The sequence below is a fragment of the Oncorhynchus nerka genome, linkage group LG7 (assembly GCF_034236695.1).
Source record: "Oncorhynchus nerka isolate Pitt River linkage group LG7, Oner_Uvic_2.0, whole genome shotgun sequence".
In the NCBI taxonomy this organism is placed as follows: domain Eukaryota; kingdom Metazoa; phylum Chordata; class Actinopteri; order Salmoniformes; family Salmonidae; genus Oncorhynchus; species Oncorhynchus nerka.
In genome coordinates, this window is record NC_088402.1 from 80,149,305 (window position 1) to 80,293,483 (window position 144,179).

The 144,179-nt window shown below is 46.6% G+C and overlaps 4 protein-coding genes across 6 annotated transcripts; 3 read left to right on the forward strand and 1 right to left on the reverse strand.

Annotated features, from left to right (window-relative positions):
• Positions 1–9,968: 9,968 nt before the first annotated feature.
• On the forward strand, positions 9,969–22,776 carry LOC115132484 (molybdate-anion transporter-like). Its single transcript, XM_029665169.2, has 3 exons — positions 9,969–10,059; positions 19,534–19,925; positions 21,202–22,776. Exons 2-3 carry the CDS (start codon positions 19,614–19,616, stop codon positions 22,339–22,341), a joined length of 1,452 nt encoding a protein of 483 aa, XP_029521029.1. The 5' UTR covers positions 9,969–10,059; positions 19,534–19,613; the 3' UTR covers positions 22,342–22,776.
• A 2,798-nt stretch (positions 22,777–25,574) lies between these two features.
• Positions 25,575–37,400, forward strand: LOC115132863 (protein lifeguard 2-like). Its single transcript, XM_029665602.2, has 12 exons — positions 25,575–25,841; positions 26,866–26,986; positions 27,090–27,199; positions 28,801–28,865; positions 30,913–30,966; positions 31,056–31,106; positions 31,230–31,269; positions 31,435–31,472; positions 31,979–32,066; positions 32,221–32,316; positions 32,573–32,626; positions 34,269–37,400. Exons 1-12 carry the CDS (start codon positions 25,827–25,829, stop codon positions 34,419–34,421), a joined length of 885 nt encoding a protein of 294 aa, XP_029521462.1. The 5' UTR covers positions 25,575–25,826; the 3' UTR covers positions 34,422–37,400.
• A 2,002-nt stretch (positions 37,401–39,402) lies between these two features.
• Positions 39,403–58,774, forward strand: LOC115132485 (sentrin-specific protease 1-like). The gene is made up of 17 exons (XM_029665171.2): positions 39,403–40,022; positions 40,426–40,490; positions 40,630–40,841; positions 41,109–41,193; positions 41,308–41,503; positions 41,748–41,898; positions 42,143–42,261; positions 45,107–45,387; positions 45,619–45,682; positions 45,777–45,815; positions 46,002–46,086; positions 46,312–46,455; positions 46,932–47,063; positions 53,696–53,899; positions 54,138–54,302; positions 56,044–56,139; positions 56,715–58,774. Exons 1-17 carry the CDS (start codon positions 39,880–39,882, stop codon positions 56,775–56,777), a joined length of 2,244 nt encoding a protein of 747 aa, XP_029521031.1. The 5' UTR covers positions 39,403–39,879; the 3' UTR covers positions 56,778–58,774.
• A 3,193-nt stretch (positions 58,775–61,967) lies between these two features.
• LOC115132486 (RNA-binding motif, single-stranded-interacting protein 2-like) lies at positions 61,968–95,496 on the reverse strand. Of its 3 annotated transcripts, none has more exons than XM_029665173.2 (13): positions 95,367–95,496; positions 83,058–83,230; positions 73,483–73,541; positions 72,895–72,986; positions 68,122–68,279; positions 67,682–67,761; positions 67,374–67,483; positions 65,931–65,977; positions 65,719–65,812; positions 65,087–65,140; positions 64,778–64,888; positions 64,527–64,607; positions 61,968–64,422 (listed from the first exon to the last, which is right to left on the reverse strand). In XM_029665173.2, the coding sequence occupies exons 1-13, from the start codon at positions 95,436–95,438 to the stop codon at positions 64,366–64,368; spliced, it is 1,188 nt and encodes a 395-aa protein (XP_029521033.1). In that variant the 5' UTR covers positions 95,439–95,496; the 3' UTR covers positions 61,968–64,365. The 3 variants fall into 3 exon arrangements, with proteins under 3 accessions (XP_029521033.1, XP_029521032.1, XP_029521034.1); XM_029665172.1 differs by having other exon boundaries at positions 61,968–64,443; XM_029665174.2 differs by lacking the exons at positions 83,058–83,230; positions 95,367–95,496 and adding an exon at positions 75,440–75,534 and having other exon boundaries at positions 61,968–64,443.
• Between the last annotated feature and the right edge of the window lie 48,683 nt (positions 95,497–144,179).

Here is a 144,179-nt window from a genome sequence, read left to right on the forward strand (position 1 = left end):
CCAGCAGAGAGGGGGGAAAACTATCTCTGGAAGATGGCCACCGAGAGAGAGGAGCTATCCTGGAAGAACCACTAAGACGGTGACAAGCCCGTGACTTTTTGTTGTAGTTTAATGATAAGCCTATTGTGTTCCGGTTTCATCCGGAGAAGAAGATGTATGTTTTTCCCTGGAAGATTTTCATTGATTATGTTGGACTGTTTGTGTTGACCAAATGCCCTCAATAGAGAACTGTGTTCAATCAAGAAAACCTATTCCTGACTCATTTATTCCACCTTCCCGCTTTAGAGTGACGCCCAATTACTTGGTCCGCTCACATTGGTGGAGGATACGGGCATTAGGTGGACGAGTGACACAAGGATAAGTGAGTAAATCAAGATTCTTCCAGTAGACCCGGAGGAACCATTCAAGAACGAAGGATAACGCCCTACTACAACAATTGATCACGGCAACAGCAGACCACCATAGAACTCCTGCAACAACAGCTGAGCCATCGAGAAGAACCTAGAGTTAAGCCAAGAGCGGCTGCTCACGCCATCTTACCTGGTCTCTCCAAGGAGGATGATATTGAGGCCTTCCTCATGACCTTCGAAAGGACGGCCACCTTGGAAGAGTGGCCGCCCACAGAATGGGCGAGCGCATTAGCCCTTCTTTTGACCGGGGTGGCTCAGGAAGCCTATTTTGACCTGGATTCCCGCGAAGCTGCGGACTATGGGCGACTAAAAACCGAGATCCTGTCCCGGTACCAGCTGACTGCCAGAGATAGGGCTGTAAAGTTCCATCAATGGACCTATACAGCTGATCAACCCGTCCGTGCCCAGATCTTCGCATTAATACGACTGACGAAACAGTGGCTAGAACCTGGAAAGGGAGTAGGACAGGTGATAGAGACTCTCGTAGTGGACAAGATATTGAGAGAATTACCCAATGACTTAAAAATGGTTGTGGGGCAAGCCAACCCGTTGTCAGCCGACGACATAGCCCAGGCGGTGGAAACATATCGGTCTACAGGGGAGTTGTTAAAAAGTGACAAGGAGGAACGGAAGGAGTCTTCCAATCCCGTACCACGACTCACCCCGGCGCGCACGCCACCGAAACGTCCACGCCCCCCCCGGAGGTGGGAGAAGTCAGCCACCACACAGCAGGGTCGGTGTTATAAATGTCAGTCTCCCAACCATTATGCCCCACAATGTCCTAGCAAGGATGAGCCCATGGTCACGGAGTCATCACTGCCTACCCCCACACATCCCGTTTTGAGGGGGCAGGATCAACACTGTTGGTTAGCAGAGATAGCCCCAGCCTCAGAGATTCCGGTGCGAGTCGAAGGACAAGATGTGGTAGATATTCTCGACTCGGGAAGTATGGTTACGTTAGTAGAGGAGCGGATGGTGACCTCCGCAACACTGCTACCAGACAAAGTAGCCATATCCTGTATCCATGGAGACACCCACTATTACCCCACTGTGAATCTGCCTATTCTCACTCCAAAAGGAAGGTGTACAGTCAGGGCCGGGAAAGTGCCGCAGCTGAAGGTGCCATTATTGATCGGGAGAGACTGTCCCCTATATAAGGAGCTTCGGCCGATGACGTTATGCACGGGAAGAAGGGGGACAGGAAAGAAGAGAAAATCCAAGCCCGAGGTAGTAGTCCTGCAAGGAGACGTAGCCGCGTCCTCGTCCTCTGCAGCAGAGGAAGAAATAGCGACCCAACGTTTACGACAGATATTCCAGGAAACCACCGATGAAGACACATGTGAAGGGCTATACACAATGCAGGAAGGAAGGAGCAACCAGGCGCTAAGGGATATATTTGAAACTCCATCCGAGGAGGGAACCTGGAAGGGATTCTCCTCGGTCACCCCTGATGGGGATGTGGAACAACCTCCACATCCCTCTACCGAGGTCGACCTGCCCCAGGAATTAAAGGGACAGTTCGGCACCTCGCAGCATAGAGACCCAGACCTAAGGGAGGCCATGAGGAAGGTGAAGGTGATCGACGGGAGGAACGTCGACGGATCAGGTGAGCCCACTCTTCCTTACTATGCAATCAGGCGGGGTCTCTTATACTGGGTCGTACGACGAAGGGGGGAAAACCAGGAATTACTAATGGTGCCTAGGCCATACAGGGATACAGTTCTACAGTTAGCCCATTCCCACGTCATAGGAGGACACCTGGCTCGAGACATGACTATTGACAGAATCATGCAGAGATTCTATTGGCCCCGGGTCACCCGGGATGTGGCCAGGTATTGTAGGACGTGTGATCAATGTCAACGTACAGCCCCACGGCCACACCTACGTAACCCTTTGATTCCTCTCCCCATCATAGAGACTCCCTTTGAACGCATAGCTATGGACCTCGTAGGACCCCTCCCAAAATCCGCCAGAGGACACGAGTACATCCTAGTGGTTATAGATTACGCTACCAAGTTCCCGGAGGCCATACCCCTGCGAAACATGTCGTCAAAGGGAATTGCCAAGGAGTTATTCCTGATGTTCTCTCGTGTGGGCCTCCCCAAGACTATCTTAACTGATCAAGGAACGCCGTTCATGTCCCGGTTGATGAAGGACTTGTGTCGGTTATATCAGGTTCAACAGATACGTACAAGCATATTCCACCCTCAAACAGACGGGTTGTGTGAACGCTTGAACAAAACGATTAAAAGCATGTTGAGAAGAGTGGTGTCCCGAGACGGGAAAAACTGGGACATGCTTCTCCCACACTTAATGTTTGCCCTGCGAGAAGTACCCCAGGCATCCACTGGATTCTCTCCGTTTGAATTGCTCTATGGCAGACCCTGTCGAGGAATCCTCGACTTAGCCAAGGAGACCTGGGAGACCCAACCATGCCCCTTTCGATCCACAATAGAACACGTTACCCTGATGAGAGACCGCCTGTCAGCAGTGTGGCCCATAGTCAAGGAGCATATGGAGAAGGCCCAAAGGACCCAAGGCCGGGCCTATGATAAGTCTGCGACCCCCCGTGAGTTCACCGTGGGAGAGAAAGTGATGGTACTTGTGCCCACGGCCGAACATCGCTTGCTGGCGCAGTGGAGGGGGCCCTACGAGGTAATGAAAAGGGTCTCACCGGTCAATTACCTCATCAAGCAACCTGACAGGAGGAAGAAGGTCCAACTCTATCACATAAACCTGCTGAAGACGTACCATGGACGAGAGGAGGAGGTGGCTTTGATGGCCCTGGAGGGCAAAGGAAAAGAGGAGGCTCTACCACAGGTGCGCCGTGGCCAAACTCTCCTACCGGAGCAGTCAAGACAGCTAGACAAGCTGATTATGAACTTCGGTCGAATATTCTCTCCATTCCCAGGACAAACAGATGTCCTGTTCCACCATATCCACACTGAACCCGGCAAGAAGGTGCATATCCGCCCTTACAGGATTCCTGAGGCTCGCAGAGTCATCGCTAAGAAAAAGGTGAGGGAGATGTTGAGGATGGGCGGGATCGAGCCCTCGACGAGTGAGTGGTCCAGTCCCATAGTCCTGGTCCCCAAATCCGATGGTAGTATGAGACTCTGCAACGACTTTAGGGGCGTGAATGCCATCTCTACATTCGATGCGTATCCCATGCCCCGCGTGGATGAACTCTTGGAGCGCTTAGGAAAGGCCAAGTTCATCACTACCCTGGATTTGAAGAAGGGATATTGGCAAGTGCCGGTGGCTCCGGAGGATTGCCCAAAGACTGCCTTCGCCAGCCCAGAGGGGCTTTTCCAGTATGTGAGGATGCCCTTCGGACTGCACGGTGCCGCTGCAACCTTCCAACGCCTCATGGATGCCATTCTACGGCCCCATCAAGAGTATGCAGCGGCGTACATAGACGATGTGGTCATCCACAGCGAGGACTGGGATAGTCACCTCCTGCGATTACGGGCGGTGCTCGTGAGTTTGGAAGCCACAGGGTTGACAGCCAATCCAAATAAATGCTGCCTGGGCTTGTCCGAAGCGGAATACCTGGGGTACACCGTGGGGAATGGGAAAATACGCCCACAGGCAGAGAAGACCAGGGCAATTCGTGACTGGCCTCGACCCCGGACCAAGCGAGACGTTCGGGCCTTCTTAGGGATAACAGGATATTATCGCCGTTTTATCCCGGGATATGCAACCATTGCCAACCCCCTCACAAACCTCATCAGGAAAAACCTGCCAAACCAGGTAGAGTGGCAAGACGAGACGGAAGAGGCCTTTCAATTGCTAAAAGATGGCCTGTGTTCTGATCCCGTTCTACAGGCTCCGGACTTCTCACAAGAGTTCATTGTGCAGGTCGACGCCTCGGATACAGGGCTCGGGGCCGTACTAGCTCAGGGTAAAGGTGAAGCAGAGAAGCCGATTCTCTTCATTAGTAGGAAGCTCAGCGATCGGGAACAGAGGTATGCGACCGTAGAGAAAGAGGCCTTAGCCATCAAGTGGGCCCTCGATTATCTCCGGTACTACCTACTGGGTCGGAGGTTTGCATTAGTTACTGACCATGCGCCCCTCACGTGAATGGCTGGTAAGAGAAACAATAACAACAGAATAGCCAGATGGTTTTTGTCTTTACAACCGTTCTCTTTCCATGTCATCCACAGGGCCGGATCGAGGAACGGGAATGCAGACGCGCTGTCCCGAAGCGACCAAGACTGTGCGTCTGGCGCCCGACCCTCCGGTTCGGTCCTGGGGGGGAAGGTATGTGGAAGGACCACCAGAGGGCAGGCTGGGCTCATGGATAGTAGCCCAACAAGGCATGGGAGACAAGGTAACCAGAGCCAATTAAGCACAGCTGACGGTACTAATGACATACTCTCCTTCCCCTATAAGAGAGAGAATGGAACCAGCAGAGAGGGGGGAAAACTATCTCTGGAAGATGGCCACCGAGAGAGAGGAGCTATCCTGGAAGAACCACTAAGACGGTGACAAGCCCGTGACTTTTTGTTGTAGTTTAATGATAAGCCTATTGTGTTCCGGTTTCATCCGGAGAAGAAGATGTATGTTTTTCCCTGGAAGATTTTCATTGATTATGTTGGACTGTTTGTGTTGACCAAATGCCCTCAATAGAGAACTGTGTTCAATCAAGAAAACCTATTCCTGACTCGTTTATTCCACCTTCCCGCTTTAGAGTGACGCCCAATTACTTGGTCCGCTCACACAACATTAACATCATTAACAATGTCTACACTGTATTTCTCATCAATTGTATGTTTTTTTAATGGACAATAAATTTGCTTTTCTTTCAAAAACAAGGACATTTCTAAGTGACCCCAAACCTTAGAATGGTAGTGTATGTTTACCAGTTTCTTCAAGTACTTTGAAAATGCAAGTTATGAAATGTAAAATGTAAATAGTCTATTCATTCCTTTTCCAATTAAGTAGACACTCTTATCCAGAGCAACTTACAGTTGTGAGTCCATACATTTTCATACTTTTTTGTACTGGTCCCCCGTGGGAATCAAACCCACAACCTTAGCATTGCAAGCACCATGCTTTACCACAGCACATCATCACATCTCATCATCACAAACCACTTGATGTCTCAATGTACTCAATTACTGTAGTGGTCATTGTTTTTCTTCATGGTGATAGAAAGTCTACAGGTATAAACCTAGATTACCAGCCTATGTACAGTACAGTAATGTACATTAAGTGGTTTGTAAGGATGGTAAATTAATGCTGCATGAAAAATGGTTGTTTTCTATGTTATTTGATCAAGAACAATATTTAATTTGATGTGGTTGTTTTGTGTCTTTGCCCATAACTTTGCACCTTTTGATGTAAATATTTGAGGACAGGGTTTTGTTCTTTCTGGATTCCATTAGAATGATGATCACAGAGAAAGAGACAGGGTTTTGTTCTTTCTGGATTCCATTAGAATGATGATCACAGAGAAAGAGACAGGGTTTTGTTCTTTCTGGATTCCATTAGAATGATGATCACAGAGAAAGAGACAGGGTTTTGTTCTTTCTGGATTCCATTAGAATGATGATCACAGAGAAAGGGACAGGGTTTTGTTCTTTCTGGATTCCATTAGAATGATGATCACAGAGAAAGGGACAGGGTTTCGTTCTTTCTGGATTCCATTAGAATGACATCACAGAGAAAGAGACAGGGTTTGGTTCTTTCTGGATGCCATTAGAATGACATCACAGAGAAAGAGACAGGGTTTTGTTCTTTCTGGATTCCATTAGAATGACATCACAGAGAAAGGGACAGGGTTTGGTTCTATCTGGATTCCATTAGAATGTCATCACAGAGAAAGAGACAGGGTTTGGTTCTTTCTGGATGCCATTAGAATGACATCACAGAGAAAGAGACAGGGTTTTGTTCTTTCTGGATTCCATTAGAATGACATCACAGAGAAAGGGACAGGGTTTGGTTCTTTCTGGATTCCATTGGAATGATGATCACAGAGAAAGAGACAGGGTTTGGTTCTTTCTGGATTCCATTAGAATGACATCACAGAGAAAGAGACAGGGTTTTGTTCTTTCTGGATTCCATTAGAATGACATCACAGAGAAAGAGACAGGGTTTGGTTCTTTCTGGATTCCATTAGAATGATAATCACAGAGAAAGAGACAGGGACAACAACTCTTACATTTACATTACATTTAAGTAATTTAGCAGACGCTCTTATCCAGAGCGACTTACAAATTGGTGCATTCACCTTATGACATCCAGTGGAACAGTAGTGCATCTAAATCTTTTAAGGGGGGTGAGACTGATTACTTTATCCTATCCTAGGTATTCCTTAAAGAGGTGGGGTTTCAGGTGTCTCCGGAAGGTGGTGATTGACTCCGCTGTCCTGGCGTCGTGAGGGAGTTTGTTCCACCATTGGGGGGCCAGAGCAGCGAACAGTTTTGACTGGGCTGAGCGGGAACTGTACTTCCTCAGTGGTAGGGAGGCGAGCAGGCCAGAGGTGGATGAACGCAGTGCCCTTGTTTGGGTGTAGGGCCTGATCAGAGCCTGGAGGTACTGAGGTGCCGTTCCCCTCACAGCTCCGTAGGCAAGCACCATGGTCTTGTAGCGGATGCGAGCTTCAACTGGAAGCCAGTGGAGAGAGCGGAGGAGCGGGGTGACGTGAGAGAACTTGGGAAGGTTGAACACCAGACGGGCTGCGGCGTTCTGGATGAGTTGTAGGGGTTTAATGGCACAGGCAGGGAGCCCAGCCAACAGCGAGTTGCAGTAATCCAGACGGGAGATGACAAGTGCCTGGATTAGGACCTGCGCCGCTTCCTGTGTGAGGCAGGGTCGTACTCTGCGGATGTTGTAGAGCATGAACCTACAGGAACGGGCCACCGCCTTGATGTTAGTTGAGAACGACAGGGTGTTGTCCAGGATCACGCCAAGGTTCTTAGCGCTCTGGGAGGAGGACACAATGGAGTTGTCAACCGTGATGGCGAGATCATGGAACGGGCAGTCCTTCCCGGGAGGAAGAGCAGCTCCGTCTTGCCGAGGTTCAGCTTGAGGTGGTGATCCGTCATCCACACTGATATGTCTGCCAGACATGCAGAGATGCGATTCGCCACCTGGTCATCAGAAGGGGGAAAGGAGAAGATTAATTGTGTGTCGTCTGCATAGCAATGATAGGAGAGACCATGTGAGGTTATGACAGAGCCAAGTGACTTGGTGTATAGCGAGAATAGGAGAGGGCCTAGAACAGAGCCCTGGGGGACACCAGTGGTGAGAGCACGTGGTGTGGAGACGGATTCTCGCCACGCCACCTGGTAGGAGCGACCTGTCAGGTAGGACGCAATCCAAGCGTGGGCCGCGCCGGAGATGCCCAACTCGGAGAGGGTGGAGAGGAGGATCTGATGGTTCACAGTATCGAAGGCAGCCGATAGGTCTAGAAGGATGAGAGCAGAGGAGAGAGAGTTAGCTTTAGCAGTGCGGAGCGCCTCCGTGATACAGAGAAGAGCAGTCTCAGTTGAATGACTAGTCTTGAAACCTGACTGATATGGATCAAGAAGGTGAGCTGGCCAAGGACGGCACGTTCAAGAGTTTTGGAGAGAAAAGAAAGAAGGGATACTGGTCTGTAGTTGTTGACATCGGAGGGATCGAGTGTAGGTTTTTTCAGAAGGGGTGCAACTCTCGCTCTCTTGAAGACGGAAGGGATGTAGCCAGCGGTCAGGGATGAGTTGATGAGCGAGGTGAGGTAAGGGAGAAGGTCTCCGGAAATGGTCTGGAGAAGAGAGGAGGGGATAGGGTCAAGCGGGCAGGTTGTTGGGCAGCCGGCCGTCACAAGACGCGAGATTTCATCTGGAGAGAGAGGGGAGAAAGAGGTCAGAGCACAGGGTAGGGCAGTGTGAGCAGAACCAGCGGTGTCGTTTGACTTAGCAAACGAGGATCGGATGTCGTCGACCTTCTTTTCAAAATGGTTGACGAAGTCATCTGCAGAGAGGGAGGAGGGGGAGGGGGAGGAGGATTCGGGAGGGAGGAGAAGGTGGCAAAGAGCTTCCTAGGGTTAGAGGCAGATGCTTGGAATTTAGAGTGGTAGAAAGTGGCTTTAGCAGCAGAGAGAGAAGAGGAAAATGTAGAGAGGAGGGAGTGAAAGGATGCCAGGTCCGCAGGGAGGCGAGTTTTCCTCCATTTCCGCTTGGCTGCCCGGAGCCCTGTTCTGTGAGCTCGCAATGAGTCGTCGAGCCACGGAGCGGGGAGGGGAGGACCGAGCCGGCCTGGAGGATAGGGGACATAGAGAGTCAAAGGATGCAGAAAGGGAGGAGAGGAGGGTTGAGGAGGCAGAATCAGGAGATAGGTTGGAGAAGGTTTGAGCAGAGGGAAGAGATGATAGGATGGAAGAGGAGAGAGTAGCGGGGGAGAGAGAGCGAAGGTTGGGACGGCGCGATACCATCCGAGTAGGGGCAGTGTGGGAAGTGTTGGATGAGAGCGAGAGGGAAAAGGATACAAGGTAGTGGTCGGAGACTTGGAGGGGAGTTGCAATGAGGTTAGTGGAAGAACAGCTCTTACAATTCCAACTATTGAATCCTGCAAGATACTGTTCTTAATTATACTACTACCTTTTTTAGCAAAAGCAGAGATGCTGCAAAAAAAATGGCCCCTGCTACAGAAATCTATATCGGTCTGCTAATACGAATAAAGGCCCAGTGTTACACCTATATATTTTTTGTAATCTGATTTTCCAGGGGGTGCTACAGCACCCCCACTTTCCACAGTTATGCATAAGGACCTTATATTTCATATCAGCAATAAATAATTGATTTGTTTTATTGATACACAACTTTATAGGGTTCCCACACAGCCATATGTCCATGTTACAGAGCTTGTTCACGGAAAACAGACAGAATTGCAGAGTAGACTACCTATGCGAATTAGCTATCTGCTTCTCTGAACACTGACAGATGCCACAAACTTGATGTCACTGAAAAATACCATTGGCTGCAACTGTGGTAAAACCAGTTAAAACAGTGTCCAGTAAAATTGTATTTTGCATTTGTGAAAAGATTGTGATTTGATATGAAAGTAAAGGGATTTATGTTTTTATAACTGTACTGCAATTGATAATCGATTCACGTTTAGATGGAGTATTTGGCTGTTTTGGCTTCCAGAGACAATTCACCCTTTAAACAGAACATATAAGAAAGTCATTTGAAGGTGTAACGTTAGGCTCCTTATATCCAATATTGGGAAACTGCAAAGTTTCCAGTAGTTACCACAGCCATAAAGTCAAATTGCTCGTAAAAATTCATGAAAATAAATGTGCTTTTAATACTTAATTTAAGGATAGGGGGTTAGCCATAAGGTTAGTAGTGTGGTTAAGATTAGGTTTAAATATCACATTTTAAGAAGATCAATTGTATAAAGGTGTATGACTTTGTGACTGGGGTAACTAATGACGACCCAACTGCAAGTGCAGAGATGGAAGTCATGCACAATCGGGATAGAAAAAGAAAGGCTGCCCCCAAGTGGTGAAACTGAAATCAGAACCCGGAAATAGGTGGTGAAATTAGGACGTTGTAGGACACGGTTTGTCGGAGCTATCTCCTCTTCTTACTCGTAGTTAAATCACTTTTAAGCCCTACTTTAATTTTAAAGTGGCATGGAGCATGTATCAAACAAGATGGTAAGCATATCAGTGAGGTTGTTTGACAAGTTTCGGTAGCTATAGCATAATACAAAAAGGATTATGGTGAGTGAGATAGCTAGCTGTGTATCTAGCTCTGGTCCATTGAGTTACGTGCGGCTTGAGCTTCCTTCATCGCCCTACATGCAAATATATGTTTTAGAATTAACCCAATATAGACCACAGCATTTCGTTTCCAATGGGAACTAGTGGTGGAGAGTCGACTCCAAAAGATTCGATTCCTCGACTTCTATTTCTGGGTGTCAAACTTCTATTCCGACTTCCAAGATTCTGTATTTTTGCAACGGATTCAACTATTTTCCGTAGACTACTTCGAGAACACAAACTCTCGAATCTTTCACAGCAAAGAAAGGGCGAGGGAGAGAGATGGGAGGGGCACAGCCTGGCCTGTCTGCCACCTGGCAGAACCGTGCATCGGTTATCAAAAGATGTACGGTAGGCTATCGCAATTTACTGGCTTTGTTATGTCTCGCGCAAATTCACTGAAGTAGGGGTTATCAATGAAAAGGCTGAGATATTCTACACGCAATAGACCAAAGACACACTTAGCGTTTTTCATGGTGAAGAGAAAGGGGAGCAGGCGAGGGAAAGAGGATTGGAGCAGGCAGAGAGAAAGTCAGAACCGTGCTCAGTCTGTATCTTGGTCATCTATCAATCAATGCCTTCTAAATTCACCAAAAGTATTTAATTTTTTATTTATTTTATTTCACCTTTATTTAACCAGGTAGGCTAGTTGAGAACAAGTTCTCATTTGCAACTGCGACCTGGCCAAGATAAAGCATAGCAGTGTGAACAGACAACACAGAGTTACACATGGAGTAAACAATTAACAAGTCAATAACACAGTAGAAAAAAAATGGGCAGTCTATATACAATGTGTGCAAAAGGCATGAGGAGGTAGGCGAATAATACAGTTTTGCAGATTAACACTGGAGTGATAAATGATCAGATGGTCATGTACAGGTAGAGATATTGGTGTGCAGAAAAGTAAATAAATAAAAAAAAAACAGTATAAAAACAGTATGGGAATGAGGTAGGTGAAAATGGGTGGGCTATTTACCAATAGACTATGTACAGCTGCAGCGATCGGTTAGCTGCTCGGATAGCTGATGTTTGAAGTTGGTGAGGGAGATAAAAGTCTCCAACTTCCGCGATTTTTGCAGTTCGTTCCAGTCACAGGCAGCAGAGTACTGGAACGAAAGGCGGCCAAATGAGGTGTTGGCTTTAGGGATGATCAGTGAGATACACCTGCTGGAGCGCGTGCTACAGATGGGTGTTGCCATCGTGACCAGTGAACTGAGATAAGGCGGAGCTTTGCCTAGCATGGACTTGTAGATGACCTGGAGCCAGTGGGTCTGGCGACGAATATGTAGCGAGGGCCAGCCGACTAGAGCATACAAGTCGCAGTGGTGGGTGGTATAAGGTGCTTTGGTGACAAAACGGATGGCACTGTGATAGACTGCATCCAGTTTGCTGAGTAGAGTGTTGGAAGCCATTTTGTAGATGACATCGCCGAAGTCGAGGATCGGTAGGATAGTCAGTTTTACTAGGGTAAGCTTGGCGGCGTGAGTGAAGGAGGCTTTGTTGCGGAATAGAAAGCCGACTCTTGATTTTCGATTGGAGATGTTTGATGTGAGTCTGGAAGGAGAGTTTGCAGTCTAGCCAGACACCTAGGTACTTATAGATGTCCACATATTCAAGGTCGGAACCATCCAGGGTGGTGATGCTAGTCGGGCATGCGGGTGCAGGCAGCGATCGGTTGAAAAGCATGCATTTGGTTTTACTCGCGTTTAAGAGCAGTTGGAGGCCACGGACGGAGTGCTGTATGGCATTGAAGCTCGTTTGGAGGTTAGATAGCAGTGTCCAATGACGGGCCGAAAGTATATAGAATGGTGTCGTCTGCGTAGAGGTGGATCAGGGAATCGCCCGCAGCAAGAGCAACATCATTGATATATACAGAGAAAGGAGTCGGCCCGAGAATTGAACCCTGTGGCACCCCCATAGAGACTGCCAGAGGACCGGACAGCATGCCCTCCGATTTGACACACTGAACTCTGTCTGCAAAGTAATTGGTGAACCAGGCAAGGCAGTCATCCGAAAAACCGAGGCTATTGAGTCTGCCGATAAGAATATGGTGAAAGCCTTGGCGAGGTCGATGAAGACGGCTGCACAGTACTGTCTTTTATCGATGGCGGTTATGATATTGTTTAGTACCTTGAGCGTGGCTGAGGTGCACCCGTGACCGGCTCGGAAACCAGATTGCACAGCGGAGAAGGTACGGTGGGATTCGAGATGGTCAGTGACCTGTTTGTTGACTTGGCTTTCGAAGACCTTAGATAGGCAGGGCAGGATGGATATAGGTCTATAGCAGTTTGGGTCCAGGGTGTCTCCCACTTTGAAGAGGGGGATGACTGCGGCAGCTTTCCAATCCTTGGGGATCTATATCCAAAAGTATATTAAAGTAGGCTATATATTAGGCTATAAATGAGTATGGTTAAGCTATTCTTAATAGTGCCAGCAAAGGGGAACAGGTGAATTGAAGTTAGCCAAACATAGCCAAATGCATCAGTTGAATTGGGCCTAAATGATCTTATTTAATGAAACCCTGTCTAGCTATTGATGTCCTAGGTCAAGGCTCTCCAACCCTGTTCCTTTCTGTAGGCTTCTCCTCCAACGCCAGTTGTAACTACCCCGATTAAGTTTATAAACCAGCTAATTACTAAATCAGATGCGCTAGATTCGTTTTGAAGTGAAACCCTACATGATGGTAGCTCTCTACGAACAGGGTTGGAGAGCCATGTCCTACCTAGGCAGTAGATCGCAAAATAGCATCCCCGCTAAACATTTTGGAAATGGCAAGTTCACTTTCTCATCCGTAAACACAGTCAAGTGGAAATACGGTTCAGTAGCTCAAATCAGCAGGATGTGGTACATTGTTATTGGGAATAACGTCTAACATGGATGGATCGCTAAAATCATGTTTATGATAACACTTTATACATTTACATATTATGGGGAGACCTATACATTTGGCAGCCAAGCACGAGTTATCAGTGTAGCGTATTATCGTGTGGACATGACGTTGAAATTAACGAAATATCTGCAGGTCTACAATAAAAGCCTCCAGGCTCCCGTCGTAAGAGTCCATTTGAAATAATAATAATAATTACAGGGGGGCAGTTTGTCAATATTAATCCTGTGTGAATAACGCACATGCTTGGAAAATAGTTACAAAACCAATGCCTAGTAGTAATATCCGTCCAATAGGGCTGTAACATGGCAAAGAATAGGTTTATCAGAATAGTGTGTGCCGCATCACATGGGATCCGTCAAGGCTGCACACAGCGGAAATATTCCAGTTTCTACACATCACCTTATATATTCAAACAAAATGGGCAGCCTCATGCTCATATCAGTCCTCTAGAATGCAAATGTAGTCTTTCTAATAGGATTGCAATAATGAGATGGTGTGTATGTTTGTGCGCATCCGTTTGTGTGTTTTGGGAGTCGACTCCAATCACAGGAGTCGGATTTGGAGTCGAATCCAAAAATCCTGGAGTCTTGCACCACAAATTAGTCATAGTGGGCAGGACAAGGGGGGCAGCCAGGGTACTGGTACAGTGTCAATGTGTGGGGGGCACCGGTTAGTTGAGGTAATATGTACATGTTGATAGAGTTATTAAAGTGACTTTGCATAGATGATAACAACAGAGTAGCAGTGGTGTAAAGGGAGGGGGGCATGCAGTTAGTCTGGGTAGCCATTTGATTAGGTGTTCAGTCTTATGGCTTTGGGATAGAAGCTGTTTAGAAGCCTCTTGGACCTAGACTTGGCACTCCTATACCGCTTGCTGTGCGATAGCAGAGAGAACAGTTTATGACTAGGGTGGCTAGAGTCTTTGGCAATTTTTTGGGGCCTTCCTCTGACACCGCCTAGTATAGAGGTCCTGGATGGCAGGAAGCTTGGCCCCAGTGATGTACTGGGCTGTTCGCACTACTCTCTGTAGTGCCTTGCGGTCGGAGGCATAGCAATTGCCATACCAGGCAGTGATGCAACCAGTCAGGATGCTCTCGATGGTGCAGCTGTAGAACCGTTTGAGGATCAGAGGACCCATGTATTTCCCTCTTCATGGCTGTCTTGGTGTGCTTGGACCATGTTAGTTTGTTGGTGATGTGGGCATTTAAAAATATATATATTTTATTTTATTTAACCTTTATTTAACCAGGTAGGCAAGTTGAGAACAAGTTCTCATTTTAATTGCGACCTGGCCAAGATAAAGCAAAGCAGTTCGACACATACAACGACACAGAGTTACACATGGAGTAAAACAAACATACAGTCAATAATACAGTATAAACAAGTCTATATACGATGTGAGCAAATGAGGTGAGATAAGGGAGGTAAAGGCAAAAAAGGCCATGGTGGCAAAGTAAATACAATAGAGCAAGTAAAACACTGGAATGGTAGATTTGCAATGGAAGAATGTGCACAAAGTAGAAATAAAAATAATGGGGTGCAAAGGAGCAAAATAAATAAATAAATTAATTAAATACAGTAGGGAAAGAGGTAGTTGTTTGGGCTAAATTATAGGTGGGCTATGTACAGGTGCAGTAATCTGTGAGCTGCTCTGACAGGTGCTTAAAGATAGTGAGGTAGATAAGTGTTTCCAGTTTCAGAGATTTTTGTAGTTCGTTCCAGTCATTGGCAGCAGAGAACTGGAAAGAGAGGCGGCCAAAGAAAGAATTGGTTTTGGGGGTGACTAGAGAGATATTGCTGGAGCGTGTGCTACAGGTGGGAGATGCTATGGTGACCAGCAAGCTGAGATAAGGGGGGACTTTACCTAGCAGGGTCTTGTAGATGACATGGAGCCAGTGGGTTTGGCGACGAGTATGAAGCGAGGGCCAGCCAACGAGAGCGTACAGGTCGCAATGGTGGGTAGTATATGGGGCTTTGGTGACAAAACGGATTGCACTTTGATAGACTGCATCCAATTTGTTGAGTAGGGTATTGGAGGCTATTTTGTAAATGACATCGCCAAAGTCGAGGATTGGTAGGATGGTCAGTTTTACAAGGGTATGTTTGGCAGCATGAGTGAAGGATGCTTTGTTGCGAAATAGGAAGCCAATTCTAGATTTAACTTTGGATTGGAGATATTTGATATGGGTCTGGAAGTAGAGTTTACAGTCTAACCAGACACCTAAGTATTTGTAGTTGTCCACGTATTCTAAGTCAGAGCCGTCCAGAGTAGTGATGTTGGACAGGCGGGCAGGTGCAGGTAGCGATCGGTTGAAGAGCATGCATTTAGTTTTACTTGTATTTAAGAGCAATTGGAGGCCACGGAAGGAGAGTTGTATGGCATTGAAGCTTGCCTAGAGGGTTGTTAACACCGTGTCCAAAGAAGGGCCAGAAGTATACAGAATGGTGTCGTCTGCGTAGAGGTGGATCAGAGACTCACCAGCAGCAAGAGCGACCTCATTGATGTATACAGAGAAGAGAGTCGGTCCAAGAATTGAACCCTGTGGCACCCCCATAGAGACTGCCAGAGGTCCGGACAGCAGACCCTCCGATTTGACACACTGAACTCTATCAGAGAAGTAGTTGGTGAACCAGGCAAGGCAATCATTTGAGAAACCAAGGCTGTCGAGTCTGCCGACATCAAGGAACTTGAAGCTCTCAACCTGCTCCACTGCAGCCCCGTCGATGAGAATGGGGGTGTGCTCGGTCCTCTTTTTCCTGTAGTCCACAATCATCTCCTTTGTCAGTGATCATGTTGAGGGAGAGGTTGTTGTCCTGGCACCACACGGCCAGATCTCTGACCACCTCCCTATAGGCTGTCTCGTCTTCGTCGGTGATCAGGACTACCACTGTTGTGTCAACAGCAAACTTAATGATGGTGTTGGAGTTGTGCCTGGCTGTGCAGTCATGAGTGAACAGGGAGTGCAGGAGGGGACTGAGCACGCACCCCTGAGGGGCCCCTGTGTTGATGATCAGCGTGGCGGATGTGTTGTTACCTACCCTTACCACCTGGGGGCGGCCCTTCAGGAAGTCCAGGATCCAGTTGCAGAGGGAGATGTTTAGTCCCAGGGTCCTAAGCTTAGTGATGAGCTTTGAGTGCACTATGGTGTTGAATGATGAGCTGTGGTCAATGAATAGCATTCTGATATAGGTGTTCCTTTTGTCCAGGTGGGAAAGGACATTGTGGAGTGCAATAGAGATTGCATCATCTGTTGGGGCGGTATGCAAATTGGAGTGGGTCTAGGGTTTCTGGGATAATGGTGTTGATTTGAGCCATGACCAGCCTTTCAAAGCACTTCATGGCTACAGATGTGAGTGCTACGGGGCGGTAGTCATTTAGACAGGTTACCTTGGTGTTCTTGGAGGTAGATATCTATCTATCTATTTGACTCATTGTTCTATCTATCTGTTCTACATCTTTCCAATGAGGGAAGTAGTAATGACGGCTTTTTGTAGGCAGGCACTAACAACAAACTAATGGTTTGTTGGACAAAGCCTTTGGGGAAATGAATGGCATTTTGTAGAGTTTTTGGATAAACAGCTAAAGAATAAGGTCAGTGGTAAACACAGGCTTGTTATACATTTTGTTCTATGTGATGATCTTCATCAGTTAACATCACTTTTTGTGAATTTTAATAAAACACAAATGCTTCATAATTCATAAAGATCATGTTAACTGACTGATATTATCTCATATAACAAAACATATAAGCACAGAGTTTCTAAACCCAGAGGCGCACTTGAGAAGCAGACCAAACAGACAAGGCTGGAGTTTGTTGTTTTAGAAGTCAGTGAGAGAAGTGACAAATTCTTCCTTTGTTGTAAATTTTCTCGAAATATAAGGCACAACCTAGATTTGAGCAAATGTCATAAGTAGTTAAACATGTTATTACTCCAAACTCGTGAAGGTGACAAACTGACATGTTTTCATTTTAGTCAAAAACAACTATATTGAAGGAGTGTCTTTGATTTGACCGCCTGCACATGCGCAGTTCAGCGTGAGACGACGTGTTTCTACACATGAGCTTAGCTAGCCAACGTCGCCATATTGGAGAAGCAGTTTTAGCTTATCTTCAAACCACAGGAGGTTGGTGGCACCTTAATTGGGGAGGATGGGCTTGTGGTAATGGCTGCAGCAGAATCAGTGGGATGGTATCAAACACATGGTTTGATGCCGTTCCAGACATTATGATGAGCCGTGCTTCATACTGTACCAAAATAATCATATTTCAGATGTGTATCTTACTTAGTTTTTATTTGATGACTTTATTATTTAGAATTCCTTGAAGTCATCATCTCTGCTCAGGCAGTAGAAGCCAGACAACGTTCTGTGTTTTCCATACTGTACTGTCTTTAGTCATTCTATTTAGCTAGGCTTGCCTGCCCAAGCATGCTGCAAAGATGTCTGACAAAATCAAATCAAATGTATTTATATAGCCCTTCGTACATCAGCTGATATCTCAAAGTGCTGTACAGAAACCCAGCCTAAAACCCCAAACAGCAAACAATGCAGGTGTAGAAGCAATAATAATAATCATCTAAATCTACTTTCACGAACAGTCTCTATCCCTCTCTCTTGTGGTCTGTGTGTATCTCACCATCCATCTCAGTCTGAGCCTGGAAAAACAGGTGCAATGGATTATGGTCATTGTAGTTAATTACTACGTTTCTGTGCTGAACTAGGTTGAATATTTGCTTAATGAAACTTACAACTCCCTTCAGCCCAGAGTCCCACATAGTTATTGACTTGATTTCTGTCAATTATTAGATTTCTCTCTAGAGAAATGGCACGTTGGGCTCACAAAAAAAAAAAAAAACTAAATGGAGTACTAGAACTGATGTCGGTCAATTAGTTGTTTAACCAACATTGAGTTGTTGTTTTTTGTTATTAATCACTCAGCACTTCATACTGATGGCTGAACGAACCAGAGGTAACTCATTTGGGGGTTTTAAGACTACAAGCTGGCGAACTCTATTCACCCCTCCATATAGGACTTTTTTTTCTCCACCATTTTGTTTAGTTAACAGGCTTCAATATACTTTTGTTAATCACCAAAGTAAAGATGTTGCTGGAGTGCTGACTAACTTTTCTCTGTATGTCGCCAGAATAGCTGTAGTTCACACATGCGTCAGATGCAAAATGCACGTGGATGCATCCAGAATGGAATAGACATTCATTGCTGCATCTCGTGGTGCAGATCCAACGCTCAACTCTGTTCTTTTTTATTTTGGAGAAACAACAGAGAAATGTTCTAGCCGATTTCATGGTCAATCCAACATCTAGCATTTACAGCGACGCGGTCGCCGCAGAAGTGAGAGCGTTCAAACTTCTTGCACTTCAGGGCGCTGTCATAGTGATTCAGGGCCAGTGGTGTCAAGTACTTCAGTAAAAAATACTTTAACGTACTACTTAAGTAGTATCTGTACTTAATTATTTATATTTTTCAGAACTTTTACTTTTACATTCCTAAAGAAAATAATGTACTTTTTACTCAACATTTTCCGTGACACCCAAAAGTACTTGTTACATTGTGAATTCTTAGCAAGACAGGAAAAGTGTCCAATATTCACACTTCTCAAGAGAACATCCCTGGTCATCCCTACTGCCTCTGATTTGGTGGACTCACTAAACAGAGAACATCCCTGGTCATCCCTACTGCCTCTGATTTGGTGGACTCACTAAACATGCATGCTTCATTTGTAAATGATGTTGTGGTGTGCCCCTGGCTATCCGAGTGTGCCCCTGGCTCCGCAATTGTCAGGAGCCTCTGGACCACATTTTGCGGATCATGCATAAATCGGCTTTTAGTCAGCACTCTAGTAACAAATTCCTCCGTGGGATGAATGGAAAGATGCAGGCTGTTGAAGAAAATCATCCGGACATATTGGCCTGGACCAGAGCTACTAATGTTATCTGCCAAGCTTATTCTAGCTGTTTAGCTATCTTTTGGAAGCAAACTTACAAAATGTACATTGGTGTCCAAGAAGGTTGCTACCTGCCAGATCTTTAGTTTAATTTGAAGCCTTTGAAACTCTCAAACCAGGGAACTATTTTGCTGCCTCGTTCACGTCATGTCGGAAACTCTGACATCTCTGACTTGCTAACCTTGGCGGGAGAGTGGTATCAGAATCAACCAATGGGAAGCTCTACGCAAATAACTTGCATTCATTTGAACTCCGAGGTCCCGAGTTTCCGACATGACTTAATGGTGGCATAACACCTGCAAATCTGTGTACACGACCAATAAACTTTGATTTGATTTGTAGTCCTCTCATGCAGCAGTATCCAGATGAGATGACAACCCTAAGCAAACATCTTCTTTAGATAGCTAGTATGGACGCCACATTTACATAACTTGGCTTTAAGTTATTTATGCTGGTAGATATTCACAATAACTGTCTTTATGGTGCCGTTAGTAATAGAGTCACTGTCTCCACAGCCTTTGACTGAGCCACAACGGATAAGACAGGAGTGAAGAGACCTCCCCGCCCCTAACAGTCACACTTGGACAAACCCATCATGTTGGTGACAGCCTACCTGGCCATGGTGGTCCTACTGGTGCTATGTGTCGGACTGGAGCTAACGGCACGTCGCCTCACCCCACCTCAACCCACCCCCTCTGCCATGGGCACCAACCCTGCCTTCCGTAGGTTCCAGACCGTGTTCCTCCGAGGCTACCTCTTAGCCTTGTCGGCTGACTGGCTGCAGGGGCCATACCTCTACAAGCTCTACCGCCATTACAGCTTCCTGGAGTCCCAGATAGCCATCCTGTATGTCGTTGGCCTGGCCTCCTGTGTGCTGTTTGCCCCCGTGGCTAGCTGGCTTCCTCAGGTAACAATAACCAGGACCACAATGTAAATAAATCAAATTAAAATGATCTAAGTTTATTCATCAAGTACACCGTTTACTGCAGGTATAAATGATGCATTGTAATGCCTACTTGCAAGCTCCCTCAACAGTGCAGTATCAATATAATCCAAATTTAAATGAAAAAAAATAACAAGTAGTAGAAGAAAGTGGTATGCATTTTAGTAATAAAACTGATAACAGTATAAATTATGAATGTGCTATGTCAAGTGTGACTATTTAGAAATATGAAGTCAATGGTGTCTTGGGTGGGCAATTGAGTAAAATAGTATATAAATAGAACAGCAGAGTTGACTGTGTGTGCTTGTGTGTCAGGGTTGACTGTGTGCTTGTGTGTCAGGGTTGACTGTGTGCTTGTGTGTCAGGGTTGACTGTGTGCTTGTGTGTCAGGGTTGACTGTGTGCTTGTGTGTCAGGGTTGACTGTGTGTGCTTGTGTGTCAGGGTTGACTGTGTGCTTGTGTGTCAGGGTTGACTGTGTGCTTGTGTGTCAGGGTTGACTGTGTGCTTGTGTGTCAGGGTTGACTGTGTGTGCTTGTGTGTCAGGGTTGACTGTGTGTGCTTGTGTGTCAGGGTTGACTGTGTGCTTGTGTGTCAGGGTTGACTGTGTGTGCTTGTGTGTCAGGGTTGACTGTGTGTGCTTGTGTGTCAGGGTTGACTGTGTGTGCTTGTGTGTCAGGGTTGACTGTGTGTGCTTGTGTGTCAGGGTTGACTGTGTGTGCTTGTGTGTCAGGGTTGACTGTGTGTGTGCTTGTGTGTCAGGGTTGACTGTGTGTGCGCTTGTGTGTCAGGGTTGACTGTTTGTGCGCTTGTGTGTCAGGGTTGACTGTGTGGAGAGTCCATGTAAATAGTCTTTAAGATGCAGGTCTGAGCAGGTAGACAGCTAGCGTTAGCCGTTCAGCAGTTTGATGGCCTGGGGGTAGAAGCTGTCTCAGAGCCTGTTAGTCCGAGAACCGATGATCCGAGAGCCAATAAAAATAAGTCCTTAAACCATTGTTTCCCAATCCTGGTCCTGGGTACGCAGTATTGTTTTTGCCCTGGCACTAACACACCTGATTCAAATAATCAAAGACTTGATGAGCAGAAACCATGATGATGAGGGCAAAAACCATAATGTGAACCCCTTTGGGTCCCCAGGACCAGGATTGGGAAACACTGCGTTAGATTTTTTACAATGTATATGTTGTTGAACTGCTACGACTGAGGTAACTATGTATTTAAAATGTGTATTAATTAATTCAGGTCCTGGGGCGGAGACGGACCTGCCTGCTCTTCTGCGTGGCCTACTCAGCCTGTTGCCTCACCAAGCTGTCCCGTGACTACTTTGTCCTGATCCTGGGTCGTGTGCTAGGAGGCCTGTCCACCTCTTTGCTCTCCACAGCCTTCCAGGCCTGGTACATGCACCGACATGTTGACGTCCACGACTTCCCTAAAGAATGGATCCCCAGTACCTTCACCAAGGCTGCTAGCTGGAACCACGGGCTAGCGATGGGGGCTGGGCTGGTGGCTAACATGTTGGCTGAGTGGCTCCACCTGGGGCCTGTGGCGCCCTTCCTCCTGGCCGTGCCCTGCCTTGGGGCCTGTGGCTGGGTGGTGCTGACTGATTGGGGCCTGGAGGAGAAGGATGGAAGCCTGGAAGGGGACAACAAGAAGCCCTTGCTCGGTCCTTCTAGTTCAGCACCTCTGGCCCGGGCTTCTGCACGGGCCCGGTTCTGGCGCAGCTGTCAGGAAGGCCTCCGCTGTCTCTTATCAGACAGACGGGTGATGCTTCTAGGAGGAGTCCAGGCTCTATTTGAGAGTGTCCTCTATATATTCATCTTCCTGTGGACCCCCGTCCTGGACCCCTATGGCCCTCCGCTGGGCATGGTCTTCTCCTGTCTGATGGCAGCCAGTATGGCGGGGTCCCTGCTCTACCGCCTGGCCACCTCCACCCGCTACCGCCTTCAGCCTGGGCACCTCCTCTGCTTCTCCATGCTGCTTGCCTTTTTCTCCTTCTTCATGCTCATCTTCTCCACTGCACCGGGCCAGCCCAGACCCCGCGAGTCCCTGCTGGCCTTCCTGCTGCTGGAGCTGGCCAGTGGCCTCTACTTCCCTGCTGTCAGCTTCCTCCACGGGAGGGTGATCCCAGAGGAGAAGAGGGCCGGGGTGCTGGTCTGGTTCAGGCTGCCTCTGCACCTTCTGGCCTGCCTGGGGCTACTGGCGCTCCACAGGGAGGTGTCGGGGACCGGAGGGGGCGAGGGCGGTAGTGGAACCAGGCATATGTTTGGTGGTTGTGCTGTTTTGATGCTAGCTGCACTCTTGGCTGTGGTCAGTCTCTTTACACTGGGAAGGAACGATGTGGATCTCAGACTGGATGGGCCCAAAGGAGAGGGAGATAATTGACATTTAGATTCAGAAAACTGAACTGTCCCAACATTGGGCAATGCCATGGAGGAGGAGGACTAGGAATACACTTACTGCTTTGTTTACAGCGATGAAGACTTGTTTGGGAACTGAACAACTTTTGTATGACTGAAAACTGAAGCTTAATCAACATAGGAGTTGCAAATATAAGACAATGATTTAAAATAATCTGGTGTTGGTAAGGTATATATTTTTTGTTGCAAGATTTCCTGATATTTATTGATTTTAATTTTGTTAAGACTAGCAAATATCTTGTTAGATTGTTGAGTATATGAAGAAAATGTGTTTTTATTTGGATTTATTATGTGGCGGTCTGCATCTTCTCAAGGGGTTGGGTTAAATGCAGAAGATACACTTTGGTTGAATGCATTCAGTTGTGCAACTTACTTATTTCTTTAAACACACACACTCTGACACACTTGCTTGTGTATTAATGTTGCACCAGTTGGTAGCTCCAGGATGTTATTTATATCTCAGCCTGACCACGTTATAGGGTTTATCAACTGCATTGTTCAGGGTGTACCTCTCAGCCAGGGCAGAACAAGGCTTCCATCACTAGCGTTGTTCAGGGTGTACCTCTCAGCCAGGGCAGAACAAGGCTTCCATCACTAGCGTTGTTCAGGGTGTACCTCTCAGCCAGGGCAGAACAAGGCTTCCATCACTAGCGTTGTTCAGGGTGTACCTCTCAGCCAGGGCAGAACAAGGCTTCCATCACTAGCGTTGTTCAGGGTGTACCTCTCAGCCAGGGCAGAACAAGGCTTCCATCACTAGCGTTGTTCAGGGTGTACCTCTCAGCCAGGGCAGAACAAGGCTTCCATCACTAGTACAGCTGCTTGCTCCAGCAGAAATATCACCCACTCTAATATCACATAACAAGTACTTCAGTGTATCAATTCAGTTTCAGCTGTAACTTTGCAATCAATTGACATTACACATTGTCAGTGTAAGGAACATACACTGCTCAAAAAAATAAAGGGAACACTAAAATAACACATCCTCGTTCTGAATGGATGAAATATTCTTATTAAATACTTTTTTCTTTACATAGTTGAATGTGCTGACCACAAAATCACACAAAAATGATCAATGGAAATCAAATTTATCAACCCATGGAGGTCTGAATTTGGAGTCACACTCAAAATTAAAGTGGAAAACCACACTACAGGCTGATCCAACTTTGATGTAATGCCCTTAAAATAAGTCAAAATGAGGCTCAGTAGTGTGTGTGGCCTCCACGTGCCTGTATGACCTCCCACCAACTCCTGGACAGTCTGGTGCAACGTGGCGTTGGTGGATGGAGGGAGACATGATGTCCCAGATGTACTCAATTGGATTCAGGTTTGGGGAACGGGCAGGCCAGTCCATAGCATCAATGCCTTCCTCTTGCAGGAACTGCTGACACACTCCAGCCACATGAGGTCTAGCATTGTCTTGCATTAGGAGGAACCCAGGGCCAACCGCACCAGCATATGGTCTCACAGGGGGTCTGAGCATCTCATCTCGGTACCAAATGGCAGTCAGGCTACCTCTGGCGAGCACATGGAAGGCTGTGCGGCCCCCCAAAGAAATGCCACCCCACACCATGACTGACCCACTGCCAAACCGGTCATGCTGGAGGATGTTGCAGGCAGCAGAACGTTCTCCACGGCGTCTCCAGACTGTCACGTCTGTCACATGTGCTCAGTGTGAACCTGCTTTCATCTGTGAAGAGCACAGGGTGCCAGTGGCGAATTTGCCAATCTTGGTGTTCTCTGGCAAATGCCAAACGTCCTGCACGGTGTTGGGCTGTAAGCACAACCCCCACTTGTGGACGTCGGGCCCTCATACCACCTTCATGGAGTCTGTTTCTGACCGTTTGAGCAGACACATGCACATTTGTGGCCTGCTGGAGGTCATTTTGCAGGGCTCTGGCAGTGCTCCTCCTGCTCCTCCTTGCACAAAGGCGGAGGTAGCGGTCCTGCTGCTGGGTTGTTGCCCTCCTACGGCCTCCTCCACGTCTCCTGATGTACTGGCCTGTCTCCTGGTAGCGCCTCCATGCTCTGGACACTACGCTGACAGACACAGCAAACCTTCTTGCCACAGCTCGCATTGATGTTCCATCCTAGATGAGCTGCACTACCTGAGCCACTTGTGTGGGTTGTAGACTCCGTCTCATGCTACCACTAGAGTGAAAGCACCGTCAGCATTCAAAAGTGACCAAAACATCAGCCAGGAAGCATAGGAACTGAGAAGTGGTCTGTGGTCAACACCTGCAGAACCACTCCTTTATTGGGGGTGTCTTGCTAATTGCCTATAATTTCCACCTGTTGTCTATTCCATTTGCACAACAGCATGTGACATTTTTCAATTAGTGTTGCTTCCTAAGTGGACAGTTTGATTTCAGAGAAGTGTGATTGACTTGGAGTTACATTGTGTTGTTTAAGTGTTCCCTTTATTTTTTTGAGCAGTGTATATTATTGATGGTTTGTTGTGGAGCAATATCAGATAATTTCATCATGATTTCCTTTTTTTTCAATAGCTGTTATGGAAACAGAACTTGTATGGGGCTTGTCAGACCTGAATACATCTTGGAGAGGCATTGGTACTTGCCTTATTCTTAAATACTTGTCCTCCAGGACCTTCAGTAAAACAGGACATGTTGTAAATATCTAATAAATAAGATTTTAATACCCTCTGACATTTTGTGGTCCTTTGAATTGCAGTGATGATGTTGTTAGACTGACTTGTCATACTCCACATAGATAACATCAATACATATTCTACAGTCTTACCTGAATGTTTTACAAGTAGGAGATTCTAGTATTTTCATGAATGTAGTAGTCGTTCAGGAATGAAATGTAGGGTGCTGAATCATTGCATTACCTAAAAATAGACCATTTGAAACTTCTTTTTTTTTCTTGCTCTTAATTTACTGCAGAAAAATATGAATGCTGTTTTTATTTATAGCCTAACTGCTTCTGACAGGGATGTAGAGGGTCAACACAACTTTCAGAACATGTAATACCATCTACGTCATCCTATATATATATTTTTTTTTACTGCAGACCAAATATTCCAGTTCTCTCTGGCCCTTTCCTCACTTGACTCACACAATGATACATCTGTACCTCCCCCTTTTTGCCAAGCGTATTGGTACAGTCCAATCTTCCCACAGCACTGCTGCTTCACCTGGATGTTGCTAGAATGTTCCTTTTTGGGTAAGGGGAGGGAGGGGGTCTGTGAGAATCCTAACTGCGTGGCTGTTGGATTAAGAAACTGCAGCATCAGAAAGGGTTTAATCTAAGAGAAGCAACAGCAGAGAGTGACCTAGTGTCAGTCCTTTTATTTTGACTGCAAGTACGACTGGGCAACAAGGATACATATAAGAGGATACAATAACAAAAGGAAAGCAGAGCTTCTTTGACTGGAGCAGAGAGATAAATAAACCATTGTAGTATCTGCTGCAGACACCAAACACAGCCATTATGACCCAGGGCAAGGTAAGGGCCTTACAGACACATCCTACAGATCTCATTCTATGCTCTATTCATTCCATGCTCATTCTGCTGCAAAAATATAGTAAAATAAGTTTCTTGGCTTCTTTCCTTCTTAATGTGTTTGGTCCAGAGTATTCTGTTGTCATTGTGGCAGCATGTACACAGGCTGTGTGTCTCTGCCATCCTCGCATGTGCCTCTATTCAGGAGCTCATCTCATTGTGTTGCTCAGTAATGGTGCAAGGTCTGTTCCGCAGCAGATAATAGTATTGTCATCAGAGAATGAATAGAGGAAAATAAAATAACAGCTATTAACTAGATTGTATGGCGATAGAGACAAAGGTAGTCTTTAGCCTGCGTCACTACCTTCACTCCAGAGACATACTACTCCTCTTTCTCACGTTGCTATTTCTCTCACAGCCAAGTGCTAAATGTCAAATCTGAAATGTTGCTGTTATGCGTTGACTGGAGGCTGATGAAATTATAGAAATATATTTAGCCCACTTAAACCAATTACTGTAAATTAGCTCATAAGACTGCTAATTGTATTTCTATGCAGGAAATATGGAGGTACAGAGAGACAGAAGATGGATATTCATATTCTTTGGTACATTAGCTCAGGGCCAGATAAGCCATCTGGACAGTTGTGTAATGTCTAATTTGCTGATTCTGGAACAGTCTGGGGTTCTGGAGCTATGCTACAGCAGAGGGCTCATCTAAGAACTGATCACAGTCCACATCTTACAGTCAGCAATCAGAGAATCAGATAACATTTCAAATTCACCTCAAATTGTGAATGCAAATTAATTGTGTTTTCTGCTTAAAATGTGGATTGTTTTTGTTGTTAAAAAATGTACATTTTCAAAGCAAATTGAATGAACTTGAATTCACAAGTTGAGGCTACTTTCAGATCAAGTATCACTTCTTAGTTGGTTAGATTGGCTCATAAGAATTCTCTTTCAATTATTAAAAAGTATTTACAGACAGCTATTAAGTCCTGACTGGGGATCTTATGTTATTTACCCCCAGCTTTCAGTCGCAAACAAAGCTGCTGAAGCAGGAGAGAAGCAGTATGGCACTTCAAGTGGAGAAGCAGGAGGGCCACCTGCCCCTCCCACCTATGAGGAGGCCACTGGCACAAGTGAGAAAGGTATGTTTGTGTCGCAAAAACAACCGCCGTATCTCCACCCCTCTATCAATGAAAGCGAGAAAAATAACTGCCCATTTACTGTGTGTGTGTGTGTTCTTGTCAGCAGGCCTCAGCGGCAGCCCCTGTTACAGTAGGGCTTGTCCTAGTGACGAGGAGATGCTAACAGAATTCAGCTGGAGTGATAAAAACATCCGGCGGATCTTTATCCGCAAGGTAGGGGATAATTAAAGCTATTCCCACCACATTACTACCAATATTACTACCACATTACTACCAATATTACTACCAATATTACTACCACATTACTACCAATATACAGAAGATAGCCCTGTTTGGTAAAAGACCAAACCCATATTACGGAACAAAACAGCTCAAATATGCAGAGAAAAGACAGTCCATCATTACTTTAAGATATGAAGGTCAGTCAATCCGGAAAATATCAAGAACTTTGAAAGTTCCATCATGTGCAGTCTCAAAAACCATCAAGCGCTATGATGAAACTGGCTCTCATGAGGACCGCCACAGGAAAGGAAGACCCAGAAGTACCTCTGCTGTAGACGATAAATTCATTAGAGTTAACTGCCCCTCAGATTGCAGCCCAAATAAATGTTTCACAGAGTTCAAGTAACAGAAACATCTCAACATCAACTGTTCAGAGGAGACTGCGTGAATCAGGCCTTCATGGTCGAAATTCTGCAGAAAGAAACCACTACTAAAGGACTTGCTTGGGCCAAGAAACACGAGCAATGGACATTAGACCGGTAAAAATCGGTCCTTTGGTTTGATGAGTCCAAATTTGAGATTTTTGGTTCCAACCGCCGTGTCTTTGTGAGACGCAGAGTAGGTGAACGGATGATCTCCGCATGTGTGGATCCCACCATGAAGCATGGAAGAGGAGGTGTGATGGTCTGGGGGTGCTTTACTGATGACAGTGTCAGTGATTTGTTTAGGATTCAACTTACACTTAATCAGCATGGCATCCACACCATTCTGCAGCGATACGCCATGCCATCTGGTTTGCGCTTAGTGGGACAATCATTTGTTTTTCAACTGCACAATGACCCAACACACCTCAAGGCTGTGTAAGGGCTATTTTAACAAGAAGGAGAGTAATGGAGTGCTGCATCAGATGACCTGGCCTTCACAATCACCTGACCTCAACCCAATTGAGATGGTTTGGGATGAGTTGGACCCCAGCGTGAAGGAAAAGCAGCCAACAAGTGCTCAGCATATGTGGGAACTCCTTCTAGACTGTTGAAAAAGCATTCCATGTGAATCTGGTTGAGAGAATGCCAAGATTGTGTAAAGCTGTCATTAAGGCAAATGGTGGTTACTTTGAAGAATCTAAAATATGAAATATCTTTTGATTTGTTTAACACTTTTTTGGTTATTACATGATTCCATATGTGTTATTTAATGGTTTTGATGTCTTCACTATTATTCTACAATGTAGAAAATAGTAAAAATAAAGAAAACCCTTGAATAAGTAGGTGTATCTAAACTTTTGACTGGTACTGTCTACCTATTGACACTTCAAGAATATAACTTATCAATGCCTCATGAGATTATTTTAACTGTTTAACACCCCATCAGAGCCCAAAATATAAGCTTATTTTACTCCAACATTTGTAAGCATTGTAAATGTGAACAACTACTATAAAACCTCAAAATATGCTTAAAACTATCATTTTGATATCTTGCATGGTCAGTTCTTGCATCCATAGCTCTGTCTATGACTGTCATAGTGGTTACATTTCTCCAGACCCATCCTTCAGCTTTTACCACAGTTGTGTTTTTTTGGGGCCTCCTTTTAGGTTTACTCCATCTTGATGATCCAACTTCTTGTCACTCTTTCCATAGTGGCTCTCTTCACATTCTGGTAAGTCTTCTAATACCTCTGAATATGGCTGCTACTTTTCACCCTTCAATAGTTCTATCTGGTCAGGCCTGGCCAGTCCTATACTTTGATACAGTAATGCTCCATCACTCTGTGAACCAGACATTAACCATTCAGTAATGCTCCATCACTCTGTGAACCAGACATGAACCATTCAGTAATGCTCCATCACTCTGTGAACCAGAAATTAACCATTCAGTAATGCTCCATCACTCTGTGAACCAGACATTAACCATTCAGTAATGCTCCATCACTCTGTGAACCAGACATTAACCATTCAGTAATGCTCCATCACTCTGTGAACCAGACATTAACCATTCAGTAATGCTCCATCACTCTGTGAACCAGACATGAACCATTTAGAACACTCCATCACTCTGTGAACCAGACATGAACCATTTAGAACACTCCATCACTCTGTGAACCAGACATGAACCATTTAGAACACTCCATCACTCTGTGAACCAGACATGAACCATTTAGAACACTCCATCACTCTGTGAACCAGACATGAACCATTTAGAACACTCCATCACTCTGTGAACCAGACATGAACCATTTAGAACACTCCATCACTCTGTGAACCAGACATGAACCATTTAGAACACTCCATCACTCTGTGAACCAGACATGAACCATTCAGAACACTCCATCAATCTGTGAACCAGACATTAACCATTCAGTAATGCTCCATCACTCTGTGAACCAGACATTAACCATTCAGTAATGCTCCATCACTCTGTGAACCAGAAATGAACCATTCAGAACACTCCATCACTCTGTGAACCAGACATGAACCATTCAGAACACTCCATCAATCTGTGAACCAGACATGAACCATTCAGTAATACTCCATCACTCTGTGAACCAGAAATGAACCATTCAGAACACTCCATCACTCTGTGAACCAGACATGAACCATTCAGAACACTCCATCACTCTGTGAACCAGACATGAACCATTTAGAACACTCCATCACTCTGTGAACCAGACATGAACCATTTAGAACACTCCATCACTCTGTGAACCAGACATGAACCATTTAGAACACTCCATCACTCTGTGAACCAGACATGAACCATTTAGAACACTCCATCACTCTGTGAACCAGACATGAACCATTCAGAACACTCCATCAATCTGTGAACCAGACATTAACCATTCAGTAATGCTCCATCACTCTGTGAACCAGACATTAACCATTCAGTAATGCTCCATCACTCTGTGAACCAGAAATGAACCATTCAGAACACTCCATCACTCTGTGAACCAGACATGAACCATTCAGAACACTCCATCACTCTGTGAACCAGACATGAACCATTCAGAACACTCCATCAATCTGTGAACCAGACATGAACCATTCAGTAATACTCCATCACTCTGTGAACCAGAAATGAACCATTCAGAACACTCCATCACTCTGTGAACCAGACATGAACCATTCAGAACACTCCATCACTCTGTGAAACAGACATGAACCATTCAGAACACTCCATCACTCTGTGAACCAGACATGAACCATTCAGAACACTCCATCACTCTGTGAACCAGACATGAACCATTCAGAACACTCCATCACTCTGAACCAGACATGAACCATTCAGAACACTCCATCACTCTGTGAACCAGACATGAACCATTCAAAACACTCCATCACTCTGTGAACCAGACATGAACCATTCAGAACACTCCATCACTCTGTGAACCAGACATGAACCATTCAGAACACTCCATCACTCTGTGAACCAGACATGAACCATTCAGAACACTCAATCACTCTGTGAACCAGACATGAACCATTTAGAACACTCCATCACTCTGTGAACCAGACATGAACCATTTAGAACACTCCATCACTCTGTGAACCAGACATGAACCATTCACAGGAACTAGATAGGAAGTTGCAAGTTTTGAGATGACTCATATGGAACGTTTAATATAAAAGGAAGAAAACACATATACCAAACACTTTGAGGGAAATGGACAAACATCCCATATTTACAATTATTTTTGGTCCCTTCATCAGTGAACCAGTGAAGATCTACATTCAGTCCAACCCTGGATGGTACTGGGCTTCTTAGTAAGTCACAGCTTTGACCTTGCGTACATCATTACTATGTTGATTTCATTCTGAAAGTACTAAAATATATGTTTTATTTCTTTACACAGTGCTGTATTCTTTGTCATATACATTACACTCGTCTGCTGTCCTGGACCAAGGTGGGTTTAACACTTTAATGTGTGTGGTTAACGCAACTTCAGTTATTACGATAATAGAGAATGTATAATTTTAGCAGAATGTAACGACAGTACTTACTATGTTTTATTTTCTATTTCCGATAGGAGACAGTTTCCATGGAATCTGATCCTGCTCGCCGTCTTTGTAAGTATCATGTAGTGTTTGAAACAATAAATTTATACACATTTATACACATTGTCTAAAGACAATACCTCACATAATTCAGACTCACGTGCTTTTCCTTTGAGTGTAACCTACAATAGGTTTTCTCAGTAATGTCTCTTTACTTTGTAATCTCTCCTGTTGCAGACCCTCTCTCTCTCCTATATGACAGGGATGCTATCCAGGTACAGTCTTTCATAGCTGTGTCTACAGTTGGTTTGCCTCTGCTGTCTTACTTCTCACTGTGTCTGTCTCGTCCACTATGCTTTGAATGTCTGCATTCTTCAGACTGATATGGCTAGAATGATGTTTTTTGCAGCCAGGTAAACTGCTCATGTAATATTAAATCCAGCTAGTCAAGGTCTTGGTGAGCTAATCAGGTATGCTAAATTAGGGTTGTACTGAAAGGAATGTAGATCTCCAGGAAGAGGGTTAGGCAGCCATGCATGAAACTGTGTCAGTGTCAATCAGTTATGCCAAAGATATACATGGTCTTACTAACAGGGACTTACCATACGTCAACATATCACTGTTGCACTGTTGTAGATTTGAGCTTTGCTTTGTTACTGTGTATTTACCAAAATAAGTCATTCAAATGTTATTACTGTATGATAACCATTTTAGTATGTCATTTCTTAGTAACTAAATACTTGTCAACTCATTTGTCTAACATATATTTCCCCTTTAATAGTTACTATAACACCAAGTCAGTGGTGATGTGTCTGGGTATTACTGCTATGGTCTGTCTTACGGTCACTCTTGTCAGCTTCCAAACTAAGGTCAGTCTGCCTGAACGTTCCTCCAGCGAAAAAGGAACTTCTACAATTTAAAAGAAAGATACTATGAATGACAAATTGTTCTAAGTTGTTATTTTTAACTCGTGATCAAGTTACCTTCTCTTTTCTCTCCTATCTTCTCTTCTGTCCTATTCAGTTTGACGTGACCTCATGCCAAGGCGTATTGTTTACCTTCTGCATGGTCATGATGGTGTCTGGACTGGTCTTGGCCATCGCCCTGCCCTACGGATATGTAAGATAATAATACACTTTCTTTGTAGAGCACATTGTCATACAGGAAGACTGCTCATCAAAGTGCTATACATAGTAAGAAGTTAAACTACCCTAATCAGAACCTATATAATGAATTAGATGAATAAATTAATGCAGATGGAGACTAACATGAGGAACTAGACAGAGGTCTCTACCAAGCCTAAAGCTGGGTCAGATCTAATTGAATGTGTTGGATGTGATATTTCATAGATATAATATCACGTCATGTGCTGCAGGTGCCCTGGGTGCATGGTGTCTATGGTGTCTTGGGAGCGTTACTGTTTACCATGGTAAGTGTAAAACCGATATAGTCTGATTTACTACACAGTCTATCAATGACAACTATCAAAGAGAGATGTACAGTCGTGGCCAAACGTTTTGAGAATGATACAAATATTAATTTTCACAAAGTCTGCTGCCTCAGTTTGTATGATGGCAATTTAAATATACTCCAGAATGTTTTGAAGAGTGATCATCTGAATTGCAATTAATTGCAAAGTCCCTCTTTGCCATGCAAATGAACTGAATCACCCAAAAACATTTCCACTGTATTTCAGCCCTGCCACAAAAGGATCAGCTGACATCATGTCAGTGATTTTCTCGTTAACACAGGTGTGAGTGTTGATGAGGATAAGGCTGGAGATCACTCTGTCATGCTTATTGAGTTTGAATAACAGACTGGAAGCTTCAAAAGGAGGGTGGTGCTTGGAATCATTGTTCTTCCTCTGTCAACCATGGTTACCTGCGAGCTGTCATCATTGCTTTGTACAAAAAGTGCTTCACAGGCAAGGATATTGCTGCCAGTAAGATTGCATCTAAATCAACCATTTATCGGATCATCAATAACTTCAAGGAGAGCGGTTCAATTGTTGTGAAGAAAGTCCAGCAAGCACCAGGGCCGTCTCCTAAAGTTGATTCAGCTGCGGGATCGGGGCACCACCAGTACAGAGCTTGCTCAGGAATGGCAGCAGGCAGGTGTGAGTGCATCTGCACGCACACTGAGGCGAAGACTTTTGGAGGATGGCCTGGTGTCAAGAAGGGCAGCAAAGAAGCCACTTTTCTCCAGAAAAAACATCCGGGACAGACTGATATTCTGCAAAAAGGTACAGGGATTGGACTGCTGAGGACTGGGGTAAAGTCATTTTCTCTGATGAATCCCCTTTCCGATTGTTTTGGGCATCCGGAAAAAAGCTTGTCCGGAGAAGACAAGGTGGGCGCTACCATCAGTCCTGTGTCATGCCAACAGTAAAGCATCCTGAGACCATTCATGTGTGGGGTTGCTTCTCAACCAAGGGAGTGGGCTCACTCACAATTTTGCCTAAGAACACAGCCATGAATAAAGATGGTACCAACACATCCTCCGAGAGCAACTTCTCCCAACCATCCAGGAACAGTTTGGTGACGAACAATGCCTTTTCCAGCATGATGGAGCACCTTGCCATAAGGCAAAATTGATAACTAAGTGACGTGGGGAACAAAACATTGATATTTTGGGTTCATGGCCAGGAAACTTCCCAGGCCTTAATCCCATTGAGAACTTGAGGTCAGTCCTCAAGAGGTGGGTGGACAAACAAAATCCCACAAATTCTGACAAACTCCAAGCATTGATTATGCAAGAATGGGCTGCCATCAGTCGGGATGTGGCCCAGAATTTAATTTGACAGCATTCCAGGGCGGGTTGCAGAGTTCTTGAAATAGAAGGGTCAACACTGCAAATATTGACTCTTCGTATCAACTTCATGTAATTGTCAATAAAAGCCTTTGACACTTATGAAATACTTGTAATTATACTTCAGTATTCCATAGTAACATCTGACAAAAATATCTAAAGACACTGAAGTAGCAAACTTTGTGGAAATTAATATTTATTTCATTCTCAAAACATTTGGCCACGACTGTACTAACGCTTCAATTGTTTGCTTCTCTGTTTAGTTTTTGGCGTTTGACACACAGCTACTGATGGGGAACAAGCGCTACACAATAAGTCCAGAGGAATACGTCTTTGCCACTCTCAACATCTACCTAGATATTATCTACATCTTCTCCTTCTTCCTGTCCCTGTTCGGAACAGAGAGAACAAACTGAATCCACATCCAGGCCAGCATCGCAGATCACCATCTACACAGGATCCGTATTCATAGTCTCAAACTGCATTTACACATGTAGCCAAATTCAGATAATTATTTCACTAATTGCTATTTTGACCAATCAGATCAGCTCAAAAAAATGTCTGATGTGAAAAGATCAGATGTGATTGGTCAAAATACTAATTAGTGGAGAAAGGTCTGAATTGGGCTGCAGCCTCAGAGTAGTAGTGTTGATCAAGGATTTGCCATTTAGATCATCAAATCAAATGTATTTATATAGCCCTTCTTACATCAGCTGATATCTCAAAGTGCTGTACAGAAACACAGCCTAAAACCCCAAACAGCTAGCAATGCAGGTGTAGAAGCACGGTGGCTAGGAAAAACTCCCTAGAAAGGCCAAAATCTAGTAAGAAACCTAGAGAGGAACCAGGCTATGAGGGGTGGCCAGTCCTCTTCTGGCTGTGCCGGGTGGATATAACAGAACATGGCCAAGATGTTCTATTGTTCATAAATGACCAGCATGGTCAAATAATAATAATCACAGTAGTTGTCGAGGGTGCAACAAGTCAGCACCTCAGGAGTAAATGTCAGTTGGCTTTTCATAGCCGATCATTAAGAGTATCTCTACCGCTTCTGCTGTCCAGAGAGTTGAAAACAGCAGGTCTGGGACAGGTAGCACGTCCGGGGAACAGGTCAGGGTTCCATAGCCGCAGGCAGAACAGTTGAAACTGGAGCAGCAGCACGGCAAGGTAAACTGGGGACAGCAAGGAGTCATCATGCCAGGTAGTCCTGAGGCATGGTCCTAGGGCTCAGGTCCTCCGAGAGAGAGAAAGAAAGAGAGAATTAGAGAGAGCATACTCAAATTCACACAGGACACCAGATAAGGCAGGATAAGTATTCCAGATATAACAGACTGACCCTAGCCCCCCGACACATAAACTACTGCAGCATAAATACTGGAGGCTGAGACAGGAGGGGGTCAGGAGACACTGTGGCCCAATCCGATGATACCCCCGGACAGGGCAAAACAGGCAGGATTTAACCCCATCCACTTTGCCAAATCACAGCCCCCACACCACTAGAGGGATATCTTCAACCACTAGAGGGATATCTTCAACCACCATCCTGAGACAAGGCTGAGTATAGCCCACAAAGTATCATAGTATTATATACAGGGGGATCTGATCCTAGATCAGCACTATCAGCTATAAATGCAGGCTCTGATCTCACCATCATTATGTACTGTACAAAACCCATTGATCCTTGATCCACCACCTCCTCCCACAGTCTCTGCCCCCTCTAGCATGATATGGACCTATACTACTGTACCAGTATTGAGTTTTTAGCTTGTCTATTAAGCTGTTGATCTCAGCACTAATGTACAGCAGTTTTCACCCATAGGGCCACAGATCTATAGATTTACATTGCTCGCAGTAGACAGATGTGAAAGAAAAAATAACATGCAAAAATACTGAGTCTAAAATCTATAACTGACCGTAGGTGTTTGTGTCATGCAGATGTGATGTAATTGTTTTCTCCTATCTTTTAACAACAACAGTCATCTATGACACTGTTCTAAAGGGGATCCCCTCTTATCACTCCTGAACACATGAATATCAGAATCACCTTTATTCGCCAACTACATTTAAATATACATTTAAATATACCCTGATTCAGTAAAATGGTGGTGAAAAGTCTCCTTTCCGATTGGCTTGAAGGGCATTCTAGAGTGTGCATTATTTCCCTATAATGCACAGTATATTTGCATGGTAGAATTCAATGGCTATATTTAATTTTACATGTTTTGTTTGAGCTGCTTTTTAAAGCAAAAGTCGAAATGAAAACAGTATTGCTATTGTTGAATTTGATTTTCATAACTAATACTAATGGTTTGAGCGTTCTCTGGCACTCCAGGATGGAATTCCTTTTGAGTCTTTGCATGTCAAAAAAGATACACGTCAAAGGTGTCAAATAATACTATTGCATTGGTGCTAGCTAGGTACCAAGCTAAAGCTAGCTAGCTACCCCAGAAGTTGCTAATAACAGCTGTATCAAAGATATTTGCAAACATTTTTGATTCTAATCTCACACAGACGTTTTCCCATTCGGTCGAACAAACAATGACTTATTACCAACTCAGTATTGTACAGCTTTGACAGTGATCGTAATGGTGGCGCTTGGCTTGCACGTGCAAATTCAGCACACACAACATTCCATAATGGAATTGTGTTATTTGAAGTGTCAAATTAAAAGCTTATTTGACCATGTATATTTTTTGACACATAAAGACCCAAATGGCGTTCCATACTCCAGAGTGAATTTACAAACACACCCTACATCAGTGTTATTACATTTACATTTAACCTTTATTTAACTAAGCAAGTTAGTTAAGAACAAATTCTTATCTACAATGACGGCATACCCTGGCCAAACCCAGACAACGCTGAGACAATTGTGCGCCGCCCTATGGGACTCCCAATCACGGCCAGATGTGATACAGCCTGGATACTGGTACTCAAAGCTCTTTACATAGTAGAGAGGAACCAGAGACTGTCGTGGCACCTCTTACACTGAGATGCAGTGCCTTAGACCACTGCGCCACTTGGGAGCACATCGAGTACAGATGTAGGATCTTAATTTGATCACTCTGTTGCAGGAGAACTTTCCGGCAATGCAGAAAATGTAAAACTTGTAGTGTGTTTAAGTTTTAAAATGTATTTGGGAGTTTGTCATTTGAAAATTAATGTCCATTAATTATAATCCTCATCATAATTCACATTTCCTGTTGCTGCATGATTATTTTACTGCTGCAGCAAACTGGCACCTGTGCACAGTATGTCTGTGGTTTGTTGTTTTTCTAATGCCTGTCCTCCGATCTGTCAGCTCTTAGCCTACTGGTTTAAATCTCAAACGAACATAAGATCCAGAGTATGCAGGCAATTGAATCCAATTCTGAATAAATTTGCATGTGGGCTAATTGCTTGGCTTTCCATGACTGCTTTAAATCAAGTTGCACTTAAACTGGAGATGCAATCCTGTCTATATGATGAGCCATAGTCCAATGATGTCCGTAGGGGTTTCACCACTCAACCCTGGTTGGCTGCTATGAAGTTCTAATTTATTTACAGATGGTCTAAACCAATGACTTCATACCCATTCTTTGCTGAGCATGTTTTGGGGGTCAATCTGGACAACTTTTAAAATGTAGGGTTGTGGTAAATGTATTTGCTCCAGATGTTATATGTTCATGACTGAACTTGGTGGTTGTTACTGTTTTTATAGAGACCGAAATATTTGTTATATTTTGTAAAATCATTTTTTTAAAATTATTGTAAAAGTTAATCGTTTTGAATATTGTAACTAAAAATAGTTAATCATGCTTGCAACATGTCTGATATGTCCATGACAAAAATAATAGCATATTGTATTCGACCTGAAAAAATAGGAAACATACAGTACCAGTCAAAAGTTTGGACACACCTACTCTTTCAAGGGTTTTTCTTTATTTTTTACTATTTTCTACACTGTAGAATAATTGTGAAGACATCAAAACTCTGAAATAACACATATGGAATCATGTAGTAACCAAAAAAGTGTTCAACAAATCAAAATATATTTTAGATTCTTCAAAGTAGCCACCCTTTGCCTTGATGACAACTTTGCACACTCTTGGCATTAACTCAACCAGCTTCACCTGGAATGATTTTTCAACATTATAGAAGGAGTTCCCACATGTGCTGAGCACTTGTTGGCTGCTTTTCCTCCACTCTGCGGTCCAACTCATTCCAAACCATCTCAATTGGGTTGAGGTCGGGTTATTGTGGAGGCCAGGTCATCTGATGCAGTACTCCATCACCCTCCTTCTTGTTAAAATATGCCTTACACAGCCTGGAGCTGTGTTGGGTCATTGTCCTGTTGAAAAACAAATGATATACCCCCTAAGGGCAAACCCGATGGGATTGTGTATCGCTGCAGAATGGTTGGTTTTGCAGCAATTCGACCATGAAGGCCTGATTCACTCAGTCTCCTCTGAACAGTTGATGTTGAGATGTGTCTGTTGAACTCTGTGAAGCATTTATTTGGGCTGCAATCTGAGGTGCAGTTAACTTTTACCAAATAGGGCTATCTTCTGTATACCACCCCTACCTTGTCACAACACAACTGATTGGCTCAAACGCATTAAGAAGGAAAGAAATTCCACAAATTAACTTTTTACAAGGCACACCTGTTAATTGAAATGTATGTCAGGTGACTACCTCATGAAGCTGGTTGAGAGAATGCCAAGAGTGTGCAAAGCTGTCATCAAGGTGAAGGGTGGCTACTTTGAATAATTTCAAATATAACATATATTTTGATTTGTTTAACACTTTTTTGTTACTACATGATTCCATATTTGTTACTTAATAGTTTTGATGTCTTCACTATTATTCTACAATATAGAATAGTAAAACATTAAGAAAAACCCTGGAATTAGTAGGTGTTTCCAAACTTTTGACCTGTACTGTATTTGCTTACATAACACCCTGAATGGTTCATATTTGTATGAAATTTGTGGCCTTGGAATAGTCTTATCTGAACAAATTGTAATGAATTTGCAGGTGTAAATATGCGCCTCTTGGCTAAGTGCATTGCGTGTTATTCCATATGAATGTGTTAGAATTATTATTATTTATTTTTACAATTCTTGCTGTACATAATACATATGTATTTATTAGAACGGGAATGTGAATGTTTATTGCATTTACCTCTAAAATAAAATTTAAAAAATGGACTCACCAATCTTCCATTTTTTTTTGTATCTCAGACTCTAAATAGAATACAACAGAAAAATCCGTGTATAATATAATATGCGTGTCGAAATCTGTGAACATCAAAGTAGCGCCAGAAAAAAAGCACTCCAATCAACCAATCACGTTTCAGAATACTTTGATCTACTCGAGATGCTCATCCAATGAAAACGTTTCATGGTACAACTTCGAGCTCAGCCATGTTGTGGTTTTGAATGAGGAAGAAGCGGGAGAGGTTATCGTTTAGTGAGTTTATACACCGTATTTTTGTATTTGAAGTATTACATTGGGATATTTTTGGCCCCTTGGTTATTTAAGAAACATCAATTGCATTGTAGAATGTGGTACTAGTGATTAAACTCAGTCAAGTGCGGATTAAAATCCTAGTAGCTAAAGCCACATACAACAAGCTTGTTAGCTAGCTAGTTTAGCTAACCAGCTTTCAAGCTTGTTAGCTGTGCGAGCTAAATAACTAACTAATTTCAGGGGAAGGAAGGCGGAAGGTAACCTAATTAGTAGTGTTGGTCAACTAGCTACGATTTACTTGCCCCGGCCGAATGACGTTGGGTGGCTTTATGTGCTTTTGGCTGCGCTGGCAAGCAGGTTAAAAGCAACCATATGCATACCTTTTTTTCGGGGGCGGGGGGTTTTAAACTTCTCTAGCTAAACATGTTCAATAAATTTTACGAATGGATTGGAACGGGCTTCGCTAATCTCCGCTACGGACTGCCAGCTCCCGACCAACAGGATAACGTTGATACACATGGAATACAACAACGGCGTCCGATCAGGAGAAAAAGACCTATCGACTGGTAAGTTAAGGTTAATATTAGCTATAATAGCTGACTAACGTTATCTGTTATTATATTTGTTGTTTAGAAAGTTAGTTAAATAATTTAGCTTAGTTTCAGTTGGTGGTGACAAGGGATGACCAGTCAGTTTGTTTTATGACATAACTAGTTGTCTGTTAGTTATGTCTGAGTTGTACATTTGCTGTCTAGTTCATTAGAAATTGTGGTGAGATGCTAGCAGGTATGGCACACATTGTCTGACTTGCTTACTCAACAACCCCTATGTATGGAGTGGATTGTAACAGGTCGCTGTCTAATGTGAATGTAGTTAACTAGCTATGAGAGTTCTAATGACAATACCTGCTATCACTGACTTGGTCTCTGGCTTATTCTCATTTTGAATGTTTTCCCCTTTTTCTCAAAGTTTGGAGGACAGAGAGGCTGTTGACCATGATGACCAAGCCCTAGCAGTGAAGAAATTCCGGATGGGTAAGCTTTGCTGCAGCCATGGCCATGCAGTCATAAGCATATATCTTGTGTTGTCTAACATGTTCTTGGCACTGTGTATACTGTGATCTATAAACAAACCATGGCTCCCTGTCTTAGACTGCATGTTTGTCTATTACAGGGGATCTTGTTGATACAGTAAAGACTGCGGCTGAAGGGGTGAAGAGCCATAGTGCCGATGTGGCTTCGTGGGTACGGAACAGTGTGACCCCTACCTTGAGGAACATACTGCCTGCTTCCCCTGGTCCTCTAGAAGAACACCCAGGGGAAGAGCCCCAACTGGAGCCCTCAACCTTTGCACCCCCTCCCTCAACTGTCTGGGAAGAAACGGAGGTATTGGAGCTCTGTTTCAGGGCCCATAATTTGCAAACCATCTCGGAGTAGGGTGTGCTGATCTTGGATCGGCTTTGACTTTTAAATCATAATAAATACGAGGGGGAACCTGATCCTAGATCAGCACTCCTTCTCTTAAGATACTTTTTTAATGTAGGCCTAGTAGTAGATTTCTACGCATTCATTACTCCAGTTTACTGCAGTCCAGAACTTTGTTATATTCATATTGAACATTAATATCCTCTGTTTTAATGGTGGTGTTTTCAGGTCCTCGAGGTGAGGAACTCTACTCCTCTGGATGGGACTGTTGTTGCTCCCTCAACAACTCTGAAATGGAAAAGCTCTAAATCAGGCAAGACTATTGTACATTTTCTAAACTCTATTCTAAGAATGTCTTTGCCGGCTGGAAATGTCACTAATGTCGCTATGGAAATGGACACTCTATTTCCTCCTTTCTTCACTGCAGAGTCCTATAGAATTGAGAAGTCGATGGTGGGATCGACGGTCTGCAGACGGAAAGTTTGCATGGCTCTTACACATCGTGAAGCACCCAAAACAAATGGGCACTCTGTCAGTCAGCCTCCTTCCTCCAGCAGCACCTCTAAGCCATGTCCCTCTCCCCACCTGGGAAGGACCCACTTCAGAACACCTACATCAAATAGGTATGCTCATATTGTCCATAGATATAGGCCTTACTTTTTTCATCAGTGAGAAATTAATTCTGCTATTAATTAATCAAGCATTGTACGGGTGCTTGAAAATCTCAAATTAGATTGATTTTGAACCGTACCATTTCAAGGTTGTGAAAGTGTTTGATTTTCAAAAAGTGCTTAAAAGTGCTTTATTTTCTGTGTGTGATAGTGCTCCATTCACAATAATGTAATTGAATTCTCTGTCTGTCCACAGGCGGTTTACCTCAGCAGGGTTAGGCACAGGAAGCGGCTCCATCACCAGCATGCATGAGAAGACCTTCCCTATCCGCGTGGTGCAGAGTCCTTCACACGGCAGCTCCTCCTACCGCCTCCTCAGAGCCAGGGCTCGCTGCACTGCACAAGAGGTCAGATACCACCTACCAGTATTTTTATGGATCCCACTCACACCGTTTGCTGAACTTTTGCTATTGGGCTGTTTTGGATGAACTTTGTTATATTACTATTATTCTGCTTGTCAGCCAAGATAAACCTGGATAGATACAATATAATAACTTTCCCCAGAGGGAAGTTTGGTTAAGACGTCATGTTGCATCTTCTCCATATCAAAGCCCCATTTATAATAGTATTGGGTCCTCTGGGTGTCTCCAGTCTGTCCGTGAGGAGGAGAAGGAGGTGTACAGACAGCTACTGGCCATGGTCTCAGGTGGACAGTCCTCCTCGTGTCACAACGGCAGCTCCCATGGCTTTCCGCGCTCACACAGAGACTTGTGAGTACAACAACCACAAAGCCAATACTACAGTCCTCTCACTTCCCCAGCCGACACAGACAATTCAAATTGTATATACATATACACATTTTTAACAGATGTTGTTGTGGGTGTAGTGAAATGCTTGTGTTCCTAGCTCCAACAGTGCAGTAACATCTAACAACTCAAAACGATACACAAATCTAAAAGTAAAATAATAGAATTAAGAAATGTATAAATATTAGGACAAGCAATGTCGGAGTGGCATATTCTAAATTACAGTAGAAATAGAATACAGTATATACATATGAGATGAGTAAAGCAGTATGTAAACATTATTAAAGTGACTAGTGTTTCATTAAAGTGACCAGTGATTCCATGTATATGGGGCACCAGCATCTAAGGTGCAGGGTTGAGTATCTGGGAGGTAGCCAGCTAGTGATGGCTATTTAACAATCTGAGGCCTTGAGATAGATGCTGTTTTTCAGTCTCTCAGTCCCAGCTTTGATGCACCTGTACTATGTTCTAATATTTTTTATTGAACACACAAGAATGGTGTATAGGTATAAAAGACAAGTATGCAATTCTTATTTAAACATGAAAGAGCGGACAGAAACAACAAGAGTTCTAGGTACAAAACAAATAATACAAAACAAGACATGCAGAACCAGGACATGTAGAAAGAAAGAGGGTAGATGTCACCCCCCTCCAACTGCTCGGGTGCCGGGGCAAGCACATGCTGCCCAAAGGTAGATTAAAATATTACAATTGAGAGTGCGTTAAAATGTACAAATTCACAGCGCCGACTGGTCCAAGCAAGAGAGGAAAGGCTGTCAGATTTGATAAAATGTTGATAATTTATTGTTCAGAATATATCTAATTCTTTCTAAGTGTACACTGTTTGCCAATTCGCTGAGCCATAATTTGGTAGAGGGAGCTTCCCTCCTTTTCCAAAACAGCAAGATACAGTCTCATTTCGGCAAAGAAATGTAAGTGATGAGTTGTTTTGGGGGTTTGGTTAATCCGTTTTGGGAATCAGACACTCCCAGTATTATCAGAAGCGGGTCTGGGTCTATTGAAGTCTCTAGAACTTCAGAGAGGATCCTAAAAATTACACACCAATAACCATACAAGTTAGTTAGAGCATAAGGCAAAGCAGTGGAGTAGTGTACCCTGCGCAGCCTGACATTTATCACACATAGGGGATGTATCAGGAAATATCCTATGCAGTTTAGTTTTGGAATAGTGTAATCTGTGTAATACCTTGAATTGTATGAGACGATGTCTGGAGTTAATGGGAGCAGGTGTGTATATACTCCAAGCTCTCTTCCCAGTCTGCCACAGAAATGTCCCTAGTTCTTCCTCCCATTTTGCCTTAATGGCATCTGTAGGTGTGCTAACAGATTGAAGAGTGTCATATTGACCAGATATCAGTTTGTCTGAAGTGGGGCATATTTTTATGTATCCGTCAAACATGGAAGGTTTAGCATTCCCAAATGTCGGGAGGTGTTTTCTAATTTAGTCTAATCTGTAGGTATCTGAAAAAGTTACTTCTGGGAAGAGTATAAATTTCCTTCAGCAATGGAGGCAAATGTCCCTTCTATATATAGATCCCCTATGGTATTTATCCCTAGCTCTCCCCGTCGCTCAAAGGTGTTATCAAGGTTAGCGGTGGAAAAGGAGGGATTCCTCGCAACAGGGAGCATGCTATTGGTCTAAGATCAAAATGGACTTTAATTAGCTTCTAGATTTGGACTGCTATGTATAATAAGATTGTTACTATAACGTGACATCTCCAAATTGACAGGCGACAAAATCACAGCGCCAATAGAGAAGGGGTGACACTCCTCACGCTCCATACTAAACCAGCTGGATGACGGCAGGATACACCTGTACTGACCTCACCTTCTGGATGATAGCGATGTGAACAGGCAGTGGCTCGGGTGGTAGATGTCCTTGATGATCTTGTTGGCCTTCCTGTGACATCGGGTGCTGTAGGTGTCCTGGAGGGCAGGCAGTGTGATGTGTTGGGCGGACCGCACCACCCTCTGGAGAGCCCTGCGGTTGCGGGCGGTGCAGTTGCTGTAGATATAAGCACGACAGGATGCTCTCAATGGTGCATTTGTAAGAGTTTGTGAGGGTCTTAGGGCCCAAGCCAAATTTCTTCAGCGTCCTGAGGTTGAAGAGGAGCTGTTGTGCCTTCCTCACCACACTATCTGTGTGGGTGGACCATTTCAGATCATCTGTGATGTGTACGCAGAGGAATTTGAAACTTTCCACCTTCTCCTCTGCGGTCCCGTTGATGTGGATGGGGGCGTGCTCCCGCTGCTGTTTCCTGGTCCATGATCAGCTCCTTCATTTTGTTGATGTTAAGGGAGACATTATTTTCCTGGCACCACTCTGCCAGGGCCCTCACCTCCTCCCTGTAGGGTATGGATGGGTATCTATCAACTGTTTCTGGTTTGGGCTGTTTTTAATAGTCCCAGTGGGATCAACATCCCCTATACACTTCCTGATGAACTCAGTCACCGTGTCTGTGTATACATCAATGTTATTATCCGAGGCTACCCGGAACATATCCCAGTCTGCGTGATCAAAACAAATCTTGAAGCACGGATTCCGATTGGTCAGACCAGCATTGAATAGACCGTAGCATGGTTATTTCCTGTTTGAGTTTCTTTAGTCATGCTCAATGACATGTACTGGCAAATTGATGCAAGTGCACATGTTTTCTACTTCTCCTTGGGGTTTATAATCCTACTTTTAGTCCATACATTTTTTGTGTACTGGTGCTCCATTCTAGTATTCTCCTCCCCTTTTTCTTAGTTCTGACCTGTGTCCGTCTCTCGCCCTCACTCACTCTCAGCACCAGCTTCCTGAATACCAGCAGACGTCTGCTCCAGTGTTCGTCCCCTGCCGGGTCAGGAGATGCCTCACGGGGCCCCAGTGGACCCCCAAGCCCCCGTCCAGAGTCCAGCCAGGGGTACAGCAACGTCCCCAGCCCAGGGGAGGGCTCCTCCAGTGGCGCAGGGAACCAGCCATGGGCCTCTGACTCAGACCTCAGCCCCAGGGGACAAGAGCCAGTACAGTCTGCCCCTTCCCCAGTTACCATACTGGACACCTTTTCTCAGGACTCACAATCATCAGGTAATGCATGAGACAATCATTTTTCACTTCCTCCAAGGTGATTCAATTCAATTGATATTAACTTAGTCCATCCCTTTCAATTGCTCGTAGGGAATGAATAACGTTTATTGAATTGATGGTTGGATGCTGTAGAACCAATTTAGTGTTTTGCGTCATGTTTCCATTAAACCCTACCTGTTTGTCTCCTCACCATCATGTAGTTGTGGTCACCTCTTGTCTTGTTCTGTACAGCTCATGATGGGGACTCCGTGATCATTGTGAAAGAGCAGAAGGGCAAAAGGCCAGACAGTTCAAGGTAAGCATTTTGAATAGTTTGTTTCTATTGTGGGTGTGTTATGTGCTTTGTTGTCCCCATCTAGCCTGGTTACTTTCTATCTCTTTCTCTGCAGTGTACCATGCTTCCAAGCTGAGCTCTGGATCAAAGAATTGTAAGTTCCCTGATTCCTTACACTCATGATTGGTACCGTTTTTGTTTCTTGGTAGATTCATAGTTAGCTGTATATCGCCATGCACCAGTGCATACTAGATGCTACGTAGAAATAAAAATGAAACTCTCTTCTAACCCATTACGGAAGTCCTTTCCTCAAGTCAATTTGAGTGTCTGTGTTTCCCAGGTCTAGCATGTACGACTTCCGTGCCCGGGAGAGACGGAGGCAGATAGAGGGGCAGGAGGCCCTAACTGCTCAGCTGCTGCGACAGGTACTTTCTCTGTCCTTCTCATTGGTCTGATGTCGCTCGTCATTGCAATACATAGTCCTACACATACCTCAGCCGTGGTCCACAGAAATAACTTCTCCCTCTAGGCTTTATTCATCATTGCATAAGAATATGAAATGAGATGCTCTTTTACCACTGAAATAAACATTCACCTCTGTGGCGATAGCTCTCAACCTAACCCTCTTCTGCTGTGGTCTGGGGGTCCAGCGTATCTCAGATGACAGCCAGCTGGGCCACAGGGCCGTGGAGCTGCATGTTAGAGTCCCTCTGGAGAAGGAGGTTCCTCTGGCTCCCTTCATAGAGGAACCCAAACCCACAGAGGAGAAACCAGAGTTCCCTGAGCTCACTGAGGTACATTCACTGTCTTTTAGTTGTGTCTATTGTGCGAAAGAGCATTGCCAATAAAATGCATTATTGTGAAGTACATTGAGGTGTTTCAAATTGACTTGATTGCTGTGCGCATCAAGAATGTAAATAATAATAGATTGGATTTATATAGCACTTTTCTACCAACTGAGGTTTTTATTTAATTTAAGTAGGCAAGTCAGTTAAGAACAAATTCTTATTTACAATGACTGCGAAACCCGGACGACACTGGGCCAACTGTGCGCTGCCCAATGGGACTCTCCATCACAGCAGGATGTGATACAGCCTGGATACTGGTACTCAAAGCTCTTTACATAGCAGGGGAAAACTCACCTCATCCACCACAGTGACCATTTCTGTGCCAGAACGCTCACCACACATCCGCTATCAGGGGGTGAGGAGTGATATATGCCATTTAGCCTTTAGCTCATCCGTCTTGTTTGTTTGTCCGTGCCATCCAGGATATGGAGGGGGAGGTGGGCCGGGCGCTGACGGTAGGCAGCCAGGACGAGGTGCTGAGTGAAGGCTTCAGACTCACCATCACACGCAAAGACCTCCAGACCCTCAGCCACCTCAACTGGCTCAACGATGAGGTGAGAGCTCATCACACTGCTTCTGTTTGTCATGCTGCTGCCTGCTCATTTTTCTGTGCCTAATGTGAGTTGTTCTTATTTTAGTGTGTGAGTGACAATTGAGTGTACTGGACACGTGTCTATAGTGTACTGGACACGTGTCTATAGTAGAGGTCGACCGATTCTGATTTTTCAACTCCGATACTGATTATTGGAGGACCAAAAAAAGCCAATGCTGATTAATCTACCAATTATTTTATTTATTTTTGTGTGTATGTATGCATACAGTTGGAAGTCAGAAGTTTACATACACCTTAGCCAAATACATTTAAACTCAGTTTTTCACAATTCCTGACATTTAACCTGTAGTGACGCCCAGCCCGTGAATGGGACCGTTATCATCATCTGACACTAATTAGCATAACGCAACGGACATAAATCTTCCTAGAAAATCTTCCTATTCATGAAAATCACAAGTGAAATATATTGGAACACAGCTTAGCCTTTTGTTAACTTCTTGGATATAGGGGGCGCTCTTTTAATTTATGGATAAAAAAAACGTTCCCGTTTTAAACAAGATATTTTGTCACGAAAAGATGCTCGACTATGCATATAATTGACAGCTTTGGAAAGCTCTGACGTTTCCAAAACTGCAAAGATATTGTCTGTGAGTGCCACAGAACTAATGCTACAGGGGATCCAAGATGAAATTTCATACAGGAAGTGCCCCAGATTTTTGAATGTGCTGTGTTCCAATGTCTCCTTATATGGCTGTGTATGGGTCACGAATGAGCTTAGACTTTCTGTCGTTTCCCCAAGGTGTCGACAGCATTGTGACGTATTTGTAGGCAAATCATTGGAAGATTGACCTTAAGAGACTACATCTACCAGGTGGGCGCTTGGTGTCCTCCATTGCAATTATTGCGTAATCTCCAGCTGCGTCTATTTTTCGTTTGCTTCGAGGAGAAACACCGCTGCCACGAATGATTTATCATCGAATAGATATGTGAATCAATCCTCAAGGTGTTTTTCTAAACAACGTTTGCCATGTTTCTGTCGATATTATGGAGTTAATTTGGTAAAAAGTTTGGCGTTGTAGAGACTGCATTTTCAGATTTTTTTCTTAGCCAAACGTGATGAACAAAACAGAGCGATTTCTCCTACACACGTAATCTTTTTGGAAAAACTGAACATTTGCTATCTGAGAGTCTCCTCATTGAAAACATCCGAAGTTCTTCAAAGGTAATTGATTTTATTTGAATGCTTTTCTTGTTTTTGTGAAAATGTTGCCTGCTGAATGCTAGGCTTAATGCTATGCTAGCTATCAATACTCATACACAAATGCTTGTGTAGCTATGGTTGAAAAGCATATTTTGAAAATCTGAGATGACAGTGTTGTTAACAAAAGGCTTAGCTTGTGAGTGAATATATTTCTTTCATTTCATTTGCGATTTTCATGAATAGTTAACGTTGCGTTATGGTAATGAGCTTGAGGCTATAATTACGCTCCCGGATACGGGATTGCTCGACGCTAGAGGTTAAACACCCTGTCATCTCAGATTTTCAAAATATGCTTTACAGCCAACGCTAGACGAGCAATTGTGTAAGTTTAGCATTATGCCTTGCTAGCAGCAGGCAAACTTTTCACGGAAATCAGAAAAGCAATCAAATTAAATCGTTTACCTTTGATGAACTTCGGATGTTTTCACTCCCGAGACTCCCAGGTAGACAGCCAAAGTTAATTTTTTCCCAAAAGATTATTTTTGTAGGCGAAATAGCTCCGTTTGTTCTTCACGTTTTGGCTGAGAAATCGCCTGGAAATTGCGGTCACCACAACGCCGAAAAATATTCCAAATTAGCTCCATAATATCGACAGAAACATGGCAAATGTGGTTTAGAATCCGTGTTTTTCTAATATCTATTCGATAATATATCCGTCGGGACAATTCCTTTTTCTCTAGGACCGATTGGAGTAATGGCTACCTCTGCACTTTACGCGAGAATCTCTCTCGGAGCCACCATGTGACCACTTACGCAATGTGCCCCCATACGGCTTTTCTTCAACAGAAATGCATAAAACTATGTTACAATGCTGTAGACACCTTGGGGAATACGTAGAAAGCGTAAGCTCGTTTATGGTACATTCACAGCCATATAGGGAGTCATTGGAACGCAGTGCTTTCAAAACCTGGGGCACTTCCGGATTGGATTTTTCTCAGGCTTTCGCCTGCAACATCAGTTCTGTTATACTCACAGACAATATCTTTACAGTTTTGGAAACGTTAGTGTTTTCTATCCAAAGCTTTTTTTCCAAAAATGAAAATACTGCCCCCTAACACCAAGAGGTTAATCCTAGTAAAAATTCCCTGTCTTAGGCCATTTTGGATCACCACTTGATTTTAAGAAAGTGAAATGTCAGAATAATAGTAGATTTATTTCAGTTATTTCATCACATTCCCACTGGGTCAGAAGTTTACATACACTCAATTAGTATTTGGTAGCATTATCTTTTCAATTGTTTAACTTGGGTCAAACGTGTTGGGTAGCCTTTCACAAGCTTCCCACAATAATTTGGGTGAATTTTGTCCCATTCCTCCTGACAGAGCTGGTGTAACTGAGACAGGTTTGTAGGCCTCCTTGCTCGCCCACGCTTATTCAGTTCTGCCCACAAATTTTCTATGGGATTGAGGTCAGGGCTTTCCTCCCTCATGAGGCCATCTATTTTGTGAAGTGCACCAGTCCCTCCTGCAGCAAAGCACCCCCACAACATTCTGCTGCCACGGTTGGGATGGTGTTCTTCAGTTTTGAAAGCCTCCCCATTTTTCCTCCAAACATAGCGATGGTCATTATGGCCAAACAGTTCTATTTTTGTTTCATCAGACCAGAGGACATTTCCCCAAAAAGTATGATCTTTGTCTCCATGTGCAGTTGCAAACCGTAGTCTGGCTTTTTATGGCGGTTTTGGAGCAGTGGCTTCTTCCTTGCTGAGTGGCCTTTCAGGTTATGTCGATATAGGACTTGTTTTACTGTGGATATAGATACTTTTGTACCTGTTTCCTCCAGCATCTTCACAAGGTCCTTTGCTGTTGCTCTGGGATTGATTTGCACTTTTCGCACCAAAGTACGTTCATCTCTAGGAGACAGAGCGCGTCTCCTTCCTGAGTGGTATGGCGGCTGCGTGGTCCCATGGTGTTTATACTTGCGCACTATTGATTGTACAGATGAATGTACTTTCAGGCGTTTGTAAATTGCTCCCAGGGATGAACCAGACTTGTGGAGGTCTACAAAATGTTTTCTGAGGTCTTGGCTGATTTCTTTTGATTTCCCCATGATGTCAAGCAAAGAGGCATTGAGTTTGAAGGTAGGCCTTGAAATACATCCACAGGTACACCTCCAATTGACTCAAATGATGTCAATTAGCCATGACATAATTTTCTGGAATTTTCCAAGCTGTTTAAAGGCACAGTTAACTTCGTGTATGTAAACTTCTGACCCACTGAAATTGTGATTCGTGATTTTTTTTAAGTGAAATAATCTGTAAACAATTGTTGAAAAAATGACTTGTCGTGCACAAAGTAGATGTCCTGTCCGACTTGCCAAAACTATAGTTTGTTTAACAAGAAATTTGTGGAGTGGTTGAAAAACGAGTTTTAATGACTCCAACCTAAGTGTATATAAACTTCCAACTTCAACTGTATGTACAGTGGGGCAAAAAAGTATTTAGTCAGCCACCAATTGTGCAAGTTCTCCCACTTAAAAAGATGAGAGGCCTGTAATTTTCATCATAGGTACACTAGTGAATGACCTGCAGAGAGCTGGGACCAAAGTAACAACGCCTACCATCAGTAACACACTACGCCGCCAGGGACTCAAATCCTGCAGTGCCAGGGTTGTCCCCCTGCTTCAGCCAGTACATGTCCAGGCCCGTCTGAAGTTTGCTAGAGAGCATTTGGATGATCCAGAAGAAGATTGGGAGAATGTCATATGGTCAGATGAAACCAAAATATAACTTTTTGGTGTAAACTCAACTCATCGTGTTTGGAGGACAAAGAATGCTGAGTTGCATCCAAAGAACACCATGCCTACTGTGAAGCATGGGGGTGGAAACATCATGCTTTGGGGCTGTTTTTCTGCAAATTGACCAGGACGACTGATCCATGTAAAGGAAAGAATGAATGGGGCCATGTATCGTGAGATTTTGAGTGAAAACCTCCTTCCATCAGCAAGGGCATTGAAGATGACAATGATCCCAAACACACATCGCCCGGGCAACGAAGGAGTGGCTTCGTAAGAAGCATTTCAAGGTCCTGGAGTGGCCTAGCCAGTCTCCAGATCTCAACCCCATAGAAAATCTTTGGAGGGAGTTGAAAGTCCGTGTTGCCCAGCAACAGCCCCAAAACATCACTGCTCTAGAGGAGATCTGCATGGAGGAATGGGCCAAAATACCCCCAACAGTGTGTGAAAACCTTGTGAAGACTTACAGAAAATGTTTGACCTCTGTCATTGCCAACAATAACAAAGTATTGAGAAACTTTTGTTATTGACCAAATACTTATTTTTCACCATAATTTGCAAATAAATTCATTAAAAATCCTATCATGTGATTTTCTGGATTTTTTTTCCTTCTCATTTTGTCTGTCATAGTTGAAGTGTACCTATGATGAAAATCACAGGCCTCCTCTTTTTAAGTGGGAGAACTTGCACAATTGGTGGCTGACTAAATACTTTTTTGCCCCACTATGTGTAATAATGACAATTACAACAATACTGAATGAACAATGTCCATTTTTTATTTTAACTTAATATAAGTTCATATACATAAATATACATAAAATCTATTTAGTCTCAAATAAATAATGAAACCTGCTCGGTTTGGTTTAAATAATGCAAAAACAGTGTTGAGGAAGAAAGCAAAGGTGCAATATGTGCCATTGTAAAAAAGCTAACGTTTAAGTATCTAACTCAGAACATATGAAAGCTTGTTGTTCAATATTCCCAGTTAAGAAGTTTTCGGTTGTAGTTATAGGAATTATGACCCGTCTACTATTTCTCTCTCTATAACATTTGTATTTCTTATACCTTTTGACTGTTGTATGTTCTAATAGGTACTTTAGTATTGCCAGCCTAATCTAGGGAGTTGATAAGCTTGTAATAAACAGCGCAGTGAATCAAGCATTGCTAAGAGCTGCTGGCAAACGCAGTAAAGTTTGAATGGATGCTTACGAGCCTGCTGCTGCCTACCACCGCTCAGTCAGACTGCTCTATCAAATGTCAAATCATAGACTTAATTATAATATAATAAACACAGAAATACGAGCCTTTGGTCATTAGTATGGTAAAATCCGGAAGCTTATCATCTCGAAAACAAGACGTTTATTCTTTCAGTGAAATACGGAACCGTTCCGTATTTTATATAACGGGTGGCAACCATCAGTCTAAATATTCCTGTTACATTGCACAATATTCAATGTTATGTCATAATTATGTAACATTTTGGCAAATTAGTTTGCAACAAGCCAGGCGGCCCAAACTGTTGCATATACCCTGACTCTGCGTGCAATGAACGCAAGAGAAGTGACACAATTTCCCTAGTTAATATTGCCTGATAAAATAAATTAATGTTAACTTAATATGCAGGTTTAAAAAATAAATAAAAAAATACTTCTGTGTATTGATTTTAAGAAAGGCATTGATGTTTATGGTTAGGTACATTGCGAATGCGCTTTTGTTAAATCACCCTGTTGGTGAAGTAGGCTGTGATTCGATGATAAATTAACGGGCACCGCATTGATTATATGCAACGCAGGACAAGCTAGTTAACTACACATGGTTGATGATATTACTAGGATAACTAATGATTATGTGAAGATTGATTGTTTTTTATAAGATAAATTTAATGCTAGCTAGCACCTTACCTTGGCTCCTTGCTGCACTCGCATAACAGGTAGTCAGCATGCCACGCAGTCTCCTCGTGGAATGCAATGTAATCGGCCTCCAAAAATGCTGATTACCGATTTGTTATGAAATCTTGAAATCAGCCCTGATTTAAATCGTTCAACCTCTATAGTGTGCTGGACAGGTGTGTAGAGAATCTCAACCAGTGGGTTGCAAGTGTCTGCGTAAAAAATATATATATTGTTTTAATGAAAACGACTTAAACCAGGTAGAAAGTGTGTAGAAATGATAATGAACTTACATTTAATATATTTATTCAATATAGAGAGATTAGCAGCATTCTGTATGATTGTTTTGTGGTCTCAAGTCAGTGAGTTTAACATACTTCATCAAGAATATGGGCAAAATTGTATTATTGACAATGAAAAACTAACCATATAAATTATACATTTACTATCAATAGCATTAATAGCATTAAATTGTTTTCCAGATTGTATTTTGGTGATTATTTTTCGAAATTCGAGTTGGGTCGTGACAGAGAACCTGTTTCAATTTGGGTCTTGAGGAAAAACCAGTTGAGAACCACTGCAGTGGTGTACTGGACAGGATGTGTACGCAGTGGTGTACTGGACAGGATGTGTACGCAGTGGTGTACTGGACAGGATGCGTACGCAGTGGTGTACTGGACAGGATGCGTACGCAGTGGTGTACCTATGTTGTATTTTCTTCATCCGTTGCCTCTCCTTTTTACTCTGCAGGTGATCAACTTCTACATGAACCTGTTGGTGGAGCGCAGTAAGGATCCCAGCCTGCCGACGGTCCACACCTTCAACACCTTCTTTTTCCCCAAGCTACGCAGCGCAGGCTACTCTGCCGTACGCCGCTGGACCAAAAAGATGGACATCTTCTCAATGGACGTCATACTGGTGCCTGTCCACCTGGGGGTGCACTGGTGCCTCTCTGTGAGTACTGAACAGCAGCCCTGTTATAACTAACTATTATACTGCAACTCTCCTCCAGTCAGCAATGCCTGATTCTATCTAAAGAGCCGAGCTGTACTGGGCTGGCCTGGAACCTTTCTGGAAAGGACGGTGTCAAAACAAAATATCAGAGCCAGGACAGTGTGGTTCAGTTCGGCCCTGTAGTGTGAATCACACGATCTGAAGTGTGATGTGTATTTTAACATCCTTCTCTTCGCAGGTAGTGGATCTCCGTAAGAAGAGTATCACATACTTTGATTCAATGGGAGGGAACAATGACGAAGCCTGCAGGATACTGCTGCAATATCTGCAGCAGGAAAGCAAGGACAAGAAGGGCAAAGACCTGGATACCGCAGAATGGACTGTGCAGAGCAAGAAACGCCATGTGAGTGTTATATACAGTGCCTTGTCGAAAGTATTCGGCCCCCTTGAACTTTGCAACCTTTTGCCACATTTCAGGCTTCAAACATAAAGATATAAAACTGTATTTTTTGTGAAGAATCAACAACAAGTGGGACACAATCATGAAGTGGAACGACATTTATTGGATATTTCAAACTTTTTTAACAAATCAAAAACTGAAAAATTGGGCGTGCAAAATTATTCAGCCCCCTTAAGTTAATACTTTGTAGCGCCACCTTTTGCTGCGATTACAGCTGTAAGTCGCTTGGGGTATGTCTCTATCCGTTTTGCACATCGAGAGACTGACATTTTTTCCCATTCCTCCTTGCAAAACAGCTCGAGCTCAGTGAGGTTGGATGGAGAGCATTTGTGAACAGCAGTTTTCAGTTCTTTCCACAGATTCTCGATTGGATTCAGGTCTGGACTTTGACTTGGCCATTCTAACACCTGGATATGTTTATTTTTGAACCATTCCATTGTAGATTTTGCTTTATGTTTTGGATCATTGTCTTGTTGGAAGACAAATCTCCATCCCAGTCTCAGGTCTTTTGCAGACTCCATCAGGTTTTCTTCCAGAATGGTCCTGTATTTGGCTCCATCCATCTTCCCATCAATTTTAACCATCTTCCCTGTCCCTGCTGAAGAAAAGCAGGCCCAAACCATGATGCTGCCACCACCATGTTTGACAGTGGGGATGGTGTGTTCAGGGTGATGAGCTGTGTTGCTTTTACGCCAAACATAACGTTTTGCATTGTTGCCAAAATGTTTGATTTTGGTTTCATCTGACCAGAGCACCTTCTTCCACATGTTTGGTGTGTCTCCCAGGTGGCTTGTGGCAAACTTTAAACGACACTTTTTATGGATATCTTTAAGAAATGGCTTTCTTCTTGCCACTCTTCCATAAAGGCCAGATTTGTGCAATATAAGACTGATTGTTGTCCTATGGACAGAGTCTCCCACCTCAGCTGTAGATCTCTGCAGTTCATCCAGAGTGATCATGGGCCTCTTGGCTGCATCTCTGATCAGTCTTCTCCTTGTATGAGCTGAAAGTTTAGAGGGACGGCCAGGTCTTGGTAGATTTGCAGTGGTCTGATACTCATTCCATTTCAATATTATCGCTTGCGCAGTGCTCCTTGGGATGTTTAAAGCTTGGGAAATCTTTTTGTATCCAAATCCGGCTTTAAACTTCTTCACAACAGTATCTCGGACCTGCCTGGTGTGTTCCTTGTTCTTCATGATGCTCTCTGCGCTTTTAACGGACCTCTGAGACTATCACAGTGCAGGTGCATTTATACGGAGACTTGATTACACACAGGTGGATTGTATTTATCATCATTAGTCATTTAGGTCAACATTGGATCATTCAGAGATCCTCACTGAACTTCTGGAGAGAGTTTGCTGCACTGAAAGTAAAGGGGCTGAATAATTTTGCACGCCCAATTTTTCAGTTTTTGATTTGTTAAAAAAGTTTGAAATATCCAATAAATGTCGTTCCACTTCATGATTGTGTCCCACTTGTTGTTGATTCTTCACAAAAAAATACAGTTTTATATCTTTGTTTGAAGCCTGAAATGTGGCAAAAGGTCGCAAAGTTCAAGGGGGCCGAATACTTTCGCAAGGCACTGTATCTAACAGGGATCTCGGTCAACTCAACATTCCTTAACACATCACTGACGGATGTTGCCATCTTTTAACATTTATCTCCAAAATATTTCTCCCATTAGGAGATTCCTCAGCAGATGAACGGAAATGACTGTGGAATGTTCACATGTAAATATGCAGAGTACGTCACCAAAGACAAGCCAATCACATTCACACAAGTAAGTAGTGTAAAACTTCAATAAATATCCCAGGAGCCAAGCTGCCCCTGTGTCTGTTAGAGACAGGCTTGTATTGGAGGCCAGTGTTTAATACAGTCTGTGTGCAAAGCCCGGATCACCCTGTTATGATTCAGTTTTCTCACTCATGTAATGTTCTATCACCAATAGCCCTGTTTGATATTCAGAACACTGGTTGCATATGGAATGCACTGCATCTGTTTCAAACGGGATGAATTGATTAGTATTTTTCACTGGTTACATGGACAGACTTGCGTTTTGACAAGCAGGGATCAATAATTTAGCGTGAGGTAGAGATTCTGAAATTCTACTGGAGCAGACTGGCCTAAAGCGGGCACGCATCGTTTTACACCCGGCACTTGTAAGAGACTGCCGTTTATTTGCTCAAATGTGAAGTGATGGCCGGTCACTATGAGACCGCAACGTGCTGGAGACTCTGGGTTTAATGGAAGTGTTACGGTAAGCATGAGCAGTCCTGCCAGTACAGGAATATCCTACAATCCAATGACTTGACTATGAGTAACTAACTCAATATTTCCCTTCCCTCCAATTGACAGAAACACATGCCCTACTTCAGGAGACGTATGGTCTGGGAGATATTGAATCGGAAACTGTTGTGATGAAATCGTGGAGAGATTTTTGAACTGATAGCTACGGTTTGCTCAAGGGGAGGTGTCTGCAATGATGATGGTGCGTAAGACGCTGTGGCTGTTAAGCTGGAGGAGGATTCAGCTGGTCCGCTCCTGGGTGGGAAAGACTCAGAACAGGGACCTATGACCTTAATATGGTGGAGCTCTGAGCCCCCCCTACAAGTCCAATCCAGTGGAGGATTTGACTTGAAAGAAGGAATGGAATGGAAAAGCACTACCTCATCTCAGTGCTTTATGATGTGGTCCACTTTCACAAGTTGGGAAGTCTGAGGTCATTTTGTATCACCCAGCAAAGTTTGAATTGGTGTTTTCAATAACAAATCATACTCATCAGAACTTCTGTCTAGTGAAGTTGGACCAACCAGTATTTTGTCACTGATATTTTTGTAAACTACTTCAGTACAGCTCAAAGAAAGTTTGGTGTTCTGACGCTGACACCTTATTTTTCTATAGTGTATGGTTCACACCCATACCTGGTTCATGGTTCACACCCATACCTGGTTCATGGTTCACACCCATACCTGGTTCATGGTTCACACTCATACCTGGTTCATGGTTCACACTCATACCTGGTTCATGGTTCACACTCATACCTGGTTCATGGTTCACACCCATACCTGGTTCATGGTTCACACCCATACCTGGTTCATGGTTCACACCCATACCTGGTTCATGGTTCACACCCATACCTGGTTCATGGTTCACACCCATACCTGGTTCATGGTTCACACTCATACCTGGTTCATGGTTCACACTCATACCTGGTTCATGGTTCACACCCATACCTGGTTCATGGTTCACACCCATACCTGGTTCATGGTTCACACCCATACCTGGTTCATGGTTCACACCCATACCTGGTTCATGGTTCACACCCATACCTGGTTCATGGTTCACACTCATACCTGGTTCATGGTTCACACTCATACCTGGTTCATGGTTCACACTCATACCTGGTTCATGGTTCACACCCATACCTGGTTCATGGTTCACACCCATACCTGGTTCATGGTTCACACCCATACCTGGTTCATGGTTCACACTCATACCTGGTTCATGGTTCACACTCATACCTGGTTCATGGTTCACACTCATGCCTGGTTCATGGTTCACACTCATACCTGGTTCATGGTTCACACTCATACCTGGTTCATGGTTCACACTCATACCTGGTTCATGGTTCACACTCATACCTGGTTCATGGTTCACACTCATACCTGGTTCATGGTTCACACCCATACCTGGTTCATGGTTCACACTCATACCTGGTTCATGGTTCACACTCATACCTGGTTCATGGTTCACACTCATACCTGGTTCAATAAACTGGTTCAATCAGAGAACACAGATGCGGTGACATTCTTTGATTTATATCTGGACACCCACATTTAATTGTTTTTAGCTAAATTGAAAATATGCAACTGATTACGGTACGTGTACCATTACCTCAGAGTATAATTTGTAAAGTGGTTGCTGTTGTATTGTACTTTTATTTTACCTTTTATTTAACTAGATAAGTTGGTTAAGAATAATTTCTTATTTACAATGATGGACGATGCTGGGCCAAATTGTGCGCTGCCCTATGAGACCCCCAATCACGGCCGGATGTGATACCGCCTGGATTCGAACCAGGGTGTCTAGTGACGACTCTAGCACTGAGATGTAGTGCCTTGTGCCACTCGGGAGCCCCATAGTTGAGGTGACACTAATATCTTCATTGGTAAGTGGACCCCAAAACAGATAAGCTGCAGTCATGCTTCCTTGTTCAAGAGAACTACAGTTACAAGACTAAATTGTAACTTGAAGTTTAGTCTATTTTGTTTAAATAAGCAAAGCAAAAAAAAACAGTTTAGGGCTTTTGTCAGGATATTTTCAACATTGTGTGTACAGTTTCTTGGATAATGTATTTAATATACAGTTTGTACCTCGATCAATATTTTTTTGAAATAAATCAAGTATTGTGTATATGCCTCTGTTTGGAAAGGTGTACTGTACATGAACATACAAAGTAATAAAAGGCACATGGACTAAAACAATTTCATTTAAAAAAAGCACCAAGTTCAAAAACATCAAACCCAAAAAACCTCTTAAAGCTGTGTTTGTCTAGAACAGGACAATTAAGACCTGCTAGTGTGGCACATAAGTGAATAAAAGTACAATCACTAGAACCCACTTCTCTGCAAACCTTCAAATCCTAAATTGCAGCAAGATGTTTCAAGTGGACTCTTCATGTAAATCACGTGTCACTCATTCCACGGAGGGCAGAGAATCTGCGGGTTTTTCCCTCTTCCAACTTGATTGAAGAATTAAGGTCACTGATTAGTAAGTAACTCCTCACCTGGTTGTCATTTGGAAAGTATTCAGACCACTACCCTTTTTTCCACATTTTATGTTTCAGCCTTATTCTGAAATAGATTTTTTCCTTGTTAATCTACACACAATACCCCATAATGACAGGTTTTTAGACATTTTTGAAAATGTTTTTACAAAAGTCTTCAGACCCTTTACTCAGTACTTTTGTTAAAGCACCTTTGGCAGCAATTACAGCCTCGAGTCTTCTTGGGTTTGACGCTACAAGCTTGGCACACCTGTATTTGGTGAGTTTCTCCCATTCTCTGCAGATCCTCTCAAGCTCTATCAGGGTGGATGGGGAGCATTGCTGCACTGCTATTTTCAGGTCTCTCCAGATGTTCAATCGTGTTCAAGTCCGGGCTCTGGCTGGGCCACTCAAGGACATTCAGAGACTTGTCCCAAAGCCACTCCTGCGTGGTCTTGGCTGTGTGCCTAGGGTCATTGTCCTGTAGGAAGGTGAACATTCGCTCCAGTCTGAGGTTCTGAGCGCTCAGGAGCAGGTTTTCGTCAAGGATCTCTTTTTATTTAACCTTTATTTAACTAGGCAAGTCAGTTAAGAACAAATTCTTATTTTCAATGACTGCCTAGGAACAGTGGGTTAACTGCCTGTTCAGGGGCAGAACGACAGATTTGTACCTTGTCAGCTCGGGGATTTGGACTTGCAACCTTCCGGTTACTAGTCCAACGCTCTAACCACTAGGATGTACTTTGCTACGTTCATCTTTCCCTCGATCCTGACTAGTCTTCCAGTCCCTGCTGCTGAAAAACATCCCCAAAGCATGATGCTGCCACCACCATGCTTCACCGTAGGGATGGTGCCAGGGTTCCTCTAGATGTGAAGCTTGGCATTCAGGCCAAAGAGTTTAATCTTGGTTTCATCAGACCAGAGAATCTTGTTTCTCATGGTCTGAGAGTCCTTTAGGTGCCTTTTGGCAAACTCCAAGTGGGCTGTCATGTGCCTTTTAATGAGGAGTGGCTTCCGTCTGGCCATTCTACCATAAAGGCCTGATTGATGGAGTGCTGCAGACATGGTTGTCCTTCTGGAAGGTTCTCATCTCCACAGAGGAACTCTGGAGCTCTGTCTGAGACACCATCGGGTTCTTGGTCACCTCCCTGACCAAGGCCCTTCTCCCTCAATTGTTCAGTTTGGCCAGGTTTCAAATTTCTTCCATTTTAAGAATGATGGAGGCCACTGTGTTCTTTGGGACCTTCAATGCTGCAGAAATGTTTTGGTACCCTTCCCCAGGTCTGTGCCTCGACACAATCCTGTCTTGGAGCTCTACAGACAGTTCCTTTGACCTCATGGCTTGGTTTTTGCTCTATCTTGCACTGTCAACTGTGGGACCTGATATAGACAGGTGTGTGCCTTTTCCAGATCATGTCTAATCAATTGAATTTACCACAGATGGACTCTAATCCGGTTGTAGAAACATAAAGGATAATCAATGGAAACAGGATGCACCTGAGCTCAATTTTTAGTCTCATAGCAAAGTGTCTGAATACTTATGTAAATACATTTTTCTTCTAAAAATCTGTATTCACTTTGTCATTATGGGGTATTGTGTGTAGATAAGGAAAACATGTTAATGAATTCATTTTAGAATAAGGCTGTAATGTAATAACGTTAAAAAGTGAAGTGGTCTGAATACTTTCCGAATGCACTGTAGGTCTTAATTGAAAGGAGAACCAACAGACGCTGCTAGGCCCTTAATGGAGTGACACTGACACTCCTGAATGAATATCTGAACTATGGAAAAGGGCAAGAGCGTTTTGACATTTCAAACTAAGGCTGAACATTTTATTTGAGTTAAACAACAATCTGGAATGATGACGGCCTCAAAATAAATATGACGGATAGTTTATCAAACATTGAATTGTGGTTTCCTAAAACTGATACTACACATCTAAGAAAAGTATTCCTGTTTATCAAACATTGAATTGTGGTTTCCTAAAACTGATACTACACATCTAAGAAAAGTATTCCTGTTTATCAAACATTGAATTGTGGTTTCCTAAAACTGATACTACAAATCTAAGAAAAGTATTCCTGTGTATCAAACATTGAATTGTGGTTTCCTAAAACTGATACTACACATCTAAGAAAAGTATTCCTGTGTATCAAACATTGAATTGTGGTTTCCTAAAACTGATACTACACATCTAAGAAAAGTATTCCTGTGTATCAAACATTGAATTGTGGTTTCCCAAAACTGATACTACACATCTAAGAAAAGTATTCCTGTGTATCAAACATTGAATTGTGGTTTCCTAAAACTGATACTACACATCTAAGAAAAGTATTCCTGTGTATCAAACATTGAATTGTGGTTTCCCAAAACTGATACTACACATCAAAGAAAAGTATTCCTGTGTATCAAACATTGAATTGTGGTTTCCTAAAACTGATACTACACATCTAAGAAAAGTATTCCTGTGTATCAAACATTGAATTGTGGTTTCCTAAAACTGATACTACACATCAAAGAAAAGTATTCCTGTGTATCAAACATTGAATTGTGGTTTCCTAAAACTGATACTACACATCTAAGAAAAGTATTCCTGTTTATCAAACATTGAATTGTGGTTTCCTAAAACTGATACTACACATCTAAGAAAAGTATTCCTGTGTATCAAACATTTGCAGACAATGGATGAATTTTTCCAGATAGTAATGTAGTGTGTAGCACTCTTTAAATCCCCTCTTGATGAAATCGTAAGGCATTTCTGTGATTCTTACTTCCTACCATAAATGAATTAATGATTCATAGATTATTACTAGTGTCAACAAATCAATGGAAAGGAACAAGATAAAACAAATGACAGATTTATTCTACAGCATTGATCACTTAGAAGAAATGTTCAAATGCCTACCGGAAGTCGTCTTTGGTAACAAACAAAACAAATCTACCAATATTTGGTTAACCAACAACAATAAGGACCCTATCTGGCTGGACAAGGTAGTCTGTATCCCATTGTTAGATGGTGTGAGGCCTTTTGCAAGATAGCTGAGGGATTTGCTCCAATCTCATGAACCATTCCCTTTTATGCAGCCATCTCACTGTCATTAGATGAACAATGAGGCTGATAGTCGTACAACTAGAGGTTTTGGATTAAGTTCAACTCAAATGAAAGCCACTGATAGCAGAATGATACATTTGTGTTTCAAAAGTCACTATTGACAAACAGTCCATTGTTGTCACCTGAAATATAAGTATTGCATTATTGTAGACAATAAATTAATTGCATAGATCACTGGCCATTTTGAGAAATAACAGTCGGATTAGAGGTTTGACCTTGGATGGTGGCCTAGTTTCTGAACATAGGACAGAAGAGTGAGGATATGGACACAGTACCTGCTGTGACTGCGAGAGCCGCCTTGAGAACCATGGAAGTTGTGACCTCATAAAACATCTCAGAACCTTGCACATTAACATTGTGCAAGGTTCTACATTGCTCTAGGAGGTAATATAACTTTTCAGACACTGCATTCCCTAACTACTGACTGAATGATTACAATTTGGGACACATTTCGGAAATGATTTGTAAGAGGTATAACAGATAATTATCTTGGACTGATGAGCAGTAAGCACACCAGTGTGAAATTGCCAAAACCTGTTGACACAGATGTATTGGAAATCTCACATTTAAAGCCTTTTCCATGTGATTGAAAATAAAACCAGAGATGGAGAAAAACAAACACACAGTTCTCACTAGCAGGAGTACTGCTATGACTGGAAGTGCCTTCTTCGTATCAGGTTAGGAGAATTTACCAAGCAAGTTAGGATCATTATCGTGGCAGGTTAGGGTTAGCTAAAATGTGCTAAGCTGCTACGACAATTCCGGCCGTAGCTGTATTCCTTGTAGTCACAACCCAAAACACAAATGACAGTAATGGTAGACACTATTTCAAAAGAAAAAGACAACAAATATGTATTTTTTACTTGAATCTACTGTCCAAAGAAACAAGTACCTACTCAATGCACACTACCAAAAATAACATTGATCAATCTTAAAAGTACTAAATTGTTTTTTTTTGTTTTTTTTTTAAATCAAGAAAACTTTCTTTAAATAAACAAAATTTTCACTCATAATCAAAACAAACAAACAAAAACAGAGGAATCAACAGACAGAGAGAAAGCTGGAATCAAAAAGACACGGCAATGTATCTCAGTACTGGCCATACTTTTTGGATCTCTAATTTACTTCTTTAAACTACTAGCTCAACACTCAATGATATGAACTCCTAAGAACAACGTTGGGTCTGTTTAAATGGTAGCAGCTTAACCCACTAAAACCAAATTGAAAGACTTATTTATGTTGTTGGGTAGCATTGGAGCAATACATTCACAAAATATAACCAACAACTAAATTACTCTGTCAAATTTTATTGTGCGTATATTTTTCATTTTCCCTGTATAATTTTATTATAATTAGCCAGAATCTGGAAATAATCATTTCAATATATTTGATTGTCTTAAGCGTTCTTTCTAAATATCTATTTAAATTGTGACAATTTTAACTAGGGACCCAAGTGCTAAAAACAGTAAGACCACTTTCAAAAATGTTTCATTCTCCTGCAATACTTGTCCCTTTAGAGAGAAAACAGGTGATACCACCAGATGACACACATCTAAGTAACTTGAGCAGTTTGTTCAGCCTTCTCTCTTCAAACAATTACACAATTATAACAAGCAGCGTGAAGTGAACAAAAACAATGGCATTGTGAAATTTAAGAAACAAATCATTGATCATTTACTTTTTGAATCTGTGCAACAAAAACACACTGATGAAAAGCTTTAAAAAAATATGACCAAAAAAAATCTGCATATAAAAAATGTCAAACTAAAACTAAAGGACGACTCTAAAATGACACATGGTGGTGTAACTTATATTGCTGGTTTTCATTCTCCCCAGAATAGTGTGAAAAATCATTTGTTAATACGTGCACAGAAAATAATGTGTGTGGTGTGTTTTTCTCTTTCTTCGACAAAATAGTCATGTTCTGTTATCAAAATAGATGTTCCACGTGTCCAACAGTTTACCATAACCTCTGATTTGAAAATATCCTTTTGTCTTTAGTGTGACAGTCTGGTCCGTATTCCTCCGTCTGTCTGGTGTGTACTGCCCAGAGCCACTATGAGCTGAGCTGTATGGGCGGCAGGTTGCCCAGGAGACAGACTCTAGTAAACCCACCAGTGTCTCCTCTTCACTTGCTGTGTTGGTAGGAGTAGTCTGGGTGTTCTGTGGGCGTCTCCAGGGCAACCTGTTGTAGGACAGCAAGTTCCTGTTAATACATTGAAGAGGTGAGGAGGATCAATTGATCATTGAACCGTCAGTGAAGTGACTGTGTAGGAGGGCGTTTCTTACCTCGACTGAAACGTTGCTTTGAGGCACTTGGGTGTACTGAGGGATGTAGGTTCCTTGCATTGATGTGTTTGCCGGCATATACTAAAATACAGAGGAGAAACATCTTAGAAAGTAATCATTTTAGAATCTATTCATGTGTCTGAATAAAACTGTCTTTATGGGGGGATGGAAATTGGCATTAGGAATTACACTGGGTAACACAATGTCTTTGTCCAATGTATGCATCTGTGTCTATAGTTGTGGGGACTGACCGTGCCACTGCTGCCCATAGAGAGGTGGCTGAGCTGCTGTGTGGGAGGCCCCATCATAGAGGTGGGCTGGATGGACATGGTGTGGTCCATGCCCTGTGTCAGGAGTTGGCCCTAAGGACACACACACAGAGTTGTCATACACACAGTCAAACAGAAATGCATGTATGCACAGGTGTCTCAGCTCAAACATCACAGAGAGCATTTGTTTATCCTTAACAGGTGTGTCTCTCTCAAACAGAGACGGATCACACTGATTCACTAATAGGCAGTAACAGACACACAATAACAGTAGCGGTGGGTACAACTTACTGAGGTCTGCATGAGGTACGACTGATGATGCATCCAGGACTGTGGACTGTGGATCTGCAGCAGAGTGAAGACACAACATAAGATTGATTTTTGCAGATTTTCAAAATAAGAAATACAACAGACTGTGTACTGACCAAGTAGGTATTTACAGGAGAAATACAACAGACTGTGTACTGACCAAGTAGGTATTTACAGGAGAAATACAACAGACCATGTACTGACCAAGTAGGTATTTACAGGAGAAATACAACAGACTGTCCTGACCTGGTAGGTATTAACAGGAGAGATACAACACTGTCCTGACCTGGTAGGTATTAACAGGAGAGATACAACACTGTCCTGACCTGGTAGGTATTAACTGGAGAGATACAACATACTGTCCTGACCTGGTAGGTATTAACAGGAGAGATACAACACTGTCCTGACCTGGTAGGTATTAACAGGAGAGATACAACACTGTCCTGACCTGGTAGGTATTAACAGGAGAGATACAACACTGTCCTGACCTGGTAGGTATTAACAGGAGAGATACAACAGACTGTCCTGACCTGGTAGGTATTAACAGGAGAGATACAACAGACTGTCCTGACCTGGTAGGTATTAACAGGAGAGATACAACAGACTGTCCTGACCTGGTAGGTATTAACAGGAGAGTGCATGTAGGGGGGGAGGGAGGTCTGAGCGATCATTCTGTTAGGGGCCATACTGTAGGGAGCTGAGTAGAACCTGGAGACACACACAGACAGAGAGAAGAAACCCATCAGTATCCAACACATACTGCTTCCCCTGCAGTACATATGTCTAGGATTATCTCTGTGAGGTTTAGTGGAGTATCTGAACTCACCCATTCTGTAAGGTTGTGGTGGGGTCATAGGTCAGTGTCATTCCTCCCTGTGGTCAAACAGATACATGCAGTAAGCACACTTACATTATTACATTATATTTTTTATTTTCTTTAACTTTTATTTAACTAGGCAAGTTCAGAACAAATTCTTAATTACGATGATGGCCTACCCAGGCCAAACCCTCCCCTAACCCGGACGACGATGGTCCAATTGTGCGCCACCCTATGGGATCAAATCAGGGTGACACCTCTAGCACTGCAATGCAGTACCTTAGACTGCTGTGCCACTTGGGAGCCCCTGCATTTGACTGAGAAATACCTAACCAGATAGAAGTTGGAACAAAACAGACATTTTAGCTTTAACATTATTGTACTTGATAGAGTAGAAAATGACCTGAATAGCCTTGATAAAATGACTTGAATAGCCTTGATAAAATGACCTGAACAGCCTTGATAAAATGACTTGAATAGCCTTGATAAAATGACCTGAACAGCCTTGATAAAATGACTTGAATAGCCTTGATAAAATGACCTGAATAGCCTTGATAAAATGACTTGAATAGCCTTGATAAAATGACCTGAACAGCCTTGATAAAATGACTTGAATAGCCTTGATAAAATGACTTGAATAGCCTTGATAAAATGACCTGAACAGCCTTGATAAAATGACCTGAACAGCCTTGATAAAAATGACCTGAACAGCCTTGATAAAATGACCTGAATAGCCTTGATAAAATGACCTGAACAGCCTTGATAAAATGACCTGAATAGCCTTGATAAAATTACCTGAAAAGCCTTGATAAAATGACCTGAACAGCCTTGATAAAATGACCTGAACAGCCTTGATAAAATGACCTGAACAGCCTTGATAAAAATGACCTGAACAGCCTTGATAAAATGACCTGAATAGCCTTGATAAAATGACCTGAACAGCCTTGTTAAAATGACCTGAACAGCCTTGTTAAAATGACCTGAACAGCCTTGATAAAATGACCTGAATAGCTTGATAAAATGAGAGGCTACGGGGACCATAGCAGACTGTTTACTGTCTCAATGAGAGGCTACGGGGACCATAGCAGACTGTTTACTGTCTCAATGAGAGGCTACAGGGACCATAGCAGACTGTTTACTGTCTCAATGAGAGGCTACAGGGACGATAGCAGACTGTTTACTGTCTCAATGAGAGGCTACGGGGACCATAGCAGACTGTTTACTGTCTCAATGAGAGGCTACGGGGGCCATAGCAGACTGTTTACTGTCTCAATGAGAGGCTACGGGGACCATAGCAGACTGTTTACTGTCTCAATGAGAGGCTACGGGGACCATAGCAGACTGTTTACTGTCTCAATGAGAGGCTACGGGGACCATAGCATACTGTTTACAGTCTCAATGAGAGGCTACGGGGACCATAGCAGACTGTTTACAGTTTCAATGAGAACTCACCGTTTCTCCATCTCTTGTCCAGGGACGGCCATGCTGCAGGTACTTTCCCTGGCTCTGTCTCTTCTTCTGTCCTCCGTCTGCAAACTTACATAACAGGGGTTCCGAGGGCACTGTGGTGGGGAGGAGAGGAAGAGGGTTGAGTGACTGTGGAACACTGAAGGGGCTATTCTGTGTGTATATTGTTTATTAAAATAGGACAGTGAATCCAGATACTGTGGAAGAGCCTTTCTGTTACTCCTGACCTGCTCCTTAGCTTCATACAGAAGTGTCTGATAAAAATAACACCTGTTCAGACAGAGATGTCTCACCTGGAACTCCAGGTGGAGTCTTGATATATTTGCCGTTGAAATGTTGAATGATAGTCTCACATTTCTCTGTTGACTCCATCCTGAAAAGAAAGAGGATGTGATGTACTATCGCCAATGACCAGCAGAGGGTCCAGCAGATAGTTGAGTTCACCTGGCAAGCCAGCTATGCCTTAACCTGGCGAAGCAGGCGTAAAGAAACATCTGAGCGGGGTCTACAGAACCCGGAAGCATTAGGTTCTCAGGCTCCGCCTCTTCCTCTATGCTTTTGCCCTAAACCGGGTGCTTCCGGTTTCAGTCGACCCCGCTGAGGGTGGCCACACGTTGACAAGGCATATGAACCCATAACATTGCATTTGTCACTGTTTAAATATGGAGGTACGCATTACTCAGCACGAGAGAGTCTGTTTATGCTTCTCCTACATAGCTGTGAAATTGTTTACCTGGCAAAGCCCACTCCTCTGCTGGTGCCATTGGCGTCTCTAAGGATGCGTGTAGAGATGACCTGACTGAAGGGCTTCAGCATATTCTCCAGCTCCTGCTCATCCAAAGACACAGGCAGGTTGGAGATGTACAGGTTAGTGGGGTCCTGCTCCTGTTGCTGTGGGGAGAGGGAGAGAGAAAGGGAGGGGGGAACATGGTTAAATCTGCTCGTCCATAGACACAGGCAGGTTGGAGATGTACAGGTTAGTGGGGTCCTGTTGCTGTGGGGAGAGGGAGAGAGAAAGGGAGGGGGGAACAGGGTTAAATCTGCTCGTCCATAGACACAGGCAGATTGGAGATGTACAGGTTAGTGGGGTCCTGTTGCTGTGGGGAGAGGGAGAGAGAAAGGGAGGGGGGAACAGGGTTAAATCTGCTCGTGCATAGACACAGGCAGATTGGAGATGTACAGGTTAGTGGGGTCCTGTTGCTGTGGGGAGAGGGAGAGAGAAAGGGAGGGGGAACAGGGTTAAATCTGCTCGTGCATAGACACAGGCAGATTGGAGATGTACAGGTTAGTGGGGTCCTGTTGCTGTGGGGAGAGGGGAGAGAAAGGGAGGGGGGTACAGGGTTAAATCTGCTCGTCCATAGACACAGGCAGATTGGAGATATACAGGTTAGTGGGGTCCTGTTGCTGTGGGGGGACGGAGAGGGAAAGGGAGGGGGAACAGGGTTAAATCTGCTCGTCCATAGACACAGGCAGGTTGGAGATGTACAGGTTAGTGGGGTCCTGTTGCTGTGGGGGGATGGAGAGGGAAAGGGAGGGGGAACAGGGTTAAATCTGCTCGTCCATAGACACAGGCAGATTGGAGATGTACAGGTTAGTGGGGTCCTGTTGCTGTGGGGGGATGGAGAGAGAAAGGGAGGGGGTACAGGGTTAAATCTGCTCGTCCATAGACACAGGCAGATTGGAGATGTACAGGTTAGTGGGGTCCTGTTGCTGTGGGGAGAGGGAGAGAGAAAGGGAGGGGGGAACAGGGTTAAATCTGCTCGTCCATAGACACAGGCAGATTGGAGATGTACAGGTTAGTGGGGTCCTGCTCCTGTTGCTGTGGGGGGGATGGAGAGAGAAAGGGAGGGGGAACAGGGTTAAATCTGCTCGTCCATAGACACAGGCAGGTTGGAGATGTACAGGTTAGTGGGGTCCTGTTGCTGTGGGGAGAGGGAGAGAGAAAGGGAGGGGGAACAGGGTTAAATCTGCTCGTCCATAGACACAGGCAGATTGGAGATGTACAGGTTAGTGGGGTCCTGTTGCTGTGGGGGACGGAGAGGGAAAGGGAGGGGGAACAGGGTTAAATCTGCTCGTCCATAGACACAGGCAGATTGGAGATGTACAGGTTAGTGGGGTCCTGTTGCTGTGGGGAGAGGGAGAGAGAAAGGGAGGGGGAACAGGGTTACATCTGCTCGTCCATAGACACAGGCAGATTGGAGATGTACAGGTTAGTGGGGTCCTGTTGCTGTGGGGAGAGGGAGAGAGAAAGGGAGGGGGGAACAGGGTTAAATCTGCTCGTCCATAGACACAGGCAGGTTGGAGATGTACAGGTTAGTGGGGTCCTGTTGCTGTGGGGGGATGGAGAGAGAAAGGGAGGGGGGTACAGGGTTAAATCTGCTCGTCCATAGACACAGGCAGATTGGAGATGTACAGGTTAGTGGGGTCCTGTTGCTGTGGGGGGACGGAGAGGGAAAAGGAGGGGGGAACAGGGTTAAATCTGCTCGTCCATAGACACAGGCAGATTGGAGATGTACAGGTTAGTGCATGGGGTCTTGTTTCAGTTGCTGGATTACAGACAGAGAGATGAAAGAGAGTGAGAGGCCTTTAACAGCATACACACCTGAGGCAGGGCTAGGCTACAGTATTCAGTTGCCTTTCTATACTTGAGGAAATCCTATGTGTGGTTCCTACGTGGGTGATAAATGGGAGCTGAAGGAGGGAAACGGGAAGATAGAAGCAGGGTAGAGGTAAAAGAGGGGGATGAAGTGGAGATCTAGAGAAAGACAGTCTGGCTGGACTTCATTTGACCTCACTGAAGAGAGGGTTCTTTCTCTCTACCTCTCTCTCTGCCTCTCTCTCTACCTCTCTTCCTCTAACCACCACTCACTCCCTTCCTTCCTTCCTTTAACCCCTTCTCTTGCTCTGCCTCTAACCACTTCTCACTCTGCTTCACCCTGCCTCTCTTCCTCTAACCACCTCTCACTCACTCCCTTCCTTCCTTCCTTTAACCCCTTCTCTTGCTCTGCCTCTAACCACCTCTCACTCTGCTTCAGCCTGCCTCTCTCCCTCTAACCACCTATCTCTCACTCACTCCCTTCCTTCCTTCCTTTAACCCCTTCTCTTGCTCTGCCTCTAACCACCCCTCTACCTCGGCCTCACTCCCTCTCTCTCTCTCTGCCCCCCCCCCTATCCCTATCCTCAACACGTTATTAGACAGCCAGTCACTGAGGAGAGAGAAAACAGGTCCATTGTGTTAGACTAGCTGTGTTAACAGGACAGAGGGTTCATGCATCTGTCAGGTAATATCATATCACAGTATAATTGCTATGCAATGGGCTCTGAGTCTCCACAGATATTCTCTACAATGATTGTGTGATCTTTGGACAGATATCTTCAGATTTGGACAGAGATCTACAGACTTTTGGAAATCATTCTGATTAATTTCTATGGCTCCACACACCATCCTATTCCCAATGGGGATCTGATCAGGGCATGACAAAATGTGTCAGTCACATGCATAATCCTGACCTTGAATTCATATGCTCTTCTGGCTTGCATATATCAGTAAAATGATGGTTACTGGCCCAACGCTCTTCAGCTATGACAAATGCCATCTGAAACTCAAAGAGTCAAGAAGTCCTCGGAAAAACTGAGTTTTTCTTGAAATACCTGAATTATGCTTTTGATTAATTCAAGTGATTTCCACTTCTACTCCGTATGCTACCTGCCTGCCCAAACTACCTGAATTGGAATAACAGCAAAGTAAGATAGCCGTATGATAGCGTATCTAAATCTCAACCATAATGGTTTTGCATATTCATTAGTGTGTCGATGTGAATAAAACACTATAAAATGCATTTCAGATTAATCTACATCATGAATTATCTATAGTTTAATCACTGTGACCTGTATTGAAGGTGATTCCTCTCAACGAGGAACACAGACGGACACACTCACACACACAGCCCATGAGGAACACACACACACACACTCACACAGCCCATGAGGAACACACACACACACACACTCACACACACAGCCCATGAGGAACACACACACACACACACACACACAGCCCATGAGGAACACACACACAGCCCACGAGGAACAGACACACACAGCCCACGAGGAACAGACACACACAGCCCACGAGGAACACACACACACAGCCCACGAGGAACACACACACACAGCCCACGAGGAACACACACACACACACAGCCCACGAGGAACACACACACACACACACACACACACACACACACACACACACACACACACACACACAGCCCACGAGGAACACACACACACAGCCCACGAGGAACACATACACACACACACACACACACACAGCCCACAGGATCAGAACAAAGCAGAGGATAATTTCACCAGAAATGACTCACGAGGGTCTCCCCAGTGGCGCAGTGGTCTAAGGCACTGCATCGCAGTGTTAGAGGCGTCACTACAGACCCAGGATTCGATCCCAGCCTGTGTCGCACCCGGCCACGATTGGGAGAACTATGAGGCGGCGCACATTTGGCCCAGCGTCGTCCGGGTTAGGGGAGGGTTTGCATGCACGCTGACACGGTCGCCAGGTGTACGTTGTATTGGTGCGGCTGGCTTCCGGGTTAAGCGAGTAGTGTGTCAAGCAGCAGGGCGGCTTGGCAGGGTCGTGTTTTAGAGGACGCACCGCTCTCGACCTTCGCCTCTCTCAAGTCCATACGGGAGTTGCAGCGATGGGACAAGACTAACTACCAATTGGATACCACGTAATTGGTGAACAATAAGGTTGTAAACCTCCCAATCAACAATGAGGTTGTAAACCTCCTAATGAACAATGAGGTTGTAAACCTAATGAATGCCAGGCAAACATACTGAAATAATACATGTGATTTATTCGGTATGCGAGAACAATGGCTGCAAAATAGGAATGCCGGAACAAAGAGAACATCCGGTATCCGCAAATCAGGATTTCTGGAAAATCAGTGAATGTATTGAAGTTCCCGCAATTTTGCAACACTAGTGAGAACCCTTTTGTGAATGTCAGTGATCCAGCCCAAGCTTCTCTGTGGGGTTTGGCGTGTGACGGTGATAGTGATGGTTGGAACTGTATGTGTGTGGTTTTAAAGTGTGTGTTTGGTGTGTGTGGTTGATGATGTGGCACTGAGGCAGAGGTTGGAGCTGTGTGTGAGAGTTTATGGTTGCCAAATGTGTGGTTTGAGATTGTGCCGAGGGGCTGGCCGGTGGGCCGAGGCTCATGGCTGGGCCCTGGTGACTGGGCTGGGAAGGCTGGGGGAGAAAGCTGCTCAGACAGTGACGCAGCCTCCTGCCTCACCACCAAGGAGAACAGGCTAGCCCTTTGTACAGGGTGCTGAGGAAGCAGTAGCTGCCTGCCTGGGACACACTACCCAAGAACCTCTCTAAGACACACACCACTCGGTGCACACACACATACATACATACAAAAGTCCTCACACACACACTCATAGGCAGGAGACGAGTTAGGGAGGAGGAGACGTCTTACCTTAGCCATCTGAGCCTGGACTCCACCAGCCTTCAGTGCTGTCACTGCTTTCTGTGCCGCTGAAGGACTGTCAAAGTCTACAAAGCCATAGCCTGCAGACAAAGACAGACACACTTTGATTTGTGACACTGAGAAATACACAATGTGGCAACAGTCTAGGGGCAGGAGTTTGTGAAAACTTCAGGCACTAATTAGACTGTAGCTAGTGCCCAGAGTTGTTCCTGGACAGGTGAAGGGTCACGATAATGAAAATCTCCTGGCCCTTTAAAGTACTATTTTATCTCATGCCTGACATCAACTTCTGGAAGCACTACTGTGATGTACCCAGGCAATGTACAGTACGCTTTGAATGGAGGTCAAACAGCAGGCAGGTTTGGGATCATGTTGAAGAACAGAAAAACTCTACCGTGGTCAGATGTGGAGTTATGTAACCAATGCTCCCGCTGTCCAAAGTGGTGTTCTGGTTACATCATGACACACATGCTGAGAATAAACAGACAGGCGCTCTCTGGGACGTTCGAGCTTTGTGTGACATACAGCGACATGTAGGTGCAGTGTGGGTGTTTGTCACCAAACACCTCTCCTCACCTTTGCATGTGTTAGTGGTCTTGTCCAGGATGGCTTTTGTGGACACAATTTTCCCATACCTGTAAAACACAACGGTGGATGGATGGTCAGGGTTTCTAGGGACCAAACAAGGCTTCTACTCTACAGACCATTTTTTTCATTACTATCATCATATCATGTTAGCAACGTTGACAGGATTGAAGTATTATACTGGCTTTGGGTTGTAATCTAGTTCGAAGTCATTACGGTATGTGAATTGAACAAATCGATCTGTGGAGATAAATGTTTTGAGAGGTGGAATGTGGTAGAGAGTAGAACCAGGGGACTAATTCTCTTAAGGAATCCCACATCCTACTGGAATGCGGTTTTAACCAATCAGCATTCAGGATTAGACCCACCCGTTGTATAAAATCCAACATCACTCCATCAATGTCTATGAGGTGCATCATAAACCTGTCATGTCAAGATGGAGAACACAGTGAATTGGAGTGTTGTTGTGCTAAAAATGAACAGACATGCAGTCCTGTGATTCAGACAGAATCACAGGACTGCATGTCCTGAATGGAAATTGTAGATGAGCAATGACACACTGTTTAGTTGTGAATATAAATAAACTCATACGATTTCCCTCTGTTGCTGAGCAACCAGACATTGCTGTATAACTAACTCATCTTACTCATTGCAATTCCATGGTAATGGAAGTACGCTGCCACTCAGATTTTTCACTTTTAAAAAGTATACCAAACAAAAAACATTGATTTCAAAGTTGAACAAACTATAGAACTCTATGCACAAAGACTACGTTTAACAATAATCCACAGACATGTTTACTTAACCATCTACATTTCAGGAGGAACATATAGGGTCTGTACATTGCTGTCTAGTAACGTTGCAGACCTACAGTAGCTATACAGAGGAACATAGGGTATATAGCTATAGCTGTCTAGTAATTAATATTGTAGACCTAGCTTGTAAAAAATGCATGATTGATCATTAGTTTGTTATAGTTGGTTTGCTGTCTAGTAACTCTTGGTACTGTAGACCTAGCTATACCATCTCCCCTGTTTCTGAGCCAACACTGCAGCAGGGTGCCATCAGCTCCCTGCATCTCTCTAGACATGTGCATGTTCTCCTTGCCTTGCCTTGGCTGTGCTGTTCTGGTACATGGTATCTCTCTCCTTGCCTTGGCTGTGCTGTTACCTGGTATCTCTCTCCTTGCCTTGGCTGTGCTATTCTGGTACCTCTCTCCTTGCCTTGGCTGTGCTGTTCTGAAACACGATCATTCTCTCCTTGCCTTGGCTGTGCTATTCTGGTACCTCTCTCCTTGCCTTGGCTGTGCTGTTCTGAAACTTGATCTCTCTCCCCTTGCCTTGGCTGTGCTGTTCTGAAACTTGATATCTCTCTCCTTGCCTTGGCTGTGCTGTTCTGAAACTTGATATCTCTCTCCTTGCCTTGGATGTGCTGTTCTGAAACTTGATATCTCTCCCCTTGCCTTGGCTGTGCTGTTCTGAAACTTGATATCTCTCTCCTTGCCTTGGCTGTGCTGTTCTGAAACTTGATATCTCTCTCCTTGCCTTGGATGTGCTGTTCTGAAACTTGATATCTCTCCCCTTGCCTTGGATGTGCTGTTCTGAAACTTGATATCTCTCTCCTTGCCTTGAATGTGCTGTTCTGAAACTTGATATCTCTCCCCTTGCCTTGGCTGTGCTGTTCTGGTACCTGATATCCCTCCTTGCCTTGGCTGTGTTGTTATGTGCTGTAGAAGCAACCCTGGCTGGCTGAGATCCACAACCACACTCTCTCTGGGCAACACAACAGCCAGAACAGAGCCTCGTCTCTGGGTCCTACTGCCCCTCTATCTACCTAGCATAGCTGTCCGAATGCCACTGAAGGGTATAGCAACACATTAACTAAAGGAGTAAGGGCTACCCTTGCTCTCTCTCAGCACCGATTTTACTACAGTAAATTAACATCATACCTGTTAAGAAGGAGACAGGTTTTTTGAAAATCCATATAGCTGATGATGTTATTGTAGGATTGATATAGTGAATCTATGAAGAATAGAACAAGTGGTAGTAGTGTGATAGTCCCTGAGAGCATTTGAGAGAGTGTGATAACCCAGGTGTTGATATACTTGTGAAACAAACCTCTCATTGTTACTCAACGTGCACTGTGCTAACAGAGCCAGACAGAACAGGAAGTAGAGCCCCCCTTGTCTTTTTATGTAGACTTTCCTCCAACTGTATACACGCATTTGGTATGTGTGTGTATATATATATATATATATACAGACATATATTTTAAATATGTTACTAAAATATCCTATTCTGTATATACTACAATGGTGGTTTGATTGAATGAACCCAGTGTCTACAATTCCAAACAACTCTAGAGAATTGGCTAAAGAACATTCTCCAACATACTGTATTGTGTTTTATAGCACATTTGACCTCCAATGTAACATTACTATTTGACATTACATTTCCTGATCTATGCAGGATGCCATCAGTAACATTATTCTTTGGCATAACATATCCATTATTTTCTAGTGACATGAACAATACGTTCATTAGTTCTTTATGGATAAACATACCTTTTTAATTGCAGCCCCTGTTCATGCAGGAAGCCTTTTGCCTCTTGGTAGTCTGTCATTGTAAATAAGAATTGGTTTGTAATTGACTTGCCTATTTAAATAAAGGTCAATTAAGAACATTTTAAAAACAATTGATAGTATTGCTCTGTGTGCACATGAAAAAAAAACTTAGAAAACTGCATGGGGGCAAGTTAAAGGCTGTTCATGGCTCACATCAATGCCAATACCCCAGAAACTCTAGACCCACTCCAATTTGCATACCGCACCAACAGATCCACAGATGATGCAATCTCTATTGCACTCCACACTACCCTTTCCCACCTGGACAAAAGGAACACCTATGTGTGTCACATCCTGACCATAGAGAGTCCTTGTTTCTCTATGGTGTAGTAGGTCAGGGCGTGACTAGGGGTATTCTAGTTTATAATATTTCTATGTTGTGTTCTAGTTTATATTTTCTATGTTGGTGTTTTGTATGATTCCCAATTAGAGACAGCTGGTAATTGTTGTGTCTAATTGGGGATCCTATTTAAGTAGCTATTTATCCCACCTGTGTTTGTGGGATATTATTTTGGTTTGTGCATGTGCACCACGTAGTCACGTTCCATTGTTCGTTTATTCTATTTATTGTTTTGGCTTATGTTTCACTTTGGAATGAATATGTGGAACTCAATCTCCGCTGCGCCTTGGTCCCGTTCTTACGACAACCGTGACAACGTGAGACTCCTGTTCCTGTTTATAAGCTAGGACAGAGTACAGTGTGAGCAGAGTACAGTGTCCAGCGCCAATGGTCAGCTGGAGCCAGGCCAGAGCCAGTCAGCCACCAAAAGAAGCGCTCTGCAGGAGGCAGAACCCCCAGAGCTGGGTTCAAACAGTATTTTAAATACTTTTTCTGCGCTTAATTAGGCTGGCCTGGTGCAATGGAACCAATGGAAGTCTCATAAGTGCACATCTGGCACAGAATTGGTATGTGCAATCACGCATTCAAATTATTTGGATGAAAACAAATACTGTTTGAACCCAGCTCTGGGAGTTCTGCCCTAGCCCCCGCAGAGCGCTTCTTTTGGTGGCTGACTGGCTCTGGCCTGGCTCCAGCTGACCATGGGCGCTGTGCTACACTGGACACTGTACTCTGCTCTCTCACACATGGCTGAGTCTCCTGCCCCTCCAACCTCCCTCTCTCCACATTATATAGCTATGGAGTCAGACCTCCCAGCTGAATGCAATAGTAGACAGACATCTCTCCATTGCGCAAGTAAGGATTACCCCATCAGAGCTCAGAGCGCTTTACCTCGCATGGAGAAACTGGCAAGTTGGTGAGTTATGTCAGCTACACATTGGGGGAGAGGGCTGTGCTTTCTCCTGATAAGCTGTGAGCCCTGTTTCCTGTGGTTTTCACTTCATCATTCATTTCATGACTTTTATTCAGGGTCTTCCCTGTATCACCAAGCTCTCTATAGTAACATTTACACAGTAGACCTTACTGCTCTCTATATTAACATATATACAGTAGACATTACTGCTCTCTATAAACATATATACAGTAGATCTTACTGCTCTCTATAGAACATACTGTATATACAGTAGACCTTACTGCTCTCTATATTAACATATACACAGTAGACCTTACTGGTCTCTATATTAACATATATACAGTAGACCTTACGGCTCTCTATATTAACATACACTGCTCAAAAAATAAAGGGAACACTTAAACACAATGTAACTCCAAGTCAATCACACTTCTGTGAAATCAAACTGTCCACTTAGGAAGCAACACTGATTGACAATAAATTTCACATGCTGTTGTGCAAATGGAATAGACAACAGGTGGAAATTATAGGCAATTAGCAAGACACCCCCAATAAAGGAGTGGTTCTGCAGGTGTTGACCACAGACCACTTCTCAGTTCCTATGCTTCCTGGCTGATGTTTTGGTCACTTTTGAATGCTGACGGTGCTTTCACTCTAGTAGTAGCATGAGACGGAGTCTACAACCCACACAAGTGGCTCAGGTAGTGCAGCTCATCCAGGATGGGACATCAATGCGAGCTGTGGCAAGAAGGTTTGCTGTGTCTGTCAGCGTAGTGTCTAGAGCATGGAGGCGCTACCAGGAGACAGGCCAGTACATCAGGAGACGTGGAGGAGGCCGTAGGAGGGAAACAACCCAGCAGCAGGACCGCTACCTCCGCCTTTGTGCAAGGATGAGCAGGAGGAGCACTGCCAGAGCCCTGCAAAATGACCTCCAGCAGGCCACAAATGTGCATGTGTCTGCTCAAACGGTCAGAAACAGACTCCATGAGGGTGGTATGAGGGCCCGACATCCACAGGTGGGGGTTGTGCTTACAGCCCAACACCGTGCAGGACGTTTGGCATTTGCCAGAGAACACCAAGATTGGCAAATTCGCCTCTGGCGCCCTGTGCTCTTCACAGATGAAAGCAGGTTCACACTGAGCACGTGACAGACGTGACAGAGTCTGGAGACGCCGTGGAGAACATGCTGCTGCCTGCAACATCCTCCAGCATGGCATTTCTTTGGGGGGCCGCCACAGCCCTCCATGTGCTCGCCAGAGGTAGCCTGACTGCCATTAGGTACCGAGATGAGATCCTCAGACCCCTTGTGAGACCATATGCTGGTGCGGTTGGCCCTGAGTTCCTCCTAATGCAAGACAATGCTAGACCTCATGTGGCTGGTGTGTGTCAGCAGTTCCTGCAAGAGGAAGGCATTGATGCTATGGACTGGCCTGCCCGTTCCCCAGACCTGAATCCCATTGAGCACATCTGGGACATCATGTCTCGCTCCATCCACCAACGCCACGTTGCAACACAGACTGTCCAGGAGTTGGCGGATGCTTTAGTCCAGATCTGGAAGGAGATCCCTCAGGAGACCATCCGCCACCTCATCAGGAGCATGCCCAGGCATTGTAGGGACGTCATACAGGCACGTGGAGGCCACACACACTACTGAGCCTCATTTTGACTTGTTTTAAGGACATTACATCAAAGTTGGATCAGCCTGTAGTGTGGTTTCCACTTTAATTTTGAGTGTGACTCCAAATCCAGACCTCCATGGGTTGATAAATTTGATTTCCATTGATATTTTTTGTGTGATTTTGTTGTCAGCACATTCAACTATGTAAAGAAAAAAGTATTTAATAAGAACATTTCATTCATTCAGATCTAGGATGTGTTATTTTAGTGTTCCCTTTATTTTTTTGAGCAGTGTTTATACAGTAGACCTTACTGCTCTCTAAAGACCATATACACAGTAGACCTTACTGCTATCTAAAGACCATATACACAGTAGACCTTACTGCTATCTAAAGACCATATACACAGTAGACCTTACTGCTCTCTATAGTAACATACAGTACCAGTCAAAAGTTTTAGAACACCAACTCATTCAAGGTTTTTTCTTTATTTTTACTATTTTCTACATTGTAGAATAATAGTGAAGAAATCGAAACTATGAAATAACACATATGGGATCATATACTAACCAAAAAGGTGTTAAACAAATCCAAATATTTTTTATTTGACATTCTTCAAATAGCCACCATTTGCCTTGATGACAGCTGTGCACACTCTTGGTATTCTCTCAACCAGCTTCATGAGGTAGTCACGGCTCACAATTAACAGGTGAGCCTTGTTATAGGTTAATTTGTGGAATTTCTTTCCTTCTGAATGCAATTGAGTCAATCAGTTGTGTTGTGACAAGGTAGAGGTGGTATACAGAAGATAGCCCTATTTGGTAAAACACCAAGTCCATATTATGGCAAGAACAACTCAAATAAGCAAAGAGAAACAACAGTCCATCATTACTTTAAGACATGAAGGTCAGTCAATATTATTTGACCAAGAAGGAGAGTGATGGAGTGCTGCATCAGATGACCTGGCCTCCACAATCACCCGACCTCAACCCAATTGAGATGGTTTGGGATGAGTTGGACAGCAGAGTGAAGGAAAAGCAACCAACAAGTGCTCATCATATGTGGGAACTCCTTCAATACTGTTGGAAAAGCATTTCAGGTTAACTTGTTTGAGAGAATGCCAAGAGTGTTCAAAACTGTAATCAAGGCAAAAGGTGGCTACTTTAAAGAATCTCAAATATAAAATATATTTAGATTTGTTGAACACTTTTTTGGTTACTGCATGATTCCATATTTGTTATTTCATAGTTTTTATGTATTGACTGTATTGACTATTATTCTACAATGTTACTATAGATTTCCCTCCACTGGAACTATGAAAAACAGCCCCAGACCATTATTCCTCCTCCACCAAACTTTACACTTTGGCACTATGCATTTGGGCAGTTAGCGTTCTCCTGGTATCCACCAAACCCATATTTGTCCGTCGGACTGCCTGATGAAGTGTGATTCATCATTACAGATGGTCCAATGGCGGCGAGCTTTACACGACTCCAGCCGACGCTTGGCATTGCATAGTGATCTTAGGCTTGTGTGTGGCTGCTCAGCCATGGAAATTAAAGAAGAAGTTACAGGTCAGTGAGAGCCAGAAATCTTGCTTTTTTGTAGGTGACCAAATACTTATTTTCCACCATAATTTGAAAATAAATTCCTTAAAAATCCTACAATGTGATTTTCTGGATTTTTTTCCCCTCATTTTGTCTGTCATAGTTGAAGTGTACCTATGATGAAAATTACAGGCCTCTCTCATATTTTTAAGTGGGAGAACTTGCACAATTGGTGGCTGACTAAATACTTTTTTGCCCCACTGCATAGTAGACTTTGCTTATCAACATGCATTCCTGTTTTATTGCCTTTTTTAAACATAGCATATTTTCATCTCAGTAATGGTACACAAAACTGTACACTTTTTAAAGCTCTCCCCTACTCAAAAACAAATTTCATGCAGTGATTTGATCTACTCTGTAAAAACCACAGTAGAAACCTAACTACCCAACCTTAGCTCCCTATATTCCTCTGTCTGATTATCCCGCCCTCTCTTCCTCCACCCCCACCTCCCTCTCTCTCCCCCCCTCCCTCTTCATGCCATTGGTCTTGTTTGTCTTTCCTTTTCCCCTGGGCTCGGGGTTTCCTGTAGGGTTGGGCAGCTTCATGTGAGCCATATCTTCCAGACAGCTGTAAAATAGCAGGCCTCACTCCCTTTCCTTCTCTCCTGCCCCAACTCTCTCTCTGAATTATTCCCTCCCTCTCTCTACTTCCCAACCTTTATCGCTCTCTCTCTCGCTCTCTCTCCCCGCCCTTTCTTGTTCTCCTTCATTCACTCTCACCTCCCCCTCTCTCTTGCCTCCCTGTGCCCTCCCCGCTCTCTCACCTCCCCTCTGTCACTCTCTCGCACCTCCCCCCTCTCTCTCTCGCCTCCCTCTCTCTTGCTTCCCCCTCCCTCTCGCTCACCTCCCCCACTCTCACCTCCCCTCTGTCTGTCTCTCGCTCTCTCCTTCCCATCCTTTCTCTCTCTTCTTCATTCTCTCTCACCTCCCCATCTCATATATATATAAAAATCTCACTTTCCATTCATTCTCCCCTCCACCCTCTTTCCTTCCCTCTCTCTCTCCTTCCTTCCATCTCTCTCCTCTCAATGTCTTTCTCTCTCTCTTTCCACCATTTTGTTTCTCACCAGGCTCCAGTTTTCAGAAGCCAGCTCATTCATCTTCACCCAACGGTCCCTTTCCTGTTTCCCTGAATATCTAACAAACACAGACCAAGTGACTCTGGCATTCTGTTCTTGTTATCACTGTTGTGTGTATAATGCATATTGATATATCAAGGTAAAGCACATGTTTGACTGCAGTCATGTGGGTTTTATTATTCAGAGATACCAACCAGTCCAACCACTGGATGCTTAGTGAGCCCATTCCCTGGTGATGGCAGGACCATCATACAGAGAGGAAGCACCAGGGAGAATAGCTAGCAGATGTCTGTGTCCAGTTGCAGGTGGTTCCTTTTCATTTAGAAAAATGCTCAGTTATAAAAAATAAATAAATGTTTTGCTCCATGAAGGAATCCAAAGATGTGTACGTGGCCATCTTGTCTATTTCATCATGGCGGTACACACATCATTGGATTCCTTCATGGAGCAAAACATGTATTTATTTTAATAACGGAGCATTTTCCAAATCCAAACGAACCTCCTGCAACTGGTCACAGACATTTTAGAAGATACAATCTTCATTCTCGATTCGGCCAAACATGTATCACCAAATGAATTAATTGTCTGGGCTACACCAAACAGTACCTATCCTGTAACAGTTAGACCTGCAGCACATTAGCCCATTACAATCTACTAACTACAGGGAGAGAGACAAAACATGCTTAGTAAGCTCGCTGTTGGAAAGTCTCCCCTATTGACGATAGTATCTTCTGGCCGGGGGAGTTTTGTTAAGAGCCTCGTCGCACTTTCTGAACTTTAAAATGCATCACTTGCGGTATGGTTTTGGAAACATAAGGAACGTATCTTTCATATCAGTGAGAAATGATTTCCAAAAAACAAAACACCTGTGTGTAAACAGAAGACATGCAGGCCACAAACATGTTGTCACTGAAAAATACTGTCGGCTGCAACTGTGTTAAAACCGGTTAAAACAACAGTCTACAGTAAGTGTAGATTTTGCATTTGTGAAATTATTTTGATGTGAAATTAAAGTAGAGGGGTTTATGTTTGTAGAACCGTGCCACAATTGAGAATGGATTCATGTTTAGATGGAGTATTTGTCTGTTTTGGCTTCCAGAGACAATTGGCCTCTAAACAGAACATGTAAGGCCCTTGGACAATACGAAGTGGTGCCACTCTGAAAGGTTTGAGGTTGCAACCCAAGCTCCTGTTGATCTTTCCACAGGCCACAGACTTGTGCACCCACTTCTTGCTCTTTTCAGCTTAAGCATTATTTCAGGCCCCCATTAACACAATTTCCTCAATCACTATCCTCTTCTAGCTTAGTTCATTTCTATCACACAGATCCATAGATTTATTGTGAGGTGTTGTGTGGTGGAAGAGTAGTTTGTTGATGAGCTACTCACGGCTGACACAGTTTGGCCAGGTCCTGATCTGTGGTTCCCGGGTGGAGGCCGCGGATGTAGAGGTTAGTTTTGCTCAGCTGCTCTCCACTGAGGCTGCTGCTACTACTGCTGCTGGTGGTGGTGTGGTTGGGGCTGGGTGGAGCCATCTGGTGGCTGGAGGACACATACGTCGGCTGGGGCAAGACAGAGACAGGATATGACATCAACAACATGATATGATGACATTGGGTAGTAGCTGGACAGCATGTTTCGGGAGATTTGGTTCTGGGTGATATCTGGTGGTAATGTAATAGGGGAGTTTGGTAAAACAAATTTGCGTGTAGAGTAGGCTAACCTTGCTTGAGTTGAGATTTTATGCCTATAGGCTTTAGCTCAGAAGGCTAAGATGTGCATGAGACACAGATTTAAATGCCAAACTATCACAGTGCAATTCTACAATCCTCTACAGTCCACCATCCTGAAAAGGCACAACCATTAGATAAAATCAGTGCTGTTATCAGTCAACTCTCCAGGGGCCTCATTTATCAATATTGCATAGAAACTATTTAAAAATACTACTTATGAATGGAATTTAGAATGGTCGTACACATAGAGAGTGTAATTTATCAAACAATCCTAGGAGCGTCATACACACACCGCTAGGAGATAATCATTGGTAAATACCAATTGTTCTCAGCCTCAATTCTTGTGCACGACCTTTGCTGTTTGCATTTCGAAACACCCCTAACTATCCATATACTGTATGGTCAAAATCATCTCTTTATAACCTGTGGGGAATATGACTACTGGCTCTCACAGTCTACATCAGAATTAGATGTTCATCCATTTATCTCAAATGTCAAATTTCGAAGTTATTCTACACATTAAATTTGGAAGAGTTTAAGTTTAGGCATTAACTCAGAATTGTTAAGGTTAGGCATTAACTCTAAATGGTTAAGATAAGTGTTAAGGTTGGGAATAGGCTTATAAGAAAAATATCAAAAACAACTTTGTATTGCAGGAATTGAACTTGCAACCTTTGGAATCAGGGGCAGATGCTTACGCCCATCCCAGTCCACAAAACTGACACCAAAATGAAGGTAACAGCGCTCACTATTGCTTCTAGTGGCCGGTTTCCACGTCATGGCCTGACATCCGTAGACATGGATGGACGTCAAATACTGACTTGTATCACAGGTGACGTGGCTGGAATATACAATGCTGTGTCATGAAATACAATGGAGCTAAGAGAGGAAAAACAGTTTCAGAGACTGAAGTAGACGTGCTAGTGTCAGAGATTGAGTACAACCAAAAGGTTATATTTGTCTCACTCAGTTGTGGCCTGACCGGTAAAAAAACATAACTACAAAGAGAGGACCATTAGGACAACTAAAGATGCTTTAGCAATGGCAAAGTATACTTAAAACGGGTAGGTAACACTCATCCACTCTCAACAGCTCCCTCCTGTAGGAGTATAGGCCAACATTGCTGTTCTGCAGAATGATTGAGTTGGGCATTCCACCTGGCCACCACATTCAGCAGTGTCTTTTGTACATCACATAACCTATCACCTACACATTAAGTGTAGAGGCCTATTCTGTTCACATAGATGAAATCGGTTTGGAATGGTGATTTTATGGCAACGTGGGGGCCATTTGTATTTGGGAACCCATTGATGGCATCATGGTAAAGAAACCCCTCTTGAAACCCCTGTTGTTCAATGGTGTATGGAAATTGTATGTGCTACTCTTCGTTTTGCTGATTTTAAAATGTATTTTAACTAGGCAAGTCAGTTAAGGACAAATTCTTATTTACAATGACAGCCTACTCCGGCCAAACCTGGACGGCACTGGGCCAATTGGGCGCTGCCCTATGGGACTCCCCATCACGCCCGGGTGTGATCCAGCCTGAATTAGAACCAGGTACTATAGTGAAGCCTCTTGCACTGAGATGTAGTGCCTTAAAACGCTGCACCACTCTGGAGCTGATGATTGCGTCCAAAACTTTGGCTCATTGAGGTCTGTGAGATGCCAATGGACAAGCTCCCACTGAAACGTGCCAGTTGCCAAAAACCAGAGGGTGGATAGGACTTGGATGTGCACCAGAATGGCATGTGTTCACCTTTTTAAATAGGTCTTAAAGCTGCAATATGCAACTTTTTTCGGGCGACCCGACAAAATCTTATAAGATTGGTTTTGGGAAACAATATCTGGTGAGCCAATCTGTAATTTCTGCAAAAAAAAGTCCCACCTGTCTCTAAAAAAGCGTTCTCTGTGAAATGCAGCATGTGCCAAATCTAACAACAGAGCAAGATCAGACATCTCATTCGATTTCTCATTAACTTTTGTGGTCAGATTATATAGCATGTCAATATGTTGCATCAATTCACAATGGAAATACAATGAACTGATTTGGTCAGATTATATAGTATGTCAATATGTTGCATCAATTCACAATGGAAATACAATGAACTGATTTGGTCAGATTATATAGCATGTCAATATGTTGCATCAATTCACAATGGAAATACAATGAACTGATTTGGTCAGATTATATAGCATGTCAATATGTTGCATCAATTCACAATGGAAATACAATGAACTGATTTGGTCAGATTATATAGCATGTCAATATGTTGCATCAATTCACAATGGAAATACAATGAACTGATTTGGTCAGATTATATAGCATGTCAATATGTTGCATCAATTCACAATGGAAATACAATGAACTGATTTGGTCAGATTATATAGCATGTCAATATGTTGCATCAATTCACAATGGAAATACAATGAACTGATTTGGTCAGATTATATAGCATGTCAATATGTTGCATCAATTCACAATGGAAATACAATGAACTGATTTGGTCAGATTATATAGCATGTCAATATGTTGCATCAATTCACAATGGAAATACAATGAACTGAAACATTCTGATATATTATTGCTCTCACAATTTCACACATTTTCAATATATACAGTATTTTCCCCATTCTACTCCTGCAGTTCCCTTATTTCACCACTTGACACTGTGTGTACGCATAGTCATGTCTGTGTGTAAATTTACCACACTCTCAAGCAAACGTTCATCTTGATAAACCTCACACTTTGCGTGGAAATGATCCCACGCATGGTTTACACATAGATTTGTGTCTACGCATGATTGATGAATGAGGCCACAGGCTTCTCATGGCCCCACTGAGTGTAGCCTAATTTACACAAATCAATGAAGAAAACAATTAGCAAAATGGCAACATTTCAAAATGGTACCCTACAGATCTGGGGTCAGGGCTGACAAATCAATAGCAATTTGCTTAGGGTGGTAGGTAGCCTAGCAGTTAAGAGTGTTGGGCCACTAATCAAATGATCATTAGTTCGAATACCTGAGCTGACAAGGTGAAACATATGTCAACGTGCTCTTGAACAAGGCACTTAACCCTAATTTGCTCCAGGGGCGCCGTACTACTATGGCTGACCCTGTAAAACAACACCTATCATACTACTATGGCTGAACCTGTAAAACAACACCTACCATACTACTATGGCTGACCCTGTAAAACAACACCTATCATACTACTATGGCTGACCCTGTAAAACAACACCTATCATACTACTATGGCTGACCCTGTAAAACAACACATTTCACTGCACCTATCTGGTGTATGTGACAATAAAACAGTTTTTGTAATCTAACTACACTGCCTGCTAGATAGGCTTTCAGTGTAATTAAATGTCTGCTAGATAGGCTTTCAGTGTAGTTAACTGTTTGCTAGATAGGCTTTCAGTGTACCTAAATGTCTGCTATATAGGCTTTCAGTGTAGTTAACTGTCTGCTAGATAGGCTTTCAGTGTACTTAAATTTCTGCTAGATAGGCTTTCAGTGTACTTAAATGTCTGCTATATAGGCTTTCAGTGTACTTAACTGTTTGCTAGATAGGCTTTCAGTGTACTTAAATGTCTGCTAGATAGGCTTTCAGTGTACTTAACTGTCTGCTAGATAGGCTTTCAGTGTACTTAACTGTCTGCTAGATAGGCTTTCAGTGTACTTAAATGTCTGCTAGATAGGCTTTCAGTGTACTTAAATGTCTGCTAGATAGGCTTTCAGTGTACTTAAATGTCTGCTAGATAGGCTTTCAGTGTACTTAAATGTCTGCTAGATAGGCTTTCAGTGTACTTAAATGTCTGCTAGATAGGCTTTCAGTATAGGAATACCCTGATCTGCAAATAGGGCAATATTAACATAAACATTACCATCTTGACCAATAAATCACCAGACCATAGATACACTTCTAGACAGAGAACTCTTCACATTAATCACATTTCACATTCATTATATTTCAGTTGAGTCAGCACTTTACACGGCTGCTATAGCATCAAGTCAATTTATATCAATACTGAGCTAACCGTGCTTTGGAGTGGAAATCAGTTACTGTTCCAACCAATGACAGGCCCCTGTGAATCAATGCTGTCAATTTGGTGGAAAAAGAGATTGCACATACAGTAGGGCAAAAAGGTATTTAGTCAGCCATCAATTGTGCAAGTTCTCCTACTTAAAAAGATGAGAGAGGCCTGTAATTTTCATCATAGGTACACTTCAACTATGACAGACAAAATGAGAAGGAAAAAAAATCCAGAAAATCACATTGTAGGATTTTTAATGAATTTATTTGCAAATGATGGTGGAAAATAAGTATTTGGTCAATAACAAAAGTTTATCTCAATACTTTGTAATATACCCTTTGTTGGCAATGACAGAGGTCAAACGTTTTCTGTAAGTCTTCACAAGGTTTTCACACACTGTTACTGGTATTTTGGCCCATTCCTCCATGCAGATCTCCTCTAGAGCAGTGATGTTTTGGGGCTGTTGCTGGGCAACACGGTCTTTCAACTCCCTCCAAAGATTTTATATGGGGTTGAGATCTGGAGACTGGCTAGGCCACTCCAGGACCTTGAAATGCTTCTTACGAAGCCACTCCTTCGTTGCCCTTTGGGATCATTGTTATGCTGAAAGACCCAGCCACGTTTAATCTTCAATGCCCTTGCTGATGGAAGGAGGTTTTCACTCAAAATCTCACGATACATGGCCCCATTCATTCTTTCCTTTACATGGATCAGTCGTCCTGGTCCCTTTGCAGAAAAACAGCCCCAAACCATGATGTTTCCACCCCCATGCTTCACAGCAGGTATGGTGTTCTTTGGATGCAACTCAGCAATCTTTGTCCTCCAAACACGACGAGTTGAGTTTTTACCAAAAAGTTATATTTTGGTTTCATCTGACCATATGACATTCTCCCAATCTTCTTCTGGATCATCCAAATGCTCTCTTGCAAACTTCAGACAGGCCTGGACATGTACTGTCTTAAGCAGGGGGACACATCTGGCACTGCAGGATTTGAGTCCCTGGCGGCGTAGTGTGTTACTGATGGTAGGCTTTGTTACTTTGATCCCAGCTCTCTGCAGGTCATTCACTAGGTCCCCCCGTGTGGTTCTGGGATTTTTGCTCACCGTTCTTGTGATCATTTTGACCCCATGGGGTGAGATCTTGTGTGGAGCCCCAGATCTAGGGAGATTATCAGTGGTCTTGTATGTCTTCCATTTCCTAATAATTGCTCCCACAGTTGATTTCTTCAAACCAAGCTGCTTACCTATTGCAGATTCAGTCTTCCCAGCCTGGTGCAGGTCTACAATTTTGTTTCTGGTGTCCTTTGACAGCTCTTTGGTCTTGGCCATAGTGGAGTTTGTAGTGTGACTGTTTGAAGTTCTGGACAGGTGTCTTTTATACGGATAACAAGTTCAAACAGGTGCCATTAATACAGGCAACGAGTGGAGGACAGAGGAGCCTCTTAATGAAGAAGTTACAGGTCTGTGAGATTCAGAAATCTTGCTTGTTTGTAGGTGACCAAATACTTATTTTCCACCATAATTTGCAAATAAATTCATTAAAAATCCTACAATGAGATTTTCTGGATTTTTTTTCTCATTTTGTCTGTCATAGTTGAAGTGAACCTATGATGAAAATTACAGGCCTCTCATCTTTTTAAGTGGGAAAATTTGCACAATTGGTGGCTGACTAAATACTTTTTTGCCCCACTGTATATACACTACATGGCCAAAAGTATTGTATTAGATACAGTAGAAGGTGAAAGCAAGCAGTGTGTCTCAAAATGGATGAAGCTCAGTTAGCCTAATGAGCTTCATTCCAGCCCTCTGTAGTCACCTCCCACTCTGTTAATAACCCCCAGCTCCACTCTGCTCCAATACTGACCTTGTGGTGTCCAACTAGCTGGGACCGTTGTTTCCTTTGCTCGTGATTGGTGACCTGCTCTAATGAAACAATTCCTCCTCTTTCCCCTCCTCCTCCTCCTCCTCCTCTCTCTCTAACAACTTACATCCTTCCCCAAACCACTGTTCTTGTCACACCCTGATCTGTTTCACCTGTCCTGTCATTGTCTCCACCCCCTCCAGGTGTCGCTTGTTTTCCCCAGTGTATTTATCCCTGTGTTTCCTGTCTCTCTGGGCCAGTGTATTTATCCCTGTGTTTCCTGTCTCTCTGGGCCAGTGTATTTATCCCTGTGTTTCCTGTCTCTCTGGGCCAGTGTATTTATCCTGTCTTTCTACTCCTCTACCTTTCTGTCTTCGCTCAGTTTTGTATTCAACATGGCCTTCAAAACATCCAGCAGCACCGAGCCTTGAACCCCACCATAAATCAGAGGAGTTTTACCACCCCTTCATTTATCACTGTTACTCTCACAGAGCCCCTTCTTTCACCATGCCCATTCTACACCTCTAATCTGCCTCTCTTCAGCATCAATAGTAAGCAGTGCATTGTTTGTTTCCTACAATCACAACCTCTTCCTGTCTGGAGACCCTATCAGGAGGGATGCAGCTGCCTGGGTACTGGGTAGATAGGATCTGTACATGGCTGGTGAATGGGAGCTGGGACTGGGGATGGCTATAGAATCTGTATGATACTAGATGGAGATGTATGGAGCCTGGTGGTGGACAGGAATTGTATGTTTAATAGTTATATAATCTGTATGCTGGAAGGAGCCTAAGCCTAGATGAGGCCTGTCTGGATCTGTCTGTTGGTTGGATGATGGGGCTGGATAGATGGGCCTGGGCCTGCCTATAGGATTTGTGTGATGCTTGACAGAGGATGGAGCCTGGGCTTGGTGCTAAATAGAGCTGTGTGCTGCTGGATGAGGCCTGTCTGGATGGGGCTGGATGGATGGGCGTGGGCCATTGAGACCTGTCTGGATCTATGTGTTGCTGGAGGAAGCCTGTCTGGATGGATGGGCGTGGGCCATTGAGACCTGTCTGGATCTATGTGTTGCTGGAGGAAGCCTGTCTGGATGGATGGGTGTGGGCCATTGAGGCCTGTCTGGATCTATGTGTTGCTGGAGGAAGCCTGTCTGGATGGATGGGCGTGGGCCATTGAGGCCTGTCTAATTGGAGATGTGAGCTGGTTAGCGGAAGGCGCTAATCCCTCTCATGTGCTCTCCGGTCAGAAGGTACTGACTCATTAAGGCTGCTCTGCTATGCTCTGTTCATTCTGAGAAAAGGAAGATGGCAGAGAATCAGATGGATCCATACCCACTAGGCTCCCACCTGCCCCAACCCTGCCTGTTGCCTGCCTGCTTGCTACCTGCTGCCTGCCTGCCTGCCAGTTACAGGTATTATCTTCTGACACACAGTACAGCAGGGCTCCCATGAAAAAGAGATAAACAATCCTGACCTGGCATGTGTCTGTGTCCACAATGTACAGTATGTAACTGTACGGCTGCACATGATGGAGTTTTGCTCACACAACTCGCACATGAGGTGAAGCTCAAAAGTAGTCTTCTCGAATCCACTCTCCTTGCCTCCTTCTCAAAGCTTCATAGGGAAGCAAGGAAAGCCTTTGAGAAGAAGATCCAAGGAGTGAAACGATCCTAGTGTCATTTATACTCACTTCTCAATAAAACACACTTTCTAAATCTGTCAACATTCGGCACAAATAAATCAAACATTGCACATCTATTCAATTTCTGCAAAAAGTATTCAATTGTTTTGTCTTAGACTTCTATCTGAAAAAGCAAAGGGTTACCTGCTTGGCACAAGTGATTTTCAGAGGCACTGTACAAATATAATGTTTCTGAAAATACACAAGCTCTCTATTTGCTGCCTGGTACTGTATTCTGCTACAGTGTGCAGAAAAGGTTTTGGGAAAAACAAAAGATGGTGGAAAAATAGCAATGGCAGCCTTCTGATACTTCTACTGCAACCTCACCAACAAGTTAGAGACAACCTTGTGAGGCTTCATTCTTCTCTCCCTCTCTGAGTCAATCTAGTTCTACATTCAAAAGTGCAAAAAACCTAAACCAGCAAACTGCAAAAAAGACATTGAAGAAAGACATTGAAGAAAGAGGAACACCCGGGGTTTGAGAAAAGGGGTTAACTTCAGTCTGTACAGAGAAAGGAAATATTTGCTGGCTCCCTTGTCCATGGGAACAGAACCACTGACAGCCAAAGAAGTCAAGGTATGTAAAACAGTGTGGAAAAAAGAAGAAAATGGGAGAAGAGAGAAGGGGAAGGGATTGGTGTGTAATCAAAAGCAGGAGAAAGAAAGAGAAAAAATCTGTGAATTCTTCTCTTTGCTGGACCCTTTTTTCTCGTAGTAAAAAGACACAGAGCAGAGTTTACCACTTGACGTTAGTTTTACAAGTTTTCCCTCAGTAACTTTTGAGCTCTCACAATGAGACTAAACGTTTTCCTGGCAAAAAAAGGCTTGAGTTTGCAAAAGCAGAGTAACAGATACCCCTTCTATCCTGAAATGAGCACATTGTTTGAAACCAGATGGGAGTCCCAAATGGCACCCTACTTCCTATGTAGTGCACTGCTTTTGACCAAGGCCCATAGCACTCTGGTCAAAAGTAGTGCACTATAGGGAATAGGGTGCCATTTGGGACATAAACAGAATTCCATGAATTCCAGGTCATTAATCTGAGCAATCTGAATTCCTGCCAACCATGAGGCAGAGAAAGGAATAACACAGCCCGGGAGGAGGGAGCTAGTGTTATGTTTCACGAAAGTTAAACACTACCTAGGCCTGTTTCAGCAATGTTCAGAAACAAGTGACAGGTGAAAACATCAGGATGAAAACTAGGATCACAAAGTTCATTCTAATTCTGAATTGTACAATTACCTGTGGAAAAATATATGCTTTATAGTTTCTTCATTAAAATTCCCTTAATACCTCACCGTCTAACACCCCATATTCAACTTCAGCATTATATTCTGTTCTTTGGATGTTCCATAGCAAAATCATCAGAGTACATCTTTAAAGTGGCAATCAGCAGATGAAACGATAACAAAGCGTCTTCCCCACCACTATTTCTGTAAAAAGATGGCCGATGAGGCTGGAGAAATGTCACCACCGTCAAATTCATAGACAGACAGAGCTATGGATGCAAGGACGGACCATCCATGATATCAAAAGGATAGTTTAAACCATGTTTTGAGGCTATACAGTGTTTGTTTACATTTACTTTGTTTACAAACATTGGAGTAAAACAAGCTTCTATTTTGTGTTCTGATGGGGTACGACAGTTGAATTAAGCTCATGAGGCATTTATACTTCAAGAATCAATGGGTATATATAATTAATTTATAAGTCAAGAATTGGATGTAACACCTGCAGATTGCACTTTTAAATGGTTAATTTTAAAATAAAATACATCTTATCAACTACCAATCAACATCATTATCATTACAAACTGCTTCAGCTGTTGCAAATATGTTACATAATAACCCATCAGCGTATTCAATTGAACTATTTCAGTAGGCTACAGTATTTATAGCTGTGCACTAGCATTTTACATTCAGACAACTCTAATGTGGATGCAACATTAGATAATTATTGGTTACTAATGCCAATAGTAGATCTATATACACTACCGGTCAAACGTTTTAGAACACCTACTCATTCAAGGGTTTTTCTTTATTTTTACTATTTTCTATATTGTAGAAAATTAGTAAAGACATCAAAACTATGAAATAACACATATGGAATCATGTAGTAACCAAAAAAAGGGTAAACAAATCTAAATATATTTTATATTTGAAATTCTTCAAATAGCCACCCTTTGCCTTGATGACAGCTTTGTACACTCTTGGCATTCTCTCAACCAGCTTCATGAAGTAGTCACCTGGAATGCATTACAATTAACAGGTGTGCCTTGTTAAAGGTTCATTTGTGGAATTTCTTTCCTTCTGAATGCATTTGAGCCAATCAGTTGTGTTGTGACAAGGTAGGGCTATTTGGTAAAAGACCAAGTCCATATTATGGCAAGAACAGCTCAGATAAGCAAAGAGAAACGACAGTCCATCATCACTTTAAGACATGAAGGTCAATCAATACGGAAAATGTAAAGAACTTTGAAAGTTTCTTCAAGTGTAGTTGCAAAAACCATCAAGAGCCATGATGAAACTGGCTCTCATGAGGACCGCCACAGGAATGGAAGACCTAGAGGTACCTCTGCTCCAGAGGATAAGTTCATTAGAGTTACCAGCCTCAGAAATAGAAAGCCTCAGAAATAAGCACAAATAAATGCTTCAAGAGTTCAAGTAACAGACACATCTCAACATCAACTGTTCAGAGGAGGCTGTGTGAATCAGGCCTTCATGGTCAAATTGCTGCAAAGAAACAACTACTGAAGGACACCAATAAGAAGAAGAGACTTGCTTGGGCCAAGAAACACGAGCAATGGACATTAGACCGGTGGAAATGTGTCCTTTGGTCTGGAGTCCAAATTAGAGATTTTTCGTTCCAACCGCCAATCTAAAATATATTTTGATTTGTTTAACACTCTTTTGCTTACTACATTATTCCATATGTGTTATTTCATAGTTTTGATGTCTTCACTATTATTCTACAATGTAGAAAATAGTAAAAATAGAGAAAAACCCTTGAATGAGTAGGTGTTCTAAAACTTTTGACCAGTAGTGTATATTGATTCAAAAATATAAATGCAACACGTAAAGTGTTGTTTCCATGTTTCATTAACTGAAATTAAAGACCCCAGAAATGTTCCATACACACAAAAAGCTTATTTCTCTCAAATTTTGTGCACAAATTTGTTTACTTCTCTGTTAGTGAGCATTTTTCCTTTGCCAAGATAATCCATCCACCTGACAGGTGTTGCATATCAAGAAGCTGATTAAACAGCATGATCATTACACAGTTGCACCTTGTGCTGGGGACAATAAAAGGCCACTCTAAAATGTGCAGTTTTGTCACACAGCACAATGCCACAGATGTCTCCAATTTTGAGGGAGCGTGCAATCGGCATGCTGATTGCAGGAATGTCCACCATTGATTGCAGGAATGTCCACCAGAGCAGTTGCTCTGTATGTTAATTCTCTACCATAAGCCACCTCCTATGTAGTTTAAGAGAATTTGGCATTACATACAACCGGTCTCACAACCGCAGACCACTTGTAACCACGCCAGCCCAGGACCTCCACATCCGGCTTCTTCATCTGCGGGATCATCTGAGACCAGCCACCCGGACAGCTGATGAAACTGTGTCCCTACCCAGTCATGTGAAATCCATAGATTATGCCCTAATGAATGTATTTCAATTGGCTGATTTCCTCATATGAACTGTAACTCAGTAAAATCATCGAAATTGTTGAATGTTGCGTTTATATTTTTGTTCGGTATATATTCAGCATTTCTATATCTGTAAGAGTAACTGTTTTATATTAGGAAAACAAAGCCAACGTTCCCAGCCATTTCAAGGGGTGGGGCAAATATTTACGCGTAAAGAAAGCTATTATATTTGGTTAACTTACGTTGCGATCTTTTCAAAGAGAGACCTTATTCTCATCAATATGTAAAACTGATTTGACACATCCAACAATTGGTCGTTGGGTTTACAATTAGCATTTTGTATTAAACCCGAGAATGAGCGCAAAATGATCTCTGGGATATTCGCAGCGCAAATTTAATCCGTGCATTGACTTTCTCTGTGCCTATGGATAAAGAGAGGAAGAACACTAACGTTCGGATCGCCCCCGACGCATAGACTATAATTAATTATACCGGTATTCTATTCTAATATCTTTTCCCAATCTTATTTGGAGGATAGAAAACAGTTCAAAACAATGTTAAATCTACAAAATAGCCTACAGTTAATTTCTATATGGTCCACTTTCAAGGACACTGCAGTTTATAGCCGAGCAACCTAACTGCCAAAGCCGATCCAGGAATGATAGCGGCATATACTATACACTACCATTGGCATAACATTCAGATGGAGGAAATAGAATACAGTATCGCTTTACCTTTTTACTAAGTCTGCTGGTATAGCCGTTGTATGGGTTGAATCCTGTCCTTGGCGGCACAGAGAGCAGCATTTTTACAGCACTATGTCCGGAGCGGAGAGCACAGCCAAGCAGGCAGTCATCAGCTGACGTCAGCCAAGGAAATTCAGATTGGAAACTGACTGGGGTTGTGATTTGAGTGGCGCTCTCCCAGCTCTCAGCCATTGGTGTAGCGGCAGCCTATGTATATGTGCGTTGAAGAGCGCGCTTTTCTGTGTTCCTTTTTCCATGTATGGCTATTTAGTAAACCTGGACACCACCAGACAGATAACATGTAGGCTTTAGACGTAATGACTTTTTAATGTTCCTATTAAGTATAAATGTCTGTACACACATTTCACTTTCATTGGTATTGTATAAAGGCTTTTATAGTCCTCAAAAAGAGTATACACTATAAATACATATCATTAAATGATATCTAACATTTGGACTAAAAGTCTAATAGGCCTATAGGTTACTAATATTGACCATGACAGTGTTTTTATAATCAACTGCAAGTCGCTTGGCAACACAGTCAGTCCCTCAACCCTCTCTCTGCCTTGGCTCCTTGTGTATCTACCCTGATTAGCCCTCAAGGGTGCACAACATGTGTATGCAAGTGTTCACTTTCATCTACATAGTAGTATGAGTGTGAATAGAACAGAACAGAATCAAATCAAATAGAATAACTCATTTTTTTCCAGAGAGAACTTCGGTTGCGGCATTCGGATTAGATAGTAAACACATAACAGCACAATGAATTCATTCACATGACAGATTCAACTACAAATGTTCTTTCAGATACTGAAATACACCGCAACAAATGACAGTTAAAAACTCTTTTAAAGGCCAGTTTATGCCAGTTTGGACTAGGCAGAAAACAGAAATAGGACAGTGGGAGTAAAGTCACTTATACCAAATCAAGGAAATGTTGTTACCGGATGGGTGCAGGAGCATTGCAGTTTGATCTGAGTTATAGTTTGGACTTGAATGAACACAGAAACATTGAGCATATTTTAGAGGATATTGTTTTATTTTCATGGGGGGACATGTAGGCAATAACAATTGTAAGCAGACTAATGTATGTACCTACGTTGTTATTACCACAGACAATATAACAATGTTCGACATCTATGGTTGTTAAATTGTAACTACCGGCAACCATGTAAATACACAGGTTTTTAACACCTGTTGTGAGCTGAAGTGGGATCAGAACTGTAGGTTTGGACACTTGTTGTAAAGTGAGACCAGAACTGTAGGTTTGGACACTTGTTGTAAAGTGGGAACAGAACTGTAGGTTTGGACACTTGTTGTAAAGTGGGACCAGAACTGTAGGTTTGGACACTTGTTGTAAAGTGGGACCAGAACTGTAGGTTTGGACACTTGTTGTAAAGTGAGACCAGAACTGTAGGTTTGGACACTTGTTGTAAAGTGGGAACAGAACTGTAGGTTTGGACACTTGTTGTAAAGTGGGACCAGAACTGTAGGTTTGGACACTTGTTGTAAAGTGGGACCAGAACTGTAGGTTTGGACACTTGTTGTAAAGTGGGACCAGAACTGTAGGTTTGGACACTTGTTGTAAAGTGGGACCAGAACTGTAGGTTTGGACACTTGTTGTAAAGTGGGAACAGAACTGTAGGTTTGGACACTTGTTGTAAAGTGGGACCAGAACTGTAGGTTTGGACACTTGTTGTAAAGTGGGACCAGAACTGTAGGTTTGGACACTTGTTGTAAAGTGAGACCAGAACTGTAGGTTTGGACACTTGTTGTAAAGTGAGACCAGAACTGTAGGTTTAGACACTTGTTGTAAAGTGGGACCAGAACTGTAGGTTTGGACACTTGTTGTAAAGTGGGAACAGAACTGTAGGTTTGGACACTTGTTGTAAAGTGGGAACAGAACTGTAGGTTTGGACACTTGTTGTAAAGTGGGACCAGAACTGTAGGTTTGGACACTTGTTGTAAAGTGGGACCAGAACTGTAGGTTTGGACACTTGTTGTAAAGTGGGACCAGAACTGTAGGTTTGGACACTTGTTGTAAAGTGGGAACAGAACTGTAGGTTTGGACACTTGTTGTAAAGTGGGACCAGAACTGTAGGTTTGGACACTTGTTGTAAAGTGGGAACAGAACTGTAGGTTTGGACACTTGTTGTAAAGTGGGAACAGAACTGTAGGTTTGGACACTTGTTGTAAAGTGGGAACAGAACTGTAGGTTTGGACACTTGTTGTAAAGTGGGAACAGAACTGTAGGTTTGGACACTTGTTGTAAAGTGGGAACAGAACTGTAGGTTTGGACACTTGTTGTAAAGTGGGACCAGAACTGTAGGTTTGGACACTTGTTGTAAAGTGGGACCAGAACTGTAGGTTTGGACACTTGTTGTAAAGTGGGGCCAGAACTGTAGGTTTGGACACTTGTTGTAAAGTGGGAACAGAACTGTAGGTTTGGACACGTGTTGTAAAGTGGGACCAGAACTGTAGGTTTGGACACTTGTTGTAAAGTGGGACCAGAACTGTAGGTTTGGACACTTGTTGTAAATTGAGGCCAGAACTGTAGGTTTGGACACTTGTTGTAAAGTGGGACCAGAACTGTAGGTTTGGACACTTGTTGTAAAGTGGGACCAGAACTGTAGGTTTGGACACTTGTTGTAAATTGAGGCCAGAACTGTAGGTTTGGACACTTGTTGTAAATTGAGGCCTGAACTGTAGGTTTGGACACTTGTTGTAAAGTGGGAACAGAACTGTAGGTTTGGACACTTGTTGTAAATTGAGGCCTGAACTGTAGGTTTGGACACGTTGTAAAGTGGGACAAAAGTGGACCTGCAGTGTTGATGTTCAGTCCTGACCAGACAGGGTGTGTTTCCTTCTGCCCAAGAACAATTTGTAGAGTGACTCAGTCAGTTTGTGTCAGGGCCAGCATACAGCCCACACTGGGTATGGTTCCAAAAGGCACCCTATTCTCTATATAGTGCACTACTTTTGACCAGAGCCTACAGGGCCTACAGAGCTCTGGGTACCATTTGGGACCCAACCTGTGACTTCAGCAGAAGTGTCCTCATCACCAGTAACGGGAACGTATTCAAGAAAGGGGCCTAGCTACAGTGACTGAGGTCAGGATGGAGGGTAAAGGTTAGGACACAAATTCCAGACGCAGACTTATTCATAAAAAATGTTTTTCAGTCTTTGGGCAAAACTCTGTTGTGTTGTGTAATGATGTACTTTTTACATTCACCCCTCGATATACAATTTTGGCTTTGCCCCAAACACATTCCATTCAGACTTGTACCAAAGTAATGTCATTACATGTACCAACAAGTTTTGTGTATTTTACAGGTAATCTATGAATTCTGTGAAAGTGAACAGAGTGCGATGTCGAGGAGGGGTTGAGAGAGGTAGGGAAAGGGGAGAGAGTGTAGCAGAGAGGAAGTGAGGGGGTGAGTGTAGGGAGGGAAAAAAGGTTGAGTGTAGTGAAAGGAGGTGGAGGGATACCAGTGTAGTGAAAAGGAGGTGGAGGGATACCAGTGTAGTGAAAAGGAGGTGGAGGGATACCAGTGTAGTGAAAAGGAGGTGGAGGGATACCAGTGTAGTGAAAAGGGGATGGAGGGATACCAGTGTAGTGAAAAGGAGGTGGAGGGATACCAGTGTAGTGAAAAGGAGGTGGAGGGATACCAGTGTAGTGAAAAGGGAATGGAGGGATACCAGTGTAGTGAAAAGGGGATGGAGGGATACCAGTGTAGTGAAAAGGAGGTGGAGGGATACCAGTGTAGTGAAAAGGAGGTGGAGGGATACCAGTGTAGTGAAAAGGAGGTGGAGGGATACCAGTGTAGTGAAAAGGGGATGGAGGGATACCAGTGTAGCAGGAGAGGAGGTGGAGGGGTACCAGTGTAGGATGAGAGGAGGTGGAGGGATACCAGTGTAGGGGAGAGGAGGTGTAGGGATACCAGTATAGAGAAAAGGAGGTGGAGGGATGCCAGTGTAGAGAAAAGGAGGTGGAGGGATACCAGTGTAGGGGAGAGGAGGTGGAGGTATACCAGTGTAGAGAAAATGAAGTGGAGGGATACCAGTGTAGGGGAGAGGAGGTGGAGGGATACCAGTGTAGGGGGAGAGGAGGTGGAGGGATACTAGTGTAGTGAAAAGGAGATGGAGGGATACCAGTGTAGTGAAAAGGAGGTGGAGGGATACCAGTGCAGTGAAAAGGAAGTGGAGGGATACCAGTGTAGTGAAAAGGAGGTGGAGGGATACCAGTGTAAGGGGAGAGGAGGTGGAGGGATACCAGTGTAGGATGAGAGGAGGTGGAGGGATACCAGTGTAGGATGAGAGGAGGTGGAGGGATACCAGTGTAGGGGGAGAGGAGGGGGAGGGGTACCAGTGTAGGATGAGAGGAGGTGGAGGGATACCAGTGTAGGGGAGAGGAGGTGGAGGGATACCAGTGTAGGGGAGAGGAGGTGGAGGGATACCAGTGTAGAGAAAAGGAGGTGGAGGGATGCCAGTGTAGAGAAAAGGAGGTGGAGGGATACCAGTGTAGGGAGAGGAGGTGGAGGATACCAGTGTAGAGAAAAGGAGGTGGAGGATACCAGTGTAGTGAAAAGGAGGTGGAGGGATACCAGTGTAGTGAAAAGGAGGTGGAGGGATACCAGTGCAGTGAAAAGGAAGTGGAGGGATACCAGTGTAGTGAAAAGGAGGTGGAGGGATACCAGTATAGTGAAAAGGAGGTGGAGGGATACCAGTGTAAGGGGAGAGGAGGTGGGGGGATACCAGTGTAGTGAAAAGGAGGTGGAGGGATACCAGTGTAGTGAAAAGGAGGTGGAGGGATACCAGTGTAAGGGGAGAGGAGGTGGAGGGATACCAGTGTAGTGAAAAGGAGGTGGAGGGATACCAGTGTAAGGGGAGAGGAGGTGGAGGGATACCAGTGTAGTGAAAAGGGGATGGAGGGATACCAGTGTAGTGAAAAGGAGGTGGAGGGATACCAGTGTAGTGAAAAGGAGGTGGAGGGATACCAGTGTAGTGAAAAGGGGATGGAGGGATACCAGTGTAGTGAAAAGGGGATGGAGGGATACCAGTGTAGTGAAAAGGAGGTGGAGGGATACCAGTGTAGTGAAAAGGAGGTGGAGGGATACCAGTGTAGTGAAAAGGAGGTGGAGGGATACCAGTGTAGTGAAAAGGGGATGGAGGGATACCAGTGTAGCAGGAGAGGAGATGGAGGGATACCAGTGTAGTGAAAAGGAGGTGGAGGGATACCAGTGTAGGGGAGAGGAGGTGGAGGGGTACCAGTGTAGGATGAGAGGAGGTGGAGGGATACCAGTGTAGGGGAGAGGAGGTGTAGGGATACCAGTATAGAGAAAAGGAGGTGGAGGGATGCCAGTGTAGAGAAAAGGAGGTGGAGGGATACCAGTGTAGGGGAGAGGAGGTGGAGGTATACCAGTGTAGAGAAAATGAAGTGGAGGGATACCAGTGTAGGGGAGAGGAGGTGGAGGGATACCAGTGTAGGGGGAGAGGAGGTGGAGGGATACCAGTGTAGTGAAAAGGAGATGGAGGGATACCAGTGTAGTGAAAAGGAGGTGGAGGGATACCAGTGCAGTGAAAAGGAAGTGGAGGGATACCAGTGTAGTGAAAAGGAGGTGGAGGGATACCAGTGTAAGGGGAGAGGAGGTGGAGGGATACCAGTGTAGGATGAGAGGAGGTGGAGGGATACCAGTGTAGGATGAGAGGAGGTGGAGGGATACCAGTGTAGGGGGAGAGGAGGGGGAGGGGTACCAGTGTAGGATGAGAGGAGGTGGAGGGATACCAGTGTAGGGGAGAGGAGGTGGAGGGATACCAGTGTAGGGGAGAGGAGGTGGAGGGATACCAGTGTAGAGAAAAGGAGGTGGAGGGATGCCAGTGTAGAGAAAAGGAGGTGGAGGGATACCAGTGTAGGAGAGAGGAGGTGGAGGGATACCAGTGTAGAGAAAAGGAGGTGGAGGGATACCAGTGTAGTGAAAAGGAGGTGGAGGGATACCAGTGTAGTGAAAAGGAGGTGGAGGGATACCAGTGCAGTGAAAAGGAAGTGGAGGGATACCAGTGTAGTGAAAAGGAGGTGGAGGGATACCAGTATAGTGAAAAGGAGGTGGAGGGATACCAGTGTAAGGGGAGAGGAGGTGGGGGGATACCAGTGTAGTGAAAAGGAGGTGGAGGGATACCAGTGTAGTGAAAAGGAGGTGGAGGGATACCAGTGTAAGGGGAGAGGAGGTGGAGGGATACCAGTGTAGTGAAAAGGAGGTGGAGGGATACCAGTGTAAGGGGAGAGGAGGTGGAGGGATACCAGTGTAGTGAAAAGGAGATGGAGGGATACCAGTGTAGGGGAAGAGGAGCTGGAGGGATACCAGTGTAGGATGAGAGGAGGTGGAGGGATACCAGTGTAGAGGGATAGGAGGTGGAGGGGTACCAGTGTAGGGGAGAGGAGGTGGAGGGATGCTGGTGTAGGGGGAGATGAGGTGGAGGGATACCAGTGTAGGGGGAGAGGAGGTGGAGGGATACCAGTGTAGGGGAGAGGAGGTGGAGGGATACCAGTGTAGGGGAGAGGAGGTGGAGGGATACCAGTGTAGAGAAAATGAGGTGGAGGGATGCCAGTGTAAGGGAAGAGGAGGTGGAGGGATACCAGTGTAGGGGAGTGGAGGTAGAGGGATACCAGTGTAGGGGAGAGGAGGTGGAGGGATAGCAGTGTAGAGAAAAGGAGGTGGAGGGATACCAGTGTAGGGGAGAGGAGGTGGAGGGATACCAGTGTAGGGGAGAGGAGGTGGAGGGATACCAGTGTAGGGGAGAGGAGGTGGGGGGATAGCAGTGTAGGGGAGAGGAGGTGGAGGGGTACCAGTGTAGGGGAGAGGAGGTGGAGGGGTACCAGTGTAGAGAAAAGGAGGTGGAGGGATGCCAGTGTAGGGGAGAGGAGGTGGAGGGATACCAGTGTAGAGAAAAGGAGGAGGAGGGATACCAGTGTAGGGGAGAGGAGGTGGGGGGATCCCAGTGTAGGGGAGAGGAGGTAGAGGGATACCAGTGTAGGGGAGAGGAGGTGGAGGGATAGCAGTGTAGAGAAAAGGAGGTGGAGGATACCAGTGTAGGGGAGAGGAGGTGGAGGGATACCAGTGTAGGGGAGAGGAGGTGGAGGGATACCAGTGTAGGGGAGAGGAGGTGGGGGATAGCAGTGTAGGGGAGAGGAGGTGGAGGGGTACCAGTGTAGGGAGAGGAGGTGGAGGGGTACCAGTGTAGAGAAAAGGAGGTGGAGGGATGCCAGTGTAGGGGAGAGGAGGTGGAGGGATACCAGTGTAGAGAAAAGGAGGAGGAGGGATACCAGTGTAGGGGAGAGGAGGTGGGGGATCCCAGTGTAGGGAGAGGAGGTAGAGGGATACCAGTGTAGGGGAGAGGTGGTGGAGGGATAGCAGTGTAGAGAAAAGGAGGTGGAGGGATACCAGTGTAAGGGGAGAGGAGGTGGAGGGATACCAGTGTAGGGGAGAGGAGGTAGAGGGATACCAGTGTAGGGGAGAGGAGGTGGAGGGATAGCAGTGTAGAGAAAAGGAGGTGGAGGAATACCAGTGTAGGGAGAGGAGGTGGAGGGATACCAGTGTAGGGAGAGGAGGTGGAGGGATACCAGTGTAGGGGAGAGGTGGAGGGATACCAGTGTAGGGGAGAGGAGGTGGAGGGACAGCAGTGTAGGGGAGAGGAGGTGGAGGGGTACCAGTGTAGGGGAGAGGAGGTGGAGGGGTACCAGTGTAGGGGAGAGGAGGTGGAGGGATACCAGTGTAGGGAGAGGAGGTGGAGGGGTACCAGTGTAGGGGAGAGGAGGTGGAGGGGTACCAGTGTAGGGGAGAGGAGGTGGAGGGATAGCAGTGTAGAGAAAAGGAGGTGGAGGAATACCAGTGTAGGGGAGAGGAGGTGGAGGGATACCAGTGTAGGGGAGAGGAGGTGGAGGGATACCAGTGTAGGGGAGAGGTGGAGGGATACCAGTGTAGGGGAGAGGAGGTGGAGGGACAGCAGTGTAGGGGAGAGGAGGTGGAGGGTACCAGTGTAGGGGAGAGGAGGTGGAGGGGTACCAGTGTAGGGGAGAGGAGGTGGAGGGATACCAGTGTAGGGGAGAGGAGGTGGAGGGGTACCAGTGTAGGGGAGAGGAGGTGGAGGGGTACCAGTGTAGGGGAGAGGAGGTGGAGGGATAGCAGTGTAGGGGAGAGGAGGTGGAGGGATACCTGTGTAGGGGGAGAGGAGGTGGAGGGGTACCAGTGTAGGGGAGAGGAGGTGGAGGGATACCAGTGTAGGGGAGAGGAGGTGGAGGGATACCAGTGTAGGGGAGAGGAGGTGGAGGGATAGCAGTGTAGGGGAGAGGAGGTGGAGGGATACCAGTGTAGGGGAGAGGAGGTGGAGGGATACCAGTGTAGAGAAAATGAAGTGGAGGGATACCAGTGTAGGGGAGAGGAGGTGGAGGGATACCAGTGTAGGGGGAGAGAAGGTGATGTATTACAAAGGGGATGTGTTACAGACTTAAATACTCCTCAGTTTCATTAGATGTCCGGATGGTTTCAGATGATCCCACAGGTGAAGAAGCCAGATGTGGAGGTCCTGGGCTGCAGGTGAAGAAGCCAGATGTGGAGGTCCTGGGCTGCAGGTGAAGAAGCCAGATGTGGAGGTCCTGGGCTGGTGTGGTTACACATGGTCTGTGGTTGTGAGGGTACTGTCACATTCTCTAAAACAATGTTGGAGGCAGCTTAGGGTAGAAAAATTTACATTCAATTCTCTGGCAACAGCTCTGGTGGAGTTTCCTGCAGTCAGCATGCCAATTGCACGCTCCCTCAAAACTTGAGACATCTGTAGCATTTACTGTCCCCAGCACAAGGTGCACCTGTATGATGCTGTTTGATCAGCTACTTGATATGCCACACCTGTCAGGTGGATGGATTATCTTGGCAAAGGAGAAATGTTCAATAACAGGGATGTAAACAAATTTATGCACAAAATTGGAGAGAAATACGTTTTTTCTGCATATGGAACATTTCTGATATCTTTTATTTCAGCTCATGAAACATGGGACCAACACTTTACATGTTGTGTTTATATTTTATATCTCCTGAGCTGCTTCTGCTAGGCTGCCTTCCAGGTAGCTATAGCTAGTGAAAGGAGTCTCTCTCTCTGTGTGTGTGTGTGTGTGTGTGTGTGTGTGTGTGTGTGTGTGTGTGTGTGTGTGTGTGTGTGTGTGTGTGTGTGTGTGTGTGTGTGTGTGTGTGTGTGTGTGTGTATGCGAATGCGTGTTTGTCTTGCAGGTATCTAGCCTGGTAAAGGGAGTCTGCTGTTATCACTGAGGTAATTATTTAGCAGGCTGACAACACCTGAGGAATGTAGAGCATGCACCCACCAGCAGAAAGACTTCTCCCTACCACCCTATAACCCCCCTCTCCCCCTCCACACCTCTCTCCACTGTCTCCCCCTATATCCCCCCTTCCACCTGCATCTCTGCACCTCCTCTACACTGGCATCCCCCACCTCCAAATAAATGTTTCACAGAGTTCAAGTAACAGACCCATCTCAACTGTTCAGAGGAATCAGGCCTTCATGGTCGAATTGCTGCAAAGAACCACTACTAAAGGTCATCAATGAGAAGAAGAGACTTGTTTGGGCCAAGAAACACGAGCATTGGACATTACATCGGTGGAAATTTGTTGTTTTGTCTGATGAGTCCAAATTTGAGATATTTGGTTCCAATCGCCGTGTCTTTGTGAGACGCAGAGAAGGTGAACGGATGATCTTCACATTTGTGGTTCCCACCATGAAGCACAGAGGAGGTGGTGTGATGGTTCTGTCAAGTGCAGAAACACAAAACAGAAAATAATTACCCACAAACATGTGGGAAAGGCTGCCTGAGTATGATTCTCAATCAGAGACAACGATAGACAGCTGTCCCTGATTGAGAACCATACCCAGCCAAAACATACAAAACCTAGAAATATAGAACATAGAATGCCCACCCAAATCACACCCTGACCAAACCAAATAGAGACATAAAGAGGCTCTCTAAGGAGGGATACCAGATACCCCCCCCCCCCCCCCCCAAAGGTGCGGATTTCCCACTTCCGAGCTTCCAGTTGTTTTGAAAGCTGGATTGACAGCATGGTCAATGTATTCAACATTTTCTGGCCCATCGTGTTGCAGAATATTTTGAAGATTAATACACAACGCAGAGACAGAAGACTAAAAGTCAATGGAGTACTAACCATCAATGGAAAGGGAGTTTTTTTCTTTAATAGGGGATTAATGCAGAGACATGGGAGGAATGTTTCTATATATTGAGTTTGAAATAGGATGCGTGTTATTTGGCCATTGGCACAGTTTTATTGCATGGAATTCTAATTGGTCAACCACAGGCTAGGGTTGGGTTATAAACTACATCCTGTTCATTTGTTCTGTGGGGAGGACAGGGGAGCATGAACATCTGCCATCTACCTCTCAGCATAATATCTTTGATTTATCCTATTTGAATAAACCAATTTTCCTCCTCCTGATTTGCTTTGGGGTCAGTGTAATAAAAGAATAACATCAGCTGCTAACATTTGGTGTCGTGACCGTGTGAATTGGTCTGAACAACAAGAAAAACCCAACGGTGTGTTGATCCAGAAGAAAGAGTGAAGGCTGAGCACCACCCACATTGGGAGAGTCAACTCTTAATCTCCTGATTGATGGCAGAAGTGCTGGGTGAGTCTAGACCAATATAAGTTTAAAATATCCAAATTAGGTTAAAATAAATGCATGGAATAAGTGATAGATATCTGTGATGTATAGGGGTTTGAGTCCTCTATATAAGGGTTGAGTCCTTTTGTTAAATCCAGTGATGTATAGGGGTTTGAGTCCTTTTGTTAAATCCAGTGATGTATAGGGGTTTGAGTTCTCTATATAAGGGTTGAGTCCTTTTGTTAAATCCAGTGATGTATAGGGGTTTGAGTCCTCTATATAAGGATTGAGTCCTTTTGTTAAATCCAGTGATGTATAGGGGTTTGAGTCCACTGTATAAGGGTTGAGTCCTTTTGTTAAATCCAGTGATGTATAGGGGTTTGAGTCCTCTATATAAGGGTTGAGTCCTTTTGTTAAATCCAGTGATGTATAGGGGTTTAAGTCCACTGTATAAGGATTGAGTCCTTTTGTTAAATCCAGTGATGTATAGGGCTTTGAGTCCTCTATATAAGGATTGAGTCCTTTTGTTAAATCCAGTGATGTATAGGGGTTTGAGTCCTCTATATAAGGGTTGAGTCCTTTTGTTAAATCCAGTGATTGAGTCCACTGTTTTATTTGTTCTCTATTATAGGGGTTCAAGTTCTCTATTAAAAGGTTTATATATACTAGTTGTTCAACCACTCCACAAATTGTGAACAAACTATAGGTTTGGCAAGTCGGTTAGGACTTCATTTTTAAAGTAATTTTTCCAACAATTGTTTACAGACAGATTATTTCACATATAATTCACTGTATCACAATTCCAGTGGGTCAGAAGTTTACATACACTAAGTTAACTGCGCCTTTAAACAGCTTGGAAAATTCCAGAAAAGATGTCATGGCTTTAGTATCTTCTAATAGGCGACTTGACATAATTTGAGTCAATTGGAGGTGTCCCTGTGGATGTATTTCAAGGCCTACCTTTAAACTCAGTGCCTCTTTGTTTGACATCATGAGAAAATCAAAAGAAATCAGCCAAGACCTCAGAAAACATTTTGTAGACCTCCATAAGTCTGGTTCATCCTTGGGAGCAATTTCCAAACACCTGAAGGTACCACGTTCATCTGTACAAACAATAGTATGCAAGTATAAACACCATGGGACCACGCAGCCATCATACCGCTCAGGAATGAGACGCGTTCTGTCTCCTAGAGATGAATGTACTTTGGTGCGAAAAGTGCAAGTCAATCCCAGAATAACAGCAAAGGACCTTGTGAAGATGCTGGAGGAAACCGGTACAAAGTATCTATATCCACAGTAAAACAAGTCCTATATCGACATAACTTGAAAGGCCGCTCAGCAAGGAAGAAGCCACTGCTCCAAAACTGCCATAAAAAAAGCCAGACTACGGTTTGCAACTGCACATGGGGACAAAGATCGTACTTTATGGAGAAATGGCCTCTGGTCTGACGAAACAAAAATAGAACTGTTTGGCCATAATGACCATTGTTATGTTGGAGGAAAAAGGGGGAGGCTTGCAAGCCGAAGAACACCATCCCAACCTTGAAGCATGTGGGTGGCAGCATCATTTTGTGGGGTGCTTTGACGCAGGAGGTACAGGTGCACTTCACAAAATAGATGGCATCATGAGAGAGGAAAATAATGTGGCTATATTGAAGCAACATCTCAAGACATCAGTCAGGAAGTTAAAGCTTGGTCGCAAATGGGTCTTCCAAATGGACAACAATCCCAAACATACTTCCAAAGTTGTGGCAAAATGTCTTAAGGACAACAAAGTCAATGTATTGGAGTGGCCATCACAAAGCCCTGACCTCAATCATATCGTAAGATTATCATGTAAGATTTAACATCTTACAACAGAATTTGTATGATTCTAATTTCGGGTAAAACAAAATGCATGGTATTTTCCAATGCCAGGCATGTTACAAATCATGTCATTGTTACATTGGCTGGACATACTATAGAGAACGTTAAAGTCTACAAATATTTGGGTGTGTGGGTTGATGATAAGCTGAGCTTCACTGTGCATGTAGAGAACTTGATAAGGAAGCTCAAGCTGAAAATAGGATTTTATTAGCGGCATAAGGCTTGTTTTTCTTTTGAGGCCAGGAAGGAGCTGGTACAAGGTGCATTACTGTCGGCTGGTCATCATTGACCTTGTGTAGGCTTAAACACTGGTATACACTGATTTATAAGGCCATTTTGGTTAAAAATTCCATTTTATCTCTGTTCTTTTTTAGTCAGGTCAGTAAATAAATATCAATTACGTTCCCATTCTGATTTGCTTCTAAAAGTACCAAAAATTAGAACAGGTAATGGTAGAAATAGTTTTGGTTTTAGCACCGTGGTCCTGGAATTCTCTCCTGAACATTTTAAAATTGTCACGTCCTGACCTTAGTTCCTTTTTTATGTCTCTATTTTGGTTTGGTCAGGGCGTGAGTTGGGATGGGCATTCTATGTTTTTCATTTCTATGTTTTGTTCTGTGTTTTGTATTTCTATGTGTTTGGCCTGGTATGGTTCTCAATCAGAGGCAGCTGTCAATCGTTGTCTCTGATTGAGAACCATACTTAGGTAGTCTGTTCCCACCTGTGTTTGTGGGTAGTTGTTTTCTTTTTTGTACCTTGCAGAACTGTTCGTTTGTTGTTTTTGTTCAAGTGTTCATATTTATTAACCGCATGTTGAATAATTACCACGCTACACCTTGGTCCTCTTCTCCTTCTCCCGACGACATTCGTTGCAAAAATGTGATGATCTAGTTTCATTGGTGGAGTTTAAACACTTGATCGATGTATATATCATAGAATAGTGTAATTGTTTTTAAGCCAGCTTTTTTTAGTTAAGATGTTTGTTTTTAATGTAATATGTAATTGTTGTACTGTATGTGTGTTTATAGTTTTGTTTAATGTTGTGTTAGTGTACGTAGGTTGTTTTTTATGAAATGTTCCCCCTGCTGCTATTGGACCAGGTCTCTCTTATAAAAGAGATATTATCTCAATGAGAAAAAAATAAATAAAGGTAACATTTTTATTTTATTTTTATTCTGATATATAAAAAGCTTGGGGAAAAGTACAGAGAATGTCTAATTCCTTGACAAAGACACTAAGGTCTTTAACTGTATTAGCCGAAGTAAGAAACCGGGATGAGAAATTATTTCTGGAGAATCATGACAGGACATTGCAGAGAGATAAAGAAGGTTTGGAAACTCTTGGTGGACAGATCAAAACCTTGAAAGAAGAAATTCAACAATTACAGGCAAGGGTCATAAAACCAGACTTGGCTCCAACATGTGGAGGACCCTTTGTTCCTTCAATCCACCCTCAGGCTGAGTTGCTCAAGGATGATCGGGTTTCAAGCATCTGGTCAGCACTGCCGGGCTTTGAGTCAACAGATACTGACAGCGGTGACGAACGATGTCTTAGGCCAACCAGAACACTGGCTGTAAAAGGTGGTAAAGACAAACCCACCGGTGACAGTAATCACACATAAATCAGCATCTCCAAAACAGTTGGATGGTCGAAATCTTTGAAACATCCCTGAAAAGTGGGTATGAAAACGTGGGACCATTTGAAGTGTTATAAGAAACTCTACAATCTACATCCTTATGATGGGTTACAGTTCTTAGCCATTGTTTTGAACAACCGTGAACATGGTGTACTTGAAGAAAAGGTTTATAGAGCTGTGGGTGGTGAAGAGCAAGATGTGGCCGATGGATGGAGAGCCACACATGTTTTCATTAAGGGTCCGACCAATGCAACGACCAATTGGGGAGAGAAAAACCAAACAAACCGTTTGTTGAATTTGAAGAAAGGTAGAAAGCAGAGGTGGTTAGACACAGTGGGTTACCTGACATGGAAGATGAAGATACACTCAATTCTTCCAAAAAGGGGGCAATCACTAATCAGCTGATGCAATCCATACATGATGATTTGCGAAAAACTTTTGTTTCCACAACTAATGACTGGGAGAGACAAAACTACGGCAACATCATCGACAGGTTGTCACTACTGGACAGAGACATCAATCATAATAAACCGGCTGTTATCAGAGTTGTGCAGGTTCCGAGTGAAACCAACAACATTATTCATTCAGCAGAAGAGAAAACTGGTGTTTGTCATTATTGCAGGATTTCTGGTCACTGGCAACGAGAATGTCGGGAAAAGAAAACGTGTTCTTATGAGGAATGGCCAGGAGAAGCAAGGTCCGTCTAAGGGAAAATAATTGTTTTGGTAGCTACTATCTTGTCTCATCGCTACAACTCGCTACAACTCCCGTACGGGCTCAGGAGAGACGAAGGTCGAAACCCATGCGTCCTCCGAAACACAACCCAACCAAGCCGCACTGGTTTTTAACACAGCGCACATCCAACCCAGAAGCCAGCTGCACTAATGTGTCGGAGGAAACACAGTGCACCTGTCAACCTGGTTAGCGCGCCCTGCGCCTGGCCCGCCACAGGAGTTGCTAGAGACAAATGAGACAAACCCTACCGGCCAAACCCTCCCTAACCCGGACGACGGATGTGCGCCAATTGTGGACCTCCCGGTCACGGCCGGCTGCAACAGAGCCTGGGCTCAAACCCAGAGTCTCTGGTGGCACAGTTAGCACTGTGATGCAGTGCCCTAGACCACTGCGCCACCCGGGGGGCCCCCCAATGACACAATGTTGATGCAGAAATTTAAGAAGCTCTCCGCGGCTCAGCATCCAGTTTGCTGGATTCTGTGGAGGGAAACTAGTAGACCCCCTCTTACGTCCCATCTCAGCTGGTGTAAATATGAAATTGGATGAAATATATGTGAACATGATGGTTAACAACTTTGCAGTATATTCTTTAGTATCTACAGGTGCTGAAGTCACTGTATTGCCCATATCTTATGCAAAACATATATGTCCTCAGCACACGGCAAGAAGATGAGAGCAACAGGAGTGGTGGGGTGGGGGGGTGTATGAAACAAACCATTATCAATTTCTATTTGTCCAATGACAACTGGTGCAGGGGTGTGGATAGGCTCATTTGAACAACCTATTTTAGGCTTTGATGTTATTTGGACTACAAAGAAAAATGAGTGGGTAACTTTGGATATGGAACCAGTGTGCTAGCAAAGAAAGCTATGGCTGCTACTAAAGTAGTGGAGGCTCCTTACATCATCATACAACGTGGCACACCATGTAATCCAGCTACTCTGATGCTTCCTCCAGATACCACATTACTTGAACACGACTGTTGTGAGCTGGTTTTGGATCTGCTCTGATGGGTTTACTGAGAGTCATCCATTGGAAAACCCTGAGTTGATATTTTACACAGACGGTTCAAGCATTTTAGAGAGGGGTGTGAGGATGGCAGGCTGGGCAGGTGCTACAATGGACAATGTGATAGTGACAGGCACGTTATCTGCAGGAACATCAGCACAGGTTTGCAGAATTGGTGGCTTTGACAGAAGCATGTAAACAAGCTGAAGGAAAAACAGCTAATATCTACATAGACTCAAGGTATGATTTTGGTGTTACCCATGATTTTGGAAAAATATGGAAAAACAGAGGATTCATAACATAACTGGGAGCTCCTGTGAAGAATGGACCAGAGGTGATGGCTCTACTGAATGCTCTCCTGTGAATAATGGACCAGAGGTGATGGCTCTACTGAATGCTCTCCAGTTACCTTGACAAGTTGCAATTTTAAAATTGGAAGCACATGGAAGAATCTTTACAAATGAGACTAAAGGTAATGATTTGGCTGACAGAGCTGCCAAGGCGGCTGCCAAGAGAACACTGTCACCTAAACTGATTAGGAGATACCACTTGGACAGATTGCAACACATTAGAGATATGCAAAGCAGTGCACCAAAAGATTAAGTGTGGGAATGGATGGCTGCAGGATGCAAACTCAGTGAAGAAGGTGTGTGGAAATATAACCTGAGATGTGTAGCACCAAATGCACTCTTACCCTACTTGGTGACACAGATCCACTCTTTGGGACACATTGGTGTGGACAAGATAGTTTATCGTTTTGTGGGCAAATGATGGAATCCAGGTGTGTGGAAAGAGGCTAAGGCTGTTGAGGTGAATTGCAACATTTGTATGGAAAACAACACCAAGGGACTAGTGAAAGTACAGACACGACGAGCGCCTGCCCCACCAGGACCCTTCAGACATCTACAGCTTGATTACATCATGCTGCCCAAATGTAAAGGAAATGAAGATGTCCTGTGCATGAATAGTTTATTTGAATAGTTTCTCATGATGGGTTGAAGCTACTTACTACTACCCTACTAAGAAGGGAACTGCACAACACACAGCTAAAATTCTGATTTGAGAAATCATTCCCCGATGGGGATTTCCGGAACAAGTAGATTCCGACCAAGGCACTCATTTCACAATCAGGATGTAGCTCATCTTCTGAACATAGACTGGCAACTACACTGCCCTTATCATCCTCAATCTAGTGGACAGGTAGAACGCACCAATTTAGTTTTGAAAGAGAGACTTTCAAAGATGCATCAAGAAGGGATGGCATGGCCAGATGCATTGCCTACCATATTATGTATTATACGGACAACACATAATACAACCACAGGATTGAGTCCATTTGAGATTGTCACAGGTCGAGCAATGCCACTACCAGATACGTTATACTTGAGAAAAGCAACTCACTAATGCAGTAGGGGAAGCAGACAGACAAGTAAAAGAGGCCAGGGAAATAAGTCCCGAGAGGGGACATGACGTAGTACCAGGAAAGTCGGTGATGGTAAAAAAATATGTAACAGACACATTAGGGACAAAATGGGAAGGTCCTTATCAAGTTTTGCTCATAACGAGGTCAGCAGTAGAAGTCAGGGGAACATCACGATGGATACATGTTTGCAAGGTTGCCCATTTTGATGACAAAGCAGAGCCTGGAGAATAAAGAACTGATTGATTAGCAATCGGGGGCCAATCTCGGGTGAAGAAGCATAGTAAGATGATTAGAACCTGATAAGCTTCTATGTTGTACATTGCAGTCATCATATTATGGATATCTAGGTGAAATGTCCAACTTTTTCCTGAAAATTAGGACATGCTTACTTAGGGAAATCTATGTGAAATGTCCATTTCTCTTGAAACCAGGACATGTTGCGTTCACTTTTTTGTTTCCTTCGTTACAGGTTATGAGAATCTACAGTCTGAAGCTGAAGCAATATCCTTCGATTCAAGGACTGTATCTGAAACTATACAAGATCACCGGTGAAGTGCAACCAGTGGAACGGAAGAATTTCTCACTACTTGCAGACTGTCAGAACATAATTTCTAATAGTTATCTATATGAGACTGATACTGATGTGGAGGAGCTGGTCACTTTTATTTTTTTTGTGAGCTTCCTCCTAATACAGGATGTGGTAGTAACTGTAAGGGACATCATTATTACACCTGTTAATACTTATTTTCTATAACTTTGATTGACAAATATTTATTATTGTAAAAGCAAGTAGAATATGCCCTTTGTGTTTTATAGAATTATTTTATGCTTACTGCTAACGTTTTTTAGACTGTCTATTTTTTTATGTTTTCAATTGTTTTCTAAAAATATGTTTTAAGTATATATATATTTTTAAATGGTCTAGGGGGAGTATAAGAATATTTCAAAGATAAATACACAATGCAGAGACAGAAGACCACAAGTCAATGGAGTACTAACCATCAATGGAAATAGTGTTTTTTCTGTAATAGGGGATTAATGCAGAGACATGGGAGGAATGTGTCTATATATTGAGTTTGAAATAAGATGCGTGTTATTTGGCCATTGGCACAGTTTTATTGCTAAGAATTCTAATTGGTCAACCACAGGCTAGGGCTGGGTTATAAATTACATCCTGTTCATTTGTTCTGTGGGGAGAATCACTGAGAGAGAATCACTGAGGACAGGGGAGCATGAACATCTGCCATCTACCTCTCAGCATAACATCTATGATTTATCCTATTTGAATAAACCTACTTTCCTCCCCCTGATTTGCTTTGGGGTCTGTGTTATTTAAGAATAACATCAACTGCTACCACATGTGAATGTTTATCCTTTTAAGCTTGGAAAAGAGACCCTTAAACCCAGACTTGGACCACACACCCTCTCCACTGAATAGCAGGCTAGTGATTGCTTTGCAACACTTGCAGTTTGCCACTGATTCATTCCAAACCACTCATTGTTGAATTTGTGATTTCCAACTTGTTGTGTAATGTTTATGTCCAATGGCTGATGAGCACTGATACGTTTTATGTATCATTTCTCCTCATATGACAAGGATTGAAAAGGATTTGCCAGTAGTTTGAAGACTTGATTCATGATGATGACTGCTTGTCTAACTTGCTAGCTAAGATTTTGAAAGTATGATGTTGACATCAGTCCAATCAAAGCAACGGTAGATATAACGTGATTTTAAGTAATTTTATCTGTGGCCAATGACCTTGAGTCTTCTTGGATAGGCACTTCTAATATAAATCTATGGCAGCACCCAAGGGACTTGAATTTTCTTATACACCCGGTAGATTTTTCAGCGACGTTGTGTCCCCATGAGTGACAGAAGACTGAGCCAATCACCGCACAACTTGAGAACATTACCAACCCCTACACGTTGTATTTTGCACTGGCTGCCCCACCACCACAGATAGCGCTGAGCTAGGCTGAAACACCTGCATTTTGGAGCTGCCTTGCCCAAGAAAGCAAAAAGCATAATGTTTGTATGCGGTTTTATTAACTCAATGATTTGTTTTAACATTGTTTGCGGACTTATATGTGACATGTATTAATGCCAAAATAACATGCAAAACAGACCCAAAAACTCTGACTGATGGGTCACCTCTGCCATTACCTCTTACTCAGTTGCTGTGGAGGAAGGAAACCACTCAGGGATTTCACCATGACACCAAAGTTGACTTTAAAACAGAGTTTAATGGCAGTGATAGGAGAAAACTGAAGATGGATGAACAAGATTGTAGTTACTCCACAATACAAACCTAAATGACCGTGAAAAGAAGGAAGCCTGTACAGAATAAAAAATATTCCAAAACATGCATCCTGTTTGCAATAAGGCACTAAAGTAAAACTGCTAAGAATATGGCAATAAAATGTCCTGAATACAAACCATTGTTTGGGGCAAATCCAACACAACACATTATTGAGTACCGCTCATATTTTCAAGCATGGTGGTGGCTGCATCATTTTATGGGAATGCTTGTCATCGGCAAGGACTAGGGAGTTTTTTACGATAAAAAGAAACGGAATCCAACAGTCACTGGGAGAGACAAATTAATATTTCAGCAGGACAATAACCTAAAACACAAGGCCAAATATACAGTGGAGTTGCTTACCAAGAGACAACCCTGAATGTTCCTGAGTGGCCTAAAAATCGACTTGAAAATCTATGGCAAGACTTGAACATGGCTGTCTAGCAATGATCAACAACCAACTTGACAGAGCATAAAAAATGTAAAAAAAGAATCATGTGGATAGAAGTAGAAATCAAATCAAATCAAACTTTATTGGTCACATACACGTTTAGCAGATGTTATTGCAGGTGTAGCGAAATGCTTGTGTTTCTAGCTCCAACAGTGCAGTAATATCTAACAAGTAATATCTAACCATTTCACAACATATAATCAATACACACAAGTCTAAGAAAATGAATGGAATTAAGAATATATAAATATATGAACGAGCAATGTCAGAGACTAAGATACAGTAGAATAGAATAGAGTAGGATACAGTATATACATATGAGATGAGATGAGTAATGCAAAATAACAAAATAACATTTTTAAAGTGACTAGTGTTCCATTTATTAAAGTGGCCAGCCAACGCAAGTAGAGGTGTTTTAGTATTTTGTTTTCCCAACATTTGCAAAAAAAATCTAAAAACATGTTTTCACTTTGTCATTATGGGGTGTGTTGTGTAGATGGGTGAGATGATTTTAAATTGAATTAATTTTGAATTCAGGCTATAACACAACATAACATGGAATGGGTCAAGGGGTATGAATTATTTCTAAAGGCACAGACTTTTATCCAAGGCGATTTACAGTCATGCGAGCATAGCATTTTTTTCATATGGTTGGTCCAGGGAGTCAAACACACTCTCCTGGTGTTGCAAGCACCATGCTAACTCCCTCCATACCTAGACCACCCCCTAGACTCCCTCCATGCCTAGACCATCCCCCCTAGACTCCCTCCATGTATAGACCATCCCCCTAGACTCCCTCCATGCCTAGACCATGCCCCCTAGACTCCCTCCATGCCTAGACCATCCCCCCTAGACTCCCTCCATGCCTAGACCATCCCCCCTAGACTCCCTCCAGGCCTAGACCATCCCCCCTAGACTCCCTCCATGCCTAGACCATCCCCCCTAGACATCCCTCCATGCCTAGACCATCCCCTAAAATCCCTCCAGGCCTAGACCACCCCCCTAGACTCCCTCCATGCCTAGACCATCCCCCTAGACATCCCTCCATGCCTAGACCATCCCCCTAGACTCCCTCCATGCCTAGACCATCCCCCTAGACATCCCTCCATGCCTAGACCATCCCCTAGACTCCCTCCAGGCCTAGACCATCCCCTAGACTCCCTCCATGCCTAGACCATCCCCCTAGACTCCCTCCAGGCCTAGACCATACCCCCTAGACTCCCTCCATGTCTAGACCACCCCCTAGAATCCCTGCATGTCTAGACCATCCCCCGTAGACATCCCTCCATGCCTAGACCATCCCCCTAGACTCCCTCCATGCCTAGACCATCCCCCTAGACTCCCTCCATGCCTAGACCATCCCCCTAGACATCCCTCCATGCCTAGACCATCCCCCCCAAGACTCCCTCCATGCCTAGACCATCCCCCTAGACTCCCTCCAGGCCTAGACCACCCCCTAGACTCCTCCATGCCTAGACCATCCCCCTAGACTCCCTCCATGCCTAGACCATCCCCCTAGAATCCCTCCATGTCTAGACCATCCCCCTAGACTCGTTCCATGCCTAGACCATCCCCCTAGACTCCCTCCATGCCTAGACCATCCCCGAGACTCCCTCCATGCCTAGACCATCCCCCTAGACATCCCTCCATGCCTAGACCATCCCCCTAGACTCCTCCATGTCTAGACCATCCCCCTAGACTCCCTCCATGTCTAGACCATCCCCCTAGACTCCCTCCATGTCTAGCCCATCCCCCTAGACTCCCTCCATGTCTAGACCATCCCCCTAGACCAGCTCCATGTCTAGACCATCCCCCTAGACTCCCTCCATGCCTAGACCATCCCCCTAGACTCCCTCCATGCCTAGACCATCCCCCTAGACTCCCTCCATGCCTAGACCATCCCCTAGACTCCCTCCAGGCCTAGACCACCCCCTAGACTCCCTCCATGCCTAGACCATCCCCCTAGACATCCCTCCATGCCTAGACCATCCCCCCTAGACTCCCTCCATGCCTAGACCATCCCCCTAGACTCCCTCCATGCCTAGACCATCCCCCTAGACATCCCTCCATGCCTAGACCATCCCCCTAGACTCCCTCCATGCCTAGACCATCCCCCTAGACTCCCTCCATGCCTAGACCATCCCCCTAGACTCCCTCCAGGCCTAGACCATCCCCCTAGACTCCCTCCATGCCTAGACCATCCCCGAGACTCCTCCATGCCTAGACCATCCCCTAGACTCCCTCCATGCCTAGACCATCCCCCCTAGACATCCCTCCATGTCTAGACCATCCCCCTAGACTCCCTCCATGTCTAGACCATCCCCCTAGACTCCCTCCATGTCTAGACCATCCCCCTAGACTCCCTCCATGTCTAGACCATCCCCCTAGACTCCTCCATGTCTAGACCATCCCCCTAGACCAGCTCCATGTCTAGACCATCCCCCTAGACTCCCTCCATGCCTAGACCATCCCCCTAGACTCCCTCCATGCCTAGACCATCCCCCTAGACTCCCTCCATGCCTAGACCATCCCCCTAGACATCCCTCCATGCCTAGACCATCCCCCTAGACATCCCTCCATGCCTAGACCATCCCCCTAGACATCCCTCCAGGCCTAGACCATCCCCCTAGACTCCCTCCAGGCCTAGACCATCCCCCTAGACTCCCTCCATGCCTAGACCATCCCCCTAGACTCCCTCCATGCCTAGACCACCCCCCTAGACTCCCTCCATGTCTAGACCATCCCCCCCTAGACATCCCTCCATGCCTAGACCATCCCCCTAGACATCCCTCCATGCCTAGACCATCCCCCTAGACTCCCTCCATGCCTAGACCATCCCCCCTAGACTCCCTCCATGCCTAGACCATCCCCCTAGACATCCCTCCATGCCTAGACCATCCCCCAAGACTCCCTCCATGCCTAGACCATCCCCCTAGACTCCCTCCATGCCCTAGACCATCCCCCTAGACTCCCTCCATGCCTAGACCATCCCCCCTAGACTCCCTCCATGCCTAGACCATCCCCTAGACTCCCTCCATGCCTAGACCATCCCCCTAGACTCCCTCCATGCCTAGACCATCCCCCTAGACTCCCTCCATGCCTAGACCATCCCCCCTAGACTCCCTCCATGCCTAGACCATCCTAGACTCCCTCCATGTCTAGACCATCCCCTAGACTCCCTCCATGCCTAGACCATCCCCCTAGACTCCCTCCATGCCTAGACCATCCCCTAGACTCCCTCCATGTCTAGACCATCCCCCTAGACTCCCTCCATGTCTAGACCATCCCCCTAGACTCCCTCCATGCCTAGACCATCCCCTAGACTCCCTCCATGCCTAGACCATCCCCCTAGACTCCCTCCATGTCTAGACCATCCCCCTAGACTCCCTCCATGCCTAGACCATCCCCTAGACTCCCTCCATGCCTAGACCATCCCCCTAGACTCCCTCCATGCCTAGACCATCCCCTAGACTCCTCCATGCCTAGACCATCCCCTAGACTCCCTCCATGCCTAGACCATCCCCCCTAGACATCCCTCCATGCCTAGACCATCCCCCTAGACTCCCTCCATGCCTAGACCATCCCCCCCTAGACTCCCTCCATGCCTAGACCATCCCCCTAGACTCCCTCCATGCCTAGACCATCCCCCTAGACTCCCTCCATGCCTAGACCATCCCCCTAGACTCCCTCCATGCCTAGACCATCCCCCTAGACATCCCTCCATGCCTAGACCATCCCCCTAGACTCCCTCCATGCCTAGACCATCCCCCTAGACTCCCTCCATGCCTAGACCATCCCCCCTAGACTCCTCCATGCCTAGACCATCCCCCTAGACATCCCTCCATGCCTAGACCATCCCCCTAGACTCCCTCCATGCCTAGACCATCCCCCTAGACTCCCTCCATGCCTAGACCATCCCCCTAGACTCCCTCCATGCCTAGACCATCCCCCTAGACTCCCTCCATGCCTAGACCATCCCCCTAGACTCCCTCCATGCCTAGACCATCCCCCTAGACTCCCTCCATGCCTAGACCATCCCCCTAGACTCCCTCCATGCCTAGACCATCCCCCCTAGACTCCTCCATGCCTAGACCATCCCCCCTAGACTCCCTCCATGCCTAGACCATCCCCCTAGACTCCCTCCATGCCTAGACCATCCCCCTAGACTCCCTCCATGCCTAGACCATCCCCCTAGACTCCCTCCATGCCTAGACCATCCCCCTAGACTCCTCCATGCCTAGACCATCCCCCTAGACTCCCTCCATGCCTAGACCATCCCCCTAGACTCCCTCCATGCCTAGACCATCCCCCTAGACTCCCTCCATGCCTAGACCATCCCCCCTAGACTCCCTCCATGCCTAGACCATCCCCCTAGACTCCCTCCATGCCTAGACCATCCCCCTAGACTCCCTCCATGCCTAGACCATCCCCCTAGACTCCCTCCATGCCTAGACCATCCCCCTAGACTCCCTCCATGCCTAGACCATCCCCCTAGACTCCCTCCATGCCTAGACCATCCCCCTAGACTCCCTCCATGCCTAGACCATCCCCTAGACTCCCTCCATGCCTAGACCATCCCCCTAGACTCCCTCCATGCCTAGACCATCCCCCTAGACTCCCTCCATGCCTAGACCATCCCCCTAGACTCCCTCCATGCCTAGACCATCCCCCTCCAGACTCCTAGACCCCTCCATGCCTAGACCATCCCCCTAGACATCCCTCCATGTCTAGACCATCCCCTAGACTCCTCCATGTCTAGACCATCCCCTAGATCCTCCCCTAGACCATCCCCTAGACTCCTCCATGCCTAGACCATCCCCTAGACTCCCTCCATGCCTAGACCATCCCCCTAGACTCCCTCCATGCCTAGACCATCCCCCCTAGACTCCCTCCATGCCTAGACCATCCCCTAGACTCCCTCCATGCCTAGACCATCCCCCCTAGACATCCCTCCATGCCTAGACCATCCCCCTAGACTCCCTCCATGCCTAGACCATCCCCCCTAGACTCCCTCCATGCCTAGACCATCCCCCCTAGACTCCCTCCATGCCTAGACCATCCCCCTAGACTCCCTCCATGCCTAGACCATCCCCTAGACTCCCTCCATGCCTAGACCATCCCCCCTAGACTCCCTCCATGCCTAGACCATCCCCTAGACTCCCTCCATGCCTAGACCATCCCCCTAGACTCCCTCCATGTCTAGACCATCCCCTAGACTCCCTCCATGCCTAGACCATCCCCCTAGACTCCTCCATGCCTAGACCATCCCCCTAGACTCCCTCCATGCCTAGACCATCCCCCTAGACTCCCTCCATGTCTAGACCATCCCCCTAGACTCCCTCCATGCCTAGACCATCCCTCCATGCCTAGACCATCCCCCTAGACTCCTCCATGCCTAGACCATCCCCCTAGACTCCCTCCATGCCTAGACCATCCCCCCTAGACTCCCTCCATGCCTAGACCATCCCCCTAGACTCCTCCATGCCTAGACCATCCCCTAGACTCCCTCCATGCCTAGACCATCCCCCTAGACTCCCTCCATGCCTAGACCATCCCCCTAGACTCCCTCCATGCCTAGACCATCCCCTAGACTCCTCCAGGCCTAGACCTCCTCCATGCCTAGACCATCCCCCTAGACTCCCTCCATGCCTAGACCATCCCCTAGACTCCCTCCATGCCTAGACCATCCCCCTAGACTCCTCCATGCCTAGACCATCCCCCCTAGACTCCTCCATGCCTAGACCATCCCCCTAGACTCCCTCCATGCCTAGACCATCCCCCTAGACTCCCTCCATGCCTAGACCATCCCCCTAGACTCCCTCCAGGCCTAGACCATCCCCCTAGACTCCCTCCATGCCTAGACCATCCCCTAGACTCCCTCCATGCCTAGACCATCCCCCTAGACATCCCTCCATGCCTAGACCATCCCCCTAGACTCCCTCCATGCCTAGACCATCCCCCTAGACTCCTCCAGGCCTAGACCATCCCCCGAGACTCCCTCCATGCCTAGACCATCCCCCCTAGACATCCCTCCATGCCTAGACCATCCCCCTAGACTCCCTCCAGGCCTAGACCATCCCCCTAGACTCCCTCCATGCCTAGACCATCCCCCTAGACTCCCTCCATGCCTAGACCATCCCCTAGACTCCCTCCAGGCCTAGACCACCCCCTAGACTCCCTCCATGCCTAGACCATCCCCCTAGACTCCCTCCATGCCTAGACCATCCCCTAGACTCCCTCCATGTCTAGACCATCCCCCTAGAATCCTCCATGTCTAGACCATCCCCCCTAGACTCCCTCCATGCCTAGACCATCCCCCTAGACTCCCTCCATGCCTAGACCATCCCTAGACTCCCTCCATGCCTAGACCATCCCCCTAGACATCCCTCCATGCCTAGACCATCCCCCTAGACTCCCTCCATGCCTAGACCATCCCCCTAGACTCCCTCCATGCCTAGACCATCCCCCCGAGACTCCTCCATGCCTAGACCATCCCCCTAGACATCCCTCCATGCCTAGACCATCCCCCTAGACTCCCTCCATGTCTAGACCATCCCCCTAGACTCCCTCCATGTCTAGACCATCCCCCTAGACTCCCTCCATGTCTAGACCATCCCCTAGACTCCCTCCATGTCTAGACCATCCCCCTAGACCAGCTCCATGCCTAGACCATCCCCCTAGACTCCCTCCATGCCTAGACCATCCCCCTAGACTCCCTCCATGCCTAGACCATCCCCCTAGACTCCTCCAGGCCTAGACCACCCCCTAGACTCCCTCCATGCCTAGACCATCCCCCCTAGACATCCCTCCATGCCTAGACCATCCCCCCTAGACTCCCTCCATGCCTAGACCATCCCCTAGACTCCCTCCATGCCTAGACCATCCCCTAGACTCCCTCCAGGCCTAGACCATCCCCCCTAGACTCCCTCCATGTCTAGACCACCCCCCTAGAATCCCTCCATGTCTAGACCATCCCCCTAGACATCCCTAAATGCCTAGACCATCCCCTAGACTCCCTCCATGCCTAGACCATCCCCCCTAGACTCCTCCATGCCTAGACCATCCCCCCTAGACTCCCTCCAGGCCTAGACCATCCCCTAGACTCCCTCCAGGCCTAGACCATCCCCCTAGACTCCCTCCATGCCTAGACCATCCCCGAGACTCCCTCCATGCCTAGACCATCCCCCTAGACATCCCTCCATGCCTAGACCATCCCCCCTAGACTCCCTCCATGTCTAGACCATCCCCCTAGACTGCCTCCATGTCTAGACCATCCCCCTAGACTCCCTCCATGTCTAGCCCATCCCCTAGACCAGCTCCATGTCTAGACCATCCCCCTAGACTCCTCCATGTCTAGACCATCCCCCTAGACCAGCTCCATGTCTAGACCATCCCCCTAGACTCCCTCCATGCCTAGACCTTCCCCTAGACTCCCTCCATGCCTAGACCATCCCCCTAGACTCCCTCCATGCCTAGACCGTCCCCCTAGACTCCCTCCAGGCCTAGACCACCCCCTAGACTCCCTCCATGCCTAGACCATCCCCCTAGACATCCCTCCATGCCTAGACCATCCCCCTAGACTCCCTCCATGCCTAGACCATCCCCCTAGACTCCTCCATGCCTAGACCATCCCCCTAGACTCCCTCCAGGCCTAGACCATACCCCCTAGACTCCTCCATGTCTAGGCCACCCCCATAGAATCCCTCCATGTCTAGACCATCCCCCGTAGACATCCCTAAATGCCTAGACCATCCCCCTAGACTCCTCCATGCCTAGACCATCCCCCTAGACTTCCTCCATGCCTAGACCGTCCCCCTAGACTCCCTCCAGGCCTAGACCATCCCCTAGACTCCCTCCAGGCCTAGACCATCCCCCTAGACTCCCTCCATGCCTAGACCATCCCCCTAGACATCCCTCCATGCCTAGACCATCCCCTAGACTCCCTCCAGGCCTAGACCACCCCCTAGACTCCATCCATGCCTAGACCATCCCCCTAGACTCCCTCCATGCCTAGACCATCCTCCCTAGACATCCCTCCATGCCTAGACCATCCCCCTAGACTCCCTCCATGCCTAGACCATCCCCCTAGACTCCTCCATGCCTAGACCACCCCCTAGAATCTCTCCATGCCTAGACCATCCCCCTAGACTCCCTCCATGCCTAGACCGTCCCCCTAGACTCCCTCCAGGCCTAGACCATCCCCGTAGACATCCCTCCATGCCTAGACCATCCCCCTAGACTCCCTCCATGCCTAGACCATCCCCCCTAGACTCCCTCCATGCCTAGACCGTCCCCCTAGACTCCCTCCAGGCCTAGACCGTCCCCTAGACTCCTCCAGGCCTAGACCATCCCCCTAGACTCCCTCCATGCCTAGACCATCCCCCTAGACATCCCTCCATGCCTAGACCATCCCCCTAGACTCCCTCCAGGCCTAGACCACCCCCTAGACTCCCTCCATGCCTAGACCATCCCCTAGACTCCCTCCATTCCTAGACCATCCTCCCTAGACATCCCTCCATGCCTAGACCATCCCCCTAGACTCCCTCCATGCCTAGACAACTCCCTCCCCTAGACCACCCCCCTAGACTCCCTCCATGCCTAGACCATCCCCCTAGACTCCCTCCATGCCTAGACCATCCCCCCTAGACTCCTTCCATGCCTAGACCATCCCCTAGACTACCTCCATGTCTAGACCATCCCCCTAGAATCTCTCCATGTCTAGACCATCCCCCCTAGACTCCCTCCATGCCTAGACCATCCCCCTAGACTCCCTCCATGCCTAGACCATCCCCCGAGACTCCCTCCATGCCTAGACCATCCCCCTAGACTCCCTCCATGCCTAGACCATCCCCTAGACTCCCTCCATAGACCATCTAGACTCCCTCCATCCCCTAGACTCCCTCCATGTCTAGCCCATCCCCTATGCTCCCTCCATGTCTAGACCATCCCTAGACCAGCTCCATGTCTAGACCATCCCCCTAGACTCCCTCCATGCCTAGACCATCCCCCTAGACTCCCTCCATGCCTAGACCATCCCCCTAGACTCCCTCCATGCCTAGACCGTCCCCTAGACTCCTCCAGGCCTAGACCACCCCCTAGACTCCCTCCATGCCTAGACCATCCCCCTAGACATCCCTCCATGCCTAGACCACGCCCCCTAGACTCCCTCCATGCCTAGACCATCCCCCTAGACATCCCTCCAGGCCGAGACCATCCCCCTAGACTCCCTCCATGCCTAGACCATCCCCCCTAGACTCCCTCCATGCCTAGACCATCCCCTAGACTCCATCCATGTCTAGATCACCCCCCTAGACTCCCTCCATTCCTAGACCATCCCCTAGACTCCCTCCATGCCTAGACCATCCCCCCTAGACTCCCTCCATGCCTAGACCATCCCCCTAGACTCCCTCCATGCCTAGACCATCCCCCTAGACATCCCTCCATGCCTAGACCATCCCCTAGACTCCCTCCATGTCTAGACCATCCCCTAGACTCCCTCCATGCCTAGACCATCCCCCTAGACTCCCTCCATGTCTAGACCATCCCCCTAGACTCCCTCCATGTCTAGACCATCCCCTAGACTCCTCCATGTCTAGACCATCCCCTAGACCAGCTCCATGTCTAGACCATCCCCCTAGACTCCCTCCATGCCTAGACCATCCCCCTAGACTCCCTCCATGCCTAGACCATCCCCCTAGACTCCCTCCATGCCTAGACCGTCCCCCTAGACATCCCTCCATGCCTAGACTATCCCCTTAGACTCCTCCATGACTAGACCATCCCCCTAGACTCCCTCCAGGCCTAGACCATCCCCCTAGACTCCCTCCATGCCTAGACCATCCCCCTAGACATCCCTCCATGCCTAGTCCATCCCCCTAGACTCCTTCCATGCCTAGACATCATCCCCCTATGCTCCCTCCATGTCTAGACCATCCCCCTAGACCAGCTCCATGCCTAGACCGTCCCCCCTAGACATCCCTCCATGCCTAGACTATCCCCCTAGACTCCCTCCATGACTAGACCATCCCCTAGACTCCCTCCAGGCCTAGACCATCCCCCTAGACTCACTCCATGCCTAGACCATCCCCCTAGACATCCCTCCAGGCCTAGACCACGCCCCCTAGACTCCCTCCATGCCTAGACCATCCCCCTAGACTCCCTCCATGCCTAGACCATCCCCCTAGACACCATCCATGTCTAGATCACCCCCTAGAATCCCTCCATGTCTAGACCATCCCCTAGACTCCCTCCATGCCTAGACCATCCCCCTAGACTCCCTCCATTCCTAGAGCATCCCCCGAGACTCCCTCCATGCCTAGACCATCCCCCTAGACATCCCTCCATGCCTAGACCATCCCCCTAGACTCCTCCATGCCTAGACCATCCCCCTAGACTCCCTCCATGCCTAGACCATCCCCCTAGACTCCCTCCATGCCTAGACCATCCCCCTAGACTCCCTCCATGTCTAGACCATCCCCCCTAGACTCCTCCATGTCTAGACCATCCCCTAGACCAGCTCCATGTCTAGACCATCCCCTAGACTCCCTCCATGCCTAGACCATCCCCCTAGACTCCCTCCATGCCTAGACCATCCCCTAGACTCCCTCCATGCCTAGACCGTCCCCCTAGACATCCCTCCATGCCTAGACTATCCCCCTTAGACTCCCTCCATGACTAGACCATCCCCCTAGACTCCCTCCAGGCCTAGACCATCCCCCTAGACTCCCTCCATGCCTAGACCATCCCCCTAGACATCCCTCCATGCCTAGTCCATCCCCTAGACTCCTTCCATGCCTAGACCATCCCCCTAGACTCCCTCCATGTCTAGACCATCCCCTAGACCAGCTCCATGTCTAGACCATCCCCCTAGACTCCCTCCATGCCTAGACCATCCCCCTAGACTCCCTCCATGCCTAGACCATCCCCCTAGACTCCCTCCATGCCTAGACCATCCCCCTAGACTCCCTCCATGCCTAGACCATCCCCCTAGACTCCCTCCATGCCTAGACCATCCCCCTAGACATCCCTCCATGCCTAGACCATCCCCCTAGACTCCCTCCATGCCTAGACCATCCCCCTAGACTCCCTCCAGGCCTAGACCATCCCCTAGACTCCATCCATGTCTAGATCACCCCCTAGAATCACTCCATGTCTAGACCATCCCCTAGACTCCCTCCATGCCTAGACCATCCCCCTAGACTCCCTCCATTCCTAGACCATCCCCCGAGACTCCCTCCATGCCTAGACCATCCCCTAGACATCCCTCCATGCCTAGACCATCCCCCTAGACTCCCTCCATGTCTAGACCATCCCCCTAGACTCCCTCCATGCCTAGACCATCCCCCTAGACTCCCTCCATGCCTAGACCATCCCCTAGACTCCTCCATGCCTAGACCATCCCCCTAGACTCCCTCCATGCCTAGACCATCCCCCTAGACCAGCTCCATGTCCATGCCTAGACCATCCCCCTAGACTCCCTCCATGCCTAGACCATCCCCCTAGACTCCCTCCATGCCTAGACCATCCCCCTAGACTCCCTCCATGCCTAGAACGTCCCCCTAGACTCCCTCCAGGCCTAGACCATCCCCCCTAGACTCCCTCCATGCCTAGACCGTCCCCTAGACATCCCTCCATGCCTAGACCATCCCCTAGACTCCCTCCAGGCCTAGACCATCCCCCTAGACTCCCTCCATGCCTAGACCATCCCCCTAGACATCCCTCCATGCCTAGTCCATCCCCCCTAGACTCCTTCCATGCCTAGACCATCCCCCTAGACATCCTCCATGCCTAGACCATCCCCCTAGACCATCCCTCCATGCCTAGACCATCCCCCTAGACTCCCTCCATGCCTAGACCATCCCCCTAGACATCCCTCCATGCCTAGACCATCCCCCTAGACTCCTCCATGCCTAGACCATCCCCTAGACTCCCTCCATGCCTAGACCATCCCCCTAGACTCCCTCCATGCCTAGACCATCCCCCTAGACTCCCTCCATGTCTAGACCATCCCCTAGACTCCCTCCCTAGACCATCCCCTAGACCAGCTCCATGCCTAGACCATCCCCTAGACTCCCTCCATGCCTAGACCATCCCCCTAGACTCCTCCATGCCTAGACCATCCCCCTAGACTCCCTCCATGCCTAGACCGTCCCCCTAGACATCCCTCCATGCCTAGACTATCCCCCTGACTCCTCCATGCCTAGACTCCCTCCATGCCTAGACCATCCCCCTAGACTCCTCCAGGCCTAGACCATCCCCCTAGACTCCCTCCATGCCTAGACCATCCCCCTAGACATCCCTCCATGCCTAGTCCATCCCCCTAGACTCCTTCCATGCCTAGACCATCCCCCCTAGACTCCCTCCATGTCTAGACCATCCCCTAGACCAGCTCCATGCCTAGACCATCCCCCTAGACTCCCTCCATGCCTAGACCATCCCCCTAGATCCATGCCTAGACCATCCCCCTAGACTCCCTCCATGCCTAGACCGTCCCCCTAGACTCCTCCAGGCCTAGACCATCCCCCTAGACTCCCTCCATGCCTAGACCATCCCCCTAGACATCCCTCCATGCCTAGACATCCCCCTAGACTCCCTCCATGCCTAGACCATCCCCCTAGACATCCCTCCAGGCCTAGACCATCGCCCCCTAGACTCCCTCCATGTCTAGATCACCCCCCTAGAATCACTCCATGTCTAGACCATCCCCTAGATCCCATGCCCAGACCATCCCCCCCTAGACTCCCTCCATGCCTAGACCATCCCCTAGACTCCCTCCATTCCTAGACCATCCCCTAGACTCCCTCCATGCCTAGACCATCCCCCTAGACATCCCTCCATGCCTAGACCATCCCCCCTAGACTCCCTCCATGCCTAGACCATCCCCCTAGACTCCCTCCATGCCTAGACCATCCCCCTAGACTCCCTCCATGTCTAGACCATCCCCCTAGACTCCCTCCATGTCTAGACCATCCCCTAGACTCCCTCCATGTCTAGACCATCCCCTAGACCAGCTCCATGTCTAGACCATCCCCCTAGACTCCCTCCATGCCTAGACCATCCCCCTAGACTCCCTCCATGCCTAGACCATCCCCTAGACTCCTCCATGCCTAGACCATCCCCCTAGACTCCTCCAGGCCTAGACCATCCCCTAGACTCCCTCCATGCCTAGACCATCCCCCTAGACATCCCTCCATGCCTAGACCATCCCCTAGACTCCCTCCAGGCCTAGACCATCCCCCTAGACTCCCTCCATGCCTAGACCATCCCCTAGACATCCCTCCATGCCTAGACCATCCATCCCCCTAGACTCCTTCCATGCCTAGACCATCCCCCTAGACATCCCTCCATGCCTAGACCATCCCCCCTAGATCCCCTCCATGCCTAGACCATCCCCTAGACTCCCTCCATGCCTAGACCATCCCCCTAGACTCCCTCCATGCCTAGACCATCCCCCTAGACTCCCTCCATGCCTAGACCATCCCCTAGACTCCCTCCATGCCTAGACCATCCCCCTAGACTCCCTCCATGCCTAGACCATCCCCTAGACTCCTCCAGGCCTAGACCATCCCCCTAGACTCCCTCCATGCCTAGACCATCCCCCTAGACATCCCTCCATGCCTAGACCATCCCCTAGACTCCTCCATGCCTAGACCATCCCCCTAGACTCCCTCCATGCCTAGACCATCCCCTAGACTCCTCCATGTCTAGACCATCCCCCTAGACCAGCTCCATGTCTAGACCATCCCCCTAGACTCCCTCCATGCCTAGACCATCCCCCTAGACTCCCTCCATGCCTAGACCATCCCCCTAGACTCCCTCCATGCCTAGAATCCCCCCTAGACTCCTCCAGGCCTAGACCATCCCCTAGACTCCCTCCATGCCTAGACCATCCCCCTAGACATCCCTCCATGCCTAGACCATCCCCTAGACTCCCTCCATGCCAGACCATCCCCCTAGACTCCCTCCATGCCTAGACCATCCCCTAGACATCCCTCCATGCCTAGACCATCCCCCCCTAGACTCCCTCCATGCCTAGACCATCCCCCCTAGACTCCCTCCATGCCTAGAACATCCCCCTAGACTCCCTCCAGGCCTAGACCATCCCCCTAGACTCCCTCCATGCCTAGACCATCCCCCTAGACATCCCTCCATGCCTAGACCATCCCCCTAGACTCCTCCATGCCTAGACCATCCCCCTAGACTCCCTCCATGCCTAGACCATCCCCCTAGACATCCCTCCATGCCTAGTCCATCCCCCCTAGACTCCTTCCATGCCTAGACCATCCCCTAGACATCCCTCCATGCCTAGACCATCCCCCTAGACATCCCTCCATGCCTAGACCATCCCCTAGACTCCTCCATGCCTAGACCATCCCCCTAGACTCCCTCCATGCCTAGACCATCCCCCTAGACTCCCTCCATGTCTAGACCATCCCCTAGACTCCCTCCAGGCCTAGACCATCCCCTAGACTCCCTCCATGCCTAGACCATCCCCCTAGACTCCCTCCATGTCTAGACCATCCCCCCTAGACTCCCTCCATGCCTAGACCATCCCCCTAGACTCCCTCCAGGCCTAGACCATCCCCCTAGACTCCCTCCATGCCTAGACCATCCCCCTAGACATCCCTCCATGCCAGACCATCCCCCTAGACTCCTCCATGCCCAGACCATCCCCCTAGACTCCCTCCATGCCTAGACCATCCCCCTAGACTCCCTCCATGCCTAGACCATCCCCCTAGACTCCTCCATGTCTAGACCATCACCCTAGACTCCTCCATGTCTAGACCATCCCCTAGACCCTCCATGTCTAGACCATCCCCTAGACTCCCTCCATGCCTAGACCATCCCCCCTAGACTCCTCCATGCCTAGACCATCCCCTAGACTCCCTCCATGCCTAGACCATCCCCCTAGACTCCCTCCAGGCCTAGACCATCCCCCTAGACTCCTCCATGCCTAGACCATCCCCTAGACATCCTCCATGCCTAGACCATCCCCTAGACTCCCTCCCCTAGACCATCCCCCTAGACTCCCTCCATGCCTAGACCATCCCCCTAGACTCCTCCATGCCTAGACCATCCCCCTAGACTCCCTCCATGCCTAGACCATCCCCCTAGACCCTCCATTCTCAGAGCATCCCCGAGACTCCCTCCATGCCTAGACCATCCCCCTAGACATCCCTCCATGCCTAGACCATCCCCTAGACTCCCTCCATGCCTAGACCATCCCCTAGACTCCCTCCATGCCTAGACCATCCCCCTAGACTCCTCCATGCCTAGACCATCCCCCTAGACTCCCTCCATGCCTAGACCATCCCCCTAGACTCCCTCCATGTCTAGACCATCCCCTAGACCATCCATGTCTAGACCATCCCCTAGACTCCTCCATGCCTAGACCATCCCCTAGACTCCTCCATGCCTAGACCATCCCCCTAGACTCCTCCATGCCTAGACCGTCCCCCTAGACATCCCTCCATGCCTAGACTATCCCCCTAGACTCCCTCCATGACTAGACCATCCCCCTAGACTCCTCCAGGCCTAGACCATCCCCCTAGACTCCCTCCATGCCTAGACCATCCCCCTAGACATCCCTCCATGCCTAGTCCATCCCCCCTAGACTCCTTCCATGCCTAGACCATCCCCTAGACTCCCTCCATGCCTAGACCATCCCCCTAGACTCCTCCATGCCTAGACCATCCCCCCTAGACATCCCTCCATGCCTAGCCTAGACTCCTCCATGACTAGACCATCCCCTAGACTCCTCCATGCCTAGACCATCCCCCCCTAGACTCACTCCATGCCTAGACCATCCCCCTAGACATCCCTCCATGCCTAGACCATCCCCCTAGACTCCTCCATGCCTAGACCATCCCCTAGACTCCCTCCATGCCTAGACCATCCCCCTAGACTCCCTCCATGTCTAGACCACCCCCTAGAATCCCTCCATGTCTAGACCATCCCCTAGACTCCCTCCATGCCTAGACCATCCCCTAGACTCCCTCCATGCCTAGACCATCCCCCGAGACTCCCTCCATGCCTAGACCATCCCCCTAGACATCCCTCCATGCCTAGACCATCCCCCCTAGACTCCCTCCATGTCTAGACCATCCCCGAGACTCCCTCCATGCCTAGACCATCCCCCTAGACTCCCTCCATGTCTAGACCATCCCCCTAGACTCCCTCCATGTCTAGACCATCCCCTAGACTCCCTCCATGTCTAGACCATCCCCTAGACCAGCTCCATGTCTAGACCATCCCCCTAGACTCCCTCCATGCCTAGACCATCCCCCTAGACTCCCTCCATGCCTAGACCATCCCCCTAGACTCCTCCATGCCTAGACCATCCCCTAGACATCCCTCCATGCCTAGACCATCCCCCTAGACTCCCTCCATGCCTAGACCATCCCCCTAGACTCCCTCCAGGCCTAGACCATCCCCCTAGACTCCCTCCATGCCTAGACCATCCCCCCTAGACATCCCTCCATGCCTAGACCATCCCCTAGACTCCTTCCCTAGACCATCCCCCTAGCTCCCTCCATGTCTAGACCATCCTAGACCAGCTCCATGCCTAGACTCCCCCTAGACATCCCTCCATGCCTAGACCATCCCCCTTAGACTCCCTCCATGACTAGACCATCCCCCTAGACTCCCTCCAGGCCTAGACCATCCCCCTAGACTCACTCCATGCCTAGACCATCCCCCTAGACATCCCTCCAGGCCTAGACCACCCCCTAGACTCCCTCCATGCCTAGACCATCCCCCTAGACTCCCTCCATGCCTAGACCATCCCCTAGACTCCATCCATGTCTAGATCACCCCCCTAGATCCCTCCATGTCTAGACCATCCCCCTAGACTCCTCCATGCCTAGACCATCCCCCTAGACTCCCTCCATTCCTAGAGCATCCCCGAGACTCCCTCCATGCCTAGACCATCCCCCTAGACATCCCTCCATGCCTAGACCATCCCCCTAGACTCCCTCCATGTCTAGACCATCCCCCTAGACTCCCTCCATGCCTAGACCATCCCCCTAGACTCCCTCCATGTCTAGACCATCCCCCTAGACTCCCTCCATGTCTAGACCATCCCCTAGACTCCCTCCATGTCTAGACCATCCCCCTAGACCAGCTCCATGTCTAGACCATCCCCCTAGACTCCCTCCATGCCTAGACCATCCCCCTAGACTCCTCCATGCCTAGACCATCCCCTAGACTCCCTCCATGCCTAGACCGTCCCCCAGACATCCCTCCATGCCTAGACTATCCCCCTTAGACTCCCTCCATGACTAGACCATCCCCCTAGACTCCCTCCAGGCCTAGACCATCCCCCTAGACTCCCTCCATGCCTAGACCATCCCCCTAGACATCCCTCCATGCCTAGTCCATCCCCCTAGACTCCTTCCATGCCTAGACCATCCCCCTAGACTCTCCTCCATCCCCCTAGACCAGCTCCCCTAGATCCCCTAGACTCCTCCATCCTAGACCATCCCCCTAGACTCCCTCCATGCCTAGACCATCCCCCTAGACTCCCTCCATGCCTAGACCATCCCCCTAGACTCCCTCCAGGCCTAGACCATCCCCCTAGACTCCCTCCATGCCTAGACCATCCCCCTAGACATCCCTCCATGCCTAGACCATCCCCCTAGACTCCCTCCATGCCTAGACCATCCCCCTAGACATCCCTCCAGGCCTAGACCACGCCCCTAGACTCCATCCATGTCTAGACCACCCCCTAGAATCCCTCCATGTCTAGACCATCCCCCTAGACTCCTCCATGCCTAGACCATCCCCTAGACTCCCTCCATTCCTAGACCATCCCCCTAGACTCCCTCCATGCCTAGACCATCCCCCTAGACATCCCTCCATGCCTAGACCATCCCCCTAGACTCCCTCCATGTCTAGACCATCCCCCTAGACTCCCTCCATGCCTAGACCATCCCCCCTAGACTCCCTCCATGTCTAGACCATCCCCCTAGACTCCCTCCCCTAGACCATCCCCAGACTCCCTCCATGTCTAGACCATCCCCTAGACCAGCTCCATGTCTAGACCATCCCCCTAGACTCCCTCCATGCCTAGACCATCCCCCTAGACTCCCTCCATGCCTAGACCATCCCCCTAGACTCCCTCCATGCCTAGAACGTCCCCCCTAGACTCCCTCCAGGCCTAGACCATCCCCCCTAGACTCCCTCCATGCCTAGACCGTCCCCCTAGACATCCCTCCATGCCTAGACCATCCCCTAGACTCCCTCCAGGCCTAGACCATCCCCCTAGACTCCCTCCATGCCTAGACCATCCCCCTAGACATCCCTCCATGCCTAGTCCATCCCCCTAGACTCCTTCCATGCCTAGACCATCCCCCTAGACATCCCTCCATGCCTAGACCATCCCCCTAGACTCCCTCCATGCCTAGACCATCCCCCTAGACTCCCTCCATGCCTAGACCATCCCCTAGACTCCCTCCATGCCTAGACCATCCCCTTAGACTCCCTCCATGTCTAGACCATCCCCCTAGACTCCCTCCATGCCTAGACCATCCCCTAGACTCCCTCCCCTAGACCATCCCCTAGACTCCTCCAGGCCTAGACCATCCCCCCTAGACTCCTCCATGCCTAGACCATCCCCCTAGACATCCCTCCATGCCTAGACTATCCCCCTAGACTCCCTCCATGACTAGACCATCCCCCTAGACTCCCTCCATGTCTAGACCATCCCCTAGACTCCCTCCATGTCTAGACCATCCCCCTAGACCAGCTCCATGTCTAGACCATCCCCCTAGACTCCCTCCATGCCTAGACCATCCCCCCTAGACTCCCTCCATGCCTAGACCATCCCCCTAGACTCCCTCCATGCCTAGAACGTCCCCCCTAGACTCCCTCCAGGCCTAGACCATCCCCTAGACTCCCTCCATGCCTAGACATCCCCCTAGACATCCCTCCATGCCTAGACCATCCCCCTAGACTCCCTCCAGGCCTAGACCATCCCCCTAGACTCCTCCATGCCTAGACCATCCCCCTAGACATCCCTCCATGCCTAGTCCATCCCCCCTAGACTCCCTCCATGCCTAGACCATCCCCCTAGACTCCTCCATGCCTAGAACGTCCCCCTAGACTCCCTCCAGGCCTAGACCATCCCCCTAGACTCCCTCCATGCCTAGACCATCCCCCTAGACATCCCTCCATGCCTAGACCATCCCCCTAGACTCCCTCCAGGCCTAGACCATCCCCTAGACTCCTCCATGCCTAGACCATCCCCCTAGACATCCCTCCATGCCTAGTCCATCCCCCTAGACTCCTTCCATGCCTAGACCATCCCCCTAGACATCCCTCCATGCCTAGACCATCCCCCTAGACTCCCTCCATGCCTAGACCATCCCCCTAGACTCCTCCATGCCTAGACCATCCCCCCTAGACTCCCTCCATGCCTAGACCATCCCCCTAGACTCCCTCCATGTCTAGACCATCCCCTAGACTCCCTCCATGCCTAGACCATCCCCCTAGACTCCCTCCATGCCTAGACCATCCCCTAGACTCCCTCCATGTCTAGACCATCCCCCTAGACTCCCTCCATGCCTAGACCATCCCCCTAGACTCCCTCCAGGCCTAGACCATCCCCCTAGACTCCCTCCATGCCTAGACCATCCCCCTAGACATCCTCCATGCCTAGACTATCCCCTAGACTCCTCCATGTCTAGACCATCCCCCTAGACTCCCTCCATGCCTAGACCATCCCCTAGACTCCTCCATGTCTAGACCATCCCCCTAGACATCCCTCCATGCCTAGACCATCCCCCTAGACTCCTTCCATGCCTAGACTATCCCCCTAGACTCCCTCCATGTCTAGACCATCCCCCTAGACTCCCTCCATGCCTAGACCATCCCCCTAGACTCCCTCCATGTCTAGACCATCCCCCTAGACTCCCTCCATGTCTAGACCATCACCCTAGACTCCCTCCATGTCTAGACCATCCCCTAGACCAGCTCCATGTCTAGACCATCCCCTAGACTCCCTCCATGCCTAGACCATCCCCCTAGACTCCCTCCATGCCTAGACCATCCCCCTAGACTCCCTCCATGCCTAGACCATCCCCCTAGACTCCTCCAGGCCTAGACCATCCCCCTAGACTCCCTCCATGCCTAGACCGTCCCCCTAGACATCCCTCCATGCCTAGACCATCCCCCTAGACTCCCTCCATGACTAGACCATCCCCCTAGACTCCCTCCAGGCCTAGACCATCCCCTAGACTCCCTCCATGCCTAGACCATCCCCCTAGACATCCCTCCATGCCTAGACCATCCCCCTAGACTCCTTCCATGCCTAGACCATCCCCTAGACTCCCTCCATGCCTAGACCATCCCCCTAGACCCCCTCCATGCCTAGACCATCCCCCTAGACTCCATCCATGCCTAGACCATCCCCCTAGACTCCCTCCATGCCTAGACCATCCCCCTAGACTCCTCCAGGCCTAGACCATCCCCCTAGACCCCCTCCATGCCTAGACCATCCCCCTAGACTCCCTCCAGGCCTAGACCATCCCCCTAGACTCCCTCCAGGCCTAGACCATCCCCCTAGACTCCTCCATGCCTAGACCATCCCCTAGACTCCCTCCAGGCCTAGACCATCCCCCTAGACTCCTCCAGGCCTAGACCATCCCCCTAGACTCCCTCCATGCCTAGACCATCCCCCTAGACTCCCTCCAGGCCTAGACCATCCCCCTAGACTCCCTCCATGTCTAGACCATCCCCTAGACTCCCTCCATGTCTAGACCATCCCCCTAGACTCCCTCCAGGCCTAGACCATCCCCCTAGACTCCCTCCATGCCTAGACCATCCCCCTAGACTCCCTCAGGCCTAGACCACCCCCCTAGACTCCTCCAGGCCTAGACCATCCCCCTAGACTCCCTCCATGCCTAGACCATCCCCCTAGACTCCTCCAGGCCTAGACCATCCCCCCTAGACTCCCTCCATGTCTAGACCATCCCCTAGACTCCTCCATGCCTAGACCATCCCCCTAGACTCCCTCCATGCCTAGACCATCCCCCTAGACTCCCTCCAGGCCTAGACCATCCCCCTAGACTCCCTCCATGCCTAGACCATCCCCTAGAATCCTCCATGTCTAGACCATCCCCCTAGACTCCCTCCATGCCTAGACCATCCCCCTAGACTCCCTCCATTCCTAGACCATCCCCGAGACTCCTCCAGGCCTAGACCATCCCCCTAGACTCCCTCCAGGCCTAGACCATCCCCCTAGACTCCCTCCAGGCCTAGACCATCCGCCCTAGACTCCCCCATGCCTAGACCATCCCCTAGACTCCTCCAGGCCTAGACCATCCCCCCTAGACTCCCTCCATGTCTAGACCATCCCCTAGACTCCCTCCATGCCTAGACCATCCCCCTAGACTCCCTCCAGGCCTAGACCATCCCCCTAGACTCCCTCCATGCCTAGACCATCCCCCTAGACTCCCTCCAGGCCTAGACCACCCCCCCCTAGACTCCCTCCAGGCCTAGACCATCCCCCTAGACTCCCTCCATGCCTAGACCATCTCCCTAGACTCCCTCCAGGCCTAGACCATCCCCCCTAGACTCCCTCCATGTCTAGACCATCCCCTAGACTCCCTCCAAGCCTAGACCATCCCTCCCTAGACTCCTCCATGCCTAGACCATCCCCCTAGACTCCCTCCAGGCCTAGACCATCCCCCTAGACTCCCTCCATGCCTAGACCATCCCCCTAGAATCCCTCCATGTCTAGACCATCCCCTAGACTCCCTCCATGCCTAGACCATCCCCCTAGACTCCCTCCATTCCTAGACCATCCCCGAGACTCCCTCCATGCCTAGACCATCCCCCTAGACATCCCTCCATGCCTAGACCATCCCCTAGACTCCCTCCATGTCTAGACCATCCCCCTAGACTCCCTCCATGCTTAGACCATCCCCCTAGACTCCCTCCATGTCTAGACCATCCCCCTAGACTCCCTCCATGTCTAGACCATCCCCCTAGACTCCTCCATGTCTAGACCATCCCCTAGACCAGCTCCATGTCTAGACCATCCCCCTAGACTCCCTCCATGCCTAGACCATCCCCCTAGACTCCCCCATGCCTAGACCATCCCCCTAGACTCCTCCATGCCTAGACCATCCCCCTAGACATCCCTCCATGCCTAGTCCATCCCCTAGACTCCTTCCATGCCTAGACCATCCCCCTATGCTCCCTCCATGTCTAGACCATCCCCCTAGACCAGCTCCATGCCTAGACCGTCCCCCCTAGACATCCCTCCATGCCTAGACTATCCCCTTAGACTCCCTCCATGACTAGACCATCCCCCTAGACTCCCTCCAGGCCTAGACCATCCCCCTAGACTCACTCCATGCCTAGACCATCCCCTAGACATCCCTCCAGGCCTAGACCACGCCCCTAGACTCCCTCCATGCCTAGACCATCCCCCTAGACTCCCTCCATGCCTAGACCATCCCCCTAGACTCCATCCATGTCTAGATCACCCCCCTAGAATCCCTCCATGTCTAGACCATCCCCTAGACTCCCTCCATGCCTAGACCATCCCCCTAGACTCCTCCATTCCTAGAGCATCCCCCGAGACTTCCTCCATGCCTAGACCATCCCCCTAGACATCCCTCCATGCCTAGACCATCCCCCTAGACTCCATCCATGTCTAGACCATCCCCCTAGACTCCCTCCATGCCTAGACCATCCCCCTAGACTCCCTCCATGTCTAGACCATCCCCCTAGACTCCCTCCATGTCTAGACCATCCCCTAGACTCCCTCCATGTCTAGACCATCCCCTAGACCAGCTCCATGTCTAGACCATCCCCCTAGACTCCCTCCATGCCTAGACCATCCCCCTAGACTCCCTCCATGCCTAGACCATCCCCTAGACTCCCTCCATGCCTAGACCGTCCCCCTAGACATCCCTCCATGCCTAGACTATCCCCCTTAGACTCCCTCCATGACTAGACCATCCCCCTAGACTCCCTCCAGGCCTAGACCATCCCCCTAGACTCCCTCCATGCCTAGACCATCCCCCTAGACATCCCTCCATGCCTAGTCCATCCCCCTAGACTCCTTCCATGCCTAGACCATCCCCCTATGCTCCCTCCATGTCTAGACCATCCCCCTAGACCAGCTCCATGTCTAGACCATCCCCCTAGACTCCCTCCATGCCTAGACCATCCCCTAGACTCCCTCCATGCCTAGACCATCCCCCTAGACTCCCTCCATGCCTAGACCGTCCCCCTAGACTCCCTCCAGGCCTAGACCACCCCCTAGACTCCCTCCATGCCTAGACCATCCCCCTAGACATCCCTCCATGCCTAGACCATCCCCCTAGACTCCCTCCATGCCTAGACCATCCCCCTAGACATCCCTCCAGGCCTAGACCACGCCCCCTAGACTCCATCCATGTCTAGATCACCCCCCTAGAATCACTCCATGTCTAGACCATCCCCCTAGACTCCCTCCATGCCTAGACCATCCCCTAGACTCCCTCCATTCCTAGACCATCCCCGAGACTCCCTCCATGCCTAGACCATCCCCCTAGACATCCCTCCATGCCTAGACCATCCCCCTAGACTCCCTCCATGTCTAGACCATCCCCCTAGACTCCCTCCATGCCTAGACCATCCCCACTAGACTCCCTCCATGTCTAGACCATCCCCCTAGACTCCCTCCATGTCTAGACCATCCCCCTAGACTCCCTCCATGTCTAGACCATCCCCTAGACCAGCTCCATGTCTAGACCATCCCCCTAGACTCCCTCCATGCCTAGACCATCCCCCTAGACTCCCTCCATGCCTAGACCATCCCCCTAGACTCCTCCATGCCTAGAACGTCCCCCTAGACTCCCTCCAGGCCTAGACCATCCCCCTAGACTCCCTCCATGCCTAGACCGTCCCCCTAGACATCCCTCCATGCCTAGACCATCCCCTAGACTCCCTCCAGGCCTAGACCATCCCCCTAGACATCCCTCCATGCCTAGTCCATCCCCTAGACTCCTTCCATGCCTAGACCATCCCCCTAGACATCCCTCCATGCCTAGACCATCCCCCTAGACTCCCTCCATGCCTAGAACATCCCCCCTAGACTCCCTCCAGGCCTAGACCATCCCCCTAGACTCCCTCCATGCCTAGACCATCCCCCTAGACATCCCTCCATGCCTAGACCATCCCCCTAGACTCCCTCCATGCCTAGACCATCCCCCTAGACATCCCTCCCTAGTCCATCCCCTAGACTCCTTCCATGCCTAGACCATCCCCCTAGACATCCCTCCATGCCTAGACCATCCCCCTAGACCCCTCCATGCCTAGACCATCCCCCCTAGACTCCCTCCATGCCTAGACCATCCCCCTAGACTCCCTCCATGCCTAGACCATCCCCCTTAGACTCCCTCCATGTCTAGACCATCCCCTAGACTCCTCCAGGCCTAGACCATCCCCCTAGACTCCCTCCATGCCTAGACCATCCCCTAGACTCCCTCCATGTCTAGACCATCCCCCTAGACTCCCTCCATGCCTAGACCATCCCCCCTAGACTCCCTCCAGGCCTAGACCATCCCCCTAGACTCCCTCCATGCCTAGACCATCCCCCTAGACATCCCTCCATGCCTAGACTATCCCCCTAGACTCCCTCCATGTCTAGACCATCCCCCTAGACTCCCTCCATGTCTAGACCATCCCCCTAGACTCCCTCCATGTCTAGACCATCCCCCTAGACCAGCTCCATGTCTAGACCATCCCCCTAGACTCCTCCATGCCTAGACCATCCCCCTAGACTCCCTCCATGCCTAGACCATCCCCCTAGACTCCCTCCATGCCTAGAACGTCCCCCTAGACTCCCTCCATGCCTAGACCATCCCCTAGACTCCCTCCATGCCTAGACCGTCCCCCTAGACATCCCTCCATGCCTAGACCATCCCCCTAGACACCCTCCAGGCCTAGACAATCCCCCTAGACTCCCTCCATGCCTAGACCATCCCCTAGACATCCCTCCATGCCTAGTCCATCCCCCTAGACTCCCTCCATGCCTAGACCATCCCCTAGACTCCCTCCATGCCTAGAACGTCCCCCTAGACTCCCTCCAGGCCTAGACCATCCCCCTAGACTCCCTCCATGCCTAGACCGTCCCCCTAGACATCCCTCCATGCCTAGACCTTCCCCTAGACTCCCTCCAGGCCTAGACCATCCCCCTAGACTCCCTCCATGCCTAGACCATCCCCCTAGACATCCCTCCATGCCTAGTCCATCCCCTAGACTCCTTCCATGCCTAGACCATCCCCCTAGACATCCCTCCATGCCTAGACCATCCCCCTAGACCCCTCCATGCCTAGACCATCCCCTAGACTCCCTCCATGCCTAGACCATCCCCCTAGACTCCCTCCATGCCTAGACCATCCCCCTAGACTCCCTCCATGTCTAGACCATCCCCTAGACTCCCTCCAGGCCTAGACCATCCCCCTAGACTCCCTCCATGCCTAGACCATCCCCCTAGACTCCCTCCATGTCTAGACCATCCCCCTAGACTCCCTCCATGCCTAGACCATCCCCCTAGACTCCTCCAGGCCTAGACCATCCCCTAGACTCCTCCATGCCTAGACCATCCCCCTAGACATCCCTCCATGCCTAGACTATCCCCCTAGACTCCCTCCATGTCTAGACCATCCCCCTAGACTCCCTCCATGCCTAGACCATCCCCTAGACTCCCTCCATGTCTAGACCATCCCCCTAGACTCCCTCCATGTCTAGACCATCCCCTAGACTCCTCCATGTCTAGACCATCCCCTAGACCAGCTCCATGTCTAGACCATCCCCCTAGACTCCCTCCATGCCTAGACCATCCCCCTAGACTCCTCCATGCCTAGACCATCCCCCTAGACTCCCTCCATCCCTAGACCGTCCCCATAGACTCCCTCCAGGCCTAGACCATCCCCCTAGACTCCCTCCCTCCATGCCTAGACCGTCCCCCCTAGACATCCCTCCATGCCTAGACCATCCCCTTAGACTCCCTCCATGACTAGACCATCCCCTAGACTCCCTCCAGGCCTAGACCATCCCCCTAGACTCCTCCATGCCTAGACCATCCCCCTAGACTCCCTCCATGCCTAGACCGTCCCCCTAGACTCCTCCAGGCCTAGACCATCCCCCCTAGACTCCCTCCATGCCTAGACCATCCCCCTAGACATCCCTCCATGCCTAGACCATCCCCCTAGACTCCCTCCATGACTAGACCATCCCCCTAGACTCCCTCCAGGCCTAGACCATCCCCTAGACTCCCTCCATGCCTAGACCATCCCCCTAGACATCCCTCCATGCCTAGTCCATCCCCCTAGACTCCTTCCATGCCTAGACCATCCCCCTAGACATCCCTCCATGCCTAGACCATCCCCTAGACCCCCTCCATGCCTAGACCATCCCCCTAGACTCCCTCCATGCCTAGACCATCCCCTAGACTCCCTCCATGCCTAGACCATCCCCCTAGACTCCCTCCAGGCCTAGACCATCCCCCTAGACCCCTCCATGCCTAGACCATCCCCCTAGACTCCTCCAGGCCTAGACCATCCCCCTAGACTCCCTCCAGGCCTAGACCATCCCCCTAGACTCCCTCCATGCCTAGACCATCCCCCTAGACTCCCTCCAGGCCTAGACCATCCCCCTAGACTCCTCCAGGCCTAGACCATCCCCCTAGACTCCCTCCATGCCTAGACCATCCCCCTAGACTCCCTCCAGGCCTAGACCATCCCCCTAGACTCCCTCCATGTCTAGACCATCCCCTAGACTCCCTCCATGTCTAGACCATCCCCTAGACTCCCTCCAGGCCTAGACCATCCCCTAGACTCCCTCCATGCCTAGACCATCCCCTAGACTCCCTCCAGGCCTAGACCATCCCCCTAGACTCCTCCAGGCCTAGACCATCCCCCTAGACTCCCTCCATGCCTAGACCATCCCCCTAGACTCCCTCCAGGCCTAGACCATCCCCCTAGACTCCCTCCATGCCTAGACCATCCCCCTAGACATCCCTCCATGCCTAGACTATCCCCCTAGACTCCCTCCATGTCTAGACCATCCCCCTAGACTCCCTCCATGTCTAGACCATCCCCCTAGACTCCCTCCATGTCTAGACCATCCCCCTAGACTCCTCCATGTCTAGACCATCCCCTAGACCAGCTCCATGTCTAGACCATCCCCCTAGACTCCTCCATGCCTAGACCGTCCCCTAGACTCCCTCCATGCCTAGACCATCCCCTAGACTCCCTCCATGCCTAGAACGTCCCCCTAGACTCCCTCCAGGCCTAGACCATCCCCCTAGACTCCCTCCATGCCTAGACCGTCCCCCTAGACATCCCTCCATGCCTAGACCATCCCCCCTAGACTCCCTCCAGGCCTAGACCATCCCCCTAGACTCCCTCCATGCCTAGACCATCCCCCTAGACATCCCTCCATGCCTAGTCCATCCCCTAGACTCCCTCCATGCCTAGACCATCCCCCTAGACTCCCTCCATGCCTAGAACGTCCCCTAGACTCCCTCCAGGCCTAGACCATCCCCTAGACTCCCTCCATGCCTAGACCGTCCCCCTAGACATCCCTCCATGCCTAGACCATCCCCCTAGACTCCCTCCAGGCCTAGACCATCCCCCTAGACTCCCTCCATGCCTAGACCATCCCCCTAGACATCCCTCCATGCCTAGTCCATCCCCCTAGACTCCTTCCATGCCTAGACCATCCCCCTAGACATCCCTCCATGCCTAGACCATCCCCCTAGACCCCCTCCATGCCTAGACCATCCCCCTAGACTCCTCCATGCCTAGACCATCCCCCTAGACTCCCTCCATGCCTAGACCATCCCCTTAGACTCCCTCCATGTCTAGACCATCCCCCTAGACTCCCTCCAGGCCTAGACCATCCCCCTAGACTCCCTCCATGCCTAGACCATCCCCCTAGACTCCCTCCATGTCTAGACCATCCCCCTAGACTCCCTCCATGCCTAGACCATCCCCCTAGACTCCCTCCAGGCCTAGACCATCCCCCTAGACTCCCTCCATGCCTAGACCATCCCCCTAGACATCCCTCCATGCCTAGACTATCCCCCTAGACTCCCTCCATGTCTAGACCATCCCCCTAGACTCCCTCCATGCCTAGACCATCCCCCTAGACTCCCTCCATGTCTAGACCATCCCCCTAGACTCCCTCCATGTCTAGACCATCACCCTAGACTCCCTCCATGTCTAGACCATCCCCTAGACCAGCTCCATGTCTAGACCATCCCCCTAGACTCCCTCCATGCCTAGACCATCCCCCTAGACTCCTCCATGCCTAGACCATCCCCTAGACTCCCTCCATGCCTAGACCATCCCCCTAGACTCCCTCCAGGCCTAGACCATCCCCCCTAGACTCCCTCCATGCCTAGACCGTCCCCCTAGACATCCCTCCATGCCTAGACCATCCCCCTTAGACTCCCTCCATGACTAGACCATCCCCTAGACTCCCTCCAGGCCTAGACCATCCCCCTAGACTCCCTCCATGCCTAGACCATCCCCCTAGACATCCCTCCATGCCTAGTCCATCCCCCTAGACTCCTTCCATGCCTAGACCATCCCCCTAGACATCCCTCCATGCCTAGACCATCCCCCTAGACCCCCTCCATGCCTAGACCATCCCCCTAGACTCCCTCCATGCCTAGACCATCCCCCTAGACTCCCTCCAT

What these genes read in the sequence shown, in the direction of transcription:
- LOC115132484 (XM_029665169.2), top strand. Translation starts at nt 19,614, where the DNA reads ATGTTGGTGACAGCCTACCTGGCCATGGTGGTCCTACTGGTGCTATGT. An exon ending in TGGCTAGCTGGCTTCCTCAG is followed by an intron (nt 19,926 to 21,201) that starts GTAACAATAACC and finishes TAATTAATTCAG; the next exon opens with GTCCTGGGGCGGAGACGGAC.
- LOC115132863 (XM_029665602.2), top strand. An exon ending in GGATGGTACTGGGCTTCTTA is followed by an intron (nt 30,967 to 31,055) that starts GTAAGTCACAGC and finishes TTCTTTACACAG; the next exon opens with TGCTGTATTCTTTGTCATAT. An exon ending in TCGCCCTGCCCTACGGATAT is followed by an intron (nt 32,317 to 32,572) that starts GTAAGATAATAA and finishes CATGTGCTGCAG; the next exon opens with GTGCCCTGGGTGCATGGTGT.
- LOC115132485 (XM_029665171.2), top strand. Translation starts at nt 39,880, where the DNA reads ATGTTCAATAAATTTTACGAATGGATTGGAACGGGCTTCGCTAATCTC. An exon ending in CTGTCTGGGAAGAAACGGAG is followed by an intron (nt 40,842 to 41,108) that starts GTATTGGAGCTC and finishes TGGTGTTTTCAG; the next exon opens with GTCCTCGAGGTGAGGAACTC. An exon ending in CTGCTCAGCTGCTGCGACAG is followed by an intron (nt 46,087 to 46,311) that starts GTACTTTCTCTG and finishes CTGGGGGTCCAG; the next exon opens with CGTATCTCAGATGACAGCCA.
- LOC115132486 (XM_029665172.1), bottom strand. Translation starts at nt 95,438, where the DNA reads ATGCTGCTCTCTGTGCCGCCAAGGACAGGATTCAACCCATACAACGGC. An exon ending in CTGGCCAAACTGTGTCAGCC is followed by an intron (nt 73,542 to 83,057) that starts GTGAGTAGCTCA and finishes TGTGTTTTACAG; the next exon opens with GTATGGGAAAATTGTGTCCA. An exon ending in GACCACTAACACATGCAAAG is followed by an intron (nt 72,987 to 73,482) that starts GTGAGGAGAGGT and finishes CTTTGTCTGCAG; the next exon opens with GCTATGGCTTTGTAGACTTT.